General features: G+C 44.3%; 1 protein-coding gene across 1 annotated transcript; it reads right to left on the bottom strand.

Annotated features, from left to right (window-relative positions):
• Nucleotides 1-55,316: 55,316 nt before the first annotated feature.
• On the bottom strand, nucleotides 55,317-107,127 carry LOC141245409 (uncharacterized). Its single transcript, XM_073669066.1, has 4 exons — nucleotides 106,949-107,127; nucleotides 84,723-84,934; nucleotides 83,947-84,321; nucleotides 55,317-55,414 (listed from the first exon to the last, which is right to left on the bottom strand). The coding sequence occupies exons 1-4, from the start codon at nucleotides 107,125-107,127 to the stop codon at nucleotides 55,317-55,319; spliced, it is 864 nt and encodes a 287-aa protein (XP_073525167.1).
• Nucleotides 107,128-144,179: the final 37,052 nt, after the last annotated feature.

Below are 144,179 nucleotides of genomic sequence, written 5' to 3'. Positions count from 1 at the left end.
GTGATTCCATAATTTTTTTCCCTCTGCTTGGTCTGAAAAAAAATTACCCTTACTGAGCACCACATTTTTTATCTTGATTTCTTTTAGTGTTTCTTAAAGCCATAAAGTTGCCATTTGAAATTACTTTAGTTTTGTGCCATGTCTGTGATCTGCTTTTTTTCAACAACATTAAACAACTGAATGAACATCCTCCGAGCCCGGTGATTCCATAATTTTTGCCAGGGGTTGTATATATATTACCAAACAAAAGTATACACATTTGCATAATTGTACTGTGCCGTTATATATTTTTAGTATTTACACCTATGCATTCACACTTAATATTCTCAACATTGTATAACTGGGATATCTTCTTAATTTATTAACCTTCTAATTGAGCACAACTTGCATAATAGTTCCGTCAAAATTATTAGAATCATAATGTAAACCCATATGATTTTTATAATTTTACACACCTTGTTTGTCCTTGGGGTACTTTTCACAAAAATAATCTGTTAAGTTGTAAATTACTTGGCAAGAAAAATGAAGTGATATTATTCCTTCACATAAAAGTTCATGCATAGTGTCACGGTTGGTAGCAATAAAACTTAAATCAAATTTCTTGTCAGTACTTTTTCATAGCATTCTCAGCTTTATTCCTCCAGTAGACAGCTTAATGAAATTTGACTCTGTAACATGTCCACTTCATTCTTATAGAGTTTATGTCATCTTCTTCACATCAGTAATGATAGATCTGATCCCACAGCCCAACGAATACCCATTTCATGACAAATGAAATTACTTTTTCTTCTGCCTATTTCACAATACATATCAGTTGGCTATTCATTCGTACATTTTACCAATGGATTATACAGTCACTACATTACCAGAAATTTGTTCCCATTTTCTTATTTAACAAAATATAATGCAATAAAAAGTTTAAATCATATAGAGCAATACATATAATTTAAAAATATATATATGTATATATTTGAATAAAAAAGGTGACATTTTACCACTACCTTTTTTTAAAAGTAAAATTGTGCTTTATTTAGAGACTACTCTTTAAAAATATTATTTTTTTAATAAAATGGAAATGTGATTCTAATTCTTAAATAGGTATCTCCAGCCTGAAATAAGCTTGAAAAACTAAATTATTATCAATGGTGTAACTGGAGTCTGATGTGCCTCAGTGCAAAATTTGGACCGGGCCCCACCATCCTGATTATGTGTATATATACATATATATATATATAAATATATACATATATATATATACATGTGTGTGTGTGTCCTCCATCCTGTTATATATGTCACTCATCCTGGTATAAATATGCTCTCCATCCTGGTATTTACTGTGTGTCCCTCATCCTGGCTCCATCCTGGTTATTGTCCCTTATCCTGGGCCCTATACTGATTTATATATCTCCTATCCTGTTATATGTCCCCCGTTCTGCCTCTGTTCTTTAATGTATAGAAAAAATAAACCATTATATTCACTTAAGACAAATATAGAAGTCATGAGGCCCCATAGACAAAGTATAATACACTCCCCATAGTCCTCCATATTGTGTGCAAATTGTCTCTTCAGAGAGGAATAGGACTTGAACGCTACTGCATAGCCCATAGTCATACATGTAGTATAATGCTCATCCCATAGTCATCCATGTAATATAATGCACAGCCCATAGTCATTCATGTAGTATAATACATAGACCATAGTCATACAGGTAGTATAATGCACAACCCATTGTCATACATGTAACATAATGCGCAGCTCATAGTCTTCCATGTAATATAATGTACAGCCCATAGTCATACATGTAATACAATGCACAGCCCATCCTCATACATGTGGTATAATGCATAGCCTATAGTTCATACATGAAGTCATTATACTCACCTTCCCTATGCTCCCCCGCCATGCAGTGTCCATTGCTTAAGCCGGCAGCTGACTTCAGCGTGAAGGCGACAGGAGCACATGACATCATTGCCATGCGCCCCTGGTTATGTGCATGTCGACGTCAACTGCTGACCTCTGATTGACTGTCAGCGTTTATTACGCTGCAATACACTTCAGCGGAATGTGCAGCCGAGGACGCACATTCAGCTGAAGTATTTGCTGGCATCAGTAGTACCCTTACCCGTCGGATGCCCTCGCAATGGCGACCACGGTCATTACACTCCTGATTATTATTGAATCTTATCTTTTCTCCATCAAATAGTAACATAATACAATTATGCTATATTTATTATTAAAATATTTCAAAATTTTGAACATTGAAACTCACTATTGTCTTACATATTAAATTATCTCAGCATGAAAGCTCAACTTCCCTGACAATAACTAGCCTGCACAGGATTTAAGCCCCCAAGACCTCATACTTTACACTTTACATCCTGTATTCTTCTCTTAAGGCCCTGTGAGTTATTGAATAGATTTCTTGCTTAGTGAAGAGACAAGGGGGCTTGAGTTCGTTAGACTTCAGAACTGGATGCATATTCAGTTACCCATATAGCTATATAACTATTTGAAGGTGTATTTGACTGAAATCTAAATATCCTTTAGTTAAATAACCAGTTATGTATAATTTTATATGTCTCAACATTAAAGAAGCACTTCCATCAATGTTTTAGTCCTCTGAATAGTATTGCAATCATCACATTATATAGCACTGTGCACTTACAATTGCTCATTTTGCCCGCCTACCCAGTTAATTATTCCCTTTTCTCTGCTCTATGAAGAAACAGGAAGTCTCTTGTCCCTGCATGACTCATTCCCCTTTTCAACTCCTGACCCAGCTGTTGTGCACTCCGCCCTGCCATAGACTTTGGCAGTAACTCATAAATTGTGCAGCACAAATTAACCTCCTGTTTCTACATAAAGCTTAGAAGGATTCAGGTAGTCCGTTTTTAATGATGTGATGTCATTAATCTAATGGAAAACAGAAGAATTAACAGGGTGGAAGAGCAAAATAAGCAATTGTAAGTACACAGTGGTATGCAATATGACAATTTCAATATACACTGCTCAAAAATATAAAGGGAACACTCAAATAACACATCCTAGATCTGAATGAATGAAATATTCTCATTGAATACTTTGTTCTGTACAAAGTTGAATGTGCCGACAACACAATCACACAAAGATCATCAATAGAAATCTAATTTATTAACCAATGGAGGTCTGGATTTGGAATCACCCCCAAAATTAAAGTGGAAAAACACACTACAGCCTGATCCAACTTTGATGTAATGTCCTTAAAACAAGTCAAAATGAGGCTCAGTATAATGTGTGGCCTACATGTGCCTGTATGATCTCCCTACAACGCCTGGGCATGCTCCTGATGAGGTTGCGGATGGTCTCCTGTGGGATCTCCTCCCAGACCTGGACTAAAGCATCCGCCAACTCCTGGACAGTCTGTGGTGCAATGTGACATTGGTGGATGGAGCGAGATATGATGTCCCAGATGAAGGGGGCCATAAAAGAGCAACAACCCAGCAGCAGGACCGCTACCTCTGCCTTTGTGCAAGGAGGAACAGGAGGAGCACTGCCAGAGCCCTGTAAAATGACCTCCACCAGGCCACAAATGAGCATGTGTCTGCAAAAACGGTTAGAAATCAACTCCATGAGGGTGGTATGAGGGCCCGACTTCCACAGATGGGGGTTGTGCTCACAGCCCAACACCATGCAGGAAACTTGGCATTTGCCACAGAACACCTGGATTGGCAAAGTCGCCATTGGCGCCCTGTTCTCTTCACAGATGAAAGCAAGTTCACACTGAGCACATGTGACAGAAGTGACAGAGTTTGCACACGCCGTGGAGAACGATCTGCTGCCTGCAACATTCTTCAGCATGACCGGTTTGGCAGTGGGTCGGTAATGGTGTGGGGTGGCATTTCTTTGGAGGGAAGCACAGCCCTCCATGTGCTCGCCAGAGGCAGCCTGACTGCCATTAGGTACTGAGATGAGATCCTCACACCCCTTGTGAGACCATATGCTGGTACGGTTGGCCCTGGGTTCCTCCTAATGCAGGACAATGCCAGACCTCATGTGGCTGGAGTGTGTCAGCAGTTCCTGCAAGATGAAGGCATTGAAGCTATGGACTGGCCCGCCCATTCCCCAGACCTGAATCCGATTGAGTACATCTGGGACATAATTTCTCGCTCCATCCATCAAGGTTGCACCACAGACTGTCCAGGAGTTGGTGGATGCTTTAGTCCAGGTCTGGGAGGAGATCCCACAGGAGACCATCCGCAACCTCATCAGGAGCATGCCCAGGCATTGTAGGGAGGTCATACAGATACGTGGAGGCCACACACAATACTGAGCCTCATTTTGACTTGTTTTATGGACATTGCATCAAAGTTGAATCAGCCAGTAGTGTGTTTTTTCACTTTAATTTTGGAGGTGACTCCAATCCAGGCCTCCATTGGTTAATAAATTTGATTTCCATTGATGATTTTTGTGTGATTTTGTTGTCAGCACATTCTACTTTGTACAGAAGTATTCAATGAGAATATTTCATTCATTCAGATCTAGGATGTGTTATTTGAGTGTTCCCTTTATTTTTTTGAGCAGGGTATTAAAAGTATATAAACATTTTGATGGGAGTGCTTTTCTATGGTTGAGCAAATCAGTTTGAGCCATATTTAAAGTCTGCAGATCTTCACAGAAAAAAAATTGGATTTGCCAAAATCTTAATTTTTGAGCAATGTGCTTCAAGCAAAAGGGCCTCCATATGTTTAAAAGCACCACTCCTCATTCCTCAACTTTTCCAAATAGCTCCTCACCCTGCCTTCACAGTTCCAGTTCAGTCTTCTTTTAACTGGTCTTAGGTTTTCATCTTCACAGTTCCGATCCGATTTTCAAAACCTATCCAATGCCAACTTGTATGTCACCTCAGAACCACATGAAATTATGAGGGTTAGTCAGTATCAAAGGCTGAGAAAATGAATAATGAAGCTCTGTAAAGAGAGGACTGGACCAGTATTTTGAGGACAGATCAGAGAGAGAGGCATGGAGAATTTCAGAGCCAAGGACTAGTTAATATAATTTTGTTCAATGTTTATTATACTTCTGGGTCTGGTGAGACTTTAGAGCATAATAGTGCACATTCAAATCTAATCAAATAAATGTGGCGCAAATCTAATTTCCCATCCATATTTTGGCAGATTCACTCATCGTTACTCAACATACTTCTTTAAAAAGCTTTTGACATGTCTAAAAGATCAATTCATATGCATTTATCAACTAATTTAAATTCTATCCCCTCGTCCACAAATAATCCAATTTGTATGGGGTCTATTCACCTACAAAAAATGTTAATTATAGAGAGTTTTTTTTTTTATTGACAATGCACAATCCTTCCATGTACCAGGACGCTGAGATTAACTGTTACATATCACAAACAGTATGTAATACTGTTAAAGCAGGAAATTCTTTCTGTGCTATATTCTGGTATTAACCGTTTTCTGACATTTGACATACAGTACATGTAGTCATAATGGAAAATAGAGTTGAGGAATCTCAATAATACTAAACCTTAATTCAGGGGTGTATCTAGGGAGGGCATGTGGGGTATTTGCACCTGGCACAGCTTTAAGGGGGTGCCATCAGGCTGCCTGATGTGCTGGAAGGAGGCTTTCCACGTGGCCACATTTTTCTGCCCCATGTGTTGGATTCAGCTGTTTTTTCAGCTGGCTGTCAAGTGAAGCTGTAACACGCTAGCTCTCAGCATTCAATTGCAGTCATGTCTTTAAGGCAAAAGTTCAATTGATGCCCTGACCACCAGAACTTCTGGGTCATGAAGTCAGCAGTGTGATCAGGTTATCTAAACACACTGCTGACATCTCTCTCCACATAGACGTGGTGAATGAAGGCCGGTATGGTAAGCTGCAGAAAATAATGATTTATCTAATGATTTAACTAATGATTATCAATTCTTCAAGCAGAAGATTGATAACATCAGACAAAGCTTCTGCCTAAAGTCCCCACAGCCCCTCCTCATATCTACTCAATCCTCCTCCTCCAAAACCAGCTTCTCCACCATTATGGAAGATCAACTTTCCTCTTTACTCTCCAAATCACAGCTTACCACCTGTGAACTTGACCCTATCCCATCGCACCTCATCCCTAACCTTACTACAGTCTTCATCTCAACTCTAACCCACATCCTCAACCTGTTGCAAACAACTGGTGTCATCCTCTTATGCTTCAAACATGCCTTGATCACACCCATCCTCAAAAAACCCTCCCTTGACCCATCCTCTCTGACTAGCTGTCGCCTCGTATCACTTCTCCCCTATGCCTCAAAACTACTTGAACAACACGTCCATTTCAACTGTCCTCCCAACTCTCCTCCTGATCCTTCTTTGATTGCTTACAATCAGGCTTCCGACCGCACCATTCTACTGAAACTGCCCTGACTAAAGTCACCAAAGACCTACTAACTGCCAAATCCAAGCAACACTATTCTGTCCTTCTCCTCCTTGACCTGTCATTTGCCTTTGACACAGTGGACCATTTCCTCTTACTACAGACTCTCTCATCTCTTAGTATCAAAGACTTGACCCTATCTTTGATCTCCTCCTACTCAACAGACTGGACCTTCAGTGTTTCTCACTCACACACCACCTCCTCATCTCGCTCCTTATCTGTCAGTGTCACTCAAGGTTCAGTCCTTGGACCCCTGCTCTTCTCCATCTACACTTTCGACCTGGGGCAGCTCATAGAGTCCCACGGATTTTAGTATCATCTCTATGCAGTCTCCCGGTACACACCTATACGCAACCTCTGTTCCTCACAAGATCTCCTTCTCTACTCCCCTTTTATCTCCTATTCCCACCATCGCATATAAGATTTCTCCGTGAATCCCTCCTACTCTGGAACTCTCTACCCCAAAGCATCAGACTCTTACCTACCCTAGAAACCTTCAAAGGGAACCTGAAGACCCACATTTACCGACAAACCTACAATCTGCAGTAACCACCACACCACTGCACAACCAGCTCTACCCTCATCTACTGTGTCCTCACCCATCCCTTGTAGACTGTGAGCTTTCGCGAGCAGGGTCCGCTCTCCTCCTGTACCAGTTTGCCATTGTGTTTTTGTTCAATATTTTTGTTATTGTTTTTGCTATGTATATACCCCCTTTTTCACATGTAAAGCACCATGGAATATATGGCGCTATAATAATAAATAATAATAATAGTGAATCTTGTGAGGGGACAGTATGGCATGGGGAGGATGAGAAGTTTGAGGACACAGTGTGGGTTGGGAAAAATGTGTGAGGAAACAATCAGAGGAGATGAGTGGGGGGATGGATGAAGAAACAGTTTGAGGAGTGAAAGGGGAGAGGAATGCTTTAGCAGAAAGTATATGTAGTGAAGGGATTATGAGGAGAAAGTATTGGGAGTGGGGGAATGTGTGAGGAGACAGCATGGCAGAGAAAAGTGTGAGTGGCACAGTATAGAAAGGGGGTAGCATGGGGGACATTATGCAGGGAGCAGTATGCAGATGGGTAGGAGTGTGATGAGAGGGCACAGTATAGAGATTGGACAGTCTAAGGGGGACACAGTGTGAGAGACAGTGTGATGAGGAGGCCCAGTATGGAAAGGAGATGGCAGTGTGGAGGTCATGTACCATGGGAGGGACAGTGTGTGAATCATATTTTGTTCAGGGAGTACAGCATGGGGCTTTTTTCAATCATGGGCACAATGCAAGGCAGCATCCCCTTACCATTATTTAGGATATACTGAGGATTCTAGTTTCCTGCAATACAATTGTATATTGGGTTGACCTGACACTATAATTGATCGTTGTACTAAGCTTGGTGATGTATTCATGTACTGATTCTGGTACTGGTGATGTATTCTTATATTGATAATGTTTTTGGTTGTTTTTCTGTGCAGTTGGTGGTTCTGTTGATGTTTTCCTGTACTTATGTGGGTTTCAGTGATGTATTCCTGTACAGATGCTGGTTCTGGTGATGTATTCCTGTTCTGATGGAGGTTGTGATGATGTGATTCTGTTGTGATGGGGGTTCTGGTGAGTTCAGAGGGCCTCCTGAAAACAATGTTCCCATTATTAGGAAGTGGATCTCCCATTTTGTTTGCCTATGCAGTGAATGCAAGGGTTGTCAAAAATTTGGAGGCACTCCAATGCCCCGTGGAAGAGACATAGAGAAGGGCCTCCTGAATTTTTTTTTCCCCTTATTAGGAAGTGGGTCTCCCATAGTGTTGGCCTAAGCAGTGAATGCAAGGGCTGCCAAAAATTGGGAGGAACTCCAATGCCCCTTGAAAGAGACGTGGAGGAGGGCCTCATAAAAAATGTTCCCATTAGAAAGGAGCTGGTCTCCTATACTTGTAATGCCCATGCACTAATGGTATGGGCTGAAAAACATTTACCTCTGGGGTGTATACATGAACATACTGTATGAAAAAAAATTCACAGACATCATAAACACCCTTTAAAAAAATTATGTGGGCGTTCCATCATGGACCACGGTCACCCTGGTGATATGGTGGTGGAGGATGAGGAGAAGAAGGAGGACAAGAGCAAATAGCCAAATCAGAAAGTATATACCCATGTGTGGGTGTGAAGAGGTGCATGGGAATACAACTCCCAAAAAAAGACACTGGATTTGAGTTTGATATGATGCTATCATTTAGTGGTGTTGAGAAGTTGGGCCCAATACAGCCCTTGTTCATTTTTATAAGTCAGCCTGTCAGCATTTTCAGTTGACAGGTGCATGGGCTTATCAGTTATAATTCCACCAGCGACACTAAAAACCCACTCTGATAAAACGCTAGCGGCAGGGCAAGCCAGGACCTCCAAGGCATAGAGAGCCAGTACATTCCACATATCCAACTTGGATACCCAATAATTATAAGGCACAGAGGAATCACGGTGGACGTTGGTACGGTTGGCAAGGTACTCCTCCCTGAGCATCTTCCGAAACTTTGCACTCCTTGTGAGAGTACCCCACGCCTCAGGACCTGTGCAATGGGAGGGGCTGAGAAAATTCTCCCAGAACTTTGACAGTGTTCCCCTGCCTCTGCTGGATTAAAGTTGTGTCTCTCTCTCCTGTACTCCTTGGTTGTCCAACGAACTGTGACCTCTGCCGCCAGCGTTTTCAGATGGGAATTTTTTTAATAGTTCAACAAGGGCCTTCTGGTACTCTCCCATTTTTATAGACCTCTCCGCCTCAGGAATAAGAGATATAAAGTTCTCCTTGTAGCATGGGTCTAGAAGTGTCACCAACCAGTAATGACTGTCACCCAAAATTTTGAGAACGCGAGGGTCATGGGAAAGGCAGCGTAACATAAGCTCAGCCATGTGTGACAGACTGCTAACAGGAAAGACTTCCATGTCCTAACCAAGAGGACGACTGACCATGCTTTCCTCCTCCTCTCTGTCCTCAGGCCACCCACGCTGAACAGACGGTATGACAGTTTTGTAGGTAGTACCATCTATAGCGCATAAAACTAGCTCCTGTTCTTCCTCCTTCTCCTCTTCCTCATTGACACCCAATCCACGTTGGGATGAGATGAGCCTGGGTTGTGTGTAAACACCCTGTATGGTCCCTTGCTCCATCTCATCGTGCTCCGCAATGCACCCTCTTTGATTGTGAGCAGAGAACGTTTCAGAAGACAGAGAAGCAGGATGGTGACACTAATTATGGCATCATCACCGCTCACCATCTTGGTGGAATCTCATCTACTCATTTAAAGATTTTTCTGTATTTTCATGACTTTGAAAATTGTACATTCACACTGAAGGCATCAAAACTATGAATTAACACATGTGGAATTATATACTTAACAAAAAAGTGTGAAACAACTGAAAATATGTCTTATATTCTAGGTTCTTCAAAGTAGTCACCTTTTGCTTTGAAGACTGCTTTGCATACTCTTGGCATTCCCTTGATGAGCTTCAAGAGGTAGTCACTGGAAATGGTTTTCACTTCACAGGTGTGCCCTGTCACGTTTAATAAGTGGGATTTCTTGTCTTATAAATTGGGTTGGGACCATCAGTTGTGTTATGCAGAAGTCAGGTGGATACACAGCTGATAGTCCTACTGAATAGACTGTTAGAATTTGTATTATGGCAAGAAAAAAGCAGCTAAAGAAAAACGAGTGCCCATCATTACTTTAAGAAATGAAGTTCAGTCAGTCCGAAAAATTGGGCAAACTTTGAAAGTGTCCCCAAGTGCAGTTGAAAAAACCATTAAGGGCTACAAAGAAAGTGGCTCACATGAGGACCGCCCAAGGAAAGGAAGACCAAGAGTCACCTCTGCTTCTGAGGATAAGTTTATCTGAGTCACCAGCCTCAGAAATCGCAGGTTAACAGCAGCTCAGATTAGAGAGCAGGTCAATGCCACACAGAGTTCTAGCAGCAGACACATCTCTTCGACAACTGTTAAGAGGAGACTTTGTGCAGCAGGCCTTCATGGTAAAATAGCTGCTAGCAAACCACTGCTAAGGACAAGCAACAAGTAGAAGAGACTTGTTTGGGCTAAAGAACACAAGGAATGTACATTAGACCAGTGGAAATCTGTGCTTTGGTCTGATGAGTCCAAATTTGAGATCTTTGGTTCCAACCACTGTGTCTTTGTGCGACGCAGAAAAGGTGAACGGATGGACTCTACATGCCTGGTTCCCACCTTGAAGCATGGAGGAGGAGGTGTGATGGTGTGGCGGTGCTTTCCTGATGACACTGTTGGGGATTTATTCAAAATTGAAGGCATACTGAACCAGCATGGCTACCACAGCATCTTGCAGCGGCATGCTATTCCATTCGGTTTGCGTTTAGTTGGACCATCATTTATTTTTCAACAGGACAATGACCCCAAACACACCTCCACGCTGTGTAAGAGCTATTTGACCAAGAAGGAGAGTGATGGGGTGCTACGCCAGATGACCTGGCCTCCACAGTCACTAGACCTGAACCCAATCGAGATGGTTTGCGGTGAGCTGGACCGCAGAGTGAAGGCAAAAGGGCCAACAAGTGCTAAGCATCTCTTGGAACTCATTCAAGATTGTTGGAAGACCATTTCCGGTGACTACCTCTTGAAGCTCATCAAGAGAATGCCAAGAGTGTGCAAAGAAGTCATCAAAGCAAAAGGTGGCTACTTTGAAGAACCTAGAATATAAGACATATTTTCAGTAGTTTCACACTTTTTTGTTAAATATATAATTCCACATGTGTTAATTCATAGTTTTGATGCCTTCAGTGTGAATGTACAATTTTCATAGTCATGAAAATTCAGAAAAATCTTTAGATGAGAACGTGTGTCCAAACTTTTGGACTGTACTGTATGTCTGACATCCATGTCCACTTCTGAGGTCTTATGTGTGGATTCTGAACTGAATACCGATGGTCTTGTTGATACTGGTACTCAACAACTGCCCTCTTCTGCTTACAAATCCTTCCCAACATCTGCAGTGTAGAGTTCTAACATGTAGGGATATCACACACCTGTCTGTGATCCGGAAGCTGCAAATGCTGCTGAAACAGGGCAAGGGCGGCAGAAGCTGTTGGTGACTTTCTAAAATGGACACACAGGCGGCGTGCTTTAACAAGCAGATCCGGCAGCTCCGGGTAGGATTTGAAAAACCGCTGAACCACGAGTTTAAGCACATGGGCCAGGCATGGTACGTGTGTGAGCTCGCCTCAGAGCCGCCACCAGGTTCCGGCCATTGTCACACACGACCATGCCTGGCTATAGGTTCAGTGGTGTGAGCCACAGATCTGCCTGCTCTTTCAGAGCTGTCCGCAACTCTTCAGCATTGTGCAGTTTGTCACCTAAGCATATTAGCTTTAGCACAGCCTGTTGCCTCTTGGCCGAGGCAGTAATGCAGTGCTTCCAGCTTGTGACTGATTTGGTCATTTCAGAGATGGAAGTTGAAGAGGAGGAGAAGGCTGAGGAGAATGAGGTGCAGGAACTGTAGACTGTGGGAGCAACCCTCATTGACCTATATACCGCAATCCTTGTTTTCAGGAGTAGTGTTGAGCCACCCCCGTAGTGTTCGAGTTCGGCTCGGTTCGTCGAACACCCGTGTGTTCGCCGAACTGTTCGTCGAACTGTTCGTCGAACACCTTCGAACACCGTTAAAACCAATGGCAGGCAAACAAAAACACATAGAAACACATAGAAAACACCTTCAAAGGTGTCTAAAAGCTGACAAACTGCTCAGAAGACATAACTAACACATGGAAAAGTGACAAGTACATATAGTCATGCGAAAAGAAAAGAGGTGGAGGAGTAAAAGAAGGGGGAGACACAGATATAGGCATGTCATGCCCTTCTAAAATTAAAAAAAGTGAGAAGCAGACATGGCCAGTCCGTTCCTGCCCGTGCCACCTCCGTGTCGCCGGGTTTGTGCCAGAGCCGCGGTGGACCCTGACGGCCAGCCCCCCTCTCCCAATACTGGTGCCTGTCCGCTGGTTGGTCGAGCGAGCCCCCCTGTGGTGGAGGCAGCTCGAAGCTTTTTAATTTAAATTGTCTCTGTAATTTGAATGAATACACTTTAAATCCTTTTACAAGGATCTATTGGAGGACAAGTCTCATGCCAGCAGCCGCATAATTCCAGCTCCAGTAGCGTCCACTAAAGCTGCTGCAGTTAAAAAGCTTTTATATGGATCGAGCTTGGCTGTCCACCGCAAGGCATCCTACCGCCAGTCCCAGCCCCTATGCCTTGGGGTGCCTCCTGATGCTCTTCACTAAGTATCCCGTGGTCCCGAAGCATTTCCTTTGAAAAAATTAAGTGTCCAAACTACAGGTGGTGTAGCTTGCTTAACAGCCGGGATAATCCGCTGACTAGCAGACACTGCTACTAGGCACAAAGTATTTTCTGGGCTAGATGCAGTTAAAAATTTGTAATTAGATACTCTCGTTGGATGCTGAGAAAGCATTCCATAGAGTCTCCTGGCATGCCATATATTATTCTCTTAACCCTCCGTCACATACAATAGGCCTGACAGGCACATCTCTTTTACTTTCATTTCTCCTTCTCACCAGATTGTGAGGAAATCCCCTCCCTCCAGGTAGTCTCCTGTCTCTAGCAGCTCTGTGAAACCTCATGCCACAGTTGGATTGCAGAGCTTAAGGAGGACAGATATAACTGCGCTAATCTCTCAGGCTCATTGTATGTGAACACGTCACACTCAATAAGGTTGGTATTTTATGTTTTTATTCATCACAATTGTTTATTTAGCTTGTTTTATGAATGTATAGCACAAAGTGCGAGGATATTTCATAGAAATAAGGCAGATTAAAAAAGAAAGTGTGCTGCTCAGGCATATACAATAGTTCCCTAACACATATTCCTTCTCTTGCTTCAGATTATCTGCTGAAATGGAGAGGAAAATGTACAATTTATAAAAAAACCTTGATGATGAGGAAGTAACAAACATGCTGTTAGATGATGCAGACCCCACACTGAATGAGGATTTAGGAGAGGAAAGTGAGATTGATTCTCATGATGAGGTGGAAGTATGTGAAGTGGATTCTGAAACAGAGCAATATGGTGACAGTGATGAGGATGAAGATGTAGAATCTTATTATATGGGAAAAGATAAAAAAAAACAATGGAACAAGAAGCCACTCCAGAAAAAACGTAGGGTACCTCAAAACATTATTACTCACCTTCCTGCAGTTATAGGAACTGCAAGTAATGCAAAAACTGTAAAAAAAAGCTATTGCCCTGGGGAGAATCTCACTATTGACGAAATGCTCCCTGGTTTTTGTGGTAAATGTTCCTTTCGTCAATATATTCCATCAAAGCCTAACAAATATGGAATAAAAATGTATGCCCTTGTTGATGCCAGTAAGACCTACACTTACAACCTGGAAGTTTATGCAGGAAAACAACCAGAAGGTCCTTACTGTGTCAACAACAAACCCAGTGATGTTCTAAAAAGACTGGCTGAGCCCTTATTTGGATCGGGTCGCAATATAACAGCTGACAATTGGTTTTCAAATTGTGATCTGATTGATTATCTGACAATGCTGAAGCTTTCATATGTCGGAACTGTAAGAAAAAATAAAAAAGAATTGCCTACACAGTTTGTAAGTGTGAAAGGGAGACAACAGTGCAGCAGTATGTTTGCATTCCATAATGGAAAGGTTTTGGTTTCCCTTGTACCACAAGCAAAAAAAATTGTACTTATTCTTTCAACACTTCATGATGATGATGCCATCGATCCTGGGACTGAGGCACAAAAAAAACGGAGATAATTACATTTTATAATGCAACCAAAGGGGGTGTTGATACAGCTGATCAGATGTGCTCAACTTTCAACGTCAGCAGAAACACCAAACGCTGGCCAATGGTCATATTTTTTGCTATGTTGAATTTGGGTGGTATAAATTAACAAGTCATTTACCTTGAAAACAAGCTTGAACCACTCCGTGGTTCTATCTGAAAAAATTGGCCCATGAACTAGTGCTTGGAGAGCTACACAGGAGAAGTATGAAAACAATCGGTATCCCCTCTCGCCTTCAAGTTCAGCTCAAAAAATTCCACCCAGAAGATGATAGTGAAAATTCACCACCAGCACCACCTCCCAAAAGAAGGAGATGCACCACCTGCACCACGGAAAGCGGAATCAGAAGGCTTTCTAATTATGAATGTCGCAAATGTCATAATGCAATCTGCCTGACACATGCAAAAATGATGTGTAATTCTTGCTCTTTGCTCTGCAAGTGTAATTTTTCTGGGGAAACTTCAGGATCTAATTCTGATTGAATATGTGTTTAATAGTACTTAAGCTACCTTAAAATTAAGTTTGCTTCCATAAATTTTCTTTGTAGAGTTTTTTGACAGACTCGAACTGGGAACTATTTGGCGGGAGTTTTGAAATGTTTGTATTTCAGAGTTATTAGTTTTATGTTAAGTAAATGTCTTTTTTTTGCACCTGATTATGTGTAGTCTCTTTTATTACATCCCTATGAAGGTCACTGATCACTTTTAGACCACTGAAATTGCAAACATTAGATATTATAGGTATTTTTCTAGCCTGCGCCTGACAATCACATTGTATGTGAACTCGTTAGAACCGATATTGTATGTGACGGAGGGTTAAAAAGCTTGGGGTAGGGGTCTAGGGGACCCTTTTGTAGCCAAAATCACGGCCCTGTATCGCAATATGTCACCTAGGCTGAAGATAAATGGAACTGTAGCACCCTGAGGGCTCGGTTGCTACAGAGGTATTGCACCTCACCCAGAGGTGTGATATCTCACTCTCAGGTAAGGATGGAGTGTGGATCAGGACCCGACACCGGCATGCATTACACCACATTGCTGTGGGGCAGGGCGACCAATATGCCCCTGAGATGGACACGACAGTCCCTGTCCCTGGCTGGAGTGGGGGGAGGGAACAATGAGGAAGGGGAACCCTGTAGTGCAGGAGCAGGGAGGAAGCAGTTCCTGGGTGCATTGAGAAGGGAGTAAAAAAGGTGGGCACCATCTTAGTTCAGTGCAGAGAAGCCTGAGCAGAAGTGACAGGGAGCAGGGGCTCTGCATGAGCTCTGCTCCGGAGGCGGGCCTAGTAACAGAGGCTGGAAGAGGGAGAAGGAAGGAAGAGGAGTGGAGAAGGCTCCAGGAATGAGGAATGAAGGGATCCCAGGGGTGCGGACGGTCGAGTCGCCACCGCACGCCCGAATCCACCTGCGTGGAGGGGTCAGGCCAAAGGGGGAAACTGGTCCCCGAAACTAGTGGAGGTGGGAAACGACCCTCAGCTAGAAACCGGAGGCTGTGACATTTTATTTGGCGCAGCCCCTCGCTACACCCGCTAGGAAGGCACCACATAGAGTCAGGGAAACTAGCGCCAAGTTTACCAAGAGGAGGCCCGAGGCAGCCGGACAGAAGGGTTTGTAAGAAAGGCCAGACAAAGGACACACAAAGGGGGTCCTGTGAAGCGCTCCAAAGTTATCTGGGAGTTGTCTGAGCCCCTCAACAGGTGAGAACAGTACGACGTGGGCAGCCGTTACCTGCAGAAGTGGTCTGGATAATAAGAACTGTGAGTAAAGGCCCTGGACTGCATCACAGACTCCGTGTCGTTACTGCTGCTGCCCTGCACCATCACCCCCATCCTCCGCATACACTGCCCTGAGGCTATACTCCTCCCATGGGGAGTTATGCTACGCTCTGCTGCACCCACAACACCAGCCTCAGCGGTCTGCCCTGCTGCGGCGGTTCACTCTGACCGCAATCCACGGGTGGCGAAGTCGGATGTTTAAACATCAAAACCACATAAATAGTTCCGCCACTGGTTTGACCGCCCTGAGCCACGGAACCGGGTCGCCGCCACGGAGACTACAACCACCAGCATCCACTAAAAAGGGTCCGGCTCCGGGTGTCCCAAGGCCCAGGGGGCGCATTAGAACATTTTCATCACCTTTCATAATCACCAATGGGACAAGGCAGGGATGTCCTCTGTCCCCCCTCTTATACATCCTAGTGACGGAGAACCTGCTCTCATCAATTTGCCATAACCCCAATATTAGGTGGATTGAGGTGGGAGGCACCGAGTACAAGTGCTCTCTATTTGCTGATGATGTCCTAGTATATATCACTCAATCACATATATCCATCCCTGCTGTTATGGCTGAAATAGATCACTTTGTTACATGGTCAAATTTTAAAATCAATGCAGCGAAGTCTGAGGCCCTCGATGTCTCCCTCCCCAAATCCATACAGGATTCCATCCAGTCCAACTTTCCCTTTGCCTGGCCCTCACAGGGTATCAAATACTTAGGAATTCCTATTCATAGAGACCTCTCCCGTCTATGTTATCTTAATTTTGGGCCCTTTATTGAACAACTCCATACAGACCACGGTTGGCAAGTTAGAACTGTAAGACTCACTACATGAACCACTGGTGTTTTGTGGAAAAGCACATGTACACTGTGTTCCAAATTATTATGCAAAAAGTGTTTAGGAGTGATAAGGGAAGAATTTGTTTGTTTGTCAGTTAAACTCATTGATGGTGATGTGTGTCAGGGCTCTTTATATCACTAAATACCGCAACAAAAGGTCTATAGCGGTAGATGGCAGCTAGACAAGAAGAGATTCTGACAAATAAATTGAAATAAAAAAGACAAAATTTTATTAGATAAATGTTAAAATAGGAAAACTTTAAAATGAGGCAAGGGGAACCTCCAAAAACAGGGAGTGGAAACACTCAAGGTACACTGCGTATGTACCTTAGCCCTTAGCAGCTGTCAGTAATTTGAGACTTGGGATTTACTGTTTATTCATATATGTACCATGAATTAATTTTTTAGGTCACATTAATTAGCTTGTTAAGTCGCACTGGCGCTATATTTTGAGCTATAGTATTTTTGACCATTACGCTGGTCATTCATATATTTGCTTTGAGAGCGTTATCCAGGTGCATAGATCATATCTGCATTATTTACAGTTTATTACATACGCAGTGTACCTTGAGTGTGTCCACTCCCTGTTTTTGGAGGTTCCCCTTGCCTCATTTTAAAATTTTCCTATTTTATCATTTATCTAATAAAATTTTGTCTTTTTTATTTCAATTTATTTGTCAGAATCTCTTCTTGTCTAGCGGCCATCTACCGCTATAGACCTTTCGTTGTGGTATTCAGTTTTTGAAGTTGTCTGACTTTATGCCTTTTGGACTTCTTTTGATTAATTGACTCTTTATATCACTGTAAGCAATTGCAGACACCTGTGCTAATTAGTATGGCAGGTGTCTCCAATGAAAGGCAAGACTACTTAAGAAGGCTGTCCCACATTATTAAGCAGCCTACATTTTCTGCCAAAATGGGAAAGAAAAAGGATGTGTCGGCTGCTGAGAAGCAACAAATTGTGGAGTGTTTAGGTCAAGGCATGACTACAATCAACATTGTGCGATGATCAGGATGAAGTGTCTTGGCAATCATGCAGTATGTAGCTGATTCACAGTACACACGTGTGCGTGCTGATAAGGGCAAATTGAGGACTCTTTCCTACAGGCAATTACGTCAGGTTAAAAGAGCAGCGGCAAAAAAGCCTTGTCATAGCAGCAGACAAGTTTTTGAAGCTGCTGGTGCCTCCAACGTCCCCCGAACAACAAGATGCAGGGTCCTTCAGAGGTTTGCAGCTGTGCGTACACCATCCTGTTGACCTCCTCTATCCACAGCACACAAGCAGAAACGGCACCAGTGGGCCAAACATTACATGAAGACTGATTTCAAAACTGTTTTGTTCACAGATGAGTGCCGTGCAATGCACGATGGTCCAGATGGATGGAGTGGAGGATGGTTGGTTGATGGACATCCCACGCAAACACTGCTACAGCGCCAACAAGGAGGAGGTGGAGTAATGTTTTGGGCTGGAATCATGTGGAGAGAGATTGTCGGCCCCTTTAGGATCCCTGAAGGGGTAAAGATGAACTCCATAATGTATGTGGAGTTTCTCAAACAGCACTTACTGCCATGGTTCAAGAAGAAGAACCGTGTATTCCACAGCAAGATCATTTTCATGCATGATAATGCACCGTCTCATGCTGCACATAACACATCTGCATCTCTGGCTGATATGGGCATAAAACGGGACAAACATATGGTGTGATCCCCATGCTCCCCTGACCTCTACCCCTTTCAGAACCTCTGGAGCATCATCAAAAGGAGTGTCTATGATGGCGGGAGGCAGTTCACATCTAAGCAACAGCTCTGGGAGGGTATTCTCTCCTCATGCAAAACAATTGAAGCAGAAACCATTCAAAACCTGACAAATTCAATGGACGAGAGAGTTCAGAAGCTCCTTTCGAACAGGGGGTCCTATGTGCAAATGTAACATCACCTAGAATAAAGTTTTGAGTTGAAAACTGTTTGATTTCAGTTTCTAATAACCTGCTAATGCTTATAATTTCAAAAATTACAATTTTTTTGGTCTTTATTAAAATGAAAAGGATGATCGAAGAGTGTGGGGGATCTAAGAGTGTGGCAACCCAGTAGTCAGGATTACTTTGAATTCTGACAATCTGAGGGTCATGTTGCAGGTAATGCAGCAAGAAGGCACTTATGTGTCTTGCGCATCTCGAAGCCCCAAAATTATTTTCCCGGCTAGATGCAGCTAAAAATTATTATTAATTTTAAATCTGGTGGAGCTTAGTATATATGGCCTAATAGAATCTGTACTGCACACTGCTACAAAGCCCAAATTATTTTCCAGCCAAGATACAGATAAACATGATTAGTCATTTTAAATCTGGTGGAGCTTAGTATAGATGGCCTAATAGAATCAGTGGTGCACACTGCTACAATGCCCAAATTATTTTCCAGCCAAGATAGAGATAAACATGATTAGTAATTTTAAATCTGGTGGAGCTTAGTATAGATGGCCTAATAGAATCAGTACTGCACACTGCTACAAAGCCCAAATTATTTTCCAGCCAAGATACCGATAAACATGATTAGTAATTTGAAAGCTTAAAATGGTTGGTGAGGTGATTTTAACCAATCAAGCTTTTACTCTCCCCAGGATGACACAGGGGTAGAAAAGTCGCTTCGGATCCATGATTTGTTCATCTCTATGAACGTGAGTCTGTCTACATTATCAGTGGAGAGCAGCGTGCACTTATCTGTCAGCACACCACCAGCAGCGCTGAACACACTTTCAGACAAAACGCTGGCTGCGGGGCATGACAAGATCTCCAAGGTGTAAGTGGCTAGCTCCGGCCATTTATCCAGATTGGAAGCCCAAAAAGAGCAAGGGTCCAGTGACACAGTCATGGCTTCAATGTTTACTTGGAGATACTCCTGTACCATCGTCTCTAGGCGTTGACTGTGTGTCAGACTTCTTGTCTCCTGTGGCCATGCAAAGGATGGGCTAAAAAAGTGGTGAAATGATTCCGCAAAATTGATGTTACCAGCAGATACTGTGTTTCTGTTACGGTTTGACTGCGGAACACTCGACGGTCCCACAGTTGGCAAGTTGGAACTGTGAGATTCACTACGTGCACCACTGGTGTTTTGTGGAAAAGAACATGTAAGATTCTGCAACAGTCTCTGCTGATACTCCTGCATGCGTGCATCCCTTTCTATTTCAGGAATAATTTCTGCAAATTTACTTTTGTACCGGGGATCTAACAGTGTGGCAACCCAGTAGTCAGGATTATTTCTAATTCTCACAATTCGAGGGTCATGTTGCAGGTAGTGCAGCAAGAAGGCACTCATGTGTCTTGCCAATCCAGGAGCACCAAGTCCCTGTTGTGTTGGTGGCGAGGTAACAATCATGCTTCCTTCCTCTGTCCTCTCCCCGCAACCTCACACAACAGAAATGTGATCAAGGTCTCCCTCATCTGATGAGTCTTCCATCAGTTCGTCCTCCACTTCTTCCTGGGCTCCTGCACCTTCCTCACTAGTTTGGCTACTACCATGCGCCCTGGTAAAACCATCTCCCCCACCCTCACATGCCTGCCGCCTTGGTGCTGCCGACCGTCTGGAACTTGCAGATGTTAGCCCTTCTGCATACAACTCCTCCTCCTCTACTTTCTCCACATCCTCTTGTGCCACCACCTGACTCCGAATTCTGTTTAACATGTGCTCCAGCATGTAAATCACCGGAATAGTCATCCTGATAATGGCATCGTCAGCACTAAACATCTTCGTCGCCATTTCAAAACTGTGCAGAAGGGTGCATAGGTCCCTGATCTGAGACCACTCCTCCAGCGTGATTTGCCCCACCTCTGGATTTCGTTGGCCCAGGCTATACGTCAGAACATATTGCACCAGGGCTTGTCGGTGTTGCCACAGTCGCTGCAACATGTGCAGAGTTGAATTCCACCGGGTAGGCACATCGCATTTTAGCCGGTGAAGTGGCAGGCCCAACGACTTCTGTAGAGATGTAAGTCGCTGAGCTGCGGGATGCGAACGGCGGAAGTGAGCACACAGCGACCGTGCCCTCTGCAGAAGGCCATCTAGTCCGGGATAGTGGGTTAAAAATTGCTGGACAACCAGGTTCAACACGTGAGCCATACAAGGCACGTGTGTGACATTGCCCCGCCGAAGTTCCGCACCCAGGTTTGCAGCATTGTCGCACATGGCCTTCCCTGTTTTCAGGTCCAGTGGAGACAACCATTCATGAAATTGGTTCTCCAGAGCGGACCACAGCTCCTCATCTGTGTGACTCACATTTCCCAGACATTTCAAAGTAAAAAACGCCTGATGATGTTGAGCCCTACTGCCAGCATAGTAAGGAGGTGTGCAGGATCCCTTCTGCGCAGTTAGAAAGCTTGTGGCATAACCAGACAGGCTTTGGGTGCAGGTGGAGGACCGAGAGCAGGTTGAGGAGGCAGAAGCAGTGGAGGAACTTTGAGATAAAGAGGATTGATGCACAACTCATGGGGACGGCAAGACTTGGACAGCAGCCCCTTGTTCTGCTGTCACCATAGTTACCCAGTGCCCAGTCAGTGACATGTAACGCCCCTGTCCATGCCTACTCGTCCAAGTGTGTGTGGTGAAATGCACCCTGTCACACACAGAGTTTCTCAAAGAAGCGCTGATGTTGTGTGCGACATGCTGGTGGAGTGCAGGCACACCTTTCTTTGAGAAGTAGTGCCAACTGGGCATCTGGTACTGGGGCACTGCGACGGACATAAGGTCTCGAAAATCCTCTGTGTCCACCAGGCGGAAAGGCAGCATTTCTGTAGCCAAGAGCTTGCAGATGGTGAAATTAAACCTCTTAGCTTTCTCATGGCTAGGAGGAAATGGTCTTTTACTTGTCCACATCTAAGGGACCGAGGGCTGGCTGTTGTGCTTAGACGAGGTTGGTAAGGGTGTCCCCGGCAAACTGCCGGTCTGTGAGGAAGATGCAGGCGGACATGTTAGGTTGCCTTGATCCAAAGGTGGTGCTATCGATGTCGGACAGCGCTCAACACCAGCTGGTGTTACCACCTCCAAAGAAAACGATGACCTACCAATCACGCTGGCTGTTGCGGGTAAAGAGGTGGCAGGTCTGCGTCCCGAAACAGGTGTGACTGCTGTCACCCCAGTCACAGAGGATGAAGAGGCCGCGGATGCACAAGATGTGGCAGACGGTGGTTGGCCCGGCCGGCTAGGCCGCATTGTAGCACAGTGAGCTTCCCACTGCAACTTATGCTTCATGTCCATGTGCTGGTTCATGCATGAAGTACTCAAACTATGTATTTTTTGGCTTCTACTTAGCTTTTGCTGACAAATGTTACAGATAACAGGAGTTGGGTTATCTTTATCGATCTGAAAAAATGCCAAGGCTATGCAAGGCTTAGCACCCATGCAACCTGAAGAGCCACCACGACTTGTGGTGATGGCAGAGTTGTTATTTGAGGATGCAGTTGTTGACGGGCTTCCAGTACTACGTCTCTGTCCAGGAAGGCGCAACCTGACCTCGTCGTCACTAGCATTCTCCTCCACCTCCTCTGCTGACCTCATCTCTTGGCTGACTGTGGGTTGACAGTAAGTGGGATCTCCAACCTCATCATCATCACCATGTGTGTTATCACACCCGTCGTCCTTAGAGCCAACCTGTTCCTGTCCTGACAAAAAACTAAAGTTGTCGCTCCAATCAGGTATTTGAGTGTCATCATCGTCTTCCTCATTGTCTCCACCAACAGGAGTTACAGTTTGGGAATGAGGGTCTACATTATGGTCAGAACCTTCTGCGTCTGGTCCTGGATCCAACTCATAAAGATTCTGGGCATCAGTGCAGATCATTTCCTCGTCTGGATTCACAGAAGCGCTGGAGCCGACCTCTGATTCCCAGGCTATAGTTTGAGTAAACAGCTCTGCAGATTCAACCATCTGTTCTACCTCATACTCAGATGGGCAGCTGGAGATTTGGAAGCTGTGAGGTAGCAAGTGCGATTGGGGTTTGGAGTATTTGTGATGTTGAAGTTGATGTGGAGGAGAGCCCACTTAAAGGAGCACTTGATATCCGTTGAAGCACCTGCTGTTTTTGTGCCTCATCTGGAATTTGTAGCGATTGGCGTGGCCGTAAGAAAGGGATCTTATCACATTGTCCGCTAAAAGAAGCAGACATTTTAGTTTGGCTGGAAGATAGTCTTTCTTCTGCAGATGTTATTGTTGCTTTAACACCTACCCCACGGACACAACCTTTTTTCCCCTTCCCAACACGCCTATTCCCCTTTCCACCAGCAGCAGGCCTTTTTCCACTCATTTTGGTGGTTAACTAATTTACAACTCTGGAGTTGTTTGCACAAAAAAACAATGGATGGGAACCGAGAAGAGCTGAGTGGCCAAACTGTGGTATTAGGCCAAATCTATAGGCTGGGATAGATGCAGATAAAAATTATATTCAATTTGCAACCTGATGGAGGTCAGTATAGATGGACTAATAGACCAAGTCCCACACACTGCAAGAAGCCCAAATATTTTTTCAGAGCTAGATGCAGAAAAAAATAATATTCAATTTGCAACCTGATGGAGGTCAGTATAGATGGACTAATAGACCAAGTCCCACACACTGCTAGAAGCCCAAATATTTTTTCAGAGCTAGATGCAGAAAAAAATTATATTCAATTTGCAACCTGATGGAGGTCAGTATATATGGACTAATAGACCAAGTCCCACACACTGCTAGAAGCCCTAATATTTTATCAGAGCTAGATGCATAAAAAAATTATATTCAATTTGCAACCTGATGGAGGTCAGTATAGATGGACTATTAGAACAAGTCCCACACACTGCTAGAAGCCCAAATATTTTTTCAGAGCTAGATGCAGAAAAAAGTTATATTCAATTTGCAACCTGATGGAGGTCAGTATAGATGGACTAATAGAACAAGTCCCACACACTGCTAGAAGCCCAAATATTTTTTCAGAGCTAGATGCAGAAAAAAATTATATTCAATTTGCAACCTGATGGAGGTCAGTATAGATGGACTAATAGAATGATGCTATGCCCAAAAGGTTTTACTTCACTAGGTGCAATAAAAAAATTGGTATTCTATACACAGTTGGTGTAGCTTGCAACACAGATATTCTACTCCACTGACTAACACACTCTGCAATACGCCAAAAAGGATTAGCTTTGCTAGATTTAGCCAAATGCTGTGAAAAAAACTTGCACAGCACTGGCACAGACCTGCCTGGTAAAAACTGATAGGAACTGATGTAACTTTGTCCTGAAAAGGGCTGCAATTACAATTAGTCTTTACTCCCAACCTATCTATTTAAGAGCACAGACCTGCCTGATAAAAGTCGTAGGAAATGCTGTAACCTAGTCCTTAAAAGGACTGAAATCACAACTATTCTCTACTCCCAAGCTATCTGTAGATTTGTGCGAAAATTGGCTTGAAATTAACATGGTATAGCACGCACAGCAACAGCGGTGCCGTCTAACACGCAGCTGCAGCAGTGAGAAAATGGTGGCGATGGGGAAAATGGCTGGGTCTTATAGGGCAAGGACATGTGACATACACTGCCAATGACACATGCCCTTGCTTGTGTGAAAAAAAGCACTTCGCTCCGTGTGTGCGCTGCTGATAGGCTGACAGATTGCACCTCCCCACTGTAAATGCGGGAAAGAGAAAAAAAAATGGAGATCTTCATTATTCCTGCAGAGATCCATCCCCTGCCCCCCCCCCCGCCCCGCTGTACACTCAAACTGCGTATTAACATTAATTTTCATCATTACTGAGAAAAAATCCAGTTATGATTTTGGTGCACGAACAGTTATCGAACATAACCTCGAACAGCCGAATTTTTTTCAAATCGCTCGTGCTCGCCGAACGGCTCGAACACCGCCCAAAACAGCTCGAATTTGAGATTGGCGAACAGTTCGAGTCGAACAACGCTCATCTCTAGTCGGGAGGACATGTTCTGTCCCAAAGTCCTACTGGGTCCCGGCTTCAACAATGTTAACCCAGTGTGCCGTCACCGAGATTTACCGTCCCTGCACACAAGCACTTGTCCACGTGTCGTGGTTAGAAGGACTTTCCCGGTAACTGCACTGTTGAGGGCACGGCTATTGTTTTGGGACACGTGATTGTGTAATGCGGGGACGCCACACCGGGAGAAATAGTGGCGGCTGGGGACCGAGTACCGAGGGACGGCCGCTGACATCAGGTTGCGGAATGCTTCTGTCTTCCCGAGCCTAAAAGGCAACTTTTCGAGCGCAAGCAGTCGTGAAATGTGGGAATTTAGTAGTGTGGCCTGTGGGGCGTTGGCTGCGTATTTGCGCTTGCATTCAAAGGACTGAGGTATGGACAACAGAACGCTGTACTGGGACAAGGACGTGGATGTGCTTCCTGATGCTGCTACTTGAGAGTGTGCAGTGACAGGTGCAGGGCAGGAGGCATCTCCCATGCACCATGGACAAGGAATTGGCTTGCAAGCACAACAGCGGAAGAAGCAGTTGTGCCACCCGCAGACACTGTTCCTGGACCCTGGGGTTCAGCCCACAAAGTCGAGTACTTTGCTGCCATGTGCCTGATCAAGCTGGTGGTGGTCAGGCTGCTAGTTTTGCCACCCCTGCTGATGCTGGCCTGGCAGGTGGTGCAAATGGACTTTTTGGGGTAATCGGCAGAGTCTTTAAAAAACAACCTGATTCGGGAAGACCTATCAGTGTTGGTGTTACTGGAAATGGTTGCCTGCCTTCTATCTGCGGCCACCACACTGCTTCTTCCTGCTTGTTGGGGTGCTCTGCCTCCCTCCCCCTGTGTGCTGCTGTCCTTGCTCTTCATGTCCTTCTGCCAGGTATGGTCAGATACTATATCATCCACTACCACGTCTTCTAAATCCGCAACCTGGTCCTCCTCCTGACTTTCTGGCAATTGCATCTCATAATCGTCCACCTCTTGTGACACATTCCCACCATCGCCTTTGTGTGACCATGACTGGTCAAATATTTGGGCATCGCTGCATGCGATCTCCTCTTGCCCCACTCCAAGTGGACCAGGCGAGAGGCCCGAATCTATAAATGGAAAAGTGAACAGCTCTTCAGAGTGTCCAAGTGTAAGATAAATTGTCTCCGGGCACTTGGCATGGTGGGAGGAAGGAGGATCAGGGTGCGGAACAGGCAGTCCATACTCACGGCTACTGAGACTTGACAGTGTGGAAGACAGGGTGGTGGTGTAAAGTGACAGGAAGCATTAGCCGCTATCCAACCAACAACCTTTTGACTCTGCTATAGGTCCAATAGTGGTGTGCTGCGGTCCCCTAGGAATTGGGACAGGAAGGTTGGGGCGAGAAGATGTGGGTGTTTGTTGTGGCAAAAATTTCAGCTTGCCCATGGCCTCTGCCTCGGCCTCTGCATGCACCATCACCATCACGTCCAGTTCCCCGTCCCTTGCCACGTGCCTTGCCCATTTTAAATGAAGGAAAATACCTCCCCCATTCCTTGCAATGCAAGTGCAAGTATGCAGCCTGCCACCCACCCACCCCCAGGCTGCATTACCATACTGCTAGCTTGCTTGCACTTGAAATTGGGCCTTTTAGGCATGTGGAGGCAGACGCCGGCCGCCATGTCATGGCTGCATCGGTGGCCTGGTATCCATACTCGGTCCCCAGCCGCGCCGCGGTCGGGTGCCCACACATGGTCCCCAGCCGCCTGGGGGGCGGCCGGGTGTGCATAAACGGTCCCCAGCCACCCCTATTTGAAGGACAGCCTAACCATAAACACGTTGACAAGTGAATGTGGCCAATGATAGTCCATATGACTGACGCCTTCACATTAGGATAATATTGTGGTAGCCGGGACACAGTTTGAAACTGTGATTCAACACGTCCTCCAGACATAGAGGATTGCGGGTACACAAAGTTCAGAAGGTAGACAGCAGCAGTGGTCGGCCTCCTACACAACGAGTAAATTATTCATGATCATGAGGCCATCCATCTCCTTAGCTTTCTTTACCTTGGAATGCAAGCGCATGTATGTAGTAGCGGCTTGGCCTGAGGTGGTCAGCATTTTGGCGCATATCCTACCTCCTCTGAGAATTGCTGGATGTTTTCCTGCTGCTATCCCAGTTGTATAACTCCTGATAAAACAAAGCTTCAGGTGATGAATGATGGATGAGGTGGTGGCAAAGGAGAAAGAGCAGGAGGAACAGGGACCATTCAAATCATTATCAGGCCAGTCAACCACACATGTCTTGTAGGATATGTTTCTATACCAAAAGGAGCGGTTTGGCTACACAGTTATAGGGCATACAGTGAGTGCAATGCCTACCAAAATTATTGAGGCACTCCAATGCCCCTTGGAAGTGACATGGATGTCAGAGGGCCTTATTTAAACCGTTTTTTCCATTTATATCAACTGGGTCTCCTCTACACTGTTGGCTTAAGCAGTGAATGGAAGGCTTTCCAAAAATTATGAAGAACTGCAATGCCCCTTGAAAAAGACGTGGATTACAGCATACTAAAAATCTTCTACACATTATTGGGGAGTGGGTCTCCCTTAGTGTTCGCCTATGCATTAAAAAGCAAAAGCTGACTAAAATTAGGAGGAAATGCAATGCCCGTTGGAAGAGTCATGGAGGTTAGAGTTAATTAAAAACAACATTTCAATGCACCTTGGAAGAGACGTGGAGGTCAGAGTAGCTTAACAAGACGGTTTTAATGCCCCTTAGAAGAGTGGTGGAGGTCACAGTAGCTTAACAAGACGGTTTTAATGCCCCTTGAAAGAGTCGTTGAGGTCAAAGTAGCTTAACAAGACGGTTTTAATGCCCCTTGGAAGAGTGGTGGAGGTCGCAGTAGCTTAACAAGACAGTTTTAATGCCCCTTGGAAGAGTGGTGGAGGTCGCAGTAACTTATCAAGATGGTTTAAATGCCCCTTGGAAGAGACGTGGAGGTCACAGTGGTTTAATAAGATGGTTTTAATGCCCCTTGGAAGAGACGTGGAGTTTAGAGTAGCCTAACAAGACGGCTTTAATGCCCCTTAGAAAAGTGGTGGAGGCCGTAGTAACTTAACAAGATGGTTTTAAAGCCCCTTGGAAAAATGGTGGAGTTCACAGTGGAATAAAATTACAATATCAATGCCCCTTGGAAAAGTGGTGGAGGTCGCAGCAGCTTAACAAGACGGTTTTAATGCCCCTTGCAAGAGTGGTGGAGGTCACAGTAGCTTAACAAGATGGTTTTAATGTCCCTGGGAAGAGTGGTGGAGGTTGCAGTAGCTTAACAGGACAGTTTTCATGCCCCTTGGAAGACACGTGGAGGTCACAGTGGTTTAACAAGACGGTTTTAATGCCCGTTGGAAAAGATGTTGAGTTGAGAGTAACTTAACAAGACGGTTTTAATGCCCCTTGGAAAAGTGATGGAGGTCGCAGTAACTAAACAAGACGGTATTAATGACCCTTGGAAGAGACGTGGAGGTCGCAGTAGCTTAACAGGATGGTTTTAATGCCCCTTGGAAGAATGGTGGAGGTCGCAGTGGAATAAAAAAACAATATCAATGCACCTTGGAAAAGTGGTGGAGGTCGCAGTAGCTTAACAAAACGGTTTTAATGCCCCATGGAAGAGTGATGGAGGTCGCAGTAGCTTAACAATATATTTTTAATGCCCCTTGGAAGAGTGGTGGAGGTTAAAAGAGCTTAACAAGATGGTTTTATTGCCCCTTGGAAGAGTGATGGACTTCGCAGTAGCTTAACAAGACACTTTTAATGCCCCTGGGAAGAGTGGTGGAGGTCGCAGTAGCTTAACAAGACAGTTTTAATGCCCCTTGGAATAGACGTGGAGGTCAGAGTAGCTTAACAAGATGGTTTTAATGCTCCTTGGAAAAGACGTGGAGGTCGCAGTAGCTTAAAAAGACGGTTTTAATGCTCCGTGGAAGAGACGTGGTGGTCGCAGTAGCTTAACAAGATGGTTTTAATGCAACTTGGAAGAGACGTGGAGGTCGCAGTAGCTTTACAAGACGGTTTTAATGCCCTTTGGAAAAGTGGTGGAGGTCGCAGTAGCTTAACAAGACGGTTTTAATGCCCCGTGGAAAAGTGGTGTAGGTCACAGTAGCTTAACAAGACGGTTTTAATGCCCCTTGGAATAGACGTGGAGGTCAGAGTAGCTTAACAAGATGGTTTTAATGCCCCTTGGAAAAGACGTAGAGGTCGCAGTAGCTTATCAAGACAGTTTTAATGCCCCTTGGAAAAGTGGTGGAAGTCGCAGTAGCTTAACAAGACAGTTTTAATGCCCCTTGGAAGAGACGTGGAGGTTGTAGTAGCTTAACAAGATGGTTTTAATGCCCCTTGAAAGAATGTTGGAGGTCACAGTGGAGTTAAAAGACAATATCAATGCCCCTTGGAAAAGTGGTGGAGGTCAAAGTAACTTAACAAGACGGTTTTAATGCCCCTTGGAAGAGACGTGGAGGTCACAGTGGTTTAACAAGACGGTTTTAATGCCCGTTGGAAGAAACGTGTAGTTCAGAGTAGCTTAACAAGATGGTTTTAATGCCCCTTGGAAAAGTGGTGGAGGTCGCAGTAGCTTAACAAGATGGTTTTAATGCCCTTTGGAAGAGACGTGGAGGTCGCAGTAGCTAAACAAGATGGTTTTAATGCCCCTTGGAAGAATGGTAGAGGTCGCAGTGGAATAAAAAGACAATATTAATGCCCCTTGGAAAAGTGGTGGAGGTCGCAGTAGCTTAACAAGACGGTTTTAATACCTCTTGGAAGAGACATGGAGTTCGCAGCTGCTTAACAAGACAGTTTTAATGCCCCTTTAAAGAATGGTGGAGGTCGCAGTGGAATAAAAAGATAATATCAATGCCCCTTGGAAAAGTTGTGGAGGTCGCAGTAGCTTAAAAAGATGGTTTTAATGCTCCTTGGAAGAGTGGTGGAGGTCGCAGTAGCTTAACAAGATAGTTTTAATGCCCCTTGGAAGAGACGTGGAGGTTCGCAGTAGCTTAACAAGACGGTATTAATGCCCCTTGGAAGAGACGTGGAGGTTACAGTGGCTTAGCAAGACGGTTTTAATACCCCTTGGAAAAGTGGTGGAGGCCGCAGTAGCTTAACAAGACGGTTTTAATGCCCCTTGAAAGAGACATATAGGTCGCAGTAGCTTAACAAGACGGTTTTAATGCCCCTTGGAAGAATGGTGGAGGTCGCAGTGGAATAAAAAGACAATATCAATACCCTTGAAAGAGTGGTGGAGGTCGCAGTTGCTCAACAAAATGGTTTTAATGGCCCTTGGAAGAGATATGGAGGTCGCAGTAGCTTAACAAGATGGTTTTAATGCCTCTTGGAAGAATGGTGGAGGTCGCAATGGAAAAAAAGACAATATCAATGCCCCTTGGAAGACTGGTGGAGGTCGCAGTAGCTTAACAAGACGGTTTTAATGCCCCTTGGAAGAATGGTGGAGGTTGCCGTAGCTGAACATTACAGTTTAATGCCCCTTGGAAGAGACGTGGAGGTCGCAGTAGCTTAACAAGATGGTTTTAATGCCCCTTGGAAGAGACGTGGAGGTCGCAGTAGCTTAACAAGATGATTTTAATGCCCCTTACAAGAGCCATGCAGTACAGCATATTAAAAACTTTATTCCCATTATTGGGAGTGGGTCTCCCATAGTCTTTGCCTATGCCTTCCAAGCAAAAGCTGGCAATAATTAGGATGGAGGAACTTGCAATGCTGGCAACAAGGACCACGGTCACCCTGGTGATATAGTGGTGGTGGAGTCTGAGGATAAGGAGAAGAGCAAAAAACAGCTGAAATGAGGAAGCGTATACCAATGTGCGGGTGTGAAGCAGTACACCTCCCGAAATAACACAGTGGATTTGACTTTATGTTACTCTGCAGCCATTTTTTGGTGATGAGAAGTCTGGCCCAATCTAGCCCTTGTTCATTTTGATAATGTACAGCTTGTCAGCATTGTCAGTTGACAGGCGAGTGCGCTTGTCAGTTATAATTCCCCCAGCGGCACTAAAAACACGCTCCGATAACACGCTAGCGGCAGGGCTGGCCAGGACCTCCATGGCGTACACATTGAGGTCATTCCAAGTTTCCAGCTTGGATACCCAATAATTAAAAGGCACAGAGGATTCACGGAGGATGCTGGTACAGTCGGCAAGGTACTCCCTCACCACCTTTTGAAAATTTCCACTCCTTGTGAGAGTACCCCGCGCCTCAGGGCCTGTAAGCTGGGCGGGTCTCAAAAAACTGTCCCAGAATGTTGACAGTGTTCCCCTGCCCCTGCTGGATTGGATTGGCATCTCTCTCGCCTCTACGCCTTGTGTTGTCAACTAACTGTGACCTCAGCTGCAAGCGTGTTCAAATGGGAATTTTTTAACAGTTCGGCAGTTCTGCCACATTTTTGTAAACCTTTACACCTCTGGAATAAGAGAGTGAAAGTTCTCCTTGTAGTGGGGGTCTAAAAGTGTCACCAACCAGTAATGACTGTCACCCAACATTATGACAACGCGAGGGTCACGGTTAAGGCAGCGTAACATTAAGTCAGCCATGCGTGCCAGACTGGTAATGGGCAATACTTCCGTGTCCTCACCAAGATGACGACTGACCATGCTCTGCTTCTCCTCCTCCTCCTACCCCCAGTCCACAGGCCACCCACGCTGAACCGACTGTATGACAGTTGTACAGGTGCTACCGCCTACATCACATAATACCAGCTCCTGTTCTTCCTCCTCCTCCTCATCTCCCTCATTGTCCCCCATTGCACGTTGGGATGAGTTGAGGCTGGGCAGTGTGTAATCGCCCATTATGGCTTCTTGATCCATCTTATCATACTCTGGCTGCAATGCCTTCTCTTTTATTCTCTGCAGAGAGTATTGCAAAAGACAGACAATTGGGATACTGACGCTAATGATGGCGTCTTTGCCACTCACCATGTTGGTGGACTCCTCAAAGTTTGTCAGTATGGTACATATGTCAGACATCCAGGTCCACTCCTGAGGTCTTATGTGTGGAGTCTGACCTGAATATCGACGGTCTTGTTGCAGCTGTTACTCCACAACTGCTCTCTTCTGCTCACAAATCCTTTGCAACATGTGGAGGGTAGAGTTCCAATGTGTAGGAGCATCACACACTAGTCGGTGTGCCGGAAGCTGCAAATGCTTCTGCAACACAGCAAGGGCGGTGGAAGCTGTAGCCGATTTCCGAAAATGAGCCGACAGGCGGCATACGATAACGAGCAGATCTGGAAACTCGAGGTACGATTTAAGATACCGCTGAACCACAAGGTTAAGCACATGAGCCTGGTACGTGTGTGATCTCGCCTCACCTCCGAGCCGTCACCAGGTTACGGCCATTGTCACACACGACCATGCCTGGATGCAGGTTCAGCGGTCACAGCCACATATCTGCCTGCTCTTTCACAGCTGTCTACAACTCACAAGCAGTGTGAGGTTTATCACCTAAGCTTATAAGTTTTAGCATAGCCTGTTGCCGCTTGGCTGAGGCAGTACTGCAGTGCTTCCATCTTGTAACTGATGTGGTGATATCTGAGATGGAGGCTGAACATGAGGAGGAGGAGTAGGATGATGTGCAGGAGCTGTAGACTGTGGGGGAAACTCTGACTGACATAGGGCCCGCAATACTCTGTCTGGTGAGGATGTGTTCCGTCCCAAGGTCCGACTGGATCGTGGCTTCCACTATGTTTACCCAGTGTGCCATGAGGGAGATCTACCGTCCCTGGCCACAAGCACTTGTTCACGCGTCCGTTGTCAGGTGGACTCTCCCAGTTACTGTGTTGTTGAGGGCACATCAGATGTTTTGGGACATGTGCTTGTCGAGTGCGGGGATGGCACACCGGGCAAAATAGTGTCGGCTTGGAACTGAGTACCGAGGTATGGCCATAAGGTTGCGGAAGGTCTCCGTCTCCACCAGCATAAAAAGCAGCATTTCCACTGCAAGCAGTCATGAAATGTGCGTATTTAAGACTGTGGCCTGTGGGGCGTTGGCTGCGAATTTGCGCTTTCATTCAAAGCTCTGGGATATGGACAATTGAACGCTGCAGTTGGACGTGGACTTGGACGTTGATGCTGTTTCTTGAAAAACTGCCATAACAAGTGAAGACTGAGAGGAGGGGGCATCTTTGCATGCAGTATGGACAGGGGATTGCCTTGCACGCTCAACAGGGGGTTCTATTACACGCACAACAGCTGAGGAAGCAGTGCTGACACTGGTCGTTGACTCTTATCAGCAGAGTCTTTAAAAAAATTCCAGACTCTGGAAGACATACCGGTTGTACTGGCAAACGTCTCTCGTGTTGGTGTTACGGTGAACTGTTGCCCGCCTTCTGTGTGCAGCCACCACACTGCTTCTTCCTGCCTGTTGGGGTACTCTGCCTCCCTCCCCCTGTGTTCTGCTGGCCTCGCTCTGCGTGTCCTCCTGCCACGTTGGGTCAGTTACTAGATCATCCACCACCTCCTCCTCTTATACTTGCGCACCACGATCCTCCTCCTCACTTCGTGGCAATTGTGTTTCATCATCGTCCACCTCTTGTGACAAATTGCCAGCGTTGATTTCCTCTGGCAGTGGCTGTTCAAATATTTGGGCATTGCTACATGAGATCTCCACCACTTCAAGTGGAGCAGGCGAGGGGCACAAATATGGAAATGGACCAGTGATCAGCCCTTCAGAGTGTCCAAGTGTGGGATCAGTTGCTGTCTGACGACACTCGGCATGGTGGGAGGAAAGAGCATCACGGTGAGGAGTATGCGGTCGAGACTCACGGCTACTAAAACTTGACCGTGTGGAAGACAGACCGGAGGTGGTGGTACCCAGGTAACTGGAAGTATCATCTGCTATCCAATTAATAACCTGTTCACACTGATCAGTTCACAATACTGGTGTTGTGTAATGCACACGCCCGGGCTGAGCGGCGTGTGGGTGTGATTCCACTGGACCGTGCCGGAGAGTGAAAGCCTGGAGGGGCGTAACTAGGTATTCACCCCATCCGACCAGGGTCGCACGACGGCATACGACGCCAGTGCACCAAGGAGGAACCGAGCAGAGGGACCAGGTGCTGCTCCAGGACAGACCCCAGACACGGCTGTTGACCCACACAGGGGAATACAGGAACAGACAGGTTAGGCTGGCACACAGACTGGTGGGTATAGGCAGGCACGACTGGTATGCAGGCAGGCGGGTATGCAGGCAGGGGGGTACAGGCAAGCATGGCTAGAGTGCAGACAGGAAGGCACTAGCAGGTAGGAACACAGGCGGGATAGGACCCAGTAAACACTGGGACTCAGTAACAGAACCACAGATGTGTCGGACAAACACAGCAGAGTAAGGCTGCCCAGAGTGGTGAGCGAGAGCATGGCAAGACGAGACCGCCTAGAGCGGTGAGCGAGAGTAGAGCAGGACCAGGCCGCCTGGAGCGGTGAGCGAGAGTAGAGCAGGACAAGGCCGCCTGGAACGGTGAGCAAGAGTAGAGCAGGACGAGGCCACCTGGAGCGGTGAGCAAGAGTAGAGCAGGACAAGGCCGCCTGGAGCGGTGAGCAAAGTGTCAGAGCTGAGAGAGACTGCCGGAGCAGTGAGCAAGGAGTCAGAGCAGAGCGAGACTTCCGGAGCAGTGAGCAAAGGGTCAGAGCGGAGAGAGACTGCCGGAGCAGTGAGCAAAGGGTCAGAGCGGAGAGAGAGACTGCCGGAGCAGTGAGCAAAGGGTCAGAGCGGAGCGAGACTGCCGGAGCAGTGAGCAAAGGGTCAGAGAGGAGCGAGACTTCCGGAGCAATGAGCAAAGAGTCAGAGCGGATCGAGACTGCCGGAGCAGTGAGCAAAGGCTCAGAGCGGAGCGAGACTGCCGGAGCAGTGATCAAAGGGTCAGAGCGGAGCGAGACTGCCGGAGCAGTGAGCAAAGGGTCAGAGCAGAGCGAGACTGCCGGAGCAGTGAGCAAAGGGTCAGAGCGGAGCGAGACTGCCGGAGCAGTGAGCAAAGGGTCAGAGCGGAGCGAGACTGCCGGAGCAGTGAGCAAAGGGTCAGAGCGGAGCGAGAATGCTGGAGCAGTGAGCAAAGGGTCAGAGTGGAGCAAAACTGCCGGAGCAGTGAGCAAAGGGTCTGAACAGTCAGGGAGACACTATTAGTGTTTTTTTTTATGGAAAAAATGGCAAAAGCAGGATAATACAGAGCTTTGAACCGTGGAACTGCAAAACCACAGTTCTATTTCTCTGGCCTTCACCATACTCTTTTAAACAGATATATTTGTGTCTGAACAGTCAGGGAGACACTATTACAGTTTTTTTTACAGAAAAAATGGCAAAAGCAGGATAATACAGAGATTTGACCCGTGGAACTGCAAAACCACAGTTCTATTTCTCTGGCTTACACCAGACTATTTTAAACAGATATATTTGTGTCTGAACAGTCAGGGAGACACTATTACTGTTTTTTTTCACGGAAAAAAAGCCAAAAGCAGGATAATACAGAGATTTGAACCGTGGATGTGCAAAACCACAGTTCTATTTCTCTGGCCTACACCAGAATCTTTTAAACAGATATATTTGTGCCTGAACAGTCAGGGAGAATATATTACTGTTTTTTTTCACGGAAAAGATGCCAAAAGCAGGGTAATACAGAGGTTTGACCCGTGGAACTGCAAAACCACAGTTCTATTTCTCTGGCCTACACCAGACTCTTTTAAACAGATATATTTGTGTCTGAACAGTCAGGGAGACACTATCACTGTTTTTTTTTACGGAAAAAGTGCCAAAAGCAGGATAGTACAGAGATTTGACCCTTGGAACTGCAAAACCACAGTTCTATTTCTCTGGCCTACACCAGACTCTTTAAAACAGATATATTTGTGTCTGAACAGTCATAGAGACACTATTATTGTATTTTTTTATGGAAAAAATGCCAAAAGCAGGATAATACAGAGCTTTGACCAGTGGAACTGCAAAACCACAGTTCTAGTTATCTGACCTACACCAGACTCTTTGAAACAGATATACTGTATTTGTTTCTGAACAGTCAGGGAGACACTATTACAGTTTTTTTACAGAAAAAATGCCAAAAGCAGGATAATACAAAGATTTGACCCGTGGAACTGCAAAACCACAGTTCTATTTCTCTGGCTTACACCAGACTCTTTTAAACAGATATATTTGTGTCTGAACAGTCAGGGAGACACTATTACTGTTTTTTTTCACGGAAAAAAAGCCAAAAGCAGGATAATACAGAGATTTTAACCGTGGAACTGCAAAACCACAGTTCTATTTCTCTGGCCTACACCAGACTCTTTTAAACAGATATAATTGTGTCTGAACAGCCAGGGAGACCATATCACTGTTTTTTTTACGGAAAAAGTGCCAAAAGCAGGATAGTACAGAGATTTGACCATTGGAACGGCAAAACCACAGTTCTATTTCTCCGGCCTACACCAGACTCTTTAAAACAGATATATTTGTGTCTGAACAGTCATAGAGACACTATTATTGTATTTTTTTACGGAAAAAATGCCAAACGCAGGATAATACAGAGCTTTGACCAGTGGAACTGCAAAACCACAGTTCTAGTTATCTGACCTAAACCAGACACTTTGAAACAGATATACTGTATTTGTGTCTGAACAGTCAGGGAGACACTATTACAGTTTTTTTTACAGAAAAAATGGCAAAAGCAGGATAATACAGAGATTTGAACCGTGGATGTGCAAAACCACAGTTCTATTTCTCTGGCCTACACCAGACACTTTTAAACAGATATATTTGTGCCTGAACAGTCAGGGAGACTCTATTACTGTTTTTTTTCACGGAAAAGATGCCAAAAGCAGGGTAATACAGAGGTTTGACCCGTGGAACTGCAAAACCACAGGTCTATTTCTCTGGCCAACACCAGACTCTTTTAAACAGATATATTTGTGTCTGAACAGTCAGGGAGACACTATCAATGTTTTTTTTTACGGAAAAAGTGCCAAAAGCAGGATAGTACAGAGATTTGACCCTTGGAACTGCAAAACCACAGTTCTATTTCTCTGGCCTACACCAGACTCTTTAAAACAGATATATTTGTGTCTGAACAGTCATAGAGACACTATTATTGTATTTTTGTACGGAAAAAATGCCAAACGCAGGATAATACAGAGCTTTGACCAGTGGAACTGCAAAACCACAGTTCTAGTTATCTGACCTACACCAGACTATTTGAAACAGATATACTGTATTTGTGTCTGAACAGTCAGGGAAACACTATTACAGTTTTTTTTACAGAAAAAATGGCAAAAGCAGGATAATACAGAGATTTGACCCGTGGAACTGCAAAACCACAGTTCTATTTCTCTGGCTTACACCAGACTCTTTTAAGCAGATATATTTGTGTCTGAACAGTCAGGGAGACACTATTACTGTTTTTTTTCACGGAAAAAAGGCCAAAAGCAGGATAATACAGAGATTTGAACCGTGGATGTGAAAAACCACAGTTCTATTTCTCTGGCCTACACCAGACTCTTTTAAACAGATATATTTGTGTCTGAACAGTCAGGGAGACACTATCACTGTTTTTTTTTACGTAAAAAGTGCCAAAAGCAGGATAGTACAGAGATTTGACCCTTGGAACTGCAAAACCACAGTTCTATTTCTCTGGCCTTCACCAGACTCTTTAAAACAGATATATTTGTGTCTGAACAGTCATAGAGACACTATTATTGTATTTTTTTATGGAAAAAATGCCAAAAGCAGGATAATACAGAGCTTTGACCAGTGGAACTGCAAAACTACAGTTCTATTTCTCTGACCTACACCAGACTCTTTGAAACAGATATACTGTATTTGTGTCTGAACAGTCAGGGAGACACTATTACAGTTTTTTTACAAAAAAAATGCCAAAAGCAGGATAATACAAAGATTTGACCCGTGGAACTGCAAAACCACAGTTCTATTTCTCTGGCTTACACCAGACTCTTTTAAACAGATATATTTGTGTCTGAACAGTCAGGGAGACACTATTACTGTTTTTTTTCACGGAAAAAAAGCCAAAAGCAGGATAATACAGAGATTTGAACCGTGGAACTGCAAAACCACAGTTCTATTTCTCTGGCCTACACCAGACTCTTTTAAACAGATATATTTGTGCCTGAACAGTCAGGGAGACTCTATTACTGCTTTTTTTCACGGAAAAGATTCCAAAAGCAGGATAATACAGAGGTTTGACCCGTGGAACTGCAAAACCACAGTTCTATTTCTCTGGCCTACACCAGACTCTTTTAAACAGATATATTTGTGTCTGAACAGCCAGGGAGACCATATCACTGTTTTTTTTACGGAAAAAGTGCCAAAAGCAGGATAGTACAGAGATTTGACCATTGGAACGGCAAAACCACAGTTCTATTTCTCTGGCCTACACCAGACTCTTTAAAACAGATATATTTGTGTCTGAACAGTCATAGAGACACTATTATTGTATTTTTTTACGGAAAAAATGCCAAACGCAGGATAATACAGAGCTTTGACCAGTGGAACTGAAAAACCACAGTTCTAGTTATCTGACCTACACCAGACTCTTTGAAACAGATATACTGTATTTGTGTCTGAACAGTTAGGGAGACACTATTACAGTTTTTTTTTACAGAAAAAATGGCAAAAGCAGGATAATACAGAGATTTGACCCGTGGAACTGCAAAACCACAGTTCTATTTCTCTGGCTTACACCAGACTATTTTAAACAGATATATTTGTGTCTGAACAGTCAGGGAGACACTATTACTGTTTTTTTTCACGGAAAAAAAGCCAAAAGCAGGATAATACAGAGATTTGAACCGTGGATGTGCAAAACCACAGTTCTATTTCTCTGGCCTACACCAGACTCTTTTAAACAGATATATTTGTGCCTGAACAGTCAGGGAGACTCTATTACTGTTTTTTTTCACGGAAAAGATGCCAAAAGCAGGGTAATACAGAGGTTTGACCCGTGGAACTGCAAAACCACAGTTCTATTTCTCTGGCCTACACCAGACTCTTTTAAACAGATATATTTGTGTCTGAACAGTCAGGGAGACACTATCACTGTTTTTTTTTACGGAAAAATTGCCAAAAGCAGGATAGTACAGAGATTTGACCCTTGGAACTGCAAAACCACAGTTCTATTTCTCTGGCCTACACCAGACTCTTTAAAACAGATATATTTGTGTCTGAACAGTCATAGAGACACTATTATTGTATTTTTTTATGGAAAAAATGCCAAAAGCAGGATAATACAGAGATTTGACCAGTGGAACTGCAAAACCACAGTTCTAGTTATCTGACCTACACCAGACTCTTTGAAACAGATATATTGTATTTGTGTCTGAACAGTCAGGGAGACACTATTACAGTTTTTTCACGGAAAAAAAGCCAAAAGCAGGATAATACAGAGATTTGAACCGTGGAACTGCAAAACCACAGTTATATTTCTCTGGCCTACACCAGACTCTTTTAAACAGATATATTTGTGCCTGAACAGTCAGGGAGACTCTATTACTGCTTTTTTTCACGGAAAAGATTCCAAAAGCAGGATAATACAGAGGTTTGACCTGTGGAACTGCAAAACCACAGTTCTATTTCTCTGGCCTACACCAGACTCTTTTAAACAGATATATTTGTGTCTGAACAGCCAGGGAGACCATATCACTGTTTTTTTTACGGAAAAAGTGCCAAAAGCAGGATAGTACAGAGATTTGACCATTGGAACGGCAAAACCACAGTTCTATTTCTCTGGCCTACACCAGACTCTTTAAAACAGATATATTTGTGTCTGAACAGTCATAGAGACACTATTATTGTATTTTTTTACGGAAAAAATGCCAAACGCAGGATAATACAGAGCTTTGACCAGTGGAACTGAAAAACCACAGTTCTAGTTATCTGACCTACACCAGACACTTTGAAACAGATATACTGTATTTGTGTCTGAACAGTCAGGGAGACACTATTACAGTTTTTTTTACAGAAAAAATGGCAAAAGCAGGATAATACAGAGATTTGAACCGTGGATGTGCAAAACCACAGTTCTATTTCTCTGGCTTACACCAGACTATTTTAAACAGATATATTTGTGTCTGAACAGTCAGGGAGACACTATTACTGTTTTTTTTCACGGAAAAAAAGCCAAAAGCAGGATAATACAGAGATTTGAACCGTGGATGTGCAAAACCACAGTTCTATTTCTCTGGCCTACACCAGACTCTTTTAAACAGATATATTTGTGCCTGAACAGTCAGGGAGACTCTATTACTGTTTTTTTTCACGGAAAAGATGCCAAAAGCAGGGTAATACAGAGGTTTGACCCGTGGAACTGCAAAACCACAGTTCTATTTCTCTGGCCTACACCAGACTCTTTTAAACAGATATATTTGTGTCTGAACAGTGAGGGAGACACTATCACTGTTTTTTTTTACGGAAAAATTGCCAAAAGCAGGATAGTACAGAGATTTGACCCTTGGAACTGCAAAACCACAGTTCTATTTCTCTGGCCTACACCAGACTCTTTAAAACAGATATATTTGTGTCTGAACAGTCATAGAGACACTATTATTGTATTTTTTTATGGAAAAAATGCCAAAAGCAGGATAATACAGAGATTTGACCAGTGGAACTGCAAAACCACAGTTCTAGTTATCTGACCTACACCAGACTCTTTGAAACAGATATACTGTATTTGTGTCTGAACAGTCAGGGAGACACTATTACAGTTTTTTCACGGAAAAAAAGCCAAAAGCAGGATAATACAGAGATTTGAACCGTGGAACTGCAAAACCACAGTTATATTTCTCTGGCCTACACCAGACTCTTTTAAACAGATATATTTGTGCCTGAACAGTCAGGGAGACTCTATTACTGCTTTTTTTCACGGAAAAGATTCCAAAAGCAGGATAATACAGAGGTTTGACCCGTGGAACTGCAAAACCACAGTTCTATTTCTCTGGCCTACACCAGACTCTTTTAAACAGATATATTTGTGTCTGAACAGCCAGGGAGACCATATCACTGTTTTTTTTACGGAAAAAGTGCCAAAAGCAGGATAGTACAGAGATTTGACCATTGGAACGGCAAAACCACAGTTCTATTTCTCTGGCCTACACCAGACTCTTTTAAACAGATATATTTGTGTCTGAACAGTCAGGGAGACACTATCAATGTTTTTTTTTATGAAAAAAGTGCCAAAAGCAGGATAGTACAGAGATTTGACCCTTGGAACTGCAAAACCACAGTTCTATTTCTCTGGCCTACACCAGACTCTTTAAAACAGATATATTTGTGTCTGAACAGTCATAGAGACACTATTATTGTATTTTTTTACAGAAAAAATGGCAAAAGCAGGATAATACAGAGATTTGAACCGTGGATGTGCAAAACCACAGTTCTATTTCTCTGGCCTACACCAGACTCTTTTAAACAGATATATTTGTGCCTGAACAGTCAGGGAGACTCTATTACTGTTTTTTTTCACGGAAAAGATGCCAAAAGCAGGGTAATACAGAGGTTTGACACGTGGAACTGCAAAACCACAGTTCTATTTCTCTGGCCTACACCAGACTCTTTTAAACAGATATATTTGTGTCTGAACAGTCAGGGAGACACTATCAATGTTTTTTTTTACGAAAAAAGTGCCAAAAGCAGGATAGTACAGAGATTTGACCCTTGGAACTGCAAAACCACAGTTCTATTTCTCTGGCCTACACCAGACTCTTTAAAACAGATATATTTGTGTCTGAACAGTCATAGAGACACTATTATTGTATTTTTTTACGGAAAAAATGCCAAACGCAGGATAATACAGAGCTTTGACCAGTGGAACTGCAAAACCACAGTTCTAGTTATCTGACCTACACCAGACTCTTTGAAACAGATATACTGTATTTGTGTCTGAACAGTCAGGGAAACACTATTACAGTTTTTTTTACAGAAAAAATGGCAAAAGCAGGATAATACAGAGATTTGACCCGTGGAACTGCAAAACCACAGTTCTATTTCTCTGGCTTACACCAGACTCTTTTAAACAGATATATTTGTGTCTGAACAGTCAGGGAGACACTATTACTGTTTTTTTTCACGGAAAAAAAGCCAAAAGCAGGATAATACAGAGATTTGAACCGTGGATGTGCAAAACCACAGTTCTATTTCTCTGGCCTACACCAGACTCTTTTAAACAGATATATTTGTGCCTAAACAGTCAGGGAGACTCTATTACTGTTTTTTTTCAAGGAAAAGATGCCAAAAGCAGGGTAATACAGAGGTTTGACCCGTGGAACTGCAAAACCACAGTTCTATTTCTCTGGCCTACACCAGACTCTTTTAAACAGATATATTTGTGTCTGAACAGCCAGGGAGACCATATCACTGTTTTTTTTACGGAAAAAGTGCCAAAAGCAGGATAGTACAGAGATTTGACCATTGGAACGGCAAAACCACAGTTCTATTTCTCTGGCCTACACCAGACTCTTTAAAACAGATATATTTGTGTCTGAACAGTCATAGAGACACTATTATTGTATTTTTTTACGGAAAAAATGCCAAACGCAGGATAATACAGAGCTTTGACCAGTGGAACTGCAAAACCACAGTTCTAGTTATCTGACCTACACCAGACTCTTTGAAACAGATATACTGTATTTGTGTCTGAACAGTTAGGGAGACACTATTACAGTTTTTTTTACAGAAAAAATGGCAAAAGCAGGATAATACAGAGATTTGACCCGTGGAACTGCAAAACCACAGTTCTATTTCTCTGGCTTACACCAGACTATTTTAAACAGATATATTTGTGTCTGAACAGTCAGGGAGACACTATTACTGTTTTTTTTCACGGAAAAAAAGCCAAAAGCAGGATAATACAGAGATTTGAACCGTGGATGTGAAAAACCACAGTTCTATTTCTCTGGCCTACACCAGACTCTTTTAAACAGATATATTTGTGTCTGAACAGTCAGGGAGACACTATCACTGTTTTTTTTTACGGAAAAAGTGCCAATAGCAGGATAGTACAGAGATTTGACCCTTGGAACTGCAAAACCACAGTTCTATTTCTCTGGCCTTCACCAGACTCTTTAAAACAGATATATTTGTGTCTGAACAGTCATAGAGACACTATTATTGTATTTTTTTATGGAAAAAATGCCAAAAGCAGGATAATACAGAGCTTTGACCAGTGGAACTGCAAAACTACAGTTCTATTTCTCTGACCTACACCAGACTCTTTGAAACAGATATACTGTATTTGTGTCTGAACAGTCAGGGAGACACTATTACAGTTTTTTTACAGAAAAAATGCCAAAAGCAGGATAATACAAAGATTTGACCCGTGGAACTGCAAAACCACAGTTCTATTTCTCTGGCTTACACCAGACTCTTTTAAACAGATATATTTGTGTCTGAACAGTCAGGGAGACACTATTACTGTTTTTTTTCACGGAAAAAGAGCCAAAAGCAGGATAATACAGAGATTTGAACCGTGGAACTGCAAAACCACAGTTCTATTTCTCTGGCCTACACCAGACTCTTTTAAACAGATATATTTGTGCCTGAACAGTCAGGGAGACTCTATTACTGCTTTTTTTCACGGAAAAGATTCCAAAAGCAGGATAATACACAGGTTTGACCCGTGGAACTGCAAAACCACAGTTCTATTTCTCTGGCCTACACCAGACTCTTTTAAACAGATATATTTGTGTCTGAACAGCCAGGGAGACCATATCACTGTTTTTTTTACGGAAAAAGTGCCAAAAGCAGGATAGTACAGAGATTTGACCATTGGAACGGCAAAACCACAGTTCTATTTCTCTGGCCTACACCAGACTCTTTAAAACAGATATATTTGTGTCTGAACAGTCATAGAGACACTATTATTGTATTTTTTTACGGAAAAAATGCCAAACGCAGGATAATACAGAGCTTTGACCAGTGGAACTGAAAAACCACAGTTCTAGTTATCTGACCTACACCAGACTCTTTGAAACAGATATACTGTATTTGTGTCTGAACAGTTAGGGAGACACTATTACAGTTTTTTTTTACAGAAAAAATGGCAAAAGCAGGATAATACAGAGATTTGACCCGTGGAACTGCAAAACCACAGTTCTATTTCTCTGGCTTACACCAGACTATTTTAAACAGATATATTTGTGTCTGAACAGTCAGGGAGACACTATTACTGTTTTTTTTCACGGAAAAAAAGCCAAAAGCAGGATAATACAGAGATTTGAACCGTGGATGTGCAAAACCACAGTTCTATTTCTCTGGCCTACACCAGACTCTTTTAAACAGATATATTTGTGCCTGAACAGTCAGGGAGACTCTATTACTGTTTTTTTTCACGGAAAAGATGCCAAAAGCAGGGTAATACAGAGGTTTGACCCGTGGAACTGCAAAACCACAGTTCTATTTCTCTGGCCTACACCAGACTCTTTTAAACAGATATATTTGTGTCTGAACAGTCAGGGAGTCACTATCACTGTTTTTTTTTACGGAAAAATTGCCAAAAGCAGGATAGTACAGAGATTTGACCCTTGGAACTGCAAAACCACAGTTCTATTTCTCTGGCCTACACCAGACTCTTTAAAACAGATATATTTGTGTCTGAACAGTCATAGAGACACTATTATTGTATTTTTTTATGGAAAAAATGCCAAAAGCAGGATAATACAGAGATTTGACCAGTGGAACTGCAAAACCACAGTTCTAGTTATCTGACCTACACCAGACTCTTTGAAACAGATATACTGTATTTGTGTCTGAACAGTCAGGGAGACACTATTACAGTTTTTTCACGGAAAAAAAGCCAAAAGCAGGATAATACAGAGATTTGAACCGTGGAACTGCAAAACCACAGTTATATTTCTCTGGCCTACACCAGACTCTTTTAAACAGATATATTTGTGCCTGAACAGTCAGGGAGACTCTATTACTGCTTTTTTTCACGGAAAAGATTCCAAAAGCAGGATAATACAGAGGTTTGACCCGTGGAACTGCAAAACCACAGTTCTATTTCTCTGGCCTACACCAGACTCTTTTAAACAGATATATTTGTGTCTGAACAGCCAGGGAGACCATATCACTGTTTTTTTTACGGAAAAAGTGCCAAAAGCAGGATAGTACAGAGATTTGACCATTGGAACGGCAAAACCACAGTTCTATTTCTCTGGCCTACACCAGACTCTTTTAAACAGATATATTTGTGTCTGAACAGTCAGGGAGACACTATCAATGTTTTTTTTTATGAAAAAAGTGCCAAAAGCAGGATAGTACAGAGATTTGACCCTTGGAACTGCAAAACCACAGTTCTATTTCTCTGGCCTACACCAGACTCTTTAAAACAGATATATTTGTGTCTGAACAGTCATAGAGACACTATTATTGTATTTTTTTACAGAAAAAATGGCAAAAGCAGGATAATACAGAGATTTGAACCGTGGATGTGCAAAACCACAGTTCTATTTCTCTGGCCTACACCAGACTCTTTTAAACAGATATATTTGTGCCTGAACAGTCAGGGAGACTCTATTACTGTTTTTTTTCACGGAAAAGATGCCAAAAGCAGGGTAATACAGAGGTTTGACCCGTGGAACTGCAAAACCACAGTTCTATTTCTCTGGCCTACACCAGACTCTTTTAAACAGATATATTTGTGTCTGAACAGTCAGGGAGACACTATCAATGTTTTTTTTTACGAAAAAAGTGCCAAAAGCAGGATAGTACAGAGATTTGAACCGTGGATGTGCAAAACCACAGTTCTATTTCTCTGGCCTACACCAGACTCTTTTAAACAGATATATTTGTGCCTAAACAGTCAGGGAGACTCTATTACTGTTTTTTTTCACGGAAAAGATGCCAAAAGCAGGGTAATACAGAGATTTGAACCGTGGATGTGCAAAACCACAGTTCTATTTCTCTGGCCTACACCAGACTCTTTTAAACAGATATATTTGTGCCTAAACAGTCAGGGAGACTCTATTACTGTTTTTTTTCACGGAAAAGATGCCAAAAGCAGGGTAATACAGAGGTTTGACCTGTGGAACTGCAAAACCACAGTTCTATTTCTCTGGCCTACACCAGACTCTTTTAAACAGATATATTTGTGTCTGAACAGTCAGGGAGACACTATCACTGTTTTTTTTTACGGAAAAAGTGCCAAAAGCAGGATAGTACAGAGATTTGACCCTTGGAACTGCAAAACCACAGTTCTATTTCTCTGGCCTTCACCAGACTCTTTAAAACAGATATATTTTTGTCTGAACAGTCATAGAGACACTATTATTGTATTTTTTTAATGGAAAAAATGCCAAAAGCAGGATAATACAGAGCTTTGACCAGTGGAACTGCAAAACCACAGTTCTATTTCTCTGAACTACACCAGACTCTTTGAAACAGATATACTGTATTTGTGTCTGAACAGTCAGGGAGACACTATTACAGTTTTTTTACAGAAAAAATGCCAAAAGCAGGATAATACAAAGATTTGACCCGTGGAACTGCAAAACCACAGTTCTATTTCTCTGGCTTACACCAGACTCTTTTAAACAGATATATTTGTGTCTGAATAGTCAGGGAGACACTATTACTGTTTTTTTTCACGGAAAAAAAGCCAAAAGCAGGATAATACAGAGATTTGAACCGTGGAACTGCAAAACCACAGTTCTATTTCTCTGACCTACACCAGACTCTTTTAAACAGATATATTTGTGCCTGAACAGTCAGGGAGACTCTATTACTGTTTTTTTTCACGGAAAAGATGCCAAAAGCAGGGTAATACAGAGGTTTGACCCGTGGAACTGCAAAACCACAGTTCTATTTCTCTGGCCTACACCAGACTCTTTTAAACAGATATATTTGTGTCTGAACAGTCAGGGAGACACTATCAATGTTTTTTTTTGCTGAAAAAGTGCCAAAAGCAGGATAGTACAGAGATTTGACCCTTGGAACTGCAAAACCACAGTTCTATTTCTCTGGCCTACACCAGACTCTTTAAAACAGATATATTTGTATCTGAACAGTCATAGAGACACTATTATTGTATTTTTTTTACGGAAAAAATGCCAAACGCAGGATAATACAGAGCTTTGACCAGTGGAACTGCAAAACCACAGTTCTAGTTATCTGACCTACACCAGACTCTTTGAAACAGATATACTGTATTTGTGTCTGAACAGTCAGGGAAACACTATTACAGTTTTTTTTACAGAAAAAATGGCAAAAGCAGGATAATACAGAGATTTGACCCGTGGAACTGCAAAACCACAGTTCTATTTCTCTGGCTTACACCAGACTCTTTTAAACAGATATATTTGTGTCTGAACAGTCAGGGAGACACTATTACTGTTTTTTTTCACGGAAAAAAAGCCAAAAGCAGGATAATACAGAGATTTGAACCGTGGATGTGGAAAACCACAGTTCTATTTCTCTGGCCTACACCAGACTCTTTTAAACAGATATATTTGTGCCTAAACAGTCAGGGAGACTCTATTACTGTTTTTTTTCACGGAAAAGATGCCAAAAGCAGGGTTATACAGAGGTTTGACCCGTGGAACTGCAAAACCACAGTTCTATTTCTCTGGCCTACACCAGACTCTTTTAAACAGATATATTTGTGTGTGAACAGTCAGGGAGACACTATCACTGTTTTTATTTACGGAAAAAGTGCCAAAAGCAGGATAGTACAGAGATTTGACCCTTGGAACTGCAAAACCACAGTTCTATTTCTCTGGCCTTCACCAGACTCTTTAAAACAGATATATTTGTGTCTGAACAGTCATAGAGACACTATTATTGTATTTTTTATGGAAAAAATGCCAAAAGCAGGATAATACAGAGCTTTGACCAGTGGAACTGCAAAACCACAGTTCTATTTCTCTGAACTACACCAGACTCTTTGAAACAGATATACTGTATTTGTGTCTGAACAGTCAGGGAGACACTATTACAGTTTTTTTACAGAAAAAAATGCCAAAAGCAGGATAATACAAAGATTTGACCCGTGGAACTGCAAAACCACAGTTCTATTTCTCTGGCTTACACCAGACTCTTTTAAACAGATATATTTGTGTCTGAACAGTCAGGGAGACACTATTACTGTTTTTTTTCACGGAAAAAAAGCCAAAAGCAGGATAATACAGAGATTTGAACCGTGGAACTGCAAAACCACAGTTATATTTCTCTGGCCTACACCAGACTCTTTTAAACAGATATATTTGTGCCTGAACAGTCAGGGAGACTCTATTACTGCTTTTTTTCACGGAAAAGATTCCAAAAGCAGGATAATACAGAGGTTTGACCCGTGGAACTGCAAAACCACAGTTCTATTTCTCTGAACTACACCAGACTCTTTGAAACAGATATACTGTATTTGTGTCTGAACAGTCAGGGAGACACTATTACAGTTTTTTTACAGAAAAAATGCCAAAAGCAGGATAATACAAAGATTTGACCCGTGGAACTGCAAAACCACAGTTCTATTTCTCTGGCTTACACCAGACTCTTTTAAACAGATATATTTGTGTCTGAACAGTCAGGGAGACACTATTACTGTTTTTTTTCACGGAAAAAAAGCCAAAAGCAGGATAATACAGAGATTTGAACCGTGGAACTGCAAAACCACAGTTATATTTCTCTGGCCTACACCAGACTCTTTTAAACAGATATATTTGTGCCTGAACAGTCAGGGAGACTCTATTACTGCTTTTTTTCACGGAAAAGATTCCAAAAGCAGGATAATACAGAGGTTTGACCCGTGGAACTGCAAAACCACAGTTCTATTTCTCTGGCCTACACCAGACTCTTTTAAACAGATATATTTGTGTCTGAACAGCCAGGGAGACCATATCACTGTTTTTTTTACGGAAAAAGTGCCAAAAGCAGGATAGTACAGAGATTTGACCATTGGAACGGCAAAACCACAGTTCTATTTCTCTGGCCTACACCAGACTCTTTAAAACAGATATATTTGTGTCTGAACAGTCATAGAGACACTATTATTGTATTTTTTTACGGAAAAAATGCCAAACGCAGGATAATACAGAGCTTTGACCAGTGGAACTGCAAAACCACAGTTCTAGTTATCTCACCTACACCAGACTCTTTGAAACAGATATACTGTATTTGTGTCTGAACAGTTAGGGAGACACTATTACAGTTTATTTTACAGAAAAAATGGCAAAAGCAGGATAATACAGAGATTTGACCCGTGGAACTGCAAAACCACAGTTCTATTTCTCTGGCTTACACCAGACTATTTTAAACAGATATACAGTACAGACCAAAAGTTTGGACACACCTTCTCATTTAAAGATTTTTCTGTATTTTTGTGACTATGAAAATTGTACATTCACACTAAAGGCATCAAAACTATGAATTAACACATGAAGAATTATATACTTAACAAAAAAGTGTGAAACAACTGAAAATATGTCTTATATTCTAGGTTCTTCAAAGTAGCCACCTTTTGCTTTGATGACTGCTTTGCACACTCTTTGCATTCTCTTGATGAGCTTCAAGAGGTAGTCACTGGAAATGGTCTTCCAACAATCTTGAAGGAGTTCCCAGAGATGCTTAGCACTTGTTGGCCCTTTTGCCTTCACTCTGCGGTCCAGCTCACCCCAAACCATCTCGATTGGGTTCAGGTCTCGTGACTGTGGAGACCAGGTCATCTGGCGTAGCACCCCATCACTCTCCTTTTTGGTAAAATAGCCCTTACACAGCCTGGAGGTGTGCTTGGGGTCATTGTCTTGTTGAAAAATAAATGATGGTCAAACTAAACGCAAACCGGATGGAATAGCATGCCGCTGCAAGATGCTGTGGTAGCCATGCTGGTTCAGTATGCCTTCAATTTTGAATAAATCCCCAACAGTGTCACCAGCAAAGCACTCCCACACCATCACACCTTCTCCTCCATGCTTCATGGTGGGAACCAGGCATGTAGAGTCCATCCATTCACCTTTTCTGCGTCGCACAAAGACACAGTGGTTGGAACCAAAGATCTCAAATTTGGACTCATCAGACCAAAGCACAGATTTCCGCTGGTCTAATGTCCATTCCTTGTGTTCTTTAGCCCAAACAAGTCTCTTCTGCTTGTTGCCTGTCCTTAGCAGTGGTTTCCTAGCAGCTATTGTACCATGAAGGCCAGCTGCACAAAGTCTCCTCTTAACAGTTGTTGAAGAGATGTGTCTGCTGCTAGAACTCTGTGTGGCATTTACCAGGTCTCTAATCTGAGCTGATGTTAACCTGCAATTTCTGAGGCTGGTGACTCGGATAAACTTATCCTCAGAAGCAGAGGTGACTCTTGGCCTTCTTTTCCTGCGGCGGTCCTCATGTGAGCCAGTTTCTTTGTAGCTCTTGATGGTTTTTGCAACTGCACTTGGGGACACTTTCAAAGTTTTCCCAATTTTTCGCATTAACTGACCTTCATTTCTTAAAGTAATGATAGCCACTCATTTTTCTTTACTTAGCTGCTTTTTTCTTGCTATAATACAAATTCTAACAGTCTATTCAGTAGGACTATCAGCTGTGTTTCCACCAGACTTCTGCACAACACAACTGATGGTCCCAACCCCATTTATAAGGCAAGAAATCCCACTTATTAAACCTGACAGGGCACACGTGTGAAGTTAAAACCATTTCCAGTGACTACCACTTGAAGCTCATCAAGAGAATGCCAAGAGTGTGCAAAGCAGTCATGAAAGCAAAAGGTGGCTACTTTGAAGAACCTAGAATATAAGACATATTTTCAGTTGTTTCACACTTTTTTGTTAATTATATTATTCCACATGTGTTAATTCAAAGTTTTGATGCCTTCAGTGTGAATGTACAATTTTCATAGTCATGAAAATACAGAAAAATCTTTAAATGAGAAGGTGTGTCCAAACTTTTGGTCTGTACTGTATTTGTGTCTGAACAGTCAGGGAGACACTATTACTGTTTTTTTTCACGGAAAAAAAGCCAAAAGCAAGATAATACAGAGATTTGAACCGTGGATGTGCAAAACCACAGTTCTATTTCTCTGGCCTACACCAGTCTCTTTTTAACAGATATATTTGTGCCTGAACAGTCAGGGAGACTCTATTACTGTTTTTTTTCACGGAAAAGATGCCAAAAGCAGGGTAATACAGAGGTTTGACCCGTGGAACTGCAAAACCACAGTTCTATTTCTCTGGCCTACACCAGACTCTTTTAAACAGATATATTTGTGTCTGAACAGTCAGGGAGACACTATCACTGTTTTTTTTTACGGAAAAAGTGCCAAAAGCAGGATAGTACAGAGATTTGACCCTTGGAACTGCAAAACCACATTTCTATTTCTCTGGCCTACACCAGACTCTTTAAAACAGATATATTTGTGTCTGAACAGTCATAGAGACACTATTATTGTATTTTTTATGGAAAAAATGACAAAAGCAGGATAATACAGAGCTTTGACCAGTGGAACTGCAAAACCACAGTTCTAGTTATCTGACCTACACCAGACTCTTTGAAACAGATATACTGTATTTGTGTCTGAACAGTCAGGGAGACACTATTACAGTTTTTTTACAGAAAAAATGCCAAAAGCAGGATAATACAAAGATTTGACCCGTGGAACTGCAAAACCACAGTTCTATTTCTCTGGCTTACACCAGACTCTTTTAAACAGATATATTTGTGTCTGAACAGTCAGGGAGACACTATTACTGTTTTTTTTCACTCAAAAAAAGCCAAAAGCAGGATAATACAGAGATTTGAACCGTGGAACTGCAAAACCACATTTCTATTTCTCTGGCCTACACCAGACTCTTTTAAACAGATATATTTGTGCCTGAACAGTCAGGGAGACTCTATTACTGCTTTTTTTTCACGGAAAAGATTCCAAAAGCAGGATAATACAGAGGTTTGACCCGTGGAACTGCAAAACCACAGTTCTATTTCTCTGACCTACACCAGACTCTTTTAAACAGATATAATTGTGTCTGAACAGCCAGGGAGACCATATCACTGTTTTTTTTACGGAAAAAGTGCCAAAAGCAGGATAGTACAGAGATTTGACCATTGGAACGGCAAAACCACAGTTCTATTTCTCTGGCCTACACCAGACTCTTTAAAACAGATATATTTGTGTCTGAACAGTCATAGAGACACTATTATTGTATTTTTTTACGGAAAAAATGCCAAACGCAGGATAATACAGAGCTTTGACCAGTGGAACTGCAAAACCACAGTTCTAGTTATCTGACCTACACCACACACTTTGAAACAGATATACTGTATTTGTGTCTGAACAGTCAGGGAGACACTATTACAGTTTTTTTTACAGAAAAAATGGCAAAAGCAGGATAATAAAGAGATTTGAACCGTGGATGTGCAAAACCACAGTTCTATTTCTCTGGCCTACACCAGACTCTTTTAAACAGATATATTTGTGCCTGAACAGTCAGGGAGACTCTATTACTGTTTTTTTTTCACGGAAAAGATGCCAAAAGCAGGGTAATACAAAGGTTTGACCCGTGGAACTGCAAAACCACAGTTCTATTTCTCTGGCCTACACCAGACTCTTTTAAACAGATATATTTGTGTCTGAACAGTCAGGGAGACACTATCACTGTTTTTTTTTACGGAAAAAGTGCCAAAAGCAGGATAGTACAGAGATTTGACCCTTGGAACTGCAAAACCACAGTTCTATTTCTCTGGCCTACACCAGACTCTTTAAAACAGATATATTTGTGTCTGAACAGTCATACAGACACTATTATTGTATTTTTTTATGGAAAAAATGCCAAAAGCAGGATAATACAGAGCTTTGACCAGTGGAACTGCAAAACCACAGTTCTAGTTATCTGACCTACACCAGACTCTTTGAAACAGATATACTGTATTTGTGTCTGAACAGTCAGGGAGACACTATTACAGTTTTTTTACAGAAAAAATGCCAAAAGCAGGATAATACAAAGATTTGACCCGTGGAACTGCAAAACCACAGTTCAATTTCTCTGGCTTACACCAGACTCTTTTAAACAGATATATTTGTGTCTGAACAGTCAGGGAGACACTATTACTGTTTTTTTTCACGGAAAAAAATCCAAAAGCAGGATAATACAGAGATTTGAACCGTGGAACTGCAAAACCACAGTTCTATTTCTCTGGCCTACACCAGACTCTTTTAAACAGATATATTTGTGCCTGAACAGTCAGGGAGACTCTATTTCTGCTTTTTTTTCACGGAAAAGATTCCAAAAGCAGGATAATACAGAGGTTTGACCCGTGGAACTGCAAAACCACAGTTCTATTTCTCTGGCCTACACCAGACTCTTTTAAACAGATATATTTGTGTCTGAACAGTCAGGGAGACACTATTACTGTTTTTTTTTTACAGGAAAAAATGCCAAAAGTAGGATTATACAGAGATTTGACCCGTGGAACTGCAAAACCACAGTTCTATTTCTCTGGCCTACACCAGACTCTTTTAAACAGATATATTGGTGACTTAACAGTCAGAGACACACTATTACAGTTTTTTTTTTACGGAAAAAATGCCAAAAGCAGGATAATACAGAGATTTGAACAATGGAACTGCAAAACCACTTTTCTCGTTATCTGGCCTACATCAGACTATTTAAACAGATATATTGGTGTCTGAACAGTCAGGAAGACACTATTACAGTTTTTTTTAAGGCAAAAAATGCCAAAAGCAGAATAATACAGAGGTTTGACCCGTAGAACAGCAAAACTACATTTATATTTCTCTGGCCTACATCAGACTCTTTTAAACATATATATTTGTGTCTGAACAGTCGCAGACACACTCAATTTTTTTTTTTTTTTGGGGGGGATACCAAAAGGTTAATAAGACGCGTATTTGTACAGTCTGACTGAGGAAAAAAAGAAATACAGGATTTAGATAAAAAAAAAAGATTTTTCCTGGCCCCTGAGACCGGGGGATAAGTCCTGCAATTTGACCAACAGGAGCTCACAGGACTGCAATGCAGCGTTTGCTTGTATAACCACTGCATCTCCTATACAGCCTGCCTGCCTGATATGTGGAATGAATATTAGTCCTGAGAAAGACTGTTTGTTTGATTTGGCAATCTTTAGAGACCCTACACTATCTATTTCGCACTATATATCTCTCCCTAACTCAGCAGCACTCTCCCTACACTGTCTGATCCAGAGCGACTGTGTCCAAGATGGCGTATCCCGGTTTTAAATACTCGAGGTGACGCTATGCGGCCAGCCAATCATTGTAATGCCCACAATCAATATGGCTGTGGCATGACAGTGACTGGCTGGCAATCCCTGCATGTTCATGCGCACCAAACGTGCGGGTCAGAGACCCAAGCTCCCGCTCGAGGGACTCGGAAATGCTCGGTGCTCGCCGAACATCCCGAGTAGTGAGATGCTCGGGTGAGTACCGAGCAGTGTCGTGCATGCTCGCTCAATGCCACAGGTCTGATTAGACTTGATGACACTGTGCAGCCAGCCAATCACTGTAATGCCTCAAACAACATGGCTGCGGGATTACAGTGAGTGGCAGACAATCCCTGCATGTTTATTGGTGCTCTAAAGAGCGCTAAGCATGCAGGTAGCAAATGAGAGGAGATAAGAAGCCGGGCTGATCCTCCGCGCGGGTCCAGAGACACACAAGGGTTAATGATGAACCAAAACTTTCTTTATTCCATGGCCTAAGCATTTCGTGACTACACTGCCACTTCATCAGGGCTACCAAGTCAATCACAATCCACTTATATATAACATATAATTACACGTGTCACACATGACGTAATTTCCTGTGAAAACGCCCACATTGTACACAGCAAACTCTAAAAACTAAAAGCACTCATAAAAGCTCACACATTGAACAATTAATCATAAAATGCATGACATTTTTTGCAATGAGATAAATCTCTAGTAAACCACAAGAAAATTTTATAGTATCTTTCAAAAATGTAAATTCTGGCATTCACCAGGATCGATCCCGTGAGGCAGCATTACTCCAAAAATATGTAAGCCATATCAAAGCATCAGACCACTAAGCCATACAGCTATATGAAGTCATCAGATGTAGCCCCGTGTAAAACCAGTATAGGGAGTACAAATAAATAAATAATTTTTATTTTTTTTAAAAAAATTATAAATAATTAAATAAATAAATAAAAAATAAAAAAATAAATTATAAAAAATAAAAAAAAAATAATAATAATAATAATTATAAAAAATAAATAAAATAATAATAATATAAAATAAAATAAATGAATAAATTAAAAAAACAATTGAAAAAAATATAAAAATAAATAAATAAATAAAATAGAAAAAAATAAATAAATAAAAAATAAAATAAAAAAAATAAAAAAAAAGGGGGAAAAAATTAGCTAAAAAATTGTTGTTAAAATTTATATTAGCAGGAATAATACCAGAATCGTATTCTCTGCAACAAACTTCATCTTCTAAACATATTAAAATGATCAATTAAAATAGTGGTACTCACTGGAATCAAACCCATGAAGATAACTGCTTCAAAAGGATATAAACCCATTCACAGGATTAGCCCAATAGGCCATATCTCCATCTGAAGAATTTAGATGTAGCTGCATATAAGACTCATGCAAGAAGTCTTATTATATTAAAGAAGTAGAACTAAAAATGAAACATTACTAAATCCGATTGTGACAGTTAAAAATATTATCAGTACCAACGACTATACATCTCCAATTCATACCACTCATTCCTTCTGTATAGAACCATCAGGGGACACTAGACATTATGAATCCTAAAATAAATCACTAATCTCATTCAAGCCATGGGGTTGAAGAGAATTGAGCTTACAAAATCCAATATGTCTCGTGTTTTTTCAGACTCTCCCACCTATTTATAGCATTTTCAGGAATATGATCAATAGGTGTGACTCTCAAGCGTACATTTCCATTATGTGTTTGTGTACAATGACGTGAGAATCCATGTTTATCATACCCTTTTCTGATATTGTACCTGTGTGAATTTATTCTTTTGTGGAGAGGTTGGGACGTCCTCCCCACATACTGCTTGCTGCACTCACATTGAATCAAGTAGATCACAAAGCTAGTTGCACACGTCATCCTATGCTTAATGCAGTATTCTATATTGGGATTATCTGATGAATGAAATTTCTCCACTCCGTTGGTAATAGAAGCACAACACAGACATCCTCTCCTATTACAACGGAAAGAGCCAAAAAGCTCATTCCTATTTGGGGAGTTAGAAACCTTTTTATGGGTCCTATTCCTCATTCTACTGGGTGCTAATATATTCTTTAGAGTAGGTGCTCTTTTATATGTCACCTTAGGTTTTTATGGGGACTATACTACTGAGAGTTGGATCATGCAGGGAGGGGACCCGAGCTTCTGCCCGAGCATCTTACAAGTACTCGGTGAGCTCCGAGCATCTCGAGTACTGAGATGCTTGGGCGAGTACCGAGTACTTGCGAGTATGCTCACTCACCACTAATGCCTATGTTAATACGGTTTTGTGTTGTTTGGCAAGTTAAGTGTCACTACATTTGTATTTTTGATTGGAACAGTAAAGGGGTTGTCCAGGTCTGTGATGAAAGTCTGCAGTCACTCTATGAGAATGCAAAAATCTGAATCTTTACAGTACATGCATTACACACTGTCAGGTTTCTCTGGTGCCAATGGTAAAAAATAGTGGTCATGTAACCAAAAGTATGCTAATTGCACTCATACGGTCATGTGCTGACTAGAAATGCACTAAATTAACTTGTATATAGCACAGTTCAGCAAGTATAGTTGTAATGTGGCCAGAAGTATGAAAATCACATATTTATGGTCACATGACCACCCACTCTCACTGATGGTACTGGAGAAAACTGATAGCATTCAGTGCGTGCAATGTGAGCATTCAGAAGCCTGCCTCTGTACTCACATAAAATAACGCTCATCATAATCCTGGACAATCCCTTTATTTCTAATAAAATTATTGTAGCATGCGCAATCCTGAGAGGTTGTTATAAGCTCACTGTCAGGATTCAGCTCTGCTTGCCAGATCCAGCAGTCATTTTTTGACAGTCACATAACAACTAGCTTCTCTTGTGGCTTCTCTTAATGAAGTAGGAGCTGTAGTTTTTCACTGAACATTGAGAAACTCAGTAAGAGCCGCTTGTCAGCACATGACTGTAAGTATGCATACCATATAAGAAAATTCACATGACCACTACTCAAACGGATTGATTTAGTGGAAGAGTGGGGGTTTCCAAACTGAATTTGTGCCCGCTATTTAAAACCGTGGGTATCTGTCAGGCGTAACACATATAACCGTGGTCCAAATTCAGCCATTTTTGTCCTCCATTTACAGTTTGTAGCAGTATGTCAGTGAAGCTATTCACACATGGTCGCTATGAAGAATAGTAAACTACAGGTCCGCTATTTAAAACAGTTGTCCATCAGATGTATCACATACAACTGTGGTCCAAACTCAGCCATTTATGTCCTCCATTTACAGTTTGTAGCAGTGTGTCAGTGAAGCTATTAACACGTGGTCGCTGTGAAGAATAGTAAACTACATCCCCGCTATTTAAAACCGTGGTTGTCCATCAGACTTATCACATACAACTGTGGTCCAAACTCAGTCATTTCTGACCTCCATTTACAGTTTGTAGCAGTGTGTCAATGAAGCTATTAACACGTGGTCAATGTGAAGAAGAGTAAATTACAGGGCCTCTATTAAAACCGTGGTTGTCCGTCAGACGTATCAAATATAACTGCGGTCCAAATTTAGCCATTTCAGTCCTCTATTTACAATTTGTAGCAGTGTGTCAGTGAAGCTATTTACACCACACGTGGTTGCTGTGAAGAATAGTAAACTACAGGCCCGCTATTTAAAACAATGATTGTCCGTCAGACGTATCAAATATAACTGCAGTCCAAATTCAGCCGTTTCTGTCCTCCATTTAGTTTCCAGCAGTATGTCAGTGAAACTATTTACACCACACGTGGTTGCTGTGAAGAATAGTAAACTACAGGCCCGCTATTTAAAACCGTGGTTGTCCATCAGACGTATCACATATAACTGTGGTCCAAATTCAGCCGTTTCAGTCCTCCATTTACAGTTTGTAGAAGTGTCAGTGAAGCTATTCACACTTGGTCACTGTGAAAAATAGTAAACTACAGGGCCGCTATTTTAAACCGTGGGTGTCCGTCAGACGTATCACATATAACTGCAGTCTAAATTCAGCCATTTCTGTCTTCCTTTTACAGTTTGTAGCAGTATGTCAGTGATGCTATTTACATGTGGTCGTTGTGAAGAATAGTAAACTACAGGCCCACTATTTAAAAGCGTGGTTGTCCGTCAGATGTATCACATATAACTGCTGTACAAATTCAGCCGTTTCTGTCCTCCATTTACAGTTTGTAGCAGCGTCAGTGAAGCTATTCAGACGTGGTTGCTGTGAAGAATAGTAAACTACAGGGCTGCTATTTAAAACTCTTTGTTTCCGTCAAACGTATCACATTTAAGTCTGGTACAAATTCAGCCATTTGTAGTGAAAGTGGAAAATATTGTCATCCATTTACAGCTTCTAGCAGTGTGTCAGTGAAGCTATTCACACGAGGTCGCTGCCATTTGTAGTGAATGTGGAAAATATTGAATGTGTAAAATATTGTCCTCAATTTACAGTTTGTAGCAGTGTGTCAGTGTACACAATTTTACTGCTCCATTTGCCTGTTTGCAGAATACAGACAGATTTTTTTAATTTTATTCACATTACTGTACTCTGGAAGCAGAGGAACCTTTTTCAATGACACACGTGATCCATATGACTGCCGTAATATTACTGAAATTTTGTGGAGCGTGCAAAATATTCTACTACATTTAAAGTCAGCCACCTGTGTTTTGGTGAACCAATTGACACTTGGTCACTGACAAATACCATACTATTAGGCAAATGCCTGAAACCGTGGCCATCATACGTTGTCCCATATGACTGCCCTACTAATCCAACAATTTTTGTGAGCATGTCAAATATTACACTCCATTTAAAGTATGGCAGTTGTGGGTTCAAACCTATTCACATTTGGCCTCTGACAAATACTGTAGCTGACAAATAGCATTTCTGTGAACAATGTTGTGAGAGTATTACGCCACTTTTACGGACTGACAAAAAAACATACAAAAAACAAGCTAAAATGGAAACAATGTTAAGTAACATTCTTTCCAGGGTAATGACTTGCATATAAGGCCAAAGAAATAAAAAAAAACAGTTATGGAATATGGAAGACATTTATGCAACCAGAATGAATACTCATCTGTAGTTTGTGATGACACCACCTAGCAGTACCTGTCCCTAATGTAAATGCATCTAACAGCGTTATCGATAGGGAATAGAATAGATTTGAAGCATTTTTGGGCAGCTCCAGCAGCACGCAGCTTATGGAAATAATACCTGACTGGATCGGTGTAATACGCTATCCATAGTGTGATACCTCACCCGCAAACGAATTTCAGATAAGACAGGTAATCTTCTAGAATATAGAATCGATTTGAATTGTCCTTCCCATTATTATGGAATGTGTCTCCTACACTAAATTGCCTATGAAGCAATTTCAAGGGATTCCAAAAATTAGGACACACATTAATGCACACTTGAAGAGGTGTAACAAATAAAAACACAGTAAAATCTTACTTTAGTATAAAAACTAGAGGTGAGCGGTGTTCGACTCGAACTGTTCGCCAATCTCAAATTCGAGCTGTTTTGAGCGCTGTTCGAGCCGTTCGGCGAACACGAACGATTTGAAAAAAATCTGGCTGTTCGAGGTTATGTTCGATAACTGTTCGTGCACCAAAATCATAACTGGATTTTTTCACACAAGCAAGGGCATGTGTCATTGGCTGTGTATGTCACATGTCCTTGCCCTATAAGACCCAGCCATTTTCCCCGTCGCCACCATTTTCTCACTGCTGCAGCTGAATGTTAGACGGCACCACTGTTGCTGTGTGCGCTATACTTTCAGTGTTAATTTCAAGCCAATTTTCTCAGAAATATACAGATAGCTTGGGAGTAGGGAATAGTTGTGATTGCAGTCCTTTTGAGGACTAGGTTACAGCATTTCCTATGACTTTTAGCAGGCAGGTCTGTGCTCTTAAATAGATAGGTTGGGAGTAGGGACTAATTGTAATTGCAGTCCTTTTGAGGACTATTTTACAGCAATTCCTAGGACTTTTTGCCAGGCAAGTCTGTGCTAGTTCTGTGCAAGTGTTTTTCACAGCATTTGGCTCTAAGCAAATCCTTTTTGGCCTCTTGCAGTGTGTATTAGTCAGTGGAGTAGCGTATCTGTGTTGCCAGCTACACCACCTACTCCAGCTTGCAAATTACAAATAATTTTTATCTGCATCTAGCTCAGAAAATAATTTTGGGCTTGTAGCAGTGTGTGGGACTTATTCTTAGTCCATCTATACTAAGCTCCACCAGCTTGCAAATTACAAATAATTTTTATCTGCATCTAGGTTGCAAATAATTATGGGCTTGTAGCAGTGTGTGGGACTTATTCTTAGTCCATCTATACTAAGCTCCTCCAGCTTGCAAATTACAAATAATTTTTATCTGCATCTAGCTCGGAAAATAATTTTGGGCTTGTAGCAGTGTGTGGGACTTATTCTTAGTCCATCTATACTAAGCTCCTCCAGTTGGCAAATTACAAATAATTTTTATCTGCATCTAGCTCGGAAAATAATTTTGGGCTTGTAGCAGTGCTTGGGACTTATTCTTAGTCCATCTATACTTAGCTCCTTATGCTTGCAAATTACAAATAATTTTTATCTGCATATAGCTCGGAAAATAATTTTGGGCTTGTAGCAGTGTGTGGGACTTATTCTTAGTCCATCTATACTAAGATCCTCCAGCTTGAAAATTACAAATAATTTTTATCTGCATCTAGCTCGGAAAATAATTTTGGGCTTGTAGCAGTGTGTGGGACTTATTCTTAGTCCATCTATACTAAGCTTCTCCAGCTTGCAAATTACAAATAATTTTTATCTGCACCTAGCTCGGAAAATAATTTTGGGCTTGTAGCAGTGAGTGGGACTTATTCTTAGTCCATCTATACTAAGCTCCACCAGCTTGCAAATTACAAATAATTTTTTGCTGCATCTAGCTCGGAAAATAATTTTGAGCTTGTAGCAGTGTGTGGGACTCATTCTATTTGTCCATCTATACTAAGCTCCACCACCTGTGTATGTAATAAAATTGTATTACTGCATCTAACCCAGCCAATCCTTTTGGGCTAATACCACAGCTTGGCCGCTCAGCTCTGCTCGGTTCCCATCCATCGTTTTTTGTGCAAACAACTCCTGAGTTGTCAATTAGTTAACCACCAAAATGAGTGGAAAAAGGCCTGCTGCTGGTGGAAAGGGGAATAGGCGTGTTGGGAAGGGAAAAAAAGGTTGTGTCTGGGGGTAGGTGTTAAAGCAACAGTAGCATCTGCAGAAGAAAGACCATCTTCCAGCCAAACTAAGATGTCTACTTCGTTTAGCGGACAATGTGATACGATCCCTTTCTTACAGCCACGCCAATCGCTACAAATTCCAGATGAGGCACAAAAACAGCAGGTGCTTCAATGAATATCAAGTGTTCCTTTAAGTGGGCTCTCCTCCTCCTGAACTTCAACATCACAAATACTCCAGTCCTCAGAGGTGTCACCCCTATCGCACTTGCTTCCTCACAGCACCCAAGTCTCCAGCTGCCGGTCTGAGTATGGGGTAGAACAGATGGTTGAGTCTGCAGAGCTGTTTACTCATACTATAGCCTGGGAATCAGAGGTCGGCTCCAGAGCTTCTGTGAATCCAAACGAGGAAATGATCAGCATTGATGCCCAGAATCTTTATGAGTCGGATCCAGGACCAGACGCAGAAGTTTCGTGCCATAATGTAGACCCTCGTTCCCATACTGTAACTCCTGTTGGTGGAGACAATGAGGAAGACGATGATGAGACTCAAATACCTGATTGGAGCGACAACTTGAGCTTTTTGTCAGGGCAGGAAGAGGTTGGCTCTGAGGATGACGGGTGTGAGAACATACACGGTGATGATGACGAGGTTGCAGATACCACTTACTGTCAACCCACAGTCAGCCAGTCGATGAGGTCAGCAGAGGAGGTGGAGGAGGATGCTAGTGACGACGAGGTCAGGTTGCGCCTTCCTGGACTGAGACGTAGTACTGGAAGCACGTCAACAACTGCATCCTCAAACACAACTCTGCCTCTGACCACAAGTCGTGGTGGCTCTTCAGGTCCATGGGTGCTAAGCTTTGCATAGCCTGGGCATTTTTTCAGATCGATAAGGATGGCCCAACTCGTGTTATCTGTAAAATTTGTCACCAAAAGCTAAGTAGAGGCCAAAAAATCCATAGTTTGAGTACTTCATGCATGAACCGTCACATGGATATGAAGCATAAGTTGCAGTGGGAAGCTCACTGTGCTACAATGCGGCCTAGCGGGCCGGGCCAACCACTGTCTGTCCCATCTTGTGCATCCGCGGCCTCTTCATCCTCTGTGACTGGGGGACAGCAGTCACACCTGTTTTGGGACGCAGACCTGCCACCTCTTTACCCGCAACAGCCAGCGTGATTGGCAGGTCATCATTTTCTTTGGAGGTGGAAACACCAGGCTGGTGTTGAGCGATCTCCGACATCGAGAGCACCACTTTTGTATCAAGGCAACCTAACATGTCCGCCGGCATCTTCCTCACAGACTGACAGTTTGCCGGGGACACCCTTCTCAACCCCGTCTAAGCACAACAGCCAGCCCTCAGTCCCTCAGATGTGGACAAGTAAAACACCATTTCCTCCTAGCCATGAGAAAGCTAAGAGGTTGAATTTCACCATCTGCAAGCCCTTGGCTACAGAAGTGCTGCCTTTCCGCCTGGTGGACACAGATGATTTTTAAGACCTTATGTCTGTCGCAGTGCCCCAGTACCAGATGCCCAGTCGGCACTACTTCTCAAAGAAAGGTGTGCCCGCGCTCCACCAGCATGTCGCACACAACATCACCGCTTCTTTGAGAAACTCTGTGTGTTACAGGGTGCATTTCACCACAGACACTTGGACGAGTAGGCATGGACAGTGGCGTTACATGTCGCTGACTGGGCACTGGGTAACTATGGTGACAGCAGGTCAAGGGGCTGCTGTCCAAGTTTTGCCGTCCCCACGAGTTGTGCGTCCTCTTTATCTCGAAGTTCCTCCACTGCTTCTGCCTCCTCAACATCCTCTCGGTCCTCCACCTGCACCCAAAGCCTGTCTGGTCATGCCACACGCTTTCTATCTGCGCAGAAGGGATCCTGCACACCTCCTTACTATGCTGGCAGCAGGGCTCAACGTCATCAGGCAGTTTTTACTTTGAAATGTCTGGGAAATGTGAGTCACACAGCTGAGGAGTTGTGGTCAGCTCTGGAGAACCAGTTTCATGAATGGTTGTCTCCACTGGACCTGAAACTAGGGAAGGCCGTGTGTGACAATGCTGCAAACCTGGGTGCGGCCCTTCACCGGGGCAATGTCACACACGTGCCTTGTATGGGTCACGTGTTGAACCTGGTTGTCCAGCAATTTTTATCCCACTATCCCGGACTAGATGGCCTTCTGCAGAGGGCACGGTCTCTGTGTGCTCACTTCCGCCGTTCGCATCCCGCAACTCAGCAACTTACATCTCTTCAGAAGTCATTGGGCCTGCCACTTCACCGGCTAAAATGCGATGTGCCTACCCGGTGGAATTCAACTCTGCACATGTTGCAGCGACTGTGGCAGCACCAACAAGCCCTGGTGCAATATGTTCTGACGTATAGCCTGGGCCAACGGGATCCAGAGGTGGGACAAATCACGCTGCCGGAGTGGTCTCAGATCAGGGACCTAAGCACCCTTCTGCACAGTTTTGAAATGGCGACGAAGATGTTTAGTGCTGACGATGCCATTATCAGCATGACTATTCCGGTGATTTACATGGTGGAGCACATGTGAAACAGAATTCGGAGTCAGGTGGTGCGACAAGAGGAGGTGGAGGAAGTAGAGGAAGAGGAGTTGTATACGGAAGGGCTCAGATCTGCAAGGTCCACACGGTCGGCAGAACCATGGCGGCAGGCATGTGAGGGTGGGGGAGATGGATTTACCAGGGCGCAAGGTAGCAACCAAACTAGTGAGAAAGGTGTAGGAGCCAAGGAAGAAGTGGAGGATGAACTGATGGAAGACTCATCAGATGAGGGAGACCTTGATCACATTTCTGTTGTGCGAGGTTGGGGGGAGAGGGCAGAGGAAGGAAGCATGATTGATACCTCGCCACCAACACAACAGGGACTTGGTGCTCCTGGATGCGCATGACACATCAGTGCCTTCTTGCTGCACTACCTGCAACATGACCCTCGAATTGTCAGAATTCGAAATAATCCTGACTACTGGGTTGCCACACTCTTAGATGCCCAGTACAAAAATAAATTTGCCGAAATAATTCCTGCCATAGAAAGGGATTCACTCATGCAGGAGTATCAGCAGAGACTGTTGCAGAATCTTACATGTGCTTTTCCACAAAACACCAGTGGTGCACGTAGTGAATCTGACAGTTCTAACTTGCCAACCGTGGGACTGTCGAGTGTTCAGCACTCAAACTGTAACAGAAACACAGTATCTGCTGGTAACAGCAATTTTGCGGAATCATGTCACAGCTTTTTTAGCCCATCCTTTGCATGGCCACAGGAGACAAGTAGTCTGACGCATAGTCAACGCCTAGAGACGATGGTACAGGAGTATCTCCAAGTAAACATCGAAGCTATGACTGTGTCACTGGACCCTTGCTCTTTTTTGGCTTCCAATCTGGATAAATGGCCGGAGCTCACCACTTACACCTTGGAGATCTTGTCATGCCCCGCAGCCAGCGTTCTGTCTGAACGTGTGTTCAGTGCTGCTGGTGGTGTGCTGACAGATATGCGCACGCGGCTGTCCACTGAGAATGTAGACAGACTCACGTACATAAAGATGAACAAATCATGGATCCGCAAGGACTTTTCTACCCCTGTGTCATCCTGGGGAGAATAAAAGCTTGAGAATTTCGCAAAATCACCTCACCAACGGTTTTAAGCTTTCAAATTACTAATAATTTTGAGCCGCATCTTGTCTGGAAAATAATTTTGGGCACTAGCAGTGTGTGGTACTCATTCTATTATGCCATCTATACTAAGCTCCACCAGCTTGCAAATTACTAATAATTTTTAGCTGCATCTTGTCTGGAAAATAATTTTGGGCATAGTAGCAGTGTGTGGTACTCATTGTAACCAACAGTTCTAATCAACTCTGCAGAAATTGATGCCACTTAAGTGGTGTCTGTGCAACAAATTTTTGGAAAAAATGGAGACTCTTTTTGTAGTCCCCTTGCTTTGTTTTACGTGACGTTGCAATCGTCAATTAGAGGTGGGTTGTGTCCCCCCCCCCTTTAACCGTAAGAAAATACATACACTATGGCTTGGGGTAACACAGATGGTTGAGTCTGAAGAGCTGTTTACTCAGAGGTCTGGCCCAAAGCTTCAGTGTCTGCTAGTCAGCATAGTAAGCCAGCTGTGAAGCAAGCTGCACCGCCTGAATATCTAATAATGATTTTTAAATCCATATAGCCTAGGCAGACTGTGGGGACCCCTAACCAAACCCAGACGCTCAGCCCCCTAACGCCCCCATTTCATTGACAATACAATCATGTAACTCTTACAACTGGATGGGTGAGGATCGGTCACAGCTTTATTAACTGTTTATACTCATTCCATTAGAAATGCATTTTATTTCTAAAATAATTCAGCTTGTTGCAGCATGCCCTGAGTCTCCAGTCTCCACAACGGCAAGTTGGCCAACAAGTGTAACTCTCCAACATGTCCTTTCTATTTCCAGGCCACGGAGGATCCTGCTTACTCGTATGCAGGGCCCCGATCCCCATCCATCACTCTTAACGCTTGTTCTACTCCATGCTGGAGTCCTGACAGGTATATGTCCAGTCCAATATCCATTAATTGAACACAGTCGGGCCGTAAAAGGCCTGCTTTATCTCCTTCCAGTTGTCGGTGTCGTATCACTACACAGCCTCGGTCTCTTATAAATTTTGCTATTCGAATATTTATTACTTGTCTTGTCCGTTCGATGGCCGTGATGTCTCACGCACCTTGCCATACCGCTCTCGGCACAATCTCTGACCATACTATAGTTAGTTTTGTGAAAAATTCTCTGAAGCGCTCAGTGCCTAGTTTCATTATTGCCATTAGTTATGCGCTCTTGTGATAAGCTACGTCGTTTCCCCCGGCCTGTATAACTAAGATGACCGGACCTCTTGCCTCTCTCCCTACCTTGATTACCTCCATTAATACCTGTGGCCATTGCAGGCCTCTAATACCTCTCCAGTTCAAATATGTGTTATGAAACTCCAATTTCCTCCCGCCTGGGCGGACTTTCAAACTTCTTTCTGCACAATATATATACGAGTTCTTAATCATTGCATAGAAAAAAAACAGCAAGGAAGTGGTATTTATATGTCATGTCCTGCTATGCACCTGTTCAAGGCTGAGTTAAACAGAAATTTAAACACACATACCATGTTAAAATCGTATAGCATAGAAACAATGCATATAAATGTAAATAATCAAAAAGAAATAGAATGGAAGAAAAAAGGAACACATATATAACAATAATCTATAAATGATCACTCATAATGATACATCAAATCATGTCTGATATTTAAACCCGCTGGTACACGTGTATTTAAATTATAAATCCACCAACTTTCTCTATTAAGGAGCTTTCTCCTATAATCATCCACCAAATCTCCACCAATCGCCATGGCCCACGGAGGGGCCACCACAGTCAGTGAATCCTTCCTTATTTAGTATAGAGTCTACCAATACTTTGGGCGTATTAGTCCAGCTGCGAAGCAAGCTGCACCGCCTGTGTATCTAATGAGAATTTTTAACTGCATCTAGCCTAGGCTGACTGTGGGGACCCCCAACCAAACCCAGACGCTCTGCATCTAACCCAGCCAATCATTTGATAGTATTGCTAGTAGCAGAGTCGCATGGGCTCTAAACCTTGCATAGCCTGTGCATTTTTTCAGATCGCTAAGGATGACCAAACTCCTGTTATCTGTAACATTTGTCACCAAAAGCTAAGTAGTGGCCAAAAAATCCATAATTTGAGCACTTCATGCATGAACCGTCACATGGATTTGAAGCATAAGTTGCAGTGCGAAGCTCACTGTGCTACAATGCGGCCTAGCGGGCCGGGACAACCACCATCTGTCCCACCTGTGTCATCCTGGGGAGACTAAAAGCTACTGCGTAGTCTTTTCCAAAAATTTGAGGGAATTACCACGGGAATGGTTTGGAAGAGGTATAAGAGTTTAGGTAGGACGTTCATTTTTAGTATACATATTCTGCCGAACCAGGAAATATCCTTCACCGTCCAAGAAGTAAGATCTTTAAAGAGTTGTTCAATAAAGGGCCCAAAATTAAGATAAAATAGACGGGAGAGGTCTTAATGAATATGAATTCCTAAGTATTTGATACCCTGTGAGGGCCAGGCAAAGGGAAAGTTGGACTGGATGGAATCCTGTATGGATTTGGGGAGGGAGACATCGAGGGCCTCAGACTTCACTGCATTGATTTTAAAATTTGACCATGTAACAAAGTGATCTATTTCAGCCATAACAGCAGGGATGGATATATGTGATTGAGTGATATATACTAGGTCATCATCAGCAAATGCAGAGCACTTGTACTCGGTGCTTCCCACCTCAATCCACCTAATATTGGGGTTATGGGGAATTGATGAGAGCAGGTGCTCCGTCACTAGGATGTATAAGAGAGGGGACAGAGGACATCCCTGCCTTGTCCCATTGGTGATTATGAAAGGTGATGAAAATGTTCCATTTATCTTCAGCCTAGCTGACGGACTGCGATACAGGGCCATGATTTTGGCTATAAAAGGGTCCCCTAGACCCCTACCATAAGCTTTTTAAGAGAATAATATATGGCGGGCCAGGAGACTCTATGGAATGCTTTCTCAGCATCCATCGAGAGTATCTAATTACAAATTTTTAACTGCATCTAGCCCAGGCAATACTTTGGGCCTATTAGCAGTGTCTGCTAGTCAGAGGACTAGCCACCGCCTGTAGATCTAATCACAAATTTTTAACTGCATCTAGCCCAGGAAATACTTTGGACCTAGTAGCAGTGTCTGCTAGTCAGCGGATTATCCCACCTGTTAAGCAAGCTACACCACCTGTAGTTTGGACACTTAATTTTTTCAAAGGAAATGCTTCTGGCCCCCGAGACACTCAGTGAAGAGCATCGGGGAGGCACCCCAAGGCACAGGGGCTGGGACTGGTGGTAGGACGCCTTGCGGTGGACCGCCAACTCGATCCTTATAAAAGCTTTTTAACTGCAGCAGCTTTAGTGGACGCTACTGGAGCTGGAATTCCCGCGGCTGCTGGCATCAGACTTGCCCTCCAATATATCCTTGTAAAAGGATTTAAAGTGTACCCATTCAAATTACAGAGACAATTTAAATTAAAAAGCTTAGACCTGCCTCCACCGCAGGGGGGCTCGCTCGACCCACCAGCGGACAGGCACCAGTATTGGGAGAGGGGGGCTGGCCGTCAGGGTCCACCGCAGCTCTGGCACAAATGCGGTGACATGGAGGTCGCACGGGCAGGAAATGACTGGCCGTGTCAGCTTAGCACTTTTTTGGTTTTAGAAGGGCATGACATGCCTATATCTGTGTCTCCCCCTCCTTTTACTCCTCCACCTCTTTTCTTTTCGCATGACTATATGTACTTGTCACTTTTCCATGTGTTAGTTGTGTCTTCTGAGTATTTTTTCAGCTTTTAGACACCTTTGAAGTGTTTTCTATGTGTTTTCTATGTGTTTCTATGTATTTTTGTTTGCCTGCCATTGGTTTTAATGGTGTTCGAAGGTGTACGACGAACAGTTCGACGAACAGTTCGACGAACATGCGGGTGTTCGACGAACCGAACCGAACTCGAACACTACGGGGGTGGCTCAACTCTAATAAAAACAAGACTCGCCATTGTAACCTCAATGTAATCACATTGTTCAGTTCCTGCACCTCCTCCTCCTCCTCCTGTTTGGCCTCCATCTCTGAAATGATCACATCAGTCACAAGCTAGAAGCACTGCAGCACTGCCTTTGGCCCAGTGGCAGCAGACTGTGCTGAAGATAATATGCTTAATGCTTCGGTGACAAATCGCCCACCCCTGAAGAGTTGTTGAAAGCTGTAACATAGCAGCCAGATCTTTGGCTCTCACCGCTGCACATACAGCCAGGCATGGTCATGTGTCACAATGGCCAGAACCTGGTGGCGTAGAAATGACAGCTGGAGTAGATACGGTTTCCCTCTATGCTGGTCATTTCATTGAGCTAAAGAATATGACTATGGTGAAATACAACTATCACCGAGAAACAGTGCCAAACTGAAGAACATTGGGCCCACCAGAGGATTTGATTCTGAGGGCCTGCCTTTCTCCCCTGCTCAAGAGCCCCATAGCAGCTGCAAAGTTTGCTCTATCATGAACTCTCCTGAATTCTCTGGTGGGCCCGTCCAACCTTGCTGAGAAGTAGCCCTGCCTAAGAAAAGTCTGTGTGAAGGTTCCTGGACACTCTATGGCTGCTTTTTTACTGAGTGGGAAATCCAAGCAAACATAGGGAGAACATACAAAATCCTTGCAAGATTTTGTCCTTGGTGGGATTTGAACCCCTGACCCCAGTGCTGCAAGGCTTCAGTGCTAACCACTGAGCCACTGTGCTGCCCCCTCTGTTCTCCCTCTGGTGTCTAACATGATGGGGAAACTTTCACCTACTACCACTCAGTATCTTCAGCTCCTTTATGAGAAACTAATGTATTTTGGCAGCCACTCAGTCTACCAAAATAAAATTCATGAGAAGGAAATTGTGGATGCTTTGCTTCTGGTACTGGGTGCAAATACCAAGCCACTGGAAATATTCCAGGCTGGTTGGAGCCAAGCTGATTCCCACAGAAAAGTATCAGCCGCAAGCTAAGGAGATGGTGGCCTCTATCATCGTGACCCACTGATTGACCCAGGGCCCGCAATCCTCTCCGTCGGGAGGATGTGTTCTGTCCCAGGGTCCCACTGGGTCCCGGCTTCCACAAAATTAACCCAGTGGAATGCGTCAGTGAAATGTACTGTCCCTGGCCACATTCACTTGTCCACGTGTTTGTGGTTTGGCGGTCCTTCCCACTAAGTGCACAGGGGAGTACACGAGTAATGTTTTGGGACCTGTGCTTGTGGAAGGCGGAGATGACATTGGGAGAAATAGTGGTGGCTGGGGACCGAGTATGGACAACTAGCCACCACCGCCATGAGGTTGTGGAAAGCACAACAGCGTATGAGGCAGTGGTGTCATCCGCAGACACTGTTTCTGGACCTAGGTGGTTCGCCCAGCTAGTCGGGTGCCTGAGCATGCTGGTGGTGGTCAGGCTGGTAGTTTTGGTGCTTTTGATGATGCTGGTCTGGCAGATATTGCAAATGGCCTTTTTGGGGTTATCTAAACAACAGCCTTAAAAAGAGAACCAGACTCTGGAAGAACTAACAGTTTTACTGGCAACTTCCATCGTGTTGGTTCCGAGGAACGGTTGCCTGACTTATGTCTGTGGACACCACACTGCTTGTTCCTGCCTGTTGTGGTGCTACATCTCCCTCCCCCTGTGTGCTGCTGACCTTCCTCTGCATGTCCCTTTGCCAGGTTGGGTCAGTGACTTAATCATTCACTGCTTTGTCTTCCACTTCCACACCCTCGTCCTCCTCTTGACTTTCTGTCCATTGTGTCTTATCCCCCTCTTGTGACAGTAATTGCACTTTCCCACCATCACCTTCGGGTGACCATGGCTGCTCACATAGCTACATGTGAGCTTCTGTTGCCCTGCTTGAAGCTGGACAGGCGAGAGGCCCGAATCTATCAATGGAAAAGTGAACAGCTCTTGGGGTAACCCTGGACTCTAATCTCTCCTTCAAACCACATATCCAAGCTCTTTCCACTTCTGAGCGGACCGAGCGAGAGGCCAGAATCTATAAATGGAAAGATGAACAAAACATCTCTTCGGAGTGTCCAAGTGTGGGATCAGTTGTCTCAGGGCACTCGGAATGGTGGGAGGAAGGAGGATCAGAGTGAGGAAGATGCCAACTTCAAGTAAAAAAAAATCTCCTGGATCCGCACATTCCTCAACCACGAATCTACAAAAACACTAGTGCACGCCCTCATCATCTCCTGTCTCAACTACTGCAACCTCCTGCTCTGTGGCCTCCCTTCTAACACTCTTGCATTCCTGAAATCTATCCTAAACTCTGTTGCCCGAATAATCAACCTGTCACTTCACTATTCCCAGGCCTCTCCTCTCTGTCAATCCCTTCACTGGCTCCCCATTGCCCAGAGACTCCAGTTAAAAACCCTAACCTTGGCATGCAAAGCCATCCACAACCTGTCTCCTCCAAACATCTATGACCTAGTCTCCCGGTACTTACCGGCACGCAATCTCTGATCTTCACAAGATCTCCTTCTCTACTCCTCTCTCATCTGCTCTTCCCACGATCACATACATGATTTCTCTCATACATCCCCCCTTCTCTGGAACTCTCTACCCTAACATTTCTGACTCTCCCCTACTGTTGAAACCTTCAAAAAGTACCTGAAGACCCACCGCTTCTGACAAGCATACAACCTGCAGTAACCCTCGCTCCACCAAACCGCTGCATAACCAGCACTATCCTCATCAACTCTATCTTCACCCATCCCTTGTAGACTCTGAGCCATCGCGGGCAGGGTCCTCTCATCTCCTGTAGAAGTCACTGTCACATTTTTATTCAAGATTATTGTAATTGTTTTTGCGATGCATACCCCTTTTTCACATGTAAAGTGCCATGGAATAAATGGCGCTAAAGTAATAATAATAATGTGGTCCAGACTCATGGCTACTGAGACTGGACTGTGTGAAAAACAGGGAGGTGATGGTGGCAAACTGACTGAAAGCATTATCTGCCATCCAGCCAGTAATCTTTTTACACTGCTCTGGCTTCAAGAGGGGTATTCCACGGCCCCCTAGAAGGTGGGACAAGAAGCTAGGTCAACATGATGTGGGTGCTTGTGGTGCTCCCTCAGCAGGCACAGTTTCATCTTGCCCACGGCCTCAGCCTCTGCATGAATCATCACCATTACCATTAAGTCCACTTCCCCATCCCTTGCCCATTTAAAATGGAGTTTAATATTTGTCACGTTGTCAAAATTGTCTGTATTACCGCAGCAATATAGGATCACATCTGATGAACACGGTTTTAGGAAGTGACCTGGGAGTCAGATGTCTTTTCAGCACTGTAAGGATGTGTCTGATCATGTTTCAAACACCACATGGCCAGATAAGATTGTAAAATGTTAAAATGACATTTACTGGTGAATGTATTTTTCACCCTTGAAAGAAATGCAAAAGTGCAAAAACGCATCAAAAACGCTACGTGTGAACATAGCCTAAAGTTTAGAGAAGCATTTTTGTTTTTGATTATTTATTTTGCCTTATATGCAAGTCATTACCCTGGAAGGGATGCTCCTTAACCTTTTTCCCAGGAAAATCCATTTTGGTTTTGTTTTTGCATGTTTTATTGTGAGTCCGTAAAAGTGGCATAATACTCTGACAACATTGTTGACAGCAGTGACCTGCGCGTCAGAGATGCTTCCAGGAGTCTTCCCCATGCTGTTCCCATGTCATTTGAGTACTGTTTCCATCGATTTTCAGCAATTTTTAGGCCCCCTGCAGACCTCCAGAAGGGGCCGCTGGAAAATGCTCGAGCTTCCCATAGACTTACACTGGGCTCGTTGCTCGGATCGAGTACCCGAGCATCTTAGTGCTCATCACTACTATTAACAGGTAGTGGAAACGGAAGAAACCATTTTTTTTTCGTAAAGGAGAGCAAATTATATCTCTGTTTGAGTATAAAGAGCTTTGTTATTAACTAAATATGGAAGCAATGTTTATTCACAAGCATTCTAAAAGTAATTCCTTACTTTAGGAAACAGGAACAGGTTAGCTATTATGAAACGTATTAAGTCATGGTTTCTCAACTAGTGATATCAGCATTATTGTAATAGATAATCACATCCTAACTCAGGGATTTTGGAAAAAAAACTTTTAGAAACTCTTATCTGAAATTTCATAATTATTACTCTACACTGTGTGCAGAATTATTAGGCAAATGAGTATTTTGATCACATGATACTTTTTATACATGTTGTCCTATTCCAAGCTGCATAGGCTTGAGAGCCAACTACCAATTAAGTAAATCTGGTGATATGCATCTCTGTAATGAGGAGGGGTGTTGAGTAATGACATCAACACCATATATAAGGTGTGCTTAATTGTTAGGCAACTTCCTTTCCTTTGGCAAAATGGGTCAGAAGAGAGATTTGACCGGCTCTGAAAAGTCCAAAATTGTGAGATGTCATGCAGAGGGATACAGCAGTCTTTAAATTTCCAAACTTTTGAAGCGTGATCACCGAACCATCAAGTGTTTCATGGCAAAAAGCCAACAGGGTCGCAAGAAGCGTGTTGGCCAAAAAAGGCGCAAAATCACTGCCCATGAATTAAGGGAAATCAAGCGTGAAGCTGCCAAGATGCCATTCGCCACCAGTTTTGCCATATTTCAGAGCTGCAACTTTACTAGAGTATCAAAAAGCACAAGGTGTGCAATACTCAGGGACATGGCCAAGGTAAGGAAGGCTGAAAAACTACCACCTTTGATTAAGAAACATAAGATAAAACGTCAAGAATGGGCCAAGAATAGTGATGAGCGAGCATGCTTGCTACTGCTCGGTGCTCGAGATGCTCGGCGCTCGCCGAGTATTAACGGGTTGCTCGGGGGGGAACTTGGGTCCCCTCCCTGCATGTTTGGCGCTCTTTAGAGCCAATGAACATGTAGGGATTGCATGCCAAGCACTGTAATGCAGCAGCCATGTTGGTTGTGGGCATTACAGTGATTGGCTGGCCGCACAGCGTCATCAGGTCTATATCAGACGTGGCGCCGCCATGCTCGTCACAGTCACTCCGGATCAGACTTTGTAGGGAGAGCTGCTGCTGCATCAGGGAGAGATTTGATAGTGTATTAGGTAGTGTAGGGAGAAAAACCGTACATTACACATATCCATCTCAACAAACAGTCCTTCTGAGGACTAATCCATCTGCAGAGATATCAGGCAGGCAGGGTGTATAGGCAAGCAGTGTATATAGCAAACTGCAGTGCATATAGCACAAGAGGCTCCATTCCAATTTAGCCTTCTGTTGCTGTTAGATATTTCTATACAAAGGCCCAGGTCTCAGGGGCCAGAAATACTTTTCTTTGGATCTTAATCCTCATTATTTGCTTAAAAAGCAATCCAGAGAACACCGTTTTTCTGCGCCATTTGCTTGTTTTGGGAGAGGTGCTGCTGTGTCAAGGACAGATTTGCTTGTGTATTAGGTAGTGCAGTGAGAAAAACAATTCATTACACATATCCATCTTAATAAACAGTCCTTCTGAGGACTAATCTATCTGCTGAGATATCAGTCAGGGTGTATAGGCAGGCAGTGTATAAAGCAGACTGCAGAGCATATAGCACAAGAGGCTCCATTCCAATTCTGCCTTCTGCAGAATCCTCATTATTTGATTAAAAAGCAATCGAGCGAACACCATTTTTTCTGCGCCATTTGCTTATTGGCACTGCAGAATACAGCCAGTTCCTTTCCATATTAGAGCGATAGAAATCCAGCTATGTAAAACTGTGTTTTCTCCGTCAAATGGATCACATATACGTTGTCAGAAATTACTGCCATTTCTGGCCTCCATTAAAAATTTCCTTTAGTGTGTCATTGAAGCAATTCACCGCAGTTTGCTCTTCAAATTACTTACCTACAGGCCAGGTATTTAAAACAGTGTTTTCTCCATCAAACGGATCAAATATAAGTTGTCAGAAAATACTGCCATTTCTGGCTTTCATTAAAAATTTCCTTTAGTGTGTCATTGAAGCAATTCACACCAGTTTGCTGTTCAAACTAGTTACCTACAGGCCAGGTATTTAAAACTCTGTTTTCTCCGTCAAACGGATCACATATACGTTGTCAGAAAATACTGGCATTTCAGGCCTCCATTAAAAATTTCCTTTAGTGTGTCATTGAAGCAATTCACACCAGTATGCTATTCAAACTAGTTACCTACAGGCCAGGTATTTAAAACTGTGTTTTGTCCGTTAAACGGATCACATATACGTTGTCAGAAAATACTGTCATTTCTGGCCTCCATTAAAAATTTCCATTAGTGTGTCAGTGAAGATATTCAAACTACTTTCCTACAGGCCAGGTATTTAAAACTCTGTTTACTCCGTCAATCGGATCACATATATATTGTCAGAAAATACTGGCCTCCATTAAAAATTTCCTTTAGTGTGTCAGTGAAGCAATTCACCGCAGTTTGCTGGTCAAACTGTTACCTACAGGCCAGGTATTTAAAACTCTGTTTTCTCTATCACACGGATCACATATAAGTTCGCTCCAAAATCAGTCATTTTTAGTGAGCGTGGAAAATACTGTCCTCCATTTAAAATGGGCAAGGCACGTGGCAAGGGACAGGGAGCTGGACGTGATGGTAATGGTGCATGCAGAGGCCGAGGACAAGGCCGTGGGCAAGCTGAAAATGCGCCACAACAAACACCCACATCTTCTCGCCTGACCTTCCTATCCCAATTTCTAGGGCACCGCAGCACACCACTATTGAACCCAGAGCAGTGTTAAAAGGTTGTTGGTTGGATAGCGGATAATGCTTCCAGTCACTTAGCCACCACCACCACCACCCTGTCTTCTACATGGTCAAGTCTCAGTAGCCGTGAGTCTGGACCGCATATTCCTCACCCTGATCCTCCTTCCTCCCACCATGCCGAGTACCCAGAGACAACTGATCCCACACTTGGACACTCTGAAGAGCTCTTCACTTTTCCCTTTATAGATTCGGGCCTGTCGCCCGGTCCACTTGAAGCGGGGCAAGAGGAGATCGCGTCTAGCGATGCCCAAATATTTGAGCAGCCACGGCCACACGAAGGCGACGGTGGGAAAGTGTCACAAGAGGTGGACGAAGATGAGACACAATTGCCAGAAAGTCAGGAGGAGGAACAGGGTGCGGAAGTGGAAGACGAGGTGGTGGATGATATAGTAACTGACCCATCCTGGCAGGAGGACATGCAGAGCGAGGACAGCAGCACACAGGGGGAGGGAGGCAGAGCATCCCAACAGGCAGGAAGATGCAGTGTGTGTTATGATATGCAAAAGAGTACTAAGGAAATATAGGGGAAAGCTGTCCCTACAGTAAGACTAGGCTAAATCCCTATGATGTAGCGGGCTGCCTTTCCCTAGCAAACAGACCGACCTAAGTACTCGGCTAGTCTGAACGAAGACCTATAGCATAAGGGGAGGGGTCCCTAAAAGAACTAAGGACTGGGACAAAAAATTGGACACCTCATAAACAGAGAAGTTGTTGCAGAACACAGAAAGTCAAACAGACAAAAGGGTACTAGAGGTCCTAAAAGGACCAAACAAACGGACAGAGAATGGCACAGAAGCACCTGGCTAGAGAAACAGTCAAACACTGAAGTCCAGCACAGCAAGGATGGCGGAGCTGGAATATAAAGGCAGGTGGTCAGGTGAACGCAAAACACAAGATGGAAAAACAAACAGGAGGGTTCTAACAGTACCCCTTCTTTTATGAGGATCCTCCGGATCCTCCAGGCCCAGGTCTATCCGGAAACCTCCTGTGGAAAGCTCTAACAAGCCTAGGAGCAGAGACATTATCCGCCCTTACCCAGGAGTTATCTTGGGTACCGAAACCCTTCCAGGAGACAAGATACTGTAATCTCCCTCTATGCCATCTAGAATTCACGATACGAGAAATTTCATATTCGCTGTCTTCCACCACAGGAGGAACTGTGACATTGGAATCCCTATCTGATACATCAGCCTTTTTCAAAAGCAAACATGAAACACAGGATTAATCTTCCAGGAAGTAGGGATATCCAACCTAACCGCGGACGGGTTATCAACCTGAAGCACTTTAAATGGATCCACAAACTTAGGACCCAGTTTTTTAGAGGGAATCCTCAACCGCAGGTTGTTTGTGGACAACCCAACCATGTCACCCACAGTAAACAAAACCTTCTTACGTTTCCAGTCAAAATGCTTCTTGGACTTCTTGTTAGCCTCTTGAAAGTTGCAATGTACATTAGTCCAAACTCTCTCCAAATCACCGGAAAAATTCTCCTCCTCTGGCACTGCCAACCCAAATTTGGAGAACGAACCAAATAACAGATGTCTCCCAGTACAACATAAAAAGGAGAACTCCCAGCAGAGGAGGATGTATGATTGTTAAGAGCAAATTCTGCGAGAGGCAGAAACTCAGACCACAACTCTTGATTGTCCGCCACAAAACAGCGCAAAAACAGTTCTACATCCTGGTTCTTTCTTTCAGTATGTCCATTAGACTGAGGATGATACCCAAACGAAAATGACAAATGGACTCCCAACCTGACACAAAAATGCACGCCAAAAGCGAGCCACAAACTGAGGTTCTCGATCAGAAATAATATCGGTGTGAACACCATGAAGCTTGACAATCTCCTTAACAAACGCCTTAGTGAGTGTCTTGGTGCAGGGCAACTTAATGAATGGAACCAAATGACACATCTTACTAAAATGGTCCACGACCACACAGATGACTGTAAAACCCTCGGACACAAGAAGATCAGTAAAAAAATCCATTGTGAGATGCGTGCAAGGTGCACTAGGAATCTCCAGAGGGCAGAGCAATCCTGCAGCAGGAGTATGTGAAGCCTTTTATCTAGCACACAATACATTGACGCACCCACTTGATGACTTCCATCTGATATCCAGGCCACCAAAAACTGTAACTGATAAGTCTCTTGGTCTCCAAAATTCCTGGATGACCTGCCAAACGAGACTCATGACACTCCACAGACAAATCTCTCCTAAAGGCTCTAGGCACGAACAACTTCCCATGGGGAGTGTTAGATGGAGCATCATCTTGAGCTTTCAGAATCCCATTCTCCAAAATGGAGTCCAATGCCGCCACCACAACTCCTTTCTGTAAAATGCTCTCCTCCTCCTCGGCACCGACCGTAGGAGAGAAGCTGCGAGATAAAGCATCGGCTTTAACATTCTTAGTACCAGGGATATAGGTAACAGAAAAATGAAACCGAGAAAAAAAAAGTGCCCACCTAGCTTGACGGGCATTCAAGCGCTTGGTAGCATCCAGATAGATCAAATTCTTATGAACTGTGAACACCTGAATAGGAAATCTAGCGCCTTCCAAAAAATGATGCCAATGTTCAAACGTGAGTTTAATAGCCAGCAACTCCCAATTTCCAACATCATAATTCAGTTCGGTTTGAAATTTTTTTTTCGAAAAGAAGGCACAAGGATGCTCCGACCCCCACCGATAAAGCATCGATCTCGACCAAAAAATGCTTGGTCTCATCAGGCTGCATATGGATAGGGGCAGAACTACTCAAATGATACTCAAATGCTTCAATGACCTCAGAACTCCACTGGACCATATTCGCACCTGTCCTGGTGAGATCGGTCAGAGGCTTTACAATTACAGAAAAATTCTTAATGAATTTCCTGTAATAATTGGCAAAACCCCCAAATCTCTTTATAGATTTCAAACCAATAGGCCTAGGCCATTCCTGCACAGCCTGAACCTTCACAGGGTCCATCTCAAAGCCCTCGCTGGAGACCATGTAGCCCAAAAACTAACTTTCTGCACAGTGAACTCACATTTCTCCAGCTTAGCAAAGAGTAAATTATCACTCAATAACTGCGAAACTTCACGTACACTCTGCCAATTCGACTCTAGATCTGGTGAGTAAATCAAAATGTCATCCAAATACACAACCACATTCTTACCAATCAAAGGTCTCAGGATGTCATTAATAAGGTTCTGAGAAAATGCAGGTGCATTTGCAAGACTACAAGGCATCACCAGATTCTCAAAATTACCTGCCGGAGTATTAAAAGCAGTTTTCAATTCATCACCCTCCTTCATTCGTAACAAATTGTATGCCCCTCGGAGATCAATTTTAGAGAACCACTTGGCCCCCACCAACTGGTTAAACATGTCAGGAATTAAAGGCAATGGGTAGGAATTGCGTACGGTAATCTTTTTAATTTCACGAAAATCCAGACATGGACGTAAACCTCCGTCCTTTTTTTTTAACAAAGAAAAATCCAACTGCCAAAGTCGACTTAGAAGGTCTAATGTGACCAGCAGCTAGGCTAATCTGTATGTATTCCTCCAAGGCCTTTTTTCAGGGATAGTCAGATTAAACAAGTGACTCTTGGGAAGAGTAGCTCCAGGAACAAACTCAATGGCGCAATCATAATCCCTATGCGGAGGTAAAACTTGCGACTCCTCCTCTGAAAAAGCCCTCCAAAAATCTTGATTAGGTACAGGTAATTCCACAGCCACAATGCGACCATTACAACATTTATCATAGCACTTCGGACTCCAAGACTTAATCACATTAGTAGACTAGTCCAGCAAAGGATTGTGCAGTTTTAACCAAGGCAAACCTAAAAAGACTGGAGAGGGTAAATTATCTATTACAGCCAAGTCCAAAATTTCTTGGTGAAGTCCATTGATAGTGAGGGGAAATGCAGCAACCTTGTGAGTAATGCATTTCAAGGGAGTGTTATCAATTGCAATCACAGGAATAGGTGATGACAAAGGTTTGGATTTCTAGTTAAGTTTTTCCAAAAACCCTTTATCAATCACATTAAGTGTTGAACCACAATCCAAAAATACCTGAAATTCAATCAAATTTTCCTGAAAAGTATTGCTCCCAGAAAGAAATACTCCTGCAGAGTGTAAACAATCTATACGGGCGTACCTGACCCTTTTTTTTTCCTTTACTTAAACGAAGCGGCAAAACACTTAATCAAATAGTCAGCTTTACCACAATAAAGACACAATCCCTTGGCGAACCTCTGGTCTCTTTCCTAAGAGGGGAGTGACTCGCTCCAACCTCCTTCAGTTCTCCGCTGTCAGAACAGATTTTCTGTGGACTAGGACCTGGCATTACTGGTGTCTTTACCTCACTCTGTCTAAATCTCAGTCTCCTATCCACACGAACAGCTAATTGCATGGCATCCTGCAGAGTCTCAGGTGCGGGGGAATGCAATTAGCAAATCCTTAACCCTTTAACTCAGACCAGCAAGAAATAGACATTTCAGAGCAGGATCATTCCCTCTAACTTCCGAGGCCCATCTTCTGTAGTGTGTGCAATAATTTTCAACATCACCTAACCCCTGATTCAAACGCCTGAGTTCTGACTCAGCAGATGAGACTCGATCAGGATCATAGTATAATAGCCCCATAGCAGAAAAAAAAATTCTTCTACAGACCTTAAACATGGATCATTAGGTTGGGGAAAAGGCCCACCCCTGTGGTTCTTTGCACAAAAGTGGCATAATTGTTAGAACCCTCCTGTTAGTTTTTTTATATTTTGTTGGTCACATGAGTTTCTTCCTATATAATCCAGCTCCGCCCTTCTGGCCTTGCTGGACTTCAGTGTTACTTTTACTCTTAAGCTAGCCAGGTGCCTTGTACCTTACTCTGTAGTTTGCTTGGTCCTTGGACCACTAGTACTTTTTGTTTGTTTGTCTTTGCTCTGCTACAATTTCTGCAAGGAGGTGTCCAACTATATCCCAGTCCTTAGTTCTTGTAGGGACCCCTCCCTTATATCTATAGGTCTGCCTTCAGACTAGCCGAGGACTTAGGCGGGTCTGTTCACAAGGAACAGGTCCCCCGCTGCATCGTAGGGAATCAGCTTAGTCCTATTGTAGGGACAGTTTTCCTATCTTTCCTTAGTGCTTGTAGCAGTTCATAACAATAATAAAACCAATGTGCTGTGATTCATTCCCAGAGGACCTTGGTCTCAAATGAAAATATAACAAACAAGCATTTTTAAAGGAAAAAAATCTTGCTGTTTACCTTAAAAAACATCAGGCAGTCCTACCTTGGGTTCCACAAAATGCGCTTCAGAACAGATACTCACGTGTTGCTGGAACTTGGCTACCTCCAGAGACAATCCCTGCAAGCGTTGAGCCAAATCCTGAATAGATACCATACTGATCCCCAAATTTCCTTCCTTTTAGTTTTTTTTGGGGGGCTGCACTTACTGTTATGATCTGCAACAAGTACTAAGGAAAGATAGGGGAAAGCTGTCCCTACAGTAAGACTAAGCTGAATCCCAACGATGTAGCGGGCAACCTGTTCCTAGCGAACAGACCCGCCTAAGTCCTCGGCTAGTCTGAACGAAGACCTATAGCATAAGGGGAGGGGTCCCTAAAAGAACTAAGGACTGGGACAAAAAATGGGACACCTCCTAAACAGAGAAGTTGTTGCAGAACACAAAAAGACCAACAGACAAAAAGGTACTAGAGGTCCCAAAAGGACAAAACAAAATGACAGAGAAAGGCACAGAAGCACCTGGCTAGAGAAACAGTCAAACACTGAAGTCCAGCACAGCAAGGATAGCGGAGCTGGAATATAAAGACAGGTGGTCACGTCACCACAAAACACAAGATGTAAAAACAAACAGGAGGGCTCTAACAGTGTGTTGGCCACAGACAGAAGGCAGGCAACCGTTCCCCGTAACACCAACACGAAGGAAGTTGCCAGTACAACTGTTAGGTCTTCCCGAGTCTGGTTGTTTTTTAAAGACTCTGCCGATAACCCCAAAAATGCCATTTGCACCACCTGCCAGGCCAGCATCAGCAGGGGTGCCGTCCCTGCATTACACAAACACATGTCCCAAAACATTGACCGTTCTCTCAACAACTAAGTTACCGGTAGAGTCCACCTAACCACGGACACGTGGCCAAGTGCTTGTGGGCAGGGATGGTACATCTCGCTGACGGCACACTGGATTAACATAGTGGAAGCCGGGACCTAGTCGGACCTTGGTGCGGAACATGTCCTCCCAGCGCCAAGGATTGCGTGCCCTAGGTCAATCAAGGTTACCCCCATGGTCTACAGCTCCTGCACCTCATCCTCCTCAGCCTTCTCCTCCTCTTCAGCCTCCATCTACGAAATTACCACATCAGTCACAAGCTGGAATCACTGCAGCACTGCATCGGCCAAGCGGCAACAGGCTGTTCATAAGCTAATATGCTTAGGTGAAAAACCGCACAATGCTTTAGAGTTGTGGACAGCTCTGAAAGAGCAGGAAGATCTGTGGCTCACACGGCTGAACCTACAGCCAGGCATGGTCGTGTGTGACAATGGCCGGAACCTGGTGGCGGCTCTGAGGTGAGGCGAGCTCACACACGTACCATGCCTGGCCCATGTGCTTAACCTCGTGGTTCAGTGGTTTCTCAAATCCTACCTGGAGCTGCCAGATCTTCCTGTTAACACTAGGACTACTGGACTCGTGACCCCGCCTAGAACTACTGAAAGGAGTCATTTTGACTCCTTGCTTGTTTTCGTTTATTTTTAGAGTTTCATTTGTGGTTATTTATTAATAATTATATTTTTTGTAATGTATTATTATTGTGAGATCCAACAGTAATGCTTTTAATTGTTTTTTTTCTGCTTTTCTTATTTTTCTACAGAAATTAACAATAATTATAATAGACATTTTTCAAACATTTTTTTTTATTCAAGTGCACACATATAAACAACAACTGAAGAACAAAAAGCAGAGAAAATGTAGGTGGAGGAGCATAAAAATGAAAATATGGCGCAGAATTCACCTTCTAAACATTTGGTGTTTCGCATTTTAGGCATTGCCTTTGATTTATGGCAGTACATTGCCCACACAAAGACTTACCACAAGTCTTACAATTTCCGACAGATCTATTTTTCTTGCACTTTTCTTTGATCTGGCAAAATTTTGTTTGAACCATCACTTCTGAGCATGTAGAAACTTGGGACGTGGAACCCTTTTCCCTATCTGTGACATAAGGACCACTCAACTCTCTCACAAGCGTTTGCAAAAATGCCTTGCGTGACATTTTTTGGTGGGTAATCTCCTTGAATATTATCCATGCATTTATACCCGCAAAGTCTAAGGCATTTTCAAATGCATGAACAGGCCATCTCCTTGTGCATGTTCGTGTGGTATATTTTCGTGCCATCTGATCCACTACATCTACTCCATATTTTGTTTCATTGTAAAACTTTACCGTTTCTGGAGTTTTTTTAGCGGAATCAGACGCAACAACAACATCTGAATGGACGGAACTCAAAATGACAACATTTTTGTTGGGCTTTCCTTGATATACTGTAAGTGTAAAATTGTCTTCATTTCTAAACACTTTAGTGTTGTACAATTCCTCTTTCATGGATTTTATTTCTTTAGGCACTTCTCGCCTTATCTTGTTCAGTGTTCCCACGATGGTTGTTCCTTTGCTTTTTAGCTGTTTAGCTAATTTTACTGAAGTAAAATAATTATCGGTTGTAACATTGCGACCTTTTTTCAAAAACGGGTCCAATAACTTCATTACCACATGGTCAGCTAAACGGTCCTCAGCACGGCGTGTGTCATCTTTGCCTAGATAAGGGAAGCCATTTGCCAGATATTTGCTCCTCTTATCAACAGCTAGCCAATATTTGTGGCCATATTTATCTGATTTGGAAGGCATGTACTGCGTGAATGGACACCTAGTTTTGCTTGGGAAAAGTTGCTCATCCACCGTTATGTATGGGCCAGGTTTGTAACACGCAATACAATTTTCAATAAACCTGTCCCACACAGTAGAAAATAGAGCAAACTTGTCCGTTTGCAGTCTCTCCGATCGAGTAGATTTCTCATCAAATCTGAGAAACCTCATAATTTCAACAAAGCGGTCCCTAGACATTGTCGCTTTGCAAAACGGTATTCCCCAGTCATTACACCAAATACTGCTAATCGAGTGACGGTTCGTGCCAGATATTCCACGAGCATAGAATATCGCAATGAATGCATCTAGCTCTTCATCAGATAGAGTAAACTGTAAATTATTGTTCCTGCATGCTTCTGCAAGCGTACAGTTCTTTATATGTGTCAATATATATGAATTAAAAAATAAACGCCATGCGCTCAAAGGACTATCGATAATGATATTTCTTCTGGCGTATCCTGTAGGGCCAGGTGCTTCTCGAAGAATATTTTGGCTGTCACGCCTACCAGGCAAGTGTTCTCCAATTTCAACAGGTTTCCATTGAATACCATCCGCTGAAACTAGTATTCCTTCAGATTCGCCTTCTCTGGTGTTTGTTGTTGCATTACCTTCGCCGCCATCGTTATCTGTTGTTCTTTCATTTCTGGGACGTTTTGCTGATTTTTTCTGTCCACGACCAGGAGGATGGTCACGAGGCAACATAACTGCATGAGCCCGATCCCCAGTTGATGTGCTTGGAATATCTGTAAAAAAGTTGATGAATATTTAGAATTTTTGTTTTGTAAGGGTCCATGCACACTGGCTGGATTAGCGGCGGAATATCCGACCGGATATTCTCACCACAATCCGGCCCGTACCTGCCCGCTCAGGTACAGAGCGGAGTTTCATACCTGAAGCTCCGCTCCGAACCCCGGGCTGGAGCCGCTGTCTGGGACGGAGCCGTGCTCGCGCGTAAGCAAGCGCTGCTCTGTCCCTGACAGCGGCTCCAGCCCGGGGTTCGGAGCGGAGCTTCAGGCATGAGCGGGCAGGTACGGCCTGTATTGCGGCAAGAATATCCAGATGGCTATTCAGCCAGAATTCTGCTAGTGTGCACAGGCCCTAACTCAGTGTGTGGAAGAACAAATAAATACACATAACTACTTACCTTCTGGATTTGTTCCTTCTGAGTCTTCAGATTCACTTGATATGTTCTGAGGAATGAAATCTTCATCATTGTCAGAATCAAATACATGTTCCTGCAATTCGGATTCCGATTCATCCTCCGGTATGGATTGCAAAGTAGCCAGAATATCCTGAGGCTTTATCAAACGTCTTCTCTCCATATTCCTCACAAATTCCATAATTCTATATAGTTCCCTGGTGAAAAATAGAAATGAAATGAAAACTAAAAGAAATAATAACTGTTCTGCCACCTTCAAAAGTAGGTGGGCTGAATCAGTTGACAGACAGCTAAACTATTTCATAACAATTCATACCTGTATGAGTCTTCAGAGCTCGTATGTCTGCGTCTGTTCTCTTTGTCTCTTCAGCTGAACTGAAAGTAAAGTTACTATCCAGAATACTATCTCCTGCTAGGACCTTAGAAAAACACCACCCTTCATTAGCATAAGATAAGAGCCTAGAGTAAACAAGCTATTTTGTTCAGCATTACACAGTAATACAAGCAGGTAAAACACAAGGAAAATGTGAAAAGTTGACATGTAAATTGAACTACATCTATTTGAACATCAGGGTAAATAAGTGAAAAAATTATGCACAAAACTTTATAGCAACATTTAGTGACAAAAGGACCTCAAAATATAGTAGGGAGTCAAAATGACTCCCTTCAGTAGTTCTTGGTAAATTTTGAAAAAAACGCGCAAATTTTTCACCAAAATTATTTATTCTCACAAAATCTTTTTTCACATCATATTTGAGGAAAAGTCACCGAGTTTCAAGCCGGAATTCTGAAAAATGTAGTCACAGAAGAGAAATAAAAAACGAAAGGAGTCAAAATGACTCCATCAGTAGTTCTAGTGTTAAAGTACGCTGCCTATGTGCCCATTTTAGAAAGTCAGCTACAGCTTCCGCCGCCCTTGCAGAGTTTGCAGCTTCCGGCTCACAGATTGGCGTGTGATGTCCCCACGCATTGGAACTCTACACTGCAGATGTTGGGAAGGATTTGTGAGCAGAAGAGGGCAGTTTTTGAGTACAAACATCACACATAAGACCTCAGGAGTGGACATGGGTGTCAGACATATGTACCATCCTCCAAAACTTTGAGGACTCCACCAAGATGTTGAGCGGCGATGACGCCATAATTAGCATCACCATCCTGCTTCTCTGTCTTCTGAAACGCTCTCTGCTCCCAATCAAAGAGGATGTATTGCAGGCAGAGCATGATGAGATGGAGCAAGGAACCATACAGGGTGATTACACACTGCCAAGCCCCATCTCATCCCAACGTGGATTGGGTGACATTGTGGAAGAGGAGGAGGAGGAGGAAAGACAGGAGCTAGATTCAAGCACTATAGACGGTACTACCTGCACAGCTGTCATACAGTCTATTCAGCGTGGATGGCCCGAGGACAGAGAGGAGGAGGAGGAGGAGAGCATGGTCAGTCATCCTCTTGGTAAGGACACGGAAGTCTTGCCTGGCCTGTTAGCAGTCTGGCAATCATGGCTAAGTTTATGTTACGCTGCCTTTCCCATGACCCTCGCGTTCTCAAAATTTTGGATGACAGTCATTACTGGTTGGTCACTCTTCTAGACCCACTCTACATGGAGAACTTTGTATCTCTTATTCCTGAGGTGGATAGGTCTACAAAAATGTGGCAGTACAAGAAGACCCTTGTTGCGGAACTATTAAAAAAATTCCCATCTGAAAACTCCGGCGGCAGAGGGCACACTTCGTTGGACAACCAAGGAGTACAGGCGAGAGAGACACAACTTCAATCCAGCCGAGGCAGGGGAACATTGTCAAAGTTCTGGGAGAGTTTTCTCAGACTCTCCCATTGCACAGGCCCTGAGGCACGGGGTACTCTCACAAGGAGTGCAAAGTTTGGGAAGATGCTGAGGGAGTACCTTGCCGACTCTACCAGCATCCTCCGTGATTCCTCTGTGTCTTATAATTATTGGGTGTCCATGCTGGATACGTGGAATGAACTGGCTCTCTATGCCTTGGAGGTCCTGACCTGCCCTGCTGCCAGCATTTTATCAGAGCAGGTTTTTAGTGCCGCTGGTGGAATTATAAATGATAAGCGCTTCCACCTGTCAACTGAAAATGCTGACTGGCTGACTCTTACAAAAATGAATAAGGGCTGGAATGGGCCAGACTTCTCAACACCACCGAATAATAGCAGCATAACATAAACTCAAATACAGTGTCTTTTCTTGGGAGGTGTATTCCCATGCACCTTTTCACACCCACACATGGGTATACGCTTCCTGATTTTGTCTATTTGCTCTTGTCCTCCTCCTTCTCCTCATCCTCCATTACCAAATCACCAGGCTGACCGTGGTCCGTGATGCAACACCCACATAATATTTTTAAAGGGTGTTTATTAGTGTTGAGTGAGCACTAAAATGCTCGGGTGCTCGAAGCTCGGGCCGAGCTCGCCGTGATACTCGGGTGGGAGACTCGAGCATTTTTGCGGGGGCACCCCCGGCAGTTTTTTAAAAGCCTAACAAGTGCCCAAAACGATAGTAACAGTGCTCAAATGACATGGGGACAGCATGGGGATCACCCCAGGAAGCATTTCTGACCTCCAGGTCACTGCTGTCAACAACGTGGTCAGAGGTATTAAGCCACTTTTACGGGCTCACAATAAAACGTTCAAAAACGAAAGTGAAACTTTTTTCCTGTGAAATATGTTAAGGAACATCCTTTCCAGGGAAAAGACTTGTGTATAAGTTAAAATAAATGACCAAAAACAAAAATATTCCTCCACACCTTTGGCTATGTTCACAAGTAGCATTTTTTATGCGTTTTTGCACTTTTGTATTGCTTTCAACTATGACAAATGCTTTCACCGGGAAATGTCATTTTAACATTTTACAACCTTATCTGGCCATGTGCTGTGTGACACAAGCATAAAGTGCTGAAAAGACATGGGAACTGCATGGGGAAGACCCCTGGAAGCATCTCTCACTCCCAGGTCACTGTCTAAAAGTGTGCCCATCATAAGTGATCCTTGCCGCATCAGAAGATGCAGACTTGCAACTATCCCCATGCAAGTTGTAGTCCCAGGGCAGTGTTCAATTGTACCTCCCCCATTCCTTGCAATACAAGCGCAAGTATGCAGCCTGCCACCCACCCACCCCCAGGCTGCAATACCATACTGCTTGCTTGCTTGAACTTGAAATTGGGCCTTTTAGGCATGTGGAGGTGGAATCTGGCCACCACGTCATGGCTGTGTTGGCGGCCTGGAATCCATACTCAGTCTCCAGCCGCCCGGCGGCCGGGTGTTCATACTCGGTCCCCAGCCGCCCCGCGGCTGGATGTCCACACACGGTCCCCAGCCGCCTGGGGCAGCCAGGTGTCCATAAACGGTCCCCAGCCGCCCCTATTTCTCCTTGGAACATCCCCCCACACACTTTTCTTAGCCTGGCCTGCATAGGCAGCATTGGACGAGCCCACCAGAGAACCAGACTCCTCCGGTGGGCCCTGACTTCTCCATCAGTGGAGTTGAGAGTGCCAAGGTGAGGAGCATGATGATGATGACAGAAGTTAGCATCTGCTATGTTTTCTTTTAATGCAAGTGTAAGTGTGCAGCCTGCCATCCACCCACCCCCAGACTGCAATTCCATACTGCTAGCTTGCACTTGAAATGGGGCCTTTTAGTTGGAGGAGGCCGAAGCTGGCCACTACCTCATGGCTGCTTCGGCAGCGAGGTATCCATACTCAGTCCCCAGCCACCCCTATTTGTCCTGGTGTGCCTTATACATAAGATTAAGCGCGTATACCAAAACATTACCTGTGCCCTCCCCAGTGCATTTAGTGGGAAGGAGAGCCTATTCCGCTGTAGTGTGTGCATGCCAAACCCCTGTTCATGGTACATGCGAAGATGCCTCCCACCTTGCACCTGTCGTTGCAGACTTGCAACTATCCCCATTCAAGTCCTTGTCCCAGGGCAGTGTTCAATTGTACCTCTCCCATTCCTTGCAATGCAAGCGCAATTATGCAGCCTGCCACCCACCCACCCATGCTACAATACCATACTGCTTGCTTGCTTGCACTTTAAATTGGGCCTTTTAGGCATGTGGAGGCGGAATCTGGCCACTACGCCATGGCTGTGTCGGCGGCCTGGTATCCATACTCAGTCCCCAGCCGCCTGGTGGCCGGGTGTCCCCGCTTGTTCCCCAGCCTCCAGGGGGTGGCCGGGTGTCCACACTCGGTCCCCAGCCACCCCTATTTGTCCCGGTAACCTTTCCCACACTTTTCTTAGCCTGGCCTGCTTTAGGGCAGCATTGGCCGAGCCCACCGGACGATCAGACTCCTCCGGTGGGCCCTGGCTTCTCCATCAGGGGAGTTGAGAGTGCCAAGGTGAGGAGCATGATGAGGATGATAGAAGTTAGCATCTGCTTTGTTTTGTTGCAATGCAAGCGCGTGTATGTAGTAGCGGCTAGGCCTGAGGTGGTCAGCGTTTTGGCGCATATACTACCTCCTCCGAGGATTGCTGGATGTTTTCCTGCTACTATCCAAGTTCTATGACTCCCGTTAAAACAAAGCTTCAGGTGATAAATGATGGATGAGGTAGTGGCAAAGGAGAAAGAGAAGGAGGAACAGGGACCATTCACATCAATATCAGGCCAGTCAACCAGATATGTCTTGTAGGATATGTTTCTGTAACAAAAGGAGCGGTTCGGCTACACAGTTATAGGGCATGCAGTGAGTGCAATGCCTACCAAAAATTTCGAGGCACTCCAATGCCCCTTGGAAATGACATGGAGGTCAGAGGGCGTTAACTAAACCTTTTTTTTAAGTTTATAGCAACTGGGTCTCCTGTGCACTGTTGGCCTAAGCAGTGAATGGAAGGCTTTCCAAAAATTATGAGGAACTGCAATGCCCCTTACAAGAGCCATGTGTTGCACCCCAGGGGTCTGGTCACCACAGTAATATAGATATTACGTTGGAGAGCAAGTGGGAGGTTTCCTGGTCAGGATCCCTTAAACATGCAACATCCTCCTGCCCCAGTCCTGGGAGGGGAGAATTCTGCCCTTATAAACTGCATCTGGGGCGGGGTTGAGTGAGTCAGAGAACAGAGAACAGTCAGAGTCAGAGTGAGAGCAAGGGAAAGTAACAGCAAGGAGCTCTGTAGGAGCTAGGAGCTAAAGACCAGGGGCTGGAAGCTGAGCAGAGCTCGCCCTGGCAGAAGACAATAGGAACCGGACACAGGAGTCCGAGGCTGTGAGGACTTATATATCCAGCAGCAGATACCAGCCGGCAGGGGATTTCAGGTCCTCAGGCCATAGAAGCCCGGAGGCTCAGTCACAAGCAAGGGACCAGCACCGCCGTCGTGGAGCGGAGGCTAACAGAAGGCCCCAAGTCACCAGCCATATGGGTGAGCACTACACGGTACACTCAGGGACGTGGGCTACTTCTACCCGTTTACAGCAAGGTAGCCAGGAAGAGTGCAGACAGACGGGGAGGCCTACAACTCCACCTGGCCAGGGGAACTCCTGCTTGCTCACAGACTGACCAGGCCTCTTATGCTAGCCAGTACTCCCGGGAGAGTCTACCTTATAATCATCAGTAAAGAACCTGAACTGCACTGCAAAGACTCTGAGTCGTTCCTGCTGCGCTCGTGCACCATCACCCCCATCATCCAAACTCACTGCCCTGAGGCTATACTCCTCCCGTGGAGAGTTATCCCATTCTCTGCTGCGCACACAACACCAGCCTCAGCGGTCTGCCTCGCAGCGGTGGTACTCCCTGACCGCAATCCACGGGTGGCGCAGTCGGACAATTAACCTCAAAACCTAAGATAGAATGCCACTGGTTTGACCAGCCTGAGCCACGGGACTGGGTCACCGCCACGGAGACTACAGACCCCAGAGACCCGGCACACACGTGTACACACGGCCCAGGGGGCGCGTCACATGCAGTACAGCATATTACAAAAATAAGTCCCATTATTGGGAGTGGGTCTCCCATAGTATTTGCTTATGCCTTGCAAGCAAAAGCTGCCAAAAATTAGGACGGAGCAACTTGCAATGCCCCTTACAAGAGCCATGCAGTACAGCATATTACAAACATAAGTCCCATTATTGGGGAGTGGGTGTCCCATAGTTTTTGCTTATGCCTTGCAAGCAAAAGCTGCCAAAAATTAGGACGGAGCAACTTGCAATGCCCCTTACAAGAGCCATGCAGTACAGCATATTACAAACATAAGTCCCATTATTGGGGAATGGGTGTCCCATAGTATTTGCTTATTCCTTGCAAGCAAAAGCTGCCAAAAATTATAACGGAGTAACTTGCAATGCCCCTTACAAGAGCCATGCGGTACAGCATATTACAAACATAAGTCCCATTATTGGGGAGTGGGTGTCCCATAGTATTTGCTTATGCTTTCCAAGCAAAAGCTGCCAAAAATTAGGACGGAGCAACTTGCAATGCCCCTTACAAGAGCCATGCAGTACAGCATATTACAAACATAAGTCCCATTATTGGGGAGTGGGTGTCCCATAGTATTAGCTTATGCCTTGCAAGCAAAAGCTGCCAAACCTAAGGACGGAGGAACTTGCAATGCTGGCACCCTGGTGGTATAATGGTGGTGGAGGCTGAGGATAAGGAGAAGAAGATAAAACAGCTGAAACGAGGAAGCGTATACCCATGTGTGGGTGTGAAGCGGTGCATGTGAATACACCTCCCGAAATAACACAGTGGATTTGACTTTATGTTACTCTGCTGTCATTTGGTGGTGATGAGAAGTCTGGCCCAATCCAGCCCTTGTTCATTTTGATAAGGGTCAGCTTGTCAGCATTGTCAGTTGACAGGCGAGTGCGCTTATTAGTTATATTTCCCCCAGCGGCACTTAAAACACGCTCCGATAACACGCTAGCGGCAAGGCAGGCCAGGACCTCCAAGGCGTACAGAGCGAGTTCATTCCAAGTGTCCAGCTTGGATACCCAATAATTAAAAGGCACAGAGGAATCAAGGAGGATGCTGGTACGGTCGGCAAGGTACTCCCTCACCATCTTTTGAAACTTTCCACTCCTTGTGAGATTACCCTGCGCCTCAGGGCCTGTAAGCTGGACGGGTGTCAGAAAACTGTCCCAGAACGTTGACAGTGTTCCCCTGCCTCTGCTGGATTAGAGTTGCATCTCTCTCACCTGTACACCTTGGTTGGGCAATGAACTGTGACCTCTGCCGCTAGCGTGTTTAGATGGGAATTTTTTTAAGAGTTCTGCAGCAAGGGCCTTCTGGTACTGCCCCATTTTTGTAGACCTCTCCACCTCAGGATTAAGAGAGTGAAAGTTCTCCTTGTAGCGGGGGTCTACAAGTGTCACCAACCAGTAATGACTGTCACCCAACATTTTAACAACGCGAGGGTCACGGTTAAGGCAGCCTAACCTAAAGTCAGCCATGCGTGCCAGACTGGTAGCGGGCAAGATTTCCGTGTCCTCACTAAGATGACGACTGAACATGCTCTCCTCCTCCTCCTCCTCTTCCTCTTCCTCATCCCCCCTGTCCTCAGGCCACCCACGCTGAACCGACGGTATGACACTTGTACAGGTACTACCGTCTACAACGCATGATAGCAGCTCCTGTTCTTCCTCCTCCTCCTCCTCCTCCTCCTCTCCCTCATTGTCCCCCAATGCACGTTGGGATGAGATGAGGCTTGGCTGTGTGTAATCGCCCGCTACGGCTTCTTGATCCATCTCATCATACTCTGGCTGCAATGCCTCCTCTATAATTCTCTGCAGAGAGCGTTGCAAAAGACAGACAAGTGGGATGCTGATACTAATGATGGCGACATCGCCACTCACCATCTTGGTGGCCTCCTCAAAGTTTGTCAGGATGGTACATATGTCAGACATCCAGGTCCACTCCTGAGGTCTTATGTGTGGAGTCTGACCTGAATATCGACGGCCTTGTTGCAGCTGGTACTCCACAACTGCTCTCTTCTGCTCACAAATCCTTTGCAACATGTGGAGGGTAGAGTTCCAACGTGTGGGGACATCACACACCAGTCGGTGTGCCGGAAGCTTCAAACGCTGCTGCAACACAGCAAGGGCGGCGGAAGCTGTAGCCGACTTGCTAAAATGAGCTGAGAGGTGGCGTACTTTCACGAGTAGATCTGGCAACTCGGGGTGCAATTTAAGAAACCGCTGAACCGCGAGGTTAAGCACATGAGCCAGGCATGGTACGTGTGTGATCTCACCTCGCCTCAGAGCCGCCACCAGGTTACGGCCATTGTCACACACGACCATGCCGGGATGTAGGTTCAGCGGTCTCAGCCACAGATCTGCCTGCTCTTTCACAGTTGTCCACAACTCACAAGCAGTGTGAGGTTTAACACCTAAGCTTATGAGTTTCAGCACAGCCTGTTGCCGCTTGGCGGAGGCAGTACTGCAATGCTTCCAGCTTGTAACTGATGTGGTGATATCTGAGATGGAGGCTGAACATGAGGAGGAGGAGGAGGAAGAGGATGCGCAGGAGCTGTACACTGTGGGGGAAACTCTGACTGACATAGGGCCCGCAATCCTCGGTGTGGGGAGGATGTGTTCCGTCCCAAGGTCCGACTGGGTCCCGGCTTCCACTATGTTTACCCAGTGTGCCGTCAGAGAGATGTACCGTCCCTGGCCACAAGCACTTGTTCACGTGTCCATTGTCAGGTGGACTCTCCCAGTAACTGCGTTGTTGAGGGCACGGCAGATGCTTTGGTACACGTGCTTGTTTAGTGCGGTGATGGCACACCGGGCAAAATAGTGTCGGCTGGGGATCGAGTACCGAGGGACGGCCACCGCCATAAGATTGCGGAAGGATTCCATCTCCACTAACCTAAAAGGCAGCATTTCCAACGCAAGCAGTCGTGAAATGTGCGAATTAGGACTGTGGCCTGTGGGGCGTTAGTTGCGAATTTCCGCTTTCGTTCAAAGGTCTGGGATATGGACAATTGAACGCTGCGGTGGGACGTGGACGTTGATGCTGTTTCTTGAGAAACTGCCACAACAAGTGAAGACTGAGAGGAGGGGGCATCTTTAAATGCAGTATGGATGGGGGATTGCCTTGCACACACAACAGGGTGTTCTATTGCACGCACAACAGTGGAAGAAGCAGTGGTGACACCCGCTGACACTGGTTGTGGACCCTGGGTTTTACCCCACAAAGTCGGGTGCTTTGCTGCCATGTGCCTGATCATGCTGGTGGTGGTCAGGCTGGTAGTTTTGTCACCCCTGCTGATGCTGGCATGGCAGGTGGAACATATGGCCTTTTGGCGGTTATCAGCAGAGTCTTTAAAAAAATTCCAGACTCTGGAAGACCTTCCGCTTGTACTGGCAACGTCCCTCATGTTGGTGTTACTGGGAACTGTTGCCCGCCTGCTGTCTGCGGCCACCACACTGCTTCTTCCTGCCTGTTGGGGTACTCTGCCTCCCTCCCCCTGTGTGCTGCTGGCTTCACTCTGCATGTCATCTTTCCACGTTGGGTCAGTTACTAGATCATCCACCACCTCCTCCTCTTCCACTTGCGCAACACGATCCTCCTCCTCACTTCCTGGCAATTGTGTCTCGTCATCGTCTTGTGACAGATTGCCAACGTCGACTTCCTGTGGCCGTGGCTGTTCAAATATTTGGGCATCGCAACATGGGATCTCCTCTTCCACCACTTCAAGCGTATCAGGCGAGGGGCCCAAATATGGAAATGGACCAGTGAATAGCTCTTCAGAGTGTCCAAGTGTGGGATCACTTGCTCTCTGACGACACTCGGCATGGTGGGAGGAAGGAGCATCAGGGTGAGGAGGAGTATGCGGTCGAGACTCACGGCTACTAAGAGTTGACCGTGTGGAAGACAGACCGGAGGTGGTGGTGCCCAGGTAACTGGAAGTATTATCTGCTATCCAATTAATAACCTGTTTACACTGATCAGTTCTCAATACTGGTGTTGTTCTGTGCTTCCCTAGTTATTCGGTCAAGAAGTGGGAGCAAGAAGATGTGGCTGTTGGTTGTGACACATTTTCACCTTGGCAACGGCCCCGTCCTCTGCACGAACCATCACCAGAACGTCCACTTCCACTTCCCTTGCCATGCGCCTTACCCATTGTAAATGAAGTAAAATAGCTTACACTTGCACTATCACTGGAAAAAGGGTAATAAAGAGTAGATTAGAACCGTGGAAGAGGAAAATCCCAGTAATTGTTTACTGGGATGTCGGGCCTACACAAGACTATTTTCAACAGATATATTTTTGTGTCACAACAGTCAGGAGACACTACTATTTTTCTTTACGGAAAAAACTAGCAAAAGCTGAATAATAGAGATTTTTTACCGTGGGGTGGCAAAACCACAGTTATTGTTTACTGGGGTATACTACACTTTTTTAAATAGAGATATTTGCGGCTGAACAGTGGGCGACACACTCAATCTGCTTTTTTTTTAGATACCAAAGGCCCAAAACTGGATAGTACAGCGATTTGACCCGTGGAACTGCGAAACCACACTGGGATGTCGGGCCTACACAAGACTATTTTCAACAGATATATTTTTGTGTCACAACAGTCAGGAGACACTACTGTTTTTCTTTACGGAAAATATACCAAAACCTGAATAATAGAGATTTTTTACCGTGGGATGGCAAAACCAGTTATTGTTTACTGGGGTATACCAGACTTTTTTAAATATATAGATTTGCGGCTGAACAGTGAGCGACACACTCAAACTGTTTTTTTCTTAGATACAAATGGCCCAAAATGTATAATACAGAGGTTTGAACCGTGGAAGTGCAAAACAACACTTCTGTTTCTCTAGCCTACACCAGACTATTTTCAATAGCTATATTTGTGTCTGAAAAATCAGAGACACGCTTTTTTTTTGGGGGGGGGGGGGGGCACACCAAAAGGTTAATAAGACGGGTATTTGTACAGTGTGAAGGAGGAAAAAAAAGGAGGATTTAGATGAGAAAAAAACGATTTTTCCTGGCCCCCGACACCTGGTGCTAAGTCCAGCAATTTCAGCAACAGGAGCACATAGAACTGTAATGCAGCGTTTGCTGGTATAACCACTGTGTCTCCTATACAGCCTGCCTGCCTGGTATCTGGGAAGGATATTAGTCCTGAAAAGGACTGTTTGTTTGTTCTGGCAGCCTTTACAGACCCTACACTAACTATTTCGCAGTTTATATCTCTTCCTAAATCAGCAGCACTGTCCCTACACTGTCTAATCCGGAGCAACTGTGTCCAAGATGGCGGCGCCTGGTTTTAAATACTCAAGGTGAAGCTGTGCGGCCAGCCAATCACTGTAATGCCCACAACCAACATGGCTGCTGCATTACAGTGACTGGCTGGCAATCCCTGCATGTTCATTTTCTCTGTAAAGAGCGCCAAACATGCAGGGCGGAGACTCGAGCTCCCGCCCGAGTAACCCGGAAATGCTCGGTGCTCGCCGAACATCCTGAGTAGCGTGATGCTCGGGCGAGTACCGAGCAGTGTCGAGCATGTTCGCTCAACACTAGTGTTTATGATGCCCGTGGAAATTTTTTTTTATACAGTATGCTCATGTATACCCCACAGGGGTAAATGTTTGTCAGTCCATACACTTAGTGCAAGGGCATTACAAGTATAGGAGGCCCTCTCCTTTCTAATGGGAACATTTTTTTATGAGGCCCTCCTCCATGTCTCTTCAAAGGGGCATTGAAGTGCCTCCAAATTTTTGGCAGCCCTTGTATTCACTGGATGGGCCAACAATATGGGAGGCTCTCCCCTCTCTAATGGGAATTTGTCATTACTGTGGCCCTGCTCTGTGTGTCTTTAAATTCTTAGTGGGGTTTTTCCTAAAATTGGTCAGCCGTTGGACTCACTGCATACCCTATAACTATATAGCAGACCCTCTCTTTTCTAATGGGAACATGTCGTACTTGTTACTGTAGCCCTGCTCTGTGTGTCTTTAAATTCTTAGTGGAGTTTTTCCTAAAATTGGTCAGCCGTTGGACTCACTGCATACCCTATTACTGTATAGCAGACCCTCTCCTTTCTAATAGAAACATGTCGTACCTTGTTATTGTGGCCATGCTCCGTGTGTCTTAAAATTCTTAGTGGGGTTTTTCCCAAAACTGGTCAGCTGTTGGACTCACTGCATACCCTGTAATTGTAAAGCAGACCCTCTCCTTTCTAATGGGAACATGTTGTACCTTGTTACTGTGGCCCTGCTCTGTGTGTCTTTAAATTCTTAGTGGGGTTTTTCCTAAAATTGGTCAGCAGTTGGACTCACTGCATACCCTATAACTATATAGCAGACCCTCTCTTTTCTAATGGGAACATGTCGTACTTGTTACTGTAGCCCTGCTCTGTGTGTCTTTAAATTCTTAGTGGAGTTTTTCCTAAAATTGGTCAGCCGTTGGACTCACTGCATACCCTATTACTGTATAGCAGACCCTCTCCTTTCTAATAGAAACATGTCGTACCTTGTTATTGTGGCCATGCTCCGTGTGTCTTAAAATTCTTAGTGGGGTTTTTCCCAAAACTGGTCAGCTGTTGGACTCACTGCATACCCTGTAATTGTAAAGCAGACCCTCTCCTTTCTAATGGGAACATGTTGTACCTTGTTACTGTGGCCCTGCTCTGTGTGTCTTTAAATTCTTAGTGGGGTTTTTCCTAAAATTGGTCAGCAGTTGGACTCACTGCATACCCTATAACTGTATAGCAGACCCTCTCCTTTCTAATGGAAACATGTCCTACTTGTTACTGTGGCCCTGCCCTATGTGTCTTTAAATTCTTAGTGGGGTATTTTCTAAAATTGGTCAGCTGTTGGACTCACTGTATACCCTATAACTGTATAGCAGACCCTCTCCTTTCTAATGGGAACATGTCATACTTGTTACTGTTGCCCTGCTCTGTGTGTCTTTAAATTCTTAGTGGGGTTTTTACTAAAATTGGTCAGCCGTTGGACTCACTGCATACCCTATATCTGTATAGCAGACTATCTCCTTTCTTATGGGAACATGTCGTACCTTGTTACTCTGGCCCTGCTCTATGTGTCTTTAAATTCTTAGTGGGGTTTTTACTAAAATTGGTCAGCCGTTGGACTCACTGCATACCCTATATCTGTATAGCAGACTATCTCCTTTCTTATGGGAACATGACGTACCTTGTTACTCTGGCCCTGCTCTATGTGTCTTTAAATTCTTAGTGGGGTTTTTCCTAAAATTGGTCAGCCGTTGTACTCACTGCATACCCTATAACTGTATAGCAGACTCTCTCCTTTCTAATAAGAACATGTCGTACTTGTTACTGTGGCCCTGCTCGATGTGTCTTTAAATTCTTAGTGGGGTTTTCCCCAAATTTTGGCTGCCCTTGCAGTCACAGCATGGGCATTACCACTATAGGAGACCCGCTCCTTTATAATGGGAACTTTTACTGAGACCCTCCTCTATGTCTCTTCAAAGGGTTATTGGGTTGCGTCCAAATTTTTGGCAGCCCTTGCAGTCACTGGATACGCAATAATAATAATAATAATGGGAACAACAAAGCATAGCCGGATGATGGCTCACTAACAATAGCTACGGCCGACTGTTGGCCTTTTAAGAATAGTAAGGGCCGTCTGATGTCCCTGTAAAAATAGGCTTTATGACTTTGAGTCCCTCCATCACAAATAAAACAGGATGTGCCTGATGATGTATCACACACCACATTGCCAGATAAGGTTGTAAAATGTTAAAATGACATATCCCGGTGAATGCATTTGTCTTAAAAAATAATGTAAATAAAACAAAACAATAGGATCTTTCTTTAGTATGAAAAACAGCGTCACCAATTTAACCTCAATGTAATCACATTGTTCAGCTCATGCAACTCCTCCTCCATCTCCGAAATTATCACATCAGTCACAAGCTGACAGCACTGCAGCACTGTTTTGGCCAAGCGGCAACAGGCTGTGCTGAAGATAACATGCTTAATGCTTAATTGACAAACCGCCCAGCGCTGCAGAGTTGTTGAAAGCTGTAACACAGCAGCCTGATCTGTGGCTGTCACCGCTGAACATACAGCCAGGCATGGTCGTGTGTGACAAGGGGGCGGAACCTGGTGATGGAGAAATGACAGCCGGGGTAGATACGTGTTCCCTCTATGCCAGTCCTTTCACCAAGCTAAAGAATATGGCTGTGGAGAAATACAATTCCCACTGAGAAGCTGTTTCAAATTGAAAACCATTGTGCCCACCAAATGATTTGATTCTGAGGGCTCACCTTTCTCACCTGCTCAAGAGCCCCATAGCAGCTGCAAAGTTAGCGCTATAATGAACTCTCTTAAGGTAGAAGCCAGGGCACACCAGAGGATTCTCTGGTGGGACCGTCCAACCCTGCTGAGAAGCAGTCCTGGCTAAGAAAAGTGTGTGGGAAGGTTCCCGGACACTCTATGTCTGCATTTTTACTGAGGAGGAAACACACGCAAACACGGGGAGAACATACAAAGTCCTTGCAGATATTGCCCTTGCTGGGATTTGAACCCAGGATCCCAGCGCTGCAAGGCTTCAGTGCTAACCACTGAGCCAATGTGCTGCCGTTCACCCTCTAATATCTAACAGGCTGGAGAAACTTGCACCTACGGCCACTCTATCTTCAGCTCCTTTGTGAGAAAATGTATTTGGGAAGGCACTCAGTCTACCAAATAAAATTCCTGAGAAGGAAATTGGGGATGGCTTTGCTACTGGTAATGGGGGCAGTGCTAATACCATGGCATAGTCCCATAGTTTACTGGAAAAAATCCAGGCTGGTAGGAGGCAAGCAAATTCCCACAGAAAAGTACCAGCAGTAATATTCAGGCCACATATCAAGAGCAAGCAGCTTTAGAGGACTTCCTGGGAGAAATGACAGGCAGGGTAGATACCGTTTCCCTATATGCCAGTCTTTTCACCAAGCTAAATACAACTCTCAGCAAAAAAGTTGTAGACTGGCTCCATACCATCCCTGGCCACATTCACCTGTCCACGTGTTTCTTGTTGGGCTGTCCTTCCCAGTAAGTGCACTGGGGAGGGCACGGGTAATGTTGTGGGACCCGTGCTTGTGGAAGGTGGAGGCGATACCGGGAATTATAGTGGCTGCTGGGGACCGAGTATGGACACCTGGCCACCGCCGGCATGAGGTTGTGAAAAGCTTCCGCCTCCACGAGCTTAAAAGGCTACATTTCAAGTGCAAAGAGCAGCCCAGAAATCTGGCAGTTTAGTGTTGCGGCCTGTGGGTGGGTGGTTGGCTGCATACTTGCACTTGCATTCCAAGTAACAGAAAACTAAGCAGATGGTGGCCTCTATCATCATCATGGCCCCACCTCGGCACTATGAACTCTCCTGAAGGAGAAGCTTGGGCCCGCCGGAGGAGTCTCCGGTTCTCTGGTGAGCCCGTCCAACCCTGCCGAAAAGCATCCCTGGCTAAGAAAAGTGTGGGGGAAAGTTCCCGGACAGTCTATGGCTGCTTTTTTAATGTGGATAGGCCATGCTTATGCATGTTATTTCTCAAAATGCAGTACAGATCAAGCCATTGTCCAACTCTGTATTCAAGAAATTCAATGCGCAAGGAAAGATGTGTGTGTGTCAAAGCACCACCGACAAGTGCGAGTTGATGTTGGACAGGCTGCCATTTCTTCTGCAATAAGCTCAATTGCAGGACTTATTGTGAGAAATGACACGCAGGGTAGATACGGTTTCCCTCTATGCCAGTCCTTTCACCAAGCTAAATGCAACTCTTAGCAAAAAAAGCTGTGGACTGGCTCCGTACCGTCCCTGGCCACAATCACCTGTCCATGTGTTTGTGGTTAGGCGGTCCTTCCCAGTAAGTGTACCGGGAAGGGCACGGGTAATGTTGTGGGACCCATGCTTGTGGAAGGTGGAGGCGATATCGGGAAATATAGTGGTGTCTGGGGACCGAGTATGAACACCTGGCCGACGCCGGCATGAGGTTGTGAAAAGCTTCCGCTTCCACGAGCCTAAAAGGCTACATTTCAAGTGCAAGCAGCTGTCAAAAATTTGGCAGTATAGTATTACAGCCTGTGGTTGGGTGCCTGCGTGCATACTTGCGCTTGCATTTCAAGGAATGGGGTAGGGACAACAGAACGCTGCAGTGGGACAAGGACGTGGACGGTGATTGTTGCAAGTTTGCAACGACAGGTGCATGGCGTGAGGCATCTTCGAATGCGCCAAGGATCACTTATGATTGACACACTTTTAGGCAGTGACCTGGGAGTCAGAGATGCTGCCAGAGGTCTTCCCCATGCTGTTCCCATGTCTTTTCAGCACTCTATGCATGTGTCTAATGATGTTTCACACACCACATGGCCAGATAAGGCTGTAAAATGTTAAAATGACTTTTCCTGGTGAATGCATTTGTCTTGGTTGAAAGCAATTCAAAAGTGCAAAAACGCATCAAAAACACTACGTGTGAACATAGCCCAAGTTGTGGAGGAGTATTTTTGTTTTTGGTTATTTATTTTACCTTATATACAAGTCATTACTCTGGAAAGGATGTTCCTTAACATATTTCCCACGAAAATCCATTTTGGTTTTGTTTTTGTATGTTTTATTGTGAGTCTGTAAAAGTGGCCTAATACTATGACCATGTTGCTGACAGCAGTGATCTGGGAGTCAGAGATGCTTCCATGGGTCTTCCCAATGCTGTTCCCATGTCATTTGAGCATTGTTCCCATCGATTTGGGCAATTTTTAGGCCCTCTGCAGACTGCCGGGGGGAGCCGCCTGAAAAATGCTCGAGTTTCCCATAGACATACATTGGGCTCGTTGCTCGGGTCGAGCACCCGAGTATTCCAATTTGCTCGATCCGAGCAACAAGTACCTGAGCATTTTAGTGCTCACTCATCACTAATCCTCAACCTTCCCTTATAGACTGTTTGTGCACCCTCACGGGCACGGTCCTCTCTGCTCTTGTACCAGTCAGTGAATTATTTTCACATGTAAAGCACAATGGAATAAATGGCGCTATAATAATAAATAATAATGATTATACCACTTGTACTCTGGGTCAATTGATGGCACTTTCCTGGTGACTGCCCCTAAATTGATGTGTTTTGGCAGCTTTTGGTCCCGTTTGAAGGTGCGGTGTATATGTTTGGTTTTGGCACCCATTCAATCCAATGGCATTTGGCAATGTTCGGCGAATATTCGACAATTACATTGGCGAATATTGCAAAAATGGTGATTTTAATCCGCAACAAATATTGAAATATTTGCTCATCTCTAATCAGAAACACCCTTTAAAAAATTATGTGGGTGTTACATCATGGTCTCCCTGGTTATATTGTGGTGGAGCATGAGGAGATTGAGGAGGGCGAGATAAAATAGAACAATTACTGAAGTTTATACCCATGTCTGGGTGTGAAGGGGTGCATGGGAATAGACCCCCCAAAAAATATCCAATGGATTTGAGTTTATGTTTGATGCTATCATCTGGTGTTGTTGAGAAGTCTGGCCCAATTCAGCCCTTGTTCATTTTTATAAGAGTCAGTCTTTCAACATTTTCAGTTAACAGGCGGATGCGCCTATCAATTTTATCAGCTATAAAGCCGCCGGCGGCACTAAAAACTATCTCTGACAAAGCACTAGCGGCCAGGACCTCCAAGGTGATAGTTCATGCCACGTGTCTAGCTTGTATCTTTTAAAACTTTTCCCTCCTTGTCAGAGTACCCCATGTATCAAGGCCTGGGTGCAGGGAGAGTCTGAGAAAACTGTCCTAGACCTTTGACAGCATTCTCCTGCCTCTGCCACATCTTGATTATGTCTTCCTCACTTGTACTCCTTGGTTGTTCAATGAACTGTCAGACTGTCACCTCTGCGGCCAGCGTTGTCAGATGAGAATTTTTGCTGTTATAATTCTTCAACAAGAGCCTGAACCTAATATCTCCAAAAATGAACTCCTTCGGTTTCCTCCCTCTACTAACCTACCTATAACTGACTTTGCAATTTCTTTTTGGTGCTGCCACCAAAACTCCCACTCGGCATGCTTGCTATCTTGGAGTCATATTTGACAAACAACTTTCCTTTATTCAAAGTGGAAAATCACTCACTCGCACATATCACCTGCACCTTAAAAATTTCTCCAGAAGTCGCCTTTTCTCACCTTTGATACTGCAAAACCTCTTATTGTCGCTCTTATTCACTAGTGCAACTCTCTTCTAATCAGTTTCCCTCTTCTCAAACTGTCTCCTCTCCAATCCCTTCTGAATGCAGTAGCCAGGGTCATATTTCTATCAATACGCTTCACTGACGCCTCTACCCTGTTCCAGTCATTGGACAGGTTAGGTTAAACAATCACAATAGAATACAATACAAACTCATCTCTCTCATAGACCGAGATGTTCACAGTTCTGTACCGGCCTATATCTCTTCCCTCATTTCTGTGTATCACCCCTCCTATGCCCCTGTTCTGCAACTGATCTAAGACAGACATCCTCCTTTATCAGAACCTCACACCTCCACCTCCAAGAATTCTCTCATGCCGTGCCAGTTTTCTGTAATGCCCAAAATGTGTACAACGCAATTCTCACAGTAAAGGCAGGGGAACATGAAGTCGGCCTTGTGCGCCAGATTGCCAACAGCCAAGACTTCCATGTTCTCACCATGAGTATGACTGTCTATGTTCTCTTCCTCCTCCTCCTCATTATCACCCAATCCACATTGAGATAAGATGAGGCTGGGCTGGCTAGCATCAACCTGTATAGTTCCTTGCTCCACCTGCAATACCTGTTCTTTAATTGTGATCAGCAAAAGTTTCAGTAGACAGAGAAGCGTTATCATGATGCTAATTATGGCGTCATCATTGCTCATGATCTTGGTGGAGCCCTCAAAGTTTTGGAGAACGGCACAGATGTCAGACATCCATGCCCACTCATCAGCTCTTATTTGCGGCGGCTTACCTGAATGCCGATGGACGTGTTGAAGCTGGCATTCAACAATTGCTCTCTGCTGCTCAAAATCATTCTAAACATCTGCAACGTTGATTTCCAATGCGTAGTCACATCGCACACCAGTCGGTGAGCTGGAAGCTGCAAACACTGCTGAAGCCCTGCCAGGGAGGTGGAAGCTGTAGCCGACTTTCTGAAATGGGCACACATGCAGTGAACTTTCACAGGCAGCTCTGGCAAATCCATGTAGATTTTGAGAAACCTCAGAACAACTAAGTTGAGTACATGGGCAGGCATGGTACATGTGCGAGCTTGGCTAGCTTCAGAGCCAACACCAGGTTCTCTGATACAGCTTTCAACTACTCTGCAATGGTGTGCAGTTTGTCTCTTAAGCATACAGTCCTGCTTATTGTTATTGGCACACATGAAGTTTAAGCAAATAATCTGGAATATGCCCAGAAAAGATTAATCAAGTGAGGGAGATGGAGGTTGAAGAGGAGGAGGAGGTGGTGCAGGAGCTGAAGAATGTAGGGGTAGCCCTGATTGACCCAGGGCCCGCAATCCTCCGCATCACTGGGTCCCGCTGGGTCCCGGATCCCACTTTATTACTCCAGTTGAATGCCTCAGTGAGATGAACCGTCCCTTGTGTGGTAGGTCGACACGCTCGACCGCTTTTGGAAGTAGACTCAAGAACCGGGTTTTCTCTGCAGGCTTTATTATATAGCATAAAGCCCTGCAACTCCAGCAAAAATAAACACGGCCTTACTGAAAACAACAATACAAAAGATAAATGCTATCACAGTCCATATGTGTGAGCGGTTTGCTCACAAAGGTTATGTCCAGCCTTCAGCTCCTTCCTGTGGAGACCTTGGCTCTCCAAATACAATGCAGAAAAAAAAACAGGACTGAACATTTAAAGCTTGCTCAGCCACACCCTGAGGGGAGGTATGGAAAATGATTTCCCTCCCATCTCTATGTCATTCCCATAAAACCACACCTTTTAAAAGAGTTAACCCCCCAGCATATAACATGCTGGTAGAAATTCAGTAGGTCTTAGTTTACACAGGAGAGCATCCTGAGTGACACATACCTCCCCTCGCATATAATACCTGTGACTCTGTCACATATTCCCCCCTCAGCCAAAGCCGGGGTTTGGGCACTTCCAGACACCTTGCAGGGAATTCTGGAGAGGGCATCAGCACCCCTAAATTTGTAAAGTTCTGCGGAATAAATATTTTGGCGCTATAAAAATCTAATTATTATTATTAGTGTGTAACTTCCCGGGTCTATGCTCCACATGAAAATTAAAGTCTTAGAGACCTAAGAACCACTCGGGCATTCTTACCCTTCTTTTCTCTCAATCATCTCAAAGGGGCATGGTCTGACACCAATTTAAACTTTCTGCCAAGTATGTAATATCTTAGCGTGTCTATGGCCCATTTTATGGTTAGGCATTCTTTCTCTACATTGGCATAATTTTTCTCGCAGCACGAGAGTTGACGGCTCATATACAGGATGGGATGCTCTTTTCCATTTTTCTCCTGCAACAGCACAGCTCCTAGGCCAACTTCTGAGACATCTGTCTGGAGCACAAATTCTTTAGCAAAGTCTGGTGCTGATTACAGAGTGCCTGCTTCAGCTGTTGGAACGCCATCTCAGTTTCAACCATCCAATTAGCCATCGTTGTTTTTGTGCCTTTCAGGAGGTCCATCAGTAGTGCGGCAATCATGGCAAAATTTGGGATAAACCACCGGTAATACGTTGCAGCAGCTCTCTACATTGTTGCTTCTGTGCAGGCAATAGAGTCTCTGCTATCGTGACATCCTCGAATTTGGCTTTCGGACTGGCTCCCAAACAAGAAGCCCTCAGTGATTCCCGATCTCTCCATGGCTTGAGCAAGTTCACATGGTATGCTTGGTACGGCTTTCTTGTGCCAGGCTGGTGAACTTTGTAGTTCACTTCACTGAGTTTCTCCATCACATCATATGGGCCTTGCCACTTGGCCAGGAACTTGCTCTCGATGGTGGGAATAAGCATCAGAACATGATCCCCAGGCTGGAACTGACTCGCTGAACGGTTATAGATTCTTGCCTGGGCCTCTTGTGCCTGGAGGAGATGAGCTTTCACGATAGGCATCACTTTCGCCATTCTCTCCTGCATCTGGGCGACAAGTTCTATGATGCTCAGGTGCGGCGTTACCTCGGCTTCCCAGGTTTCCTTGGCAATATCCTGGAGCCCTCAAGGATGTTGTCCATACAGTAGCTCAAATGGGGAGAAACCTGTAGAGGCTTGTGGGAATTCTCTTACCAAGAAGAGCAGGAACAGTAACAAGTAGTCACGACTGTCCTTCTCTACGTCCTTTTTGAGCATTGCTTTTAAGGTTTTATTAAAGCGCTCCACCAGGCCGTCAGTCTGCACATGGTAGACGGAGGTTCCCAGCTGGGTAATCTGAAAGACTTTACACAGCTCCTTCATTATTTTTCTCATGAACAATGTTCTTTGGTCCATTAGTATCTCCTTCAGCAGTCCGGTCCTGGCAAATATATGGACAAGTTCGTGGGCTATGCTCCTACTCGTCGAGTTCCTCAGTGGTACCACTTCTGGGTACCGGGTCGCATAGTCCATGACCACCTGGATGTATTCGTGGCACTGGGCTGATTTGATTAAGGGCCCCACTAGATCCATGGCAATCCTCTCAAAGGGGATTTCTATCACAGGTAGGGGGATTAAAGGACTATGGAAGTGGGAGGAGGGCGCGGTTATCTGGCAGGTGGGGCAGGACCCACAATAGTTCAGGATCTCCCGGTAACACCCTGGCCAATAAAACCTCCTCAATATCCTCTCCTGCGTTTTCTCGACCCCCCAGGTGTCCCCCCAGAACATGCGAATGGGCCATATCTAATACCCTCTGTGGGTAAGGTCCTGGAACTAACAGCTGCTTCAATATCTCATCACCCTTGGTTTAGTCACCAGATACAATAACTCCCCCTGAACTGCAAAGTGTGGGTACCTGGTGTCTCCCCTCGGCTCTTGAGCAACCCCATTACATACAGTAACATTGTCCCATGTGCCCTTCAAGGTCAAGTCCCGAACTTGAGCAGAGCCAAAAATTTCTCCTGCCACCTCTAACTCAGGGAGGTCGGCCACCTCGGTCATAGTCTCATCCTCATCGCCGGCAAGGACACACAATGGGAACTCATCCCCTTCAGATGTCGACAGGGGTATTTCCTTAGGGACCTTGAATTTGTCCACGCAACTCAGTCTGGTACCTTTTCCCCTACAATGGGAAATCATGCCCCAATATGACGGGCTGTATGAGGTCCTTAACCAACCTGACCTTGTGGGATTTGGCACAACAGTCTGTTCTCACTGTCACTGTGGCCACAGGGTAGTCCTTGGTGTACCCATGTATGCAGTGGATGCCCACAGTCTTGGCAGAGATCAGCTGGTCGGGAAGGTTGGCACTGATTAGGGTCACTAGACTCCATGAATCCAATAGTCCAAGCACCATCACCTCATTAACGGACACGGCACATGCCTGCAGCCCCTCACCGGGTCGACAGTCCACACTACAGGCTGGATACGCATAATAGGAGACCCGTCTGCCTTGGCTGCAGTCCATGGGCTCAGGGGACAATTGACACCTGGTGACTACGTGTCCAGAGTTGTGACAGACTAGATCTTAAGCAATAGTCTTTGTGGCCCCCTTCAGTGGGAGTGGGACACCCCCCAGTGGTGGCTCTAGACCCCTTCCGTGGTGAATACGCCCCCTTTTGGCTAAGCTAGTAAGGAGAAGTGACTATTTCTGGTTTCCCGAGGGATTTTTCAACCACCTGGAACCTCTCTACCAGGCTGATGAAGTCATCTGCATTCTGTGGATCGCCCTGGGCAACCCAAGTCTGTACTAGTTTGGGAAGGGAGTGCACAAATCTATCGATCACTACCAGTTCAAGCATCTGGGCAGGAGTGGAGGACTCTGACTGCAACCATTTCGGAACAAGATGCAGTAGGTCAAACATCTGCGAGCAAGGGGGTTTGTCGCTGGCATACGCCCAATGGTTGACTCGTTGGGCTCTCACTGCCGTATTGAGTCCCAGGTGTGCTAAGATCTCTGTCTTTAGCTTGGCGTATCCCTTGGCATCCTGCAGTGCTAAGTCGTAATATATACTACCGTTCAAAAGTTTGGGGTCACCCAGACAATTTTGTGTTTTCCATGAAAACTAATACTTTTATTTATCAAATGAGTTGCAAAATGAATATAAAATATAGTCCAGACAATGAAAAGGTTAGAAATAATGATTTTTATTTGAAAGAATAATTTTCTCCTTCAAACTTTGCTATCGTCAAAGAATGCTACCTTTGCTGCATTTACAGCATTGCAGACCTTTGGCATTGTAGCTGTTAATTTGCAGAGGTAATCTTGAGAAATTTCACGCCATGCTTCCTGAAGCCCCTCCCACAAGTTGGATTGGCTTGATGGGCACTTTTTGCGAACCATACGGTCAAGCTGCTCCCACAACAGCTCAATTCTGGTGAATACGCTGGCCACTCCATTACAGATAGAATACCAGCTGCCTGCTTCTTCCCTAAATAAAGGGAGTAGTACACACCGTTGTAGGAAATCTTCAGTTTCTTGGCAATTTCTCGCATGGAATAACCTTCATTTCTAAGAACAAGAATAGACTGTCAAGTTAAACATGAAAGTTCTCTTTTTCTTGCCATTTTGAGAGTTTCATAGAACAAATAAATGTAAAGCTCCAGATTCTCAACTAGCTCAAAGGAAGCTCAATTTTATTGCTTCTCAAATCAGCCAAACCATTTTCAGCTGGGCTAACATACTTGTGCAAGGGTTTTCAAGGGTTTTCTAAACATCCATTAGCCTTCGTACAGAGTTAGCAAACACAATGTACCATTAAAACACTGGAGTGGTGGTTGTTGGAAATTGGCCTCTATACACCAAAGTAGATATTGCAATAAAAACAAGACGTTTGCAGCTAGAATAGTCATTTACCACATTAACAACGTATAGAGTGTATTTATGATTAATTTAATGTTAGCTTCTTTGAAAAAAAATGTGCTGTTCTTTCAAAAATAGTGAAATTTCTAAATGACCCCAAAATTTTGAACAGTAGTGTACCTTTTGGGGTTCGCCCGACAAATATGGTGCCAGAACCTCTGCCCACTGTTCTGGTGGAATTCTCTCCCAATCAGCCACCCTCTCAAAGACAGTTAGGAATGCTTCTACATCATCCCCAGGGGTCATCTTCTGCAAGGCACGTCTCACCGATTTCCTGATGTGGGAGTCATCAGTAGGCCTTGGGGGTGGGGCAATTGCCCTGCCCTGGATGACGTCCGCCAGAAGCTGTATCTGTTGTTTCTGTTCCTGCTGATGTTGCTGCTGCACCTTTTGCAGCAATTGGATCGGTTGAAGCAACAGTTTGGTCATCTCCTGGTGCTGCTGCTGGCTTTGCAAGTGCTGTTGGTGCATCTGTTGTTGGCTCTGCACCAGGTGCTTAATAAGCTCCTCCATGCTGCCGGACTTCTCTGGCTGCCTGGCGGCCTTCACCCAGGACATTCACTGGTCTCTGTGGCAGGTACACGTGTTCATGGAATCTTGCACACACTCTCACACCAACTGTGGTAGGTCGACTCGCTCGGCCGCTTTTGGAAGTAGAATAAGTAACCGGGTTTTCTCTGCAGGCTTTATTATATAGCATAAAGCCCTGCAACTCCAGCAAGAATAAACACTGCCTTACTGGCAAAACAACAAAACAAAAGATAAACACTTGCACAGTCCATATGTATGTGAGCGGTTCGCCCACAAAGGTTATGTCTAGACTTCAGCTCCTTCCTGAGCTATGTCTGTCCAGTCTGGAGACCTTGCCTCTCCAAACACAACACAGAGAAAAAAAATTAGGACTGAACATTTAAAGCTTGCTCAACCATACCCTGAGGGGAGTTATGGGGAATGATTTCCCTCTCATCTCTACTTCATTCTCATAAAACCACACCTTTTAAAAGAGTTAACCCCCAGCATATAACATGCTGGCAGAAATTTAGTAGGTCTTAGTTCACACAGGAGAGCATCCTGAGTGACACGTACCTCACCTCACATATAATACCATTGACTCTGTCACATTGGCCACATTCACTTGTCCACATGTTTGTGGTTAGGCAGTCCTTCCCACTTAAGTGCACAGGGGAGGGCATGAGTAATGTTCTGGGACTCACGGCTGTGGAAGGCGGAGATGATACCGGGAGAAATAGTGGCGGCTCGGGACCGAGTATGGACACCCAGCTTCTGCCACCGTCATGAGGTTGTGGAAATCTTTCGCCATCACGAGCCTAAAAGGCAACATTTCAAGTGCAAGCAGTCCAGAGATGTGGCAGTTTAGTTTTGCAGCCTGTGGGTGGTTGGCTGGCTGCAAACTTGCGCTTGCATTCCAAGGACTGGGGTAGGGACAACTGAACGCTGCAAAGGGACAAGGACATGGACGGTGATGGTTTGCAAGTCTGCAATGACAAGTGCAGGGCGGCAGGCATCTTCGCATGCACCATGTGCAGGGAATTGGCGTGCACACACAGCAGCGAAAGAGGCAGTGGTGTCACCCACAGATACTGTTTATGGACCTTGGTGTTTGGCACCAGCTAGTCAGGTGCTTTGGTGTCATGTGCCTGAGCATGCTGTTGGTGGTGAGGCAGCTAGATTTGGTGCTCTTGCTGATGCTGGTCTGGCAGTTGTTGCAAATGACCTTTTTGGGGTTATCTAAACAGTGTTTAAAAAAGTACCAGACTCAGGAAGATCTAACAGTTGTACTGGCAAAGTCCATCGTGTTGGTGTTCCGAGGAGCAGTTGCCCGCCTTGTGTCTGTGGCTACCATACTGCTTGTTTCTGCCTGTTGTGTTGTTATGCCTCCTTCCCTCTGTGTGCTGCTGTCCTCGCTTTGTATGTCCCCTTGTCAGGTTGAGTCAGTGACTTCATCATCCACTTCGGCACCCTGGTTCTCCTCTTGACTTTCTTTCCATTGTGTCTCATCATTATCCACCTCTTGCGACAGTTATTGCACTTTCCCACCTTCAGTTTTGGGTGACCATGGCTGCTGAAATCGATATGTGTGATCTTCTGTTGCCCTGCTCGAAGCTGGCTGGTTGAGAGGCCCGAATCTATCGATAGAAAAGTGAACAGCTCTTGGGGTAAAACTGGACTCTAATCTCTCCTTCAAAACACATATCCAAGCTCTTTCCACTTCCGAGAGGAACGAGCGAGAGGCCAGAAGCTATAAATGGAAAGATGAACAAAACAGCTCTTCAGAGTGTCCAAGTGTGGGATCAGTTGTTCCAGGGCACTCGGAATGGTGGGAGGAAGGAGGATCAGGGTGAGGAAGATGCCAACTCCATGTAAGAAAAATCTCCCGGATCCGCACATTCCTCGATCATGAATCTACAAAAATACTAGTGCACGCTCTCATCATCTCCCTACTCGACGACTGCAACCTCCTGCTCTGAGGCCTCCCTTCTAACACTCTTGCATTCCTGCAATCTATCCTAAACTCTGTTGCCCGAATAATCCACCTGTCCCCTCACTATTCCCTTGCTTCTCCTCTCTGTCAATCCCTTCACTGGCTCCACATTATCCAGAGACTCCAGTTCAAAACCCTAACCTTGGAATGCAAAGCTATCTACAACCTGTCTCCTCCATCTATCTCTGACCTAGTTTCTGCTATGATCTGCTACAAGCAATAAGGAAAGACAGGAGATCTGTCCCTACAATAGAACTAAACTGGATCCCTACGATGTAACGGGGAACCTGATCCTGCGATCAGACCGGCTAAAGTCCTCGGCTAGTCTGTACGAAGACCTATAGATGCAAGGGAGGGATCCCTACAAGAGCTAGGGACTGGGATAAAGTTGGACACTTCCAAGCAGAAATTGTAGCAGTCAAAGACAAACACACAACAAAGAACATAGAGGTCCGAAGACCTAGCAAAACTAACAGAGAACGGTAACAGAGCACCAAGCTGGCTCAAGAGTAGTAAATACAATGAAGTCCAGCAAGGCCAGGAGGGCGGAGCCGGATTAAATAGGCAAAAATGGTCATGTGACCAGCAAACTAGAAAAAAAACAACAGGAGAGTTCTAACAATTTCCCAGTACTTACATGCATGCAACTTCCGATCCTCACAAGATCTCCTTCTCTTCTCCCTTATCTCCTCTTCCCACAATTGCATACAAGATTTCTCCCGTGCATCCCCCCTTCTCTGGAACTCCCTACCCCACCATTTCTGACACTCGCCTACTGTTGAAACCTTCAAAAGCACCTGAAGACCCACCTCTTGCAACATGCGTGTGACCTGCAGCAACCCTCGCTCCACCATACCGCTGCACAACCAGCTCTATCCTCATCTATTGTATCCTTACCCATGCCTTGTAGACTGTGATTCCTCGTGGGCAGGGTCCTCTCCTCTCCTGTACCAGTCGCTGTCACATTTTTGTTCAAGATTATTGTAATTGTTTTTGCGATGTAAACCCCTTTTTCACATGTAAAGCGCCTTGACAAATGGTAAGGTTTTTAATATTAGAGTTAGGACTGTCCCATAAGGGTTGACGTGACGTGGCGGGATAGCTTTTACATTATTTTGATCAAAATTATGTTAACTAAATACCCTTTATTATTTATTATTATTTTTGCACTGTGCGATCTACCCATTTACTTCCAGTTATTTGGGTATTTTTCTTGTCTATGGTTTTTCTCTGTCTACTGGCCTTGTGTGAACATGCATTTACATTTTGCATGCACATCAATTTACGTTGCAGTTCAGACCTCCAGGTTTCTTTGTAGTTCAGTGTGTTTTAGTGCATATAAATGGTGTGTCCGCCCATTGTCTGAGCTGAGACGCTCATTCTGCCTCGGGTCTATGCTTAAACTAGGGATCCAGTCTCTCTGCCCTTGTTCATATGTATGTCACTTGACAAATGGTAAGGTTTTTAATATTAGAGTTAGGACTGTCCCATAAGGGTTACCGTGACGTGGCGGCAAAGCTTTTACATGATTTTGATCAAAATTATGTTAACTAAATACCCTTTATTATTTATTATTATTTTTGCACTGTGCGATCTATCCATTTACTTCCAGTTATTTGGGTATTTTTCTTGTCTTTAGTTTTTTACTTAATAGCCTCTGTCTAGACTGTACACATACTGGCTGGCAACTAGTTCATGTAGTGTTATGTACTTACTAGTGTTGAGCGAGCATTAAAATGTTCTGGTGCTCGAAGTTCGGGCCGAGCTTGCCGTGATACTCGGGTGCTCAACTCGAGCAACAAGCCCAATGTTAGTCTATGGGAGACCCGAGTATTTTTGCGGCGGCACCCCCGGCAGTCTGTAGAAAGCCTAAAAAGTGCCCAAAACGATAGTGACAGTGCTCAAAAGACATGGGGACAGCATGGGCATCACCCCAGGAAGCATTTCTGACCCCCAAGTCACTGCTGTCAACAACGTGATCAGAGGTATTAAGCCACTTTAACGGGCTCACAATAAAACGTTCAAAAACGAAACTGAAACGGTTTTCATGTGAAATATGTTAAGGAACTTCTTTTCCAGGGTAAAGACTTGTGTATAAGGTAAAATAAATAACTAAAAACAAAAATAATCCTTCACACCTTGGGCTATGTTCACAAGTAGCATTTTTTATGCATTTTTGCACTTTTGTACTGCTTTCAACCGTGACAAATGCATTCACCGGGAAATGTCATTTTAACATTTTACAATCTTATCTGGCCATGAATACAGTGCTGAAAAGACATGGGAACAGCATGGGGAAGACCCCTGGAAGCATCTATGAAACCCAGGTCACTGCCTAAAAATGTGCCCATCAGTAGTGATCCTTTCCGCATCAGAAGATGCAGACTTGCAACTATCCCCGTGCAAGTCCTTGTCCCAGGGCAGTGTTCAATTGTACCTCCCCCATTCCTTGCAATACAAGTGCAAGTAAGCAGCCTGCCACCCACCCTCCCCCAGGCTGCAATACCATACTGCTAGCTTGCTTGCTCTTGAAATGGGGCCTTTTAGTTTGGAGGAGGCCAAAGCTGGCCACGACCTCATGGCTGCTTCGACAGCAAGGTATCCATACTCAGTCCCCAGCCGCCCGGTGGCCGGGTATCCACGCTCGGTCCCCAGCCGCAAGGGGGCGGCCAGGTGTCCATACTCGGTCCCCAGCCACCTAGGGGTGGCCGGGTGTCCATAAATGGTCCCCAGCTGCCCCTATTTCGCCTTGGAACATCCCCCACACACTTTTCTTAGCCCGGCCTGCTTTAGGGCAGCATTGAACGAGCCCACCAGAGAACCAGACTCCTCCGGTGGGCCCTGGCTTCTCCATCAGGGGAGTTGAGAGTGCCATGGTGAGGAGCATGATGGTGATGATAGAAGTTAGCATCTGCTTTGTTTTCTTGGAATGCAAGCGCAAGTGTGCAACCTGCCACACACCCACCCCCAGGCTGCAATACGATACTGCTAGCTTGCTTGCACTTGAAATGGGGCCCTTTAATTTTGGAGGAGGCCGAAGCTGGCCACTACCTCATGGCTGCTTCGGCAGCAAGGTATCCATACTCAGTGCCCAGCCACCCGGCGGCCGGGTGTCCACGCTCGGTCCCCAGCCGCAAGGGGGCGGCCGGGTGTCCATACTCTGTCCCCAACCGCCCAGCGGCCGGGTGTCCACACACGGTCCCCAGCCACCTGGAGGTGGCCGGATGTCCATAAACGGTCCCCAGCCGCTGGTATTTCTCCTTGGAACATCCCCCCACACACTTTTCTTAGCTTGGCCTACTTTAGGGCAGCATTGGATGAGCCCACCAGAGAACCAGACTCCTCCGGTGGGCCCTGGCTTCTCCATCAGGGGATTTGAGAGTGCCAAGGTAAGGAGCATGATGATGATGATAGAAGTTAGCATATGCGTTGTTTTCTTGGAATGCAAGTGTAAGTGTGCAACCTGCCAAAGGCTGCAATACCATACTGCCAGCTTGCTTGCACTTGAAATGGGGCCTTTTAGTTTGGAGGAGGCCGAAGCTGGCCACTACCTTATGGCTGCTTCGGCAGCAAGGTATCCATACTCAGTCCCCAGCCGCCCGGCGGCCGGATGTCCATGCTCGGTCCCCTGCCACAAGGGGGCGGCCGTGTGTCCATACTCGGTCCCCAGCTGCCCCGCGGCCGGGTGTCCACACACGGTCCCCAGCCGCCCCTATTTCTCCTTGGAACATCCCCCCACACACTTTTCTTAGCCCGGCCTGCTTTAGGGCAGCATTGGACGAACCCACCAGAGAACCAGACTCCTCCGGTGGGTCCGGGCTTCTCCATCAGGGGAGTTGAGAGTGCCAAGGTGAGGAGCATGATGATGATGATAGAAGTGAGCATCTGCTTTGTTGTCTTGGAATGCAAGCACAAGTATGTACACTGTGTGCAGAATTATTAGGCAAGTTGTATTTTAGAGGATTATTTTTATGATTGATCAACAACTATGTTCTCAATCAACCCAAAAGACTCATAAATATCCAAGCTTAATATTTTTGGAAGTTGGACTGGGGTTTTTTTTAGATTTGGCTATCTTAGGAGGATATCTGTTTGTGCAGGTAACTATTACTGTGCAGGATTATTAGGCAACTTAATAAAAACCAAATATAATCCCATCTCACTTGTTTATTTTCACCAGGTAAACCAATATCAGTGCACAAAATATAGAAATAAACATTTCTGACATGCAAAAACAAAAACCAAAAAAATTAGTTAGTGATCAATATAGCCACCTTTCTTTGTGATGACACTCAACAGCCTTCCATCCATAGATTCTGTCAGTTGCTTGATCTGTTTTCGATCAACATTGCGTGCAGCAGCCACCACAGCCTCCCAGACACTGTTCAGAGAGGTGTACTGTTTTCCCTCCCTGTAGATCTCACATTTTATGATGGACCACAGGTTCTCTATGGGGCTCAGTGTTAGAACCCTCCTGTTAGTTTTTGCTATCTTGTGTTTTTCGGTCACCTGACCAGCTGCTTATATATTCCAGCTCCGCCCTTCTGGCTTTGCTGGAATTCAGTGTTTTTTGCCTCTTTCTCTAGCCAGGTGCTTCGGTGCCTTTCTCTGTCTAGTTTGCTTGGTCCTCTGGGAACTCTAGTACTTTTTATCAGTTTGTCTATTGCTCTGCAGCAACTTCTGTTAGGAGGTGTCCCATTTTTGTCCCAGTCCCTAGTTCTTTTAGGGACCGCTCCCTTTATTCTATAGGTCTCCGCTCAGACTAGCCAAGGACGAAGGCGGGTCTGTTCACAAGGAACAGGATGCCCGCTACATCGTAGGGATTCAGCTTAGCCTTACTGTAGGGACAGCTTTTCCCATTCTTTCCTTAGTTTATGTTGCAGATCATAACAGTAAGTCTAGCCCAAAAAAAAAAAAACTAAAAGGAAAGAAATTTGTGGATCAATATGGTTTCCGTCGAGGAGTTGGCTCAACTCCTGCAGGGATTGTCTCTGGAGGTGGCTGAGCTTCAGCAACACGTGAGTAGCTGTCCTGGAGCGCATTTTTTGGAACCGAAGGTAGGACTGCCTGATATTTTTTATGGTAAACAGCAAGATTTTTTTTCCTTTAAAAGTGCTTGTTTGTTATATTTTCGTTTGAGACCAAGGTCCTCTCGGAATGAATCACAGCGCATTGGTTTTATTATGTCACTTTTGCGTAATGAACCACAGGGGTGGGCCTTTTCTCTCCAACCTAGTGATCTGTGTTTGAGTTCTGTTGAGGAATTTTTTTCTGCTATGGGGCTATTATATGACGATCCTGATCGAATCTCATCTGCTTAATCAGAACTTAGACGTTTGAATCAGGGGTCAGATGATGTTGAAATTTATTGCACATACTTCAGGAGATGGGCTTCAGAAGTTAAGTGGAATGATTCGGCGCTGAAATGTTTATTTCTTGCTGGTCTGAGTGAAAGGGTTAAGGATTTGCTAATTGCATTCCCTGCACCTGAGACTCTGCAGGAAGCTATGCAGTTAGCTGTTCGTGTGGACAGGAGAATAAGGTCCAGGGTCAATGATGTAAAAACTTCTGTAACTTCAGGTCCTAGTTTCCAGAAAATCTGCTCTGACAGCGGAGAACAAATGGATGGTGGGGCGATGTCAATCCGCTGTCAAGAAAGAGATCGGAGATTCGCCAAAGGTTTGTGTCTTTATTGTGGTAAAGCTGATCATTTGATTAAGTATTGTGAGCGTCGTTTAAGTAAAGAAAATAAAAAGATCAGTTACGCCCGTATAGCTTGATTATGCTCTGCAGGAGTATTCCTTTCTGGGTGCACTACTCTGCAGGGAGATTTGATTGAATTTCAGGTATTTGTGGATTGTGGTTCAACACTTAATGTGATTGATAAAGGGTTTTTGGAAAAACTTAAATTGAAATCCAAACCTTTGTCATCTCCTATTTCTGTGGTTGCAATTGATAACACTCCTTTGAAATGTATCACTTCACCAAGAAATTTTGGACTTGGTTGTTTTGGATAATTTGCCCTCTCCAGTTGTTCTAGGATTGCCTTGCTTAAAACTGCACAATCCTTTGTTGGACTGGTCTACTAATGTGATTAAGTCTTGGAGTCCGAAGTGCTATGATAAATGTTGTAATGGTCGCATTGCGGCTGTGGAAAAAGGGGAATTACCAGTACCTATTCAAGATTTTTGGAGGGTTTTTTCGGAGGAGGAGTCGCAAGTTTTACCTCTTCATAGGGATTATGATTACGCCATTGAGTTTGTTCCAGGTGCTACTCTTCCCAAAAGTCGCTTCTTTAATCTTACTATCCCTGAAAGAAAGGCCTTGGAAGAGTACATAGAGACTAGCCTGGCTGCTGGTGACATTAGACCTTCTAAGTTGGCAGTGGCAGTCGGATTCTTCTTTGTTAAAAAAAAGGACGGCGGTTTACATCCATGTGTGGATTTTCGTGAAATTAATATGATTACCGTACATAATTCCTACCCATTGCCGTTAATTCCTGAGTCTAATGGACAGACTGTTGAACAGTTTTTGCGTTGTTTTGTGGCCGACAATCAAGAGGTGTGGTCTGAGTTTCAGCCTCTCGCAGAATTTGCTCTTAACAATCATACATCCTCCTCTGCTCCGTGTTCTCCTTTTTTTTGTTGCAATGGGAGACATCCGTCTTTTGGTTCTTTCTGCAAATTGGGGTCGGCGGTGCCGGAGGAGGAGAATTTTTCCGGTGATTTGGAGAGAGTTTGGACTAATGTACGTTGTAACCTGCAAGAGGCTAACAAGAAGTCCAAGAAGTATTTTGACGGGAAACGTAAAGAGGTTTTGTTTACTGTGGGTGACATGGTTTGGTTGTCCTCGAAGAACTTGCAGTTGAGGATTCCCTCTAAAAAACTGGGTCCTAAGTTTGTGGGTCCATTTAAAGTGCTTTAGGTTGTTAACCCATCTGCTGTCAGGTTGGATGTCCCTACTTCCTGGAAGATTAATTCTGTGCTTCATGTTTCCTTGTTGAAAAAGGCTGACGTTTCTAATAGGGACACCACTGTCACAGTTCCTCCTGTGGTGGAAGACGGTGAATATTACATTTCTCGTATTTTGAATTCAAGATGGCATAGAGGGATATTACAGTATCTTGTCTCCTGGAAGGGTTTCGGTCCCGAAGACAGCTCCTGGGTAAGGACGGATGATGTCTCTGCTCCTAGGCTTGTTAAAGCTTTCCACAGGAGGTTCCCTGATAGGCCTAGGCCTGGAGGATCGGGAGAATCCTCATAGAAGAGGGGGTACTGTTAGAACCCTCCTGTTAGTTTTTGCTATCTTTTGTTTTGCGGTTTCCTGACCAGCTGCCTATATATTCCAGCTCCGCCCTTCTGACTTTGCTGGACTTCAGTGTTTTTTGCCTGTCTCTCTAGCCAGGTGCTTCGGTGCCTTTCTCTGTCTAGTTTGCTTGGTCCTCTGGGACCTCTAGTACTTTTTGTCAGATTGTCTTTTGCTCTGCAACAAATTTTGTTAGGAGGTGTCCCATTTTTGTCCCAGTCCTTAGTTCATTTAGGGACCCCTCCCTTTATTCTATAGTTCTCCGTTCAGACTAGCCGAGGATGAAGGCAGGTCTGTTCACAAGGAACAGGCTGCCCGCTACATCGTAGGGATTCAGCTTAGTCTTACTGTAGGGACAGCTTTTCTCATTTTTTCCTTAGTTTATGTTGCATATCATAACATTCAGATCAGGTGAACAAGGGTGCCATGCAATTATTTTTTCATCTTTTTAGACCTTTACTGGCCAGCCATGCTGTGGAGTAGTTGGATGCATGTGATGGAGCATTGTCCTGCATGAAAATCATGTTTTTCTTGAACGATACTGACTTCTTCCTGTACCACTGCATGAAGAAGTTGTCTTCCAGAAACTGGCAGTAGGTCTGGGAGTTGAGCTTCACTCCATCCTCAACCCGAAAAGGTCCCACAAGTTCATCTTTGATGATACCAGCCCATACCAGTACCCCACCTCCACCTTGCTGGCGTCTGAGTTGGAGTGGAGCTCTCTGCCCTTTACTGATCCAGCCTCTGGCCCATCCATCTGGCCCATTAAGAGTCACTCTCATTTCATCAGTCCATAAAACCTTTGAAAAATCAGTCTTAAGATATTTCTTGGCCCATTCTTGACTTTTTATCTTATGTTTATTATTCAAAGGTGGTCATTTTTCAGCCTTCCTTACCTTGGCCATGTCCCTGAGTATCGGACACCTTGTGCTTTTTTATACTCCAGTAATGTTGCAGCTCTGAAATATGGCAAAACTGGTGGCGAATGACATCTTGGCAGCTTCACGTTTGATTTTCCTCAATTCATGGGCAGTTATTTTGCGCCTTTTTTGGCATGACCCAGTTGGCTATTTGCCATGAAACACTTGATTGTTCGGTGATCACGCTTCAAAAATTTGGAAATTTCAAGACTGCTGCATCCCTCTGCAAGACATCTCACAATTTTGGACTTTTCAGAGCCCGTTAAATCTCTCTTCTGACCCATTTTGCCAAAGGAAAGGAAGTTGCCTAATAATTAAGCACACCTTATATAGGGTGTTGATGTCATTAGTCAACACCCCTCCTCACTACACAGATGCACATCACCAGATTTACTTAATTGGTAGTTGGCTCTTAAGCCTACACAGCTTGGAGTAGGACAACATGTATGAAAAGTATCATGTGATCAAAACACTCATTTGCCTAATTATTCTGCACACAATGTAGTAGCGGCTAGGCCTGAGGTGGTCATCATTTTGGCGCATATCCTACCTCCTCCGAGTATTGCTGGATGTTTTCCTGCTACTATCCCAGTTCTATGACTCCCGTTAAAACAAAGCTTCAGGTGATGAATGATGGATGAGGTGGTGGCAAAGGAGAAAGAGCAGGAGGAACAGGGTCCATTCACATCAATATCTGGCCAGTCAATCACACATGTCTAGTAGGATATGTTTCTGTACCAAAAGGAGATGTTCGGCTACAAAGTTATAGAGCATGCAGTGAGTGCAATACCTACCAAAAATTTCGAGGCACTCCAATGCCCCTTGGAAGTGACATGGAGGTCAGAGGGCCTGTTTTTTCCATTTACAGCAACTGGATCTACTGTGCACTGTTGGCCTAAGCAGCGAATGGAAGGCTTTCCAAAAATTATGAGGAACTGCAATGCCCCTTGAAACAGATGTGGATTACAGCATACTAAAAACCTTCTACCCATTATTGGGGTGTGGGTCTCCCTTAGTGTTCGCCTATGCATTGAAAAGTAAAAGCTAACTAAAATTAGCAGGAAATGCAATGCCCTTTGGAAGAATGGTGGATTTCGCAATGGAATAAAAAGACAATATCAATGCCCCTTGGATAAGTGGTGGAGGTCGCAGTAGCTTAACAAGATGGTTTTAATGCCCCTTGGAGAAGTTGTGGAGGTCACAGTAGCTTAACAAGACGGTTTTAATGCCTCTTGGAAAAGTGGTGGAGGTCGCATTAGCTTAGCAAGACGGTTTTAATGCCCCTTGGAGAAATGGTGGAGGTCACAGTAGCTTAACAAGACGGTTTTAATGCCCTTTGGAGTAGTGGTGGAGGTTGCAGTAGCTTAACAAGACATTTTTAATGCCCCTTGGAAGAGACATGGAGGTTGCAGTAGCTTAACAAGACGGTTTAAATGCCCCTTGGAAGAGTGGTGGAGGTTACTGTAGCTTAACAAGATGGTTTTAATGCCCCTTGGAGAATTGGTGGAGGTTGCAGTAGCTTAACAAGATGGTTTAAATGCCCTTTGGAAGAGACGTGGAGGTCGCAGTAGCTTAACAAGACGGTTTTAATGCCCCTTGGAAAAGTGGTGGAGGTCGCATTAGCTTAACAAGACGGTTTTAATGCCCCTTACAAGAGCCATGCAGTATAATAAAAACATTATTCCCATTATTGGGGAGTGGGTCTCCCATTGTCTTTGCCTATGCCTTCCAAGCAAAAGCTGCCAAAAATTAGGACGGATGAACTTGCAATGCTGGCAACATGGACCACGGTCACCCTGGTGGTATAGTGGTGGTGGAGGCTGAGGATAAGGAGAAGAGCAAAAAAAAGCCGAATTGAGGAAGTGTATACCCATGTGTGAGTGTGAAGCGGTGGATGGGAACACACCTCCAAAAATAACACAGTGGATTTGACTTTATGTTACTCTGCGGTCATTTGGTGGTGATGAGAAGTCTGGCCCAATCCAGCCCTTGTTCATTTTGATAAGGGTCAGCTTGTCAGCATTGTCAGTTGAAAGGCGAGTGCGCTTATCAGTTATAATTCCCCAGCGGCACTAAAAACAAGCTCCGATAACACGCTAGAGGCAGGGCAGGCCAGGACCTCCAAGGCGTACAGAGCGAGTTCATTCCAAGTGTCCAGCTTGGATACCCAATAATTAAAAGGCACAGAGGAATCACGGAGGATTCTGGTACTGTCGGCAAGGTACTCCCTCACCATCTTTTGAAACTTTCCACGCCTTGTGAGAGTACCCCGCGCCTCAGGTCCTGTAAGCTGGGCGGGTCTCTGAAAACTGTCCCAGAATGTTGACAGTGTTCCCTGCCTCTGCTGGATTGGAGTTACGTCTCGCTCTCCTGTACGTCTTGCTTTGTCAACGAACTTTGACCTCTGCCGCTAGCGTGTTCAGATTGGAATTTTTTAACAGTTCTGCAGCAAGGGCCTTCTGGTACTGCCCCATTTTTGTAGACCTCTCCACCTCAGGAATAAGAGAGTGAAAGCTCTCCTTGTAGCTGGGGTATCAATGTGTCACCAACTAGTAATGATTGTCACCCAACATTTTGGCAACGTGAGGGTCACGGTTAAAGCAGCGTAACATAAAGTCAGCCATGCGTGCCAGACTGGTAACGGGCAAGACTTCCATGTCCTCACCAAGATGACGACTGACCATGCTCTCCTCCTCCTTCTCCCCACTGTGGTCAGGCCACCCACGCTGATCCGACTGTATGACAGTTGTACAGGTACTACCGTCTACAGCGCATGATACCAGCTCCTGTTCTTCCTCCTCCTCCTCCTTCTCCTCCTCCTCCTCTCCCTCATTGTCCCCCAATGCACATTGGGATGAGATGAGGCTGGGCTGTGTGTAATCGCCCATTACGGCTTCTTGATCCATCTCATCATACTCTGGCTGCAATTCCTCCTCTTTAATTCTCTGCAGAGAGTGTTGCAAAAGACAGACAAGTGGGATGCTGACGCTAATGATGGCGTCATCGCCACTCTCCATCTTGGTGGACTCCTCAAAGTTTGTCAGGATGGTACATATGTCAGACATCCAGGTCCACTACTGAGGTCTTATGTGTGGAGTCTTACCTGAATATCGACGGCCTTGTTGCAGCTGGTACTCCACAACTGCTCTCTTCTGCTCACAAATCCTTTGCAACATGTGGAGAGTAGAGTTCCCACGTATGGGAACATCACACACCAGTCGGTATGCCGGAAGCTGCAAAAATTGCTGCAACACAGCAAGGGCGGCGGAAGCTGCAGCCGACTTCAGAAAATGAGTTGACAGGTGGCGTACTTTGATGGGCAGATCTGGCAACTCGGGGTACAATTTAAGAAACCGCTGAACCACGAGGTTAAGCACATGAGCAAGGCATGGTACACGTGTGATCTTGCCTCGCCTCAGAGCCGCCACCAGGTTACGGCCATTGTCACACAAGAGCATGACTGGATGTTGGTTCAGTGGTCTCAGCCACAGATCTGCCTGCTCTTTCACAGCTGTCCACAACTCACAAGCAGTGCGAGGTTTATCACCTAAGCTTATGAGTTTCAGCACAGTCTGTTGCCGCTTGGCTGAGGCAGTACTGCAGTGCTTCCAGCTTGTAACTGATATGGTGATATCTGAGATGGAGGCTGAACATGAGGAGGAGGAGGAGGATGATGAGCAGGAGCTGTACACTGTGGGGTCAATTCTGACTGACATAGGGCCCGCAATCCTCGGTGTGGGGAGGATGTGTTCCGTCCCAAGGTCCGACTGGGTCCCGGCTTCCACTATGTTTACCCAGTGTGCTGTCAGGGAGATGTACCATACATGGCCAAAAGCACTTGTCCACGTGTTCGTTGTCAGGTGGACTCTCCCAGTAACTGCGTTGTTGAGGGCACGGCAGATGTTTTGGGACACGTGCTTGTGTAGTGCGGGGATGGCACACCGGGCAAAATAGTGTCGGCTGGGGACCGAGTACCGAGGGACAGCCAAAGTCATAAGGTTGCGGAAGGATTCTATCTCCACCAGCCAAAAAGGCAGTATTTCCAACGCAAGCAGTCATGAAATGTGCGACTTTAGTACTGTGGCCTGTGGGGCGTTGGCTGCGAATTTGCGCTTTCTCTCAAAGGTCTGGGATATGGACAATTGAACGCTGTGGTGGGATGTGAATGTGGACGTTGATGTTGTTTCTTGAGAAACTGCCATAACAAGTAAAGACTGAGAGGAGGGGTCATCTTAGCATGCAGTTTAGACAGGGGATTGCCTTGCATGCACAACAGGGGGTTCTATTACATGCACAACAGCGGAAGAAGCAGTGGTGACACCCGCTGACACAGGTCGTGGACCCTGGGGTTCACCCCACAAAGTCGGGTGCTTTGCTGCCATGTGCCTGATCATGCTGTTGGTGGTCAGGCTGGTAGTTTTGTCACCCCTGCTGATGCTGGCATGGCAGTTGGTACAAATGACCTTTTTGGGGTTATCATCAGAGTCTTTAAAAAAATTCCTGACTCTGGAAGACCTACCGGTTGTACTGGCAACATCCCTCATGTTGGTGTTACGGGGAACTGTTGCCCTCCTTCTATTTGCGGCCACCACACTGCTTTTTCCTGCCTGTTGGGGTACTCTGCCTCCCTCCCTCTGTGTGCTGCTGGCCTCGCTCTGCCTGTCTTCCTGCCACGTTGGGTCAGTTACTAGATCATCCACCACCTCCTAATCTCCCACTTGCGCACCACGATCCTCCTCCTCACTTCATGGCAATTGTATCTTGTCATCGCCCACCTCTTGTGACAAATTGCCAGCGTCGACTTCCTCTGGCCGTGGCTGTTCAAATATTTGGGCATCGCAACATGGGATCTCCTCTTCCACCACTTCAAGCGAAGCAGGCGAGGGGCCAAAATATGGAAATGGACCAGTGAACAGCTCTTTAGAGTGTCCAAGTGCGGGATATGCTGTCTGACGACACTCTGCATGGTGGGAGCAAGGAGCATCAGGGTGAGGAGGAGTATGCGGTCGAGACTCACGGCTACTAAAACTTGACCGTGTGGAAGACAGACCGGAGGTGGTGGTGCCCAGGTAACTGGAAGTATTATCTGCTATCCAATTAATAACCTGTTCACACTGATCAGTTCGCAATAGTAGTCTTGTTGTTGTGTGCTTCCCTAGTAATTCGGTCAAGAACTTGGAGCGATAAGATGTGGTTGTTAGTTGTGGCACATTTTCACCTTGGCCACGGTCCCGTCCTCTACACGCACCATCACCAGAACGACCAGTTCCACGTCCCTTGCTACGCGCCTTGCCCATTGTAAATGAAGTAAAATAGCTTAGACTCGCACTATCAATGGCAAAAGGGTAATAGAAAGGAGATTAGAACCGTGGAAGAGGAAAACCACAATTCTATTTCTCTGGCCTCCACAAGAATCTTTTAAACAGATATATTTGTGTCTGAACAATCAGGGAGACCCTATTACTGTTTTTCTTTACGGAAAAATTACCAAAAGCTGAATAATACAGAGATTTGAACCGTGGAACTTTTTCTGGCGCATACCAGACTTTCATAAATAGATATATTTGGGGCTGAGCAGTCAGCGACACACTCAGACTGTTTTTTTTATGTAAAAAAGGCCCAAAAGTGGATAATACAGAGATTTGAACAGTGGAAATGAAAAACCACAGTTATAGTTATGTGGCGTACACCAGACTCTTTTAAACTGATATATTTGTGTCTGAACAGTCAGGGAGACACTATTGCAGGTTTTTTTTTACGGCAAAAAATGCCAAAAACAGGATAATACAGAGATTTGACCCGTGGAACTGCAAAACCACAGTTATATTTTTCTGGCCTACACAAGACTCTTTTAAACAGATATATTGGTGTCTGAACAGTAACAGACACACTCAATTTTTTTTTAGGGGGGGGTGAATACCAAAAGGTTAAAAAGATGCGTATTTGGACAGTCTGACTTAGGAAAAAAATAATACAGGATTTAAATGAAGAAAAAATCATTTTTCCTGGCCCCTGAGACCGGGGTGATAAGTCTAGCAATTTAACCAACAGGAGCACACAGGACTGTAATGCAGCGTTTGCTGGTATAACCACTGCGTCTCCTATACAGCCTGCCTGCCTGATATCTGGGATGGATATTAGTCCTGAGAAGGACTGTTTGTTTGATTTGGCAGGCTTTAGAGACCCTACACTACCTATTTTGCACTATATATCTCTCCCCAACTCAGCAGCACTCTTTTTACACCGTCTGATCCGGATCGACTGTGTCCAAGATGGCGGCGCCCAGTTTTAAATACTCGAGGTGACGTTGTGCGGCCAACCAATCACTGTAATTCCCACAAACAACATGGCTGCGGCATTACAATAACTGGCTGGCAATCTCTGCATGTTCATTGGCTCTGTAAGGAGCACCAAACGTGTAGGGCGGAGACCAGAGCTCCCGCCCGAGCAACGCGGAAATGCTCGGTGCTCGCCGAACATCGCGAGTAGTGAGATGCTTGGGCGAGTACCGAGCAGTGTCGAGCATGCTCGCTCAACACTAGTACTTACCCCATTTAGAATATTATGGCTGTATTATACAATATATGTACATTTTACCTTTTGTGTCTCCCCTATTTCCTTAAAGACTGTAAGCTTGCGAGCAGGGCCCTCACTCCTTTTAATTTCTAAGTTATGCTTATTCTGTAAAGTCTTTTTGTCTGTACAAGCCCCCCTCCCCAAAAAAATGTAAAGTGCTGGAGAATATGTTAGCACTATAAAAAATAAAAATTATTAAATTATTATTATTATTAATCTCATCATCATACGAGTGGTCTCACTAATAGCAGCGACAGAGAGTATTCACCAGCCAGCACCTTTAATTAACCAGAAAAGGGAATGCAGACAGCTGAGAACTGATCTTAATAGTCTGGGAAGGAGGCAATATTCATGGAGCTTCCCAGGCTATTAATATCCCCTCAGAGCTGTCTGTGTAGCCTTTACCGGTTATTAAAAAGGGGAGAACCCCCAAAAAATGACATGCAGTGAGTCCTATTTTTATTAACCGGCAAAGGAAAAGCAGACAACTATGGCTGTTATTAATAGGCTGGGAAGGGGCCATGAATATTGGCCCCCTCCCAGACCAATAACATCTGCTCTCAGCAGCCCCATAAATGGCACATACATTAGATGTGCCAAATCTAGCGCTTATCCTCCGCTCTTTCCGCTTACCCTGTTGCTTTTGCAAGTGGGGTAATGGTTAATGTCAGCTGTGTAATGTCCGCTGACATGATGCCACGGAGTTAGTAATGGAGAGGCATCTATCAGACACTCCCATTACTAACCCTGTAGTGAAAAGTAATAAACACACACACAGAGAAAAGTCCTTTAACTGTACAAAACACTCCCAGACCCTCTTTTACCCATTTATTTCCTTTTAAAGGTCAAATAATACTAAGGGTTTCAAAGTAAATCCATCCCACCGGATGGTGTGTTGCGCAGTAATGTGACCGCTCAGCATGGCAGCTGGAACACACTGACAGTAGCGTGTGAATCCGACTGCTGTGATGAATGCTGACGTCAGTAAGGTTATTGCACTTCATAGCTGATGAACTGCAGTAACTGTTAGAACCCTCCTGTTAGTTTTTGCTATCTTGTGTTTTACGGTCACGTGACCAGCTGCCTATATATTCCAGCTCCGCCCTTCTGGCTTTGCTGGACTTCAGTGTTTTTTGCCTGTCTCTCAAGCCAGGTGCTTCGGTGCTTATCTCTGTCTAGTTCGCTTAGTCCTCTGGGACCTCTAGTACTTTTTGTCAGTTTGTCTTTTTCCTCTGCAACAACTTCTGTTAGGAGGTGTCCCATATTTGTCCCAGTCCTTAGTTCTTTTAGGGACCCCTTCATTCATTCTATAGGTCTCCGTTCAGACTAGCCGAGGACTAAGGCGGATCTGTTCACAAGGAACAGGCTGCCCGCTACATCGTAGGGATTCAGCTTAGTCTTACTGTAGGGACAGCTTTTCCCATTCTTTCCTTAGTTTATGTTGCAGATCATAACAGTAAGTCCAGCTCAAAAAAAAAAAACTAAAAGGAAGGAAATTCGGGGATCAGTATGGTTTCCGTCCTGGAATTGGCTCAACGCCTGCAGGGATTGTCTCTGGAGGTGGCCGAGCTTCAGCAACACGTGAGTAGCTGTCCTGGAGTGCATTTTGTCGAACCCAAGGTAGGACTGCCTGATATTTTTTATGGTAAACAGCAAGATTTATTTTTCCTTTAAAAATGCTTGTTTATTATATTTTCGTTTGAGACCAAGGTCCTCTGGGAATGAATCACAGCGCATTGGTTTTATTATGTCACTTTTGCACAAAGAACCACAGGGGTGGGCCTTTTCTCTCAGACCTAATGATCCATCTTTTAGATCAGTGGAAGATTTTTTTTCTGCTATGGGGTTGTTGTATGACGATCCTGATCAAGTCTCTTCCACTGAGACACAATTAAGACGTTTAATGCAGGGGTCAAGTGATGTTGAAAATTATTGAACACACTTCAGAAGGTGGTCTTCTGAAGTGAGATGGAATGATTCGGCGTTAAAATGTTTGCTTCTTGCTGGTCTAAGTGAAAGGGTTAATGATCTGCTGATTGCTTTCCCTGCACCTGGAAACTTGCAAGAAGCCATGCAATTAGCTATACGGGTGGACAGGAGACTGCGTGCCAGGCTAATGAGGAGAAAATTCCTGCTATGGAAGCTCCTAGTCATCAGAGGGTCTGCTCGGACGACGGAGAACCGATGGAGATTGGGGCAATGTCACTCCGCTCTAAGTAAAAAGACCGCAGGTTTTCCAACGGATTGTGTTTTTATTGTGGTAAATATGACCATTTTGTTAAGAACTGTGAGCTTCTGTTAAACAAAGAAAAAAATAAGTCAGTTACGCCCGTATTGCTTGTTTAAACTCTAAGGGAGCATTTCTTTCAGGGAGTACTTCATTGCAGGAGGAGTTGATTGAATTTCAGGTTTTTGTGGATTGTGGTTCTACACTGAATGTGATTGATAAGGGATTTTTGGAAAAACTTAAATTGGAACCTAAACCTTTGTCATCTCCTATTTCTGTGGTTGCTGTTGATAACACTCCTTTGAATTTCCCCTCACTATTAATGGTGTTCACCAAGAGAATTTGGATTTAGTGGTATTAAATAATTTACCTTCTCCAGTAGTGTTAGGTTTGTCTTGGTTAAAACTGCACAATCCTTTACTGGACTGGTCTACTAATGAGATTAAATCTTGGAGTCCTAAGTGTTATGATAAATGTTGTAACGGTCGCGTTGCTGCTGTGGAAAGAGGGGAATTACCTGTACCTATTCAGGATTTTTGGAAGGTATTTTCAGAGGAGGAGTCGCAAATTCTACCTCCTCATAGGGACTATGATTGCACCATTGAGTTTGTTCCTGGAGCTACTCTTCCCAAGAGTTGCTTATTTAATCTTACTATCCCTGAAAGAAAAGCCTTGGAGGAATACATACAGACGAGCTTGGCTGCTGGTCACATTAGACCTTCTAAGTCACCTGTGGCTGTTGGATTTTTTTTTGTAAAAAAAAAAGGACGGCGGTTAATGTCCATGTCTGGACTTTCGCGAAATTGATAAAATTACCGTACGCAATTCCAACCCACTGCCGTTAATTCCTGACTTGTTTAACCAGTTAGTGGGGGCCATGTGGTTCTCCAAAATTGATCTCCGGGGGGCATACAATTTGTTGCGAATGAAGGAGGGTGATGAATGGAAGACTGCTTTTAACCCTCCAGTGGGTCATTTTGAGAATCTGGTAATGCCTTTGGGTCTTACCAATGCACCAGCGTTTTTTCAGAAGCTTATTAATGGCAACCTGAGTCCTTTGATTGGTAAGAATGTGATGGTGTATTTGGATGACATTTTGATTTATTCACCAGATCTCATTGGCAGAGCGAACGTGAGGTATTGGAGTTATTAAGTGACAATTCACTTTTTGCTAAGCTGGAGAAATGCGAGTTCGCTGTGCAGAGAATTAGTTTTATTGGCTACATTATCTCCAGCGAAGGCTTTGAGATGGACCCGGTGAAGGTTCACGCTGTGCAGGAATGGCCTAGGCCTATTGGTTTAACATTGATACAGAGGTTTTTGGGTTTCGACAATTATTACAGAAAATTCATTAAGAATTTTTCTATAATTGTTAAGCCGCTGACCGATCTCACCAGGAAAGGTGCGACTACTGAGGCCATTGAAGCTTTTGTGTATCTCAAGGAGAGGTTCAGTTCTGCCCCCATCCTTATGCAGCCTGATGAGACCAAGCCTTTTTTGGTCGAGGTTGATGGTTCTTTGGTGGGGTTCGGTGCAGTTTTGTCTCAAGAGAACAAGGATGGGGTTCATCCCTGTGCTTTTTTATAGAAAATAAATTCTGAAGCCGAACTTAATTACGATGTTGGTAATTGGGAATTGCTGGCTATCAAACTCGCATTTGAACACTGGCATCATTTCTTGGAAGGTGCTAAATTTCCCATTCAGGTTTTCACTGATCACAAGAATCTGATCTATCAAGATGCTGCCAAGAGCTTGCATGCCCGTCAGGCTAGGTGGGCACTTTTTTTTTCGCGGTTTAATTTTTCTGTTACTTACATCCCGGGTACTAAGAATGTTAAAGCTGATGCTTTATCGCGCAGCTTTTTTCCCATGGTTGGAACCGAGGGGGAGGGGAGCCTTTTACAGGAAGAAGTTGTGATAGCAGCATTGGACTCCGTTTTGGAAAATGGGATTCTGAAAGCCCAGGAGGATGCCCCGTCTAACAGTCCCCATGGGAGGTTGTTTGTACCTAGAACCTTTAGGAGAGATTTGTTTGTGGAGTGTCATGAGTCTCGGTTGGCAGGTCATCCAGGAATTTCTGAGACTAAGAGACTGGTAGGTCGCAGTTTTTGGTGGCCTGGGTGGCAGAAGGAAATCATTAAATGGGTGCGTCAATGTACGGTGTGTGCTAGATCAAATGCTTCTCATGCTTCTGCTGCGGGGTTGCTTTGCCCTCTGGAGGGTCCTAGTGCACCTTGGACGCATCGTGCAATAGATTTAATTACTGACCTTCCTGTGTCCGAGGGTTTCACTGTCATCTGGGTGGTCGTGGACTGTTTTAGCAAGATGTGTCACTTGGTTCCTTTCATTAAACTACCCTGCGCTAAGACACTCGCTAAGACATTGTTTTTAATAGGGGACCTTAGTTGGTGGCTCGTTTTTGGCGTGCCTTTTGTGACAGGTTGGGAGTCCATTTGTAATTTTCATCTGGGTATCATCCTGAGTCTAATGGACAGACAGAAAGAAAGAACCAGGATATTGAGCAGTTTTTGCGTTGTTTTGTGGCAGACAATCAAGAGGGGTGGTCTGAGTTTCTGCCACTTGCTGAATTTGCTCTTAACAACCATACATCCTCTTCTGCTAGGTGTTCTCCATTTCTTTGTTGTACTGGGAGACATCCGTCTTTTGGTTCGTTCTCCAAATTGGTGTCGGCTGTGCCGGAGGAGGAGAATTTTTCTGGTGATTTGGAGAGAGTTTGGACTGATGTACGTTGTAACCTTCAAGAGGCTAACAAAAAGTCTAAGAAGTATTTTAACAGGAAACGACAAGAGGTTTTGTTTTCGGTTGGTGACATGGTTTGGTTGTCCTCAAAGAATCTGCGGTTGAGGATTCCTTCTAAGAAATTGGGTCCGAAGTTTGTGGGACCATTTAAGGTGCTTCAGGTGGTTAACCAGTCTGCTGTTAGGTTAGAGGTTCCCTCCTCCTGGAAGATTAATCCGGTGTTTCCTGTTTCCTTGTTGAAAAAAGCTGATGTATCGGATATGGATGCCACTGTCACAGTTCCTCCGGTGGTGGAAGACGGTGAATATGAAATTTCTCGTATCCTGAATTCCAGAAGGCATAGAGGGAGATTGCAGTATCTCGTCACTTGGAAAGGTTTCGGTCCTGAAGATAACTCCTGTGTAAGGGCAGATGATGTCTCTGCTCCTAGACTTATCAGAGCGTTTCACAGGAGGTTTCCTGATAGGCCTGGGCCTGGAGGATCCGGAGGATCCTCATAGAAGAGGGGGTACTATAAGAACCCTCCTGTTAGTTTTTTTCTATTTTGTGGTCACGTGACCTGCTGCCTATTTATTCCAGCTCCGTCCTTCTGGATTTGCTGGACTTCAGTGTTACTTTGACTCTTAATGTAGCCAGGTGCTTTGCACCTATCTCTATAGTTTGCTTGGTCCTTGGACCTCTTAGTATTTTTGTCTGTTTGTCTTTTTTCTCCGCTACAACTTCTGCTAGGAGGTGTCCAATTTTGTCCCAGTCCTTAGTACTTTTAGGGACCCCTCCCTTATATCTATAGGTCTGCATTCAGACTAGCTGAGGACGAAGGCGGGTCTGTTCACAAGGAACAGGTTACCCGCTGCACCATAGGGAATCAGCTTAGTCCTATTGTAGGGACAGTTTTCCTATCTTTCCTTAGTTCTTGTAGCAAATCATAACAACAGCATGCAAACCATCCCTCGCTTGTTGTCAGGACATTGCCTGAGGAAATACCACACCAGGGAGCTCCTTTGAGCTACCTTTGGTGTGCTTATTTCCTTGGCACGGTGGGTAGTAGCAGCTGACAAACTGACTAGGGGCTGGCTGCTTTGCTTTTCCCCCCTTCTCCCTCTTTTGCTGTGCTGCTGGGGCAGCGTGACCACCTCCTCTTCCTCCTAACTAAGCATGTCACAATGATGGCTTTCGATCCAAGTGGGGTCTAGCATCTCAATATTCCCTGCATCATCTTCCTCCCACTCCACACCCCCGCCCTCCTTGCAGGTTGGCACACTGCAGAAAGGCATAGCAGTTGGCACATGAGTTTCCTCATACTCATATGCTGTGGTGGTCTGCTGACCGTGTGCACTGGCCCTCCCACATACTCCTCATCCAACATAACAAATGATTGGGCATCAGTGCATTCAGTCTCTTCCACTTCTGGGGCAGGGCTAGGTGAATGGGCCATGGAACCCCAGTCAGGGGAGTCATCAAAAGGCAGAAGAGACTGATGCATGACTTGGGGCTATAGCAGCTTGGCCAGCAGTATTAAGGCCTCCAAAATGATGCGGAACGTCCAGTTGCTTGCGTGCACATGAGGAAGGTGTTTCACTTGGTCATGTAACAGGCACAGAATTACCATGTTCTCTCCCTGTAGTAGCTCCATCATCCCCACCTGCAGCACCATGACCACGTCCCTTATTTGATGCACTCCTCATATTTCTGGACATGTATAATAGGCTGTACTTGCACTGTGTACCAGGCTGTACGGGCACTATACACCAGCCTGGATGTGTACAGTGTACAAGGTTGTACGGGTACTATACACCAGGCTGGAAGTGCACTATGCCCCAGTTTTTGCGGGCATTCTAGACAAGCTCGAACTTCACTGTTTACTATACTGCATGGGCACTAATCATCAGGCTGTAAAGAACAGAATATTGGGGCTCTATGCACTAGGCTGTACGGCACTCTTCTCTACTCTCTGACAACACTGGTAATGGCGGCGCAACAAGCCTATATTCAAGCTGTGTCACTTTCTGCGACTCCCAATCACAGCCATGCCAATACGTGGCATGGCTGTGATGCGGCAGGAAGTGCCCACAGCCATAAAGCTTGATTATTGGCTGTGCTGCAGCCTTTCACCATTCTTGATTAGGCACAGCCGATACAGAAGGCTACAGCAGACTTCTGGTTTGAACAATAGTTGTCCGGTACGGACTTCAAACTTTAGCGTTTAGATTGTGGCTCTTTGCAGTGAGATATAAAATTAGTGCAGGGTATATTTAGTTTTCTGTACATGTATTTATTGAATAAATAAATAAAATGTTGTGTGGTTCCCCTTAATTTTACTAACCAGCTGAGGGAAAGCAGACAGCTGGGGGCTGATGTTATTAAACTGGGAAGGGGTGAATATCCATAAAGTTTCCCAGCTTATTAATACCAGCTCACAGCTTTCTGCATAGCCTTAACTGGTTATTAAAAAAGAAGGACCCCAAAGTCAAAATGACATGGGGTACCCTCTATTTTTAACAACCAGCAAAGGCTAAGCAGACAGATGTTGCTGTGTGCGCTATACCTTGTAAATTTAAAGCCAATTTTCGCACAAATCTACAGATAGCTTGGGAGCAGGGAATAGTTGTGATTACAGTCCTTTTAAGGACTAGGTTACAGCATTTCCTACGACTTTTATCAGGCAGGTCTGTGCTCTTAAATAGATAGGTTGGGAGTAAAGACTAATTGTAATTGTAATTGCAGTCATTTTCAGGACTAAGTTACTTCAGTTCCTTTCAGTTTTTGCCAGGCAGGTCTGTGCCAGTGCTGTGCAAATTTTTTTCACAGCATTTGGCTAAATCTAGCAAAGCTAATCCTTTTTGGCGTATTGCAGAGTGTGTTAGTCAGTGGAGTAGAATATCTGTGTTGCAAGCTAAACCACCTGAGTATAGAATACCAATTTTTTTACTGCACCTAGTGAAGTAAAACCTTTTGGGCATAGCATCATTCTATTAGTCCATCTATACTGACCTCCATAAGGTTGCAAATAGAATATAATTTTTTTCTGCATCTAGCTCTGAAAAAATATTTGGGCTTCTAGCAGTGTGTGGGACTTGTTCTATTAGTCCATCTATACTGACCTCCATCAGGTTGCAAATTAAAATAATTTTTTTTCTGCATCTAGCTCTAAAAAAATATTTGGGCTTCTAGCAGTGTGTGGGACTTCGTCTGTTAGTCCATCTATACTGACCTCCATCAGGTTGCAAATAGAATATAATTTTTTTCTGCATCTAGCTCTGAAAAAATATTTGGGCTTCTAGCAGTGTGTGGGACTTGCTCTATTAGTCCATCTATACTGACCACCATCAGGTTGCAAATTAAAAATAATTTTTATCTGCATCTAGCTCTGAAAAAATATTTGGGCTTCTAGCAGTGTGTGGGACTTGTTCTATTAGTCCATCTATACTGACCTCCATCAGGTTGCAAATTGAATATAATTTTTTTCTGCATCTAGCTCTGAAAAAATATTTAAGCTTCTAGCAGTGTGTGGGACTTGTTCTATTAGTCCATCTCTACTGACCTCCATCAGGTTGCAAATTAAAAATAATTTTTATCTGCATCTAGCTCTGAAAAAATATTTGGGCTTTTAGCAGTGTGTGGGACTTGGTCTATTAGTCCATCTATACTGACCTCCATCAGGTTGCAAATTAAAAATTATTTTTATTTGCATCTAGCTCTGAAATATTATTTGGGCTTCTAGCAGTGTGTGGGACTTGTTCTATTAGTCCATCTATACTGACCTCCATCAGGTTGCAAATTGAATATAATTTTTTTCCGCATCGAGCTCTGAAAAAATATTTGGGCTTCTAGCAGTGTGTGGGACTTGGTCTATTAGTCCATCTATACTGACCTCCATCAGGTTGCAAATTAAAAATAATTTTTATCTGCATCTAGCTCTGAAAAAATATTTGGGCTTCTAGCAGTGTGTGGGACTTGTTCTAATAGTCCATCTATACTGACCTCCATCAGGTTGCAAATTGAATATGATTTTTTTCTGCATCTCGCTCTGAAAAAATATTTGGGCTTCTAGCAGTGTGTGGGACTTGTTCTAATAGTCCATCTATACTGACCTCCATCAGGTTGCAAATTGAATATAATTTTTTTCTGCATCTAGCTCTGAAAAAATATTTGGGCTTCTAGCAGTGTGTGGGACTTGCTCTATTAGTCCATCTATACTGACCACCATCAGGTTGCAAATTAAAAATAATATTTATCTGCATCTAGCTCTGAAAAAATATTTGGGCTTCTAGCAGTGTGTGGGACTTGTTCTATTAGTCCATCTTTACTGACCTCCATCAGGTTGCAAATTGAATATAATTTTTTTCTGCATCTAGCTCTGAAAAAATATTTAAGCTTCTAGCAGTGTGTGGGACTTGTTCTATTAGTCCATCTCTACTGACCTCCATCAGGTTGCAAATTAAAAATAATTTTTATCTGCATCTAGCTCTGAAAAAATATTTGGGCTTTTAGCAGTGTGTGGGACTTGGTCTATTAGTCCATCTATACTGACCTCCATCAGGTTGCAAATTAAAAATAATTTTTATTTGCATCTAGCTCTGAAAAAATATTTGGGCTTCTAGCAGTGTGTGGGACTTGTTCTATTAGTCCATCTATACTGACCTCCATCAGGTTGCAAATTGAATATAATTTTTTTCCGCATCGAGCTCTGAAAAAATATTTGGGCTTCTAGCAGTGTGTGGGACTTGGTCTATTAGTCCATCTATACAGACCTCCATCAGGTTGCAAATTAAAAAGAATTTTTATCTGCATCTAGCTCTGAAAAAATATTTGGGCTTCTAGCAGTGTGTGGGACTTGTTCTAATAGTCCATCTATACTGACCTCCATCAGGTTGCAAATTGAATATGATTTTTTTCTGCATCGAGCTCTGAAAAAATATTTGGGCTTCTAGCAGTGTGTGGGACTTGGTCTATTAGTCCATCTATACTGACCTCCATCAGGTTGCAAATTAAAAATAATTTTTATCTGCATCTAGCTCTGAAAAAATATTTGGGCTTCTAGCAGTGTGTGGGACTTGTTCTATTAGTCCATCTATACTGACCTCCATCAGGTTGCAAATTGAATATAATTTTTTTCCGCATCGAGCTCTGAAAAAATATTTGGGCTTCTAGCAGTGTGTGGGACTTGGTCTATTAGTCCATCTATACAGACCTCCATCAGGTTGCAAATTAAAAAGAATTTTTATCTGCATCTAGCTCTGAAAAAATATTTGGGCTTCTAGCAGTGTGTGGGACTTGTTCTAATAGTCCATCTATACTGACCTCCATCAGGTTGCAAATTGAATATGATTTTTTTCTGCATCTCGCTCTGAAAAAATATTTGGGCTTCTAGCAGTGTGTGGGACTTGGTCTGTTAGTCCATCTATACTGACCTCCATCAGGTTGCAAATTGAATATAATTTTTATCTGCATCTAGCTCTGAAAAAATATTTGGGCTTCTAGCAGTGTGTGGGACTTGGTCTATTAGTCCATCTATACTGACCACCATCAGGTTGCAAATTAAAAATAATTTTTATCTGCATCTAGCTCTGAAAAAATATTTGGGCTTCTAGCAGTGTGTGGGACTTGTTCTATTATTCCATCTATACTGACCTCCATCAGGTTGCAAATTGAATATAATTTTTTTCTGCATCGAGCTCTGAAAAAATATTTGGGCTTCTAGCAGTGTGTGGGACTTGGTCTATTAGTCCATCTATACTGACCTCCATCAGGTTGCAAATTAAAAATAATTTTTATCTGCATCTAGCTCTGAAAAAATATTTGGGCTTCTAGCAGTGTGTGGGACTTGTTCTAATAGTCCATCAATACTGACCTCCATCAGGTTGCAAATTGAATATGATTTTTTTCTGCATCTCGCTCTGAAAAAATATTTGGGCTTCTAGCAGTGTGTGTGACTTGTTCTAATAGTCCATCTATACTGACCTCCATCAGGTTGCAAATTGAATATAATTTTTTTCTGCATCTAGCTCTGAAAAAATATTTGGGCTTCTAGCAGTGTGTGGGACTTGCTCTATTAGTCCATCTATACTGACCACCATCAGGTTGCAAATTAAAAATAATTTTTATCTGCATCTAGCTCTGAAAAAATATTTGGGCTTCTAGCAGTGTGTGGGACTTGTTCTATTAGTCCATCTTTACTGACCTCCATCAGGTTGCAAATTGAATATAATTTTTTTCTGCATCTAGCTCTGAAAAAATATTTAAGCTTCTAGCAGTGTGTGGGACTTGTTCTATTAGTCCATCTCTACTGACCTCCATCAGGTTGCAAATTAAAAATAATTTTTATCTGCATCTAGCTCTGAAAAAATATTTGGGCTTTTAGCAGTGTGTGGGACTTGGTCTATTAGTCCATCTATACTGACCTCCATCAGGTTGCAAATTAAAAATAATTTTTATTTGCATCTAGCTCTGAAAAAATATTTGGGCTTCTAGCAGTGTGTGGGACTTGTTCTATTAGTCCATCTATACTGACCTCCATCAGGTTGCAAATTGAATATAATTTTTTTCCGCATCGAGCTCTGAAAAAATATTTGGGCTTCTAGCAGTGTGTGGGACTTGGTCTATTAGTCCATCTATACTGACCTCCATCAGGTTGCAAATTAAAAAGAATTTTTATCTGCATCTAGCTCTGAAAAAATATTTGGGCTTCTAGCAGTGTGTGGGACTTGTTCTAATAGTCCATCTATACTGACCTCCATCAGGTTGCAAATTGAATATGATTTTTTTCTGCATCTCGCTCTGAAAAAATATTTGGGCTTCTAGCAGTGTGTGGGACTTGGTCTGTTAGTCCATCTATACTGACCTCCATCAGGTTGCAAATTGAATATAATTTTTATCTGCATCTAGCTCTGAAAAAATATTTGGGCTTCTAGCAGTGTGTGGGACTTGGTCTATTAGTCCATCTATACTGACCACCATCAGGTTGCAAATTAAAAATAATTTTTATCTGCATCTAGCTCTGAAAAAATATTTGGGCTTCTAGCAGTGTGTGGGACTTGTTCTATTATTCCATCTATACTGACCTCCATCAGGTTGCAAATTGAATATAATTTTTTTCTGCATCGAGCTCTGAAAAAATATTTGGGCTTCTAGCAGTGTGTGGGACTTGGTCTACTAGTCCATCTATACTGACCTCCATCAGGTTGCAAATTAAAAACAATTTTTATCTGCATCTAGCTCTGAAAAAATATTTGGGCTTCTAGCAGTGTGTGGGACTTGTTCTAATAGTCCATCTATACTGACCTCCATCAGGTTGCAAATTGAATATGATTTTTTTCTGCATCTCGCTCTGAAAAAATATTTGGGCTTCTAGCAGTGTGTGGGACTTGGTCTGTTAGTCCATCTATACTGACCTCCATCAGGTTGCAAATTGAATATAATTTTTTTCTGCATCTAGCTCTGAAAAAATATTTGGGCTTCTAGCAGTGTGTGGGACTTGGTCTATTAGTCCATCTATACTGACCACCATCAGGTTGCAAATTAAAAATAATTTTTATCTGCATCTAGCTCTGAAAAAATATTTGGGTCTCTAGCAGTGTGTGGGACTTGTTCTATTAGTCCATATATACTGACCTCCATCAGGTTGCAAATTGAATATAATTTTTTTCTGCATCTAGCTCTGAAAAAATATTTGGGCTTCTAGCAGTGTGTGGGACTTGTTCTATTAGTCCATCTATACTGACCTCCACCAGGTTGCAAATTGAATATAATTTTTTTCTGCATCTAGCTCTGAAAAAAGATTTGGGCTTCTAGCAGTGTGTGGGACTTGTTCTATTAGTCCATCTATACTGACCTCCATCAGGTTGCAAATTGAATATAATTTTTTTCTGCATATAGCTCTGAAAAAATATTTGGGCTTCTAGCAGTGTGTGGGACTTGGTCTATTAGTCCATCTATACTGACCTCCATCATGTTGCAAATTGAATATAATTTTTTTCTGCATCTAGCTCTGAAAAAATATTTGGGCTTCTAGCAGTGTGTGGGACTTGGTCTATTAGTCCATCTATACTGACCTCCATCAGGTTTCAAATAGAATATAATTTTTATCTGCATCTAGCTCTGAAAAAATATTTGGTCTTCTAGCAGTGTGTGGGACTTGGTCTATTAGTCCATCTATACTGACCTCCATCAGGTTGCAAATTGAATATAATTTTTTTCTGCATCTAGCTCTGAAAAAATATTTGGGCTTCTAGCAGTGTGTGGGACTTGTTCTATTAGTCCATCTATTCTGACCTCCATCAGGTTGCAAATTAAAAATAATTTTTATCTGCATCTAGCTCTGAAAAAATATTTCGGCTTCTAGCAGTGTGTGGGACTTGTTCTATTAGTCCATCTATACTGACCTCCATCAGGATGCAAATTGAATATAATTTTTTTCTGCATCTAGCTCTGAAAAAATATTTGGGTTTCTAGCAGTGTGTGGGACTTGTTCTATTAGTCCATCTATACTGACCTCCATCAGTTTGCAAATTGAATATAATTATTTCTGCATCTAACCCAGACAATAGTTTTGGCCTAATACCACAGTTTGGCCACTCAGCTCTGCTCGGATCCCATCCATTGTTTTTTTGTGCAAACAACTCCAGAGTTGTGAATTAGTTAACCACCAAAATGAGTGGAAAGCGGCCTGCTGCTGGTGGAAAGGGGAATAGGCTAGTTGGGAAGGGGAAAAAAGGTTGTGCCCGTGGGGTAAGTGTTAAAGCAACAGTAACATCTGCAGAAGAAAGACCATCTTCCAGCCTAACTAAAATGTCTACTTCTTTTAGCGGACAATGTGATAAGATCCCTTTCTTACGGCCACGCTAATCGCTACAAATTCCAAATGAGGCACAAAAACAGCAGGTGCTTCAACGGATATCAAGTGCTCCTTTAAGTGGGCTCTCCTCCACATCAACCTCAACATCACAAATACTCCAGTCTTCAGAGGTGTCACCCCAATCGCACTTGCTTCCTCACTGCTCCCAAATCTCCAGCTGCCCATCTGAGTAAGAGGTAGAACAGATGGTTGAGTCTGCAGAGCTGTTCACTCATACTATAGCCTGGGAATCAGAGGTCGGCTCCAGCGCTTCTGTGAATCCAGACGAGGAAATGATCTGCACTGATGCCCAGAATCTCTATGAGTCGGATCCAGGACCAGACGCAGAAGGTTCTGACCATAATGTAGACCCTCATTCCCAAACTGTAACTCCTGTTGGTGGAGATAATGAGGAAGACGATGATGAGACTCAAATACCTGATTGGAGCGACAACTTTAGTTTTTTGTCAGGGCAGGAAAAGGGTGGCTCTGAGGACGACGGGTGTGATAACACACAGGGTGATGATGACGAGGTTGGAGATCACACTTACTGTCAACCCACAGTCAGCCAAGAGATGATGTCAGCAGAGGAGGTGGAGGAGGATGCTAGTGACGACGATGTCAGGTTGCGCCTTCCTGGACAGAGACGTAGTACTGAAAGCACGTCAACAACTGCATCCTAAAACACAACTCTGCCTCTGACCACAAGTCGTGGTGGCTCTTCAGGTCGCATGGGTGCTAAGCCTTGCATAGCCTGGGCATTTTTTCAGATCGATAAAGATGACCCAACTCGTGTTATCTGTAACATTAGTCAACAAAAGCTAAGTAGAGGCCAAAAAATACATAGCTTGAGTACTTCATGCATGAACCGGCACATGGACATGAAGCATAAGTTGCAGTGGGAAGCTCACTGTGCTTCAATGCGGCCTAGCCGGCCGGGCCAACCACCGTCTGCCCCATCTTGTGCATCTACGGCCTCTTCATCCTCTGTGACTGGGGGTACAGCAGTCACACCTGTTTTGGGACGCAGACCTGCCACCTATTTACCCGCAACAGCCAGCGTGATTGGCAGGTCATCATTTTCTTTGGAGGTGGTAACACCAGCTGGTGTTGAGCGCTGTCCAACATCGATAGCAGCACCTTTGGATCAAGGCAACATAACATGTCCGCCTGCATCTTCCTCACAGACCGGCAGTTTGACGGGGACACCCTTATCAACCCCGTCTAAGCATAACAGCCAGCCCTCCGTCCCTCAGATTTGGACAAGTAAAAGACCATTTCCTCCTAGCCATGAGAAAGCTAAGAGGTTGAATTTCACCATCTGCAAGCTCTTGGCAACAGAAATGCTGCCTTTCCGCCTGGTGGACACAGAGGATTTTCGAGACCTTATGTCCGTCGCAGTGCCCCAGTACCAGATGCCCAGTCAGCACTACTTCTCAAAGAAATGTGTGCCTGTGCTCCACCAGCATGTCGCACACAACATCACCGCTTCTTTGAGAAACTCTGTGTGTGACAGGGTGCATTTCACCACAGACACTTGGACGAGTAGGCATGGACAGGGGCGTTACGTGTCACTGACTGGGCACTGGGTAACTACGGTGACAGCAGGACAAGGGGCTGCTGTCCAAGTCTTGCCATCCCCACGAGTTGTGCATCAATCCTCTTTATCTCAAAGTTCCTCCACTGCTTCTGCCTCCTCAACCTCCTCTCGGTCCTCCACCTGCACCCAAAGCCTGTCTGGTCATGCCACAAGCTTTCTAACTGCGCAGAAGGGATCCTGCACACCTCCTTACTATGCTGGCAGTAGGGCTCAACGTCATCAGGCTGTTTTTACTTTGAAATGTCTGGGAAATGTGAGCCACACAGCTGAGGAGTTGTGGTCAGCTCTGGAGAACCAATTTCATGAATGGTTGTCTCTACTTGACCTGAAACCAGGGAAGGCCGTGTGCGACAATGCTGCAAACCTGGGTGCGGCCCTTCGCCGGGGCAATGTCACACACGTGCCTTGTATGGCTCACGTGTTGAACCTGGTTGTCCAGCAATTTTTTGCCCACTATCCCGGACTAGATGGCCTTCTGCAGAGGGCACGGTCGCTGTGTGCTCACTTCCGCCGTTCGCATCACACAGCTCAGCGACTTACATCTCTACAGAAGTCGTTGGGCCTGCCACTTCACTGGCTAAAATGCGATGTGCCTACCCGGTGGAATTCAACTCTGCACATGTTGCAGCGACTGTGAGAGCACCGACAAGCCCTGGTGCAATACGTTCTGACGTATAGCCTGGGCCAACGAGATCCAGTGGTGGGGTAAATCACGCTGGAGGAGTGGTCTCAGATCAGGGACCTATGCACCCTTCTGCACAGTTTTGAAATGGCGACAAAGATGTTTAGTGCTGACGATGCCATTATCAGCATGACTATTCCGGTGATTTACATGCTGGAGCACATGTTAAACAGAATTCGGAGTCAGGTGGTGGCGCAAGAGGAGGTGGAGGAAGTAGAGGAGGAGGAGTTGTAAGCGGAAGGGCTAACATCTGCAAGGTCCAGATGGTCAGCAGCACCTAGGCGGCAGGCATGTGAGGGTGGGGGAGATGGTTTTACCAGGGCGCATGGTAGCAGCCAAACTAGTGAGGAATTTGCATGGAGCCCAGGAAGAAGTGGAGGACGAACTGATGGAAGACTCATCAGATGAGGGAGACCTTGATCACATTTCTGTTGTGCGAGGTTGGGGGGAGAGGACAGAGGAAGGAAGCATGATTGTTACCTCGCCACCAACACAACAGGGACTTGGTGCTCCTGGATGCGCAAGACACATGAGTGCCTTCTTGCTGCACTACCTGCAACATGACCCTCGAATTGTGAGAATTAGAAATAATACTGACTACTGGGTTGCCACACTGTTAGATCCCCGGTACAAAAGTAAATTTGCAGAAATTATTCCTGCCATAGAAAGGGATGCACGCATGAAGGAGTATCAGCAGAGACTGTTGCAGAATCTTACATGTGCTTTTCCACAAAACACCAGTGGTGCACATAGTGAATCTCACAGTTCCAAATTGCCAACCGTAGGACTGTCGAGTGTTCAGCACTCAAACCGTAACAGAAACACAGTATCTGCTGGTAGCATCAATTTTGCGGAATCAATTCACTACTTTTTTAGCCCATCATTTGCAAGGCCACAGGAGACAAGGAGTCTGACACATAGTCAACGCCTAGAGACGATGGTACAGGAGTATCTCCAAGTAAACATTGAAGCCATGACTGTGTCACTGGACCCTTGCTCTTTTTGGGCTTCCAATCTGGATAAATGGCCAGAGCTCGCCACTTACGCCTTGGAGATCTTGTCATGCCCCGCAACCAGCGTTCTGTCTGAACGTGTGTTCAGCGCTGCTTGTGGTGTGCTGACAGATAAGCGCACGCGGCTCTCCACTGGTAATGTAGACAGACTCACGTTCATAAAGATGAACAAATCATGGATCCTAAACGACTTTTCTACCCCTGAGTCATACTGGGGAGAGTAAAAGCTTGATGATTGGTTAAAATCACCTCACCAACCGTTTTAAGCTTTCAAATTACTAATCATGTTTATCTGTATCTTGGCTGGAAAATAATTTGGGCTTTGTAGCAGTGTGCAGTACTGATTCTGTTAGGCCATCTATACTAAGCTCCACCAGATTTAAAATTACTAATCATGTTTATCTGTATCTTGGCTGGAAAAGAATTTGGGCTTTGTAGCAGTGTGCAGTACTGATTCTATTAGGCCATCTATACTAAGCTCCACCAGATTTAAAATTAATAATAATTTTTAGCTGCATCTAGCCCGGAAAATAATTTTGGGGCTCCGAGATGCGCAAGACACATAAGTGCCTTCTTGCTGCACTACCTGCAGCATGACCCTCATATTGTCAGAATTCGAAGTAATTCTGACTACTGGGTTGCCACACTCTTAGATCCCCCACACTCTTCGATCAACCTTTTCATTTTAATAAAGACCAAAAAAATTGTCATTTTTGAAATTATAAGCATTAGCAGGTTATTAGAATCTTAAATCAAACAGTTTTCAACTCAAAACTTTATTCTAGGTGATGTTACATTTGCACATAGGACCCCTTTTTCGAAAGGAGCTTCTGAACTCTCTCGTCCATTGAATTTGTCAGGTTTTGGATGGTTTCTGCTTCAATTGTTTTGCAGGAGGACAGAATACCCTCCCAGAGCTGTTGCTTAGATGTGAACTGCCTCCCGCCATCATAGACACTCCTTTTGATGATGCTCCAGATGTTCTTAATGGGGTAGAGGTAAGGGGAGCATGGGGGTCACACCATAAGTTTGTCCCCTTTTATGCCCATATCAGTCAGAGATGCAGATGTGTTATGTGCAGCATGAGACGGTGCATTATCATGCATGAAAATGATGTTTCTGTGGAA

This window comes from Phyllobates terribilis, unplaced genomic scaffold (assembly GCF_046119375.1).
Source record: "Phyllobates terribilis strain yellow unplaced genomic scaffold, ASM4611937v1 Scaffold_2__4_contigs__length_985480577, whole genome shotgun sequence".
Lineage (NCBI taxonomy): Eukaryota > Metazoa > Chordata > Amphibia > Anura > Dendrobatidae > Phyllobates > Phyllobates terribilis.
Note: the sequence above shows the minus strand (reverse complement) of the source record. Positions and strands in the feature narration are given on the sequence as shown.

Coding starts and splice junctions, on each gene's coding strand:
- LOC141245409 (XM_073669066.1), bottom strand. CDS start 107,127: ATGGTGCTTGGACTATTGGATTCATGGAGTCTAGTGACCCTAATCAGT. Junction 84,322..84,722: donor AGAAGGAACAAATCCAGAAG/GTAAGTAGTTAT, acceptor ACTTTTTTACAG/ATATTCCAAGCACATCAACT. Junction 55,415..83,946: donor ATTGACACATATAAAGAACT/GTACGCTTGCAG, acceptor TAATATAATAAG/ACTTCTTGCATGAGTCTTAT.